Consider the following 144179-nt stretch of genomic DNA (forward strand, 5'->3'; position numbering starts at 1 on the left):
TTAGCTGATGTCATTATCCTAAGCAAACTTGTTCTCTCTATAAGAATTACTAACACGAGCATAACCAGCACAGACTTTGCTTCATTTATTTTTTAGGGTAGTCTAGATTTCATTTAAGTATTCTTCCGCCTCCATAATTATGATTCGATTCATCTTCAGTGATAGAAATGGTTGAATATGTTTGGTTTTCCAAGATATGTGTTAAAAGGCTTGTTGGACTTTCAAATCACTTTTGTTCTCTTTGAACATATCACAAAGCATTTCAGACACCAATTTAGGAGCGCTGTAGAGAGCATCACACAAGCTTTTGTAGTAAGAAGAGAGATTGTAAAATAGCAAGTACTCAAAACCTATTTAAATGTTAAAACTTTTAAGATATTTGTAGCTGTGAAACCTCTCGTAATCATTGCAATTTTATTTTTCTATATTCTTACTCTATATTAAAGCAAAAATAATATAGTTTTTTTAAAGGTAGTAGAAGGGTACACCTACATAGAGAGAAGAATTGAAAACAAACTTGAAAATCATTGTGAAATGTTAGGATATTGATGTAGGTAGATTTCTTATTTAGTTTTCATTTCCTTATCATTTCTTATTTCTTATTTATTTTAGATTTTTTTTTAAAGTTTCAATTAATCAAAAAGAAGAAGGTTCAATTTTATTACAAGGTGATTATTAAAAAAAATGAAAGATTTCACAAGATGTATGAATGAGTATGAAAACTAAAAAATCAAAGAGCCCTGGTAACTAAATTTAAAAAAATACAAAATACCAGCAAAGGATGAGACACAAACTAATTATTGTTAAATGACTTCAAGCTCTTAATAGTCTATCATTTTTTTCTAGAGAAATTCAAAATGATTTTCAAAAGATATGCCACCAACTAGAATTGTTAGCCTAGTAGTAGCTTCCACCCGATGGGGACAATTCAAAATATGTATTATTTGTGTTAATCTTTTTTGTTTTTGCAATGAGACGTCATAGACCAACATCAATACTTGCCTTCTCAAACTCTTCAACATCCCTCTTGTCACCTCCTATTGAATGACTAGAATTGTGGTGGTTTTATTCTTCATCGAGTCCCTATGCTACTCAATTATCTCCTATATTTTATTCATTAGCACTTCCTTTCCCTTCTTTAAATTTTTAACTTTTAAATCTATTTGTTTGTACATTTATTTTCAGTTAAATCCCAATGATAAGTGAATTTCTAATTGTTTGGATGATGATAATAACAGAAAACATACAATTAAAATTTAAAATATCTTCTAGTGGTAGCTTGTATATTTTCTAATGCGATTGAAATATTCTTACACAAGTCTTAGAAGCAATACATACATTAATCATTGTTCCAAAATAACTCACCTAATTAAAATTTAACCACACTTATGATTTGATAATTATTAACCTTTAACTTGTTATCATTTAAACATGTTTATCATTTAAATAAATAACCATAAAAAATCATGCATACACACATAACTCCATGGTTTTTGGTCTTGCAGAAACCCTTGGTTAGAGGAAAAAACTATGGCGGCGATGAGACCTACAACTCTTCAGTGCACTAGAAAAGTTATGTGTAGTTAAGAGCTACAATCGTCACCTTTCAAGTGACTCACCTTGTTAAAAGTGACTAATATATATTATTAGAGGTATCTAATAGTCCTATTAAAGACCACCAAGCTAAGGGATTGTATCCCTCCATTACAGTGTTCATCCTATTAAGGAATTTACAATCAAGTCTAGTTAAGACTTATATCATTCATGTTAAGAATTACCTTGTTAATGAATTTTACAAACACTTGTTAAAACTTGAGAACTCTAATTTAAAAAAAATTAGAATTAAATGCTAAGGTATGTCACAATGATGAACTTTGAAACTCTAATTAATAAAAAATACATCAGATAATTCTATGCCCTATCACATAGGGAGTAAAATGAAGCTTATGAAATACACGAGAGGAGAGAAGAACAAATTTGGTTAGGAAAAAAATGGGCCTATAAAGATAGAGGACTATGAAATAGACCATTTGTGATTGCACATCCAACTAACAAAATTATTCCTATTTTACCAATTTTGTCAATTGATCGGTTGGCTAGTTCACCTATTCACCTCCTCTCCTATTTATAGACAACCTCCAATTTATCGAGAGTAGGACCTTTATTTTATATCGATTAGTCTTCATTGTCTTGTGTATTGACAACACTTTAGTTCATCAATTGACTTCCCCTTTACATTTTTGACATGTTTGCTGATAATGCTAAGTTTGACCTATTTAGTTCCTTTCACCAATAAAATATCTCTATTTATTTGTTTTTTCTTCCTATTTTACTTATATTTATGGTTTCCCAATAGTGGAAACCATAACATCCAAAATCATCATCAATAGCCTTAATATGGTTTTCCAATCAACAAGCAGATCTATAAGTCCTATCCTTCATAATAATGGTTTATTCCCTAGACCATATCATATCCAAATGTTTTTTATCATATTATTTTTTCTATACTGGCACAAATACAAAAAATATAGAAAAACAAACAATTCTCACCGTTTTCATCTTCTAAATTATTGGATTCACATCAAAACAATAGAAAATAACAAATATAGGTAAATCATCACAGCAAATAAACTTCAATAGTGTGCATAGGTATTTTGGAAATGATTAAAAAAGATTTAAAAGAAAAGTAGTTAGAGTTTTCAATCAAGAGTTAAAACAGGTTGTTTTACAAGGGACAAGAAACCCCAAACAAAACCAAAAAATAAAGCCTACACCTAGAAACCAGAACATAAAACAAAAATTTAAAAAAATTGAGGAACATGACAACCCAAATCGTAGCTTAGACAAGTTCTAGAACCTTCTCTTTCACCTCCTCCTAAATTTCTTTGATTCTTCCTGCAACTCGATCTCATTCTTTTGAGGTGAAAGACTTTCCCTATGTATCTTATGTATACTAGCTCTCATAAATTTCCTAAGGCCAATACACTTCCCTCCTGAATCAAGCTCCTCAAGATCCAATACAGGCGTCAGACTTGCTTCCTAGTCTACACTCCTGATGAGTCTGTTCAGGTACCTTTGAAAAATAGCAAGGACACATTTAACCACATTGTCCATTTTATCAATTTCCCCCTTCAACTCCTCAACTGGATTATCATTGTTACTCTTAACCCCACCCTTCTCCTTTGATTCTCTTTCAGCCTCCCTATTTTGAATCTCTTCCACTTTAGCTTGTAATGATTTTTATTTAAGGTAGAGAATCTTAAAATAATTAAAAGAAAATTTTTTCCTAACTAAAGTGGTACATGGAAAGAATTTTTTTAGTTTGAATCACCCCAAATGACAGATCAACACCAACATCCCTAAGGTCCTCCTCCAAAATATCAACATTAACTTCATTTGGATCAAAAATTTTAAGCATATGAATGCATATTTCTTTATACTCCTTATCCTTAACCTCTTTCTCCTTTGTGCTCTCAACATAACTAGTACTCTTAACCATTTTATCAGCTAAAGTCTATGGAGAGATCAAAATATTGTGATCAAGGGATGCATCATAATCCACCAGTGTAAGGGTCTCCTTTTCATCTTCCTCAACATTTTCCTCCTAATTACTATGACTATCCTCTTCACTATTCACAATAGGTGTGGGTACTTCCTTGTACACAAAACATGTGGAATGAGGGGATGGAGAGATATTAGGTGGTCTTAAAAACCTTTCCACAAACCTATAAGACTATTCACTCTCCCCAACTTCCTCTATTTCCATACTCAACTTCCCCCGTTTACCCAAAATATATTTATGTTCCTCATATTGGCTCTCCCCTTTGGGCTCCATAGGAAGCACAGTATAATTCATTGGCCCCTTCTTCCTCTTAGTTGACTCAAGGGTGGAAGCATCAGGTTCTATAATAATCATTTTCCATTTTCCTTTGATGCTCTTTGAACCCCCATTTTGTTCCTTCTTCTCTAAAAAACTTGGTGAAATGTAGTCCAAAATATTCCTCTTGGTAATACAAACCAAATTCATATGCCCCTCATAAAGAATCATCTTATTGGGTTTCTCTTTGAAAGCTTTGATGCTTTGAGAAATAGAATAGAGGAGGTAGAAAGGATAAAAACTCTCTTTGTAAATTAAAGTCATTGAGTAAAATGAAATGATAAGTGTGGGATCTATCATAGCACTCATCTAGACTAATGTATTCCATAACTTCAGTCAGAACTTTTTTTCAAAGAAGTTTAATATAGAAGAGACCGAATACACCCTACCTTTCTAATCCTCAACCAATTTCCCATCCTCTTTTTTATGAAAATTGGTCATAGTTATTTAGACAAAATTTAAAGATTTCAATTGGGATTAATGCTACAATTTATATAATTAGTTATCCTTGTACAATACCAAACTCTTTCTAAAGTATATTCTAACCTACAGATAGAGCATATGCACCAAGATGGTGTGCAAAAAAGTGGACACCATGAAAAAAAGGTACACATAACATGATCGCGTTATGTGCACTTCCAATAAAATTTCAAAATGGGGCTTGGCTTGGTAATGAGCCAAGAAAAAAACATTAAAATTTTGAACTTTTACATAACATGATCACACTATTCTTAACAAAACACAATTAAATTTTTAAGAACTAGTAGCATTGCTTCTAGTTCTCCATAACCCCATCAGGTTATGAAGAACTAGAAGCAATAAGAGTGAGATATATAGAGATAGGGGGGGAAGATGCAAGGAAGGATTGAGAGATAAATGTGGAGAGAGAGAGAGAGAGAGAGAGAGAGAGAGAGAGAGAGAGAGAGAGAGAGAGAGAGATGGACATGAGGGGAATGATGGAGTTCATATTGCTCCATGGATAATTCTACAACACATGTCATTTATTTATCAAAATTTTTTTTTTTGACTACATGTGCACTAAAGACCTTCTATCACTGCTTGAGCTAGTAGTAGATGGTGAGTATTCATCATCATTATCTAATAAAGACTCACATGCATATCTTTCTTCTTTCCTTTTTTTCTTTCCCCTTTCTAGCTCTTCAAGTCATTATCTGTAACTTTTATCATGGGTCCAAGAAGCTCTTCCCACTCTTTTCCATTAACAAAGTGTTCTTTGTCTCTTAATCCTAAGTAATTGGTTAATAGTTTCATTCTTAATAGAATTCATAACCAGATTCTCCATAGCTAGTTTTCTTCTTGATCATTGCAATATTTTCTCCTCAACGAAATTTTTTGTAATAAGTTGATATATACTATCATAGTTTTATCTTTGCCAATCCTTTAGGCATATGATTAAGCTGTTAGATCCACAAAAGAGTTGAAATCTAGATCTGGAAGAGGAAAAGTTTTAGAACCCCAATTTTAAAACTTTATCACCTAGTAAATTTTCAAGTTTGAATGGCACCATTTGACAGTTTTCATTGAGAGTAAGAACTTTGGAAATAATAAGCATTTTAAGACAGGCATCCCCCATCATCATCATAAGATGAAGGCCTGAACTACTTTCTAGTTGTTATTTATCCTATGATTCTAAAGGGAAGAACATTCTTACTAGCAAATTTAGTTGCCAAGAACATTTTTTCCCTTTTGGTTGCATGGATAAGATTTTAGTTTCAAAATCCTCTTGATGTCTTTTTCCCAACATACACAGGAATGTACAACCATTGTATTGTGATCCATCTTATAATATTCAATTATTATTGTTAGAACTTTCATAAATATAAAGTTTTTATTGGCTTCACAAGCTATAGACTCCAACATACCATTAACAATTTGATACCTTCTATCTATCGATAATTTGAATGATGGATGGGAAAGATATCCAAGGATAATCATATACAAAAAAAATTTAAACAGGCCTTCTCCTATTGAAAGAATGTGCAAATAGTTGATAGGTTAAACATACACCTCTTTTTTCTATACTACTTGTGATTTTTTTGAGCTCCAAGAGTCTCATACATTAATAGGCTCTAATGATCCCTTAGATTTTTGAGACTGGAAAGACCTAGTTAAGATTCACCTTGGTTAAAATTAACACATGATATGCATGTGAGCCTAGATGTTAGATGATGATGATGAATACTTGCCAACTAATAGAAGGTCTTTAGTGTACTTGTACTTAGAAATAATATTTTAAGGGATCTTATAGGATCATAAGGGATCTTAAGGGGTCCTAATATCGCCTTCAACACACTATGACCTCTCATGACCCCTTTCAATGTTACATTAGGCCAAACCATTCTAATCTTTTTCTTCTTCTTGCCACTCTAAAGAATTTTGTGAATTAGGATTCACTGGTTGTATAGAAGCTTCATGAGAAATCCAAAAGAAATATTTATTACACAGAAACAATAGTATTTACCCCATACTAGATGCATTTCCATGCCTTCTAAATTTGATGGTGGTGACATATATTAAATGGCTCTAATGATTCCTTAGATTGTTGAGACTCGGAAGACCTAGTTAATATTCACCTTGGTTACACTTAACACATGAAATGCATGTGAGCCTATGTTAGATAATGATTATGATAAATAATTACCATCTACGAGTAGCTCAAGTAGTGATAGAAAGTCTTCACTACACATGTACTTAGAAATAAAATTTTAAGGGATCTTATGATGATTCCTGAGATTGTTAAGCTTGGGAAGACCTAGTTAACATTCACCTTGGTTTTACTTAACACATGATGTGCATGTGAGCCTATGTTAGATGATGATGATGAATACTCACCATCTACTAGTAGCTCAAGTAGTGATAGATACCGAATATTTGTGGTAATATATACAATGTGGATTCCAAGGATCCCCCAACTTTATAAAACAAGAAAGAAAACATCCCACCATAGAAGTACCATATAGACCTATCTAGTGATCATATTGTATTGAAAATGGCTCTTGATGTCACATGATGATGGTGATGATGATGATGATGGATACTCACTATCTCCTAGTAGCTCAAGTAGTGATAGAAGGTCTTTAGTGCACATGTACCCAAAAACAAAATTTAGAGATATCTTATGGGATCTTAAGGGGTCTTAATGTCTCTTTCGACACACTAGGACCCCTCATGACCCCTTTCGATACATTAGAGCCAACAAGTCTCTAGAAGAACTTATATTTTTCAATAGAGGAGATACAATCGTTGAATCTGTAATAATCTTAGATACCTCACCTCAATTGATGTCAGGTCAGTTTTGAAGCTTTCTCCCAACTAGACCTCCTTGTCCTTTTATATTACCTACATGAAAATAGAAATCTAAAGTTTAGTGATAAGCTCTAGAGATACCTTGAAAGACAAGGTGCATTGAAACACAACTTAACATGATCTTATAAAAATATATATAGGGGATGAAAAAAATTAAGTATTTGAGTTGTTAGAAACCATATCAAACCTTGCTTGATTCAAAAAAGTTATTTTTATTTTGACTTGAACCTTTGTCCATCTATACTAGTCTATTCTTGTTCTTGCTCTTACCACTTTGAAGAATTGTGTGTATTACGATTCAATGGTTGTATTAAATATTCATGAGAAATCCAAAAGAAATATTTATTTCTTAGAAATAATAGTATTTAACCCATACTACATATACCCTATTAACATGTAGAGTCATAACCACGTATGTAAACCCAAATACTTATACAAACATTTGTTATAATGAAAATAAGCTCATGTTTACAAGTGAAAAAATGATTACAACATATGAAATTAAGTGTAACACATTTGATAATGATGGTTACATTTTCCATGCCCTCTAAATTTTGTGGTGGTGGCATATTGATAGACTAGGAAGACCTAGTTAACATTCACCTTGGTTACACTTAACATATGATATGCATGTGAGCCTTTTTTAGATGATGATGATGATGAATAATCACCATATCCTACTAGATCAAGTAGTGACAGAAGATCTTCAATGCATGTGTACTTAGAAAAATTATGATGAAGATGGCACCTACAACTATTAGACTATCATGGAAAACTTGTGATGAAAATGGCACCTGCAACTACCAAACCATCATGAAAAACTTGTGATGAAGATGACATCTCCAACTACTGGACTATCATAGAAAACTTCTGATGAATATTATACCTCCAACTACTAGTATGTCATGGGAAAGTTGTGATGAAGATGACACCTACATTCATCAGAGCGCTTATCAACATGTTTCATTGTTTCAATATCTACACTAAATTGGCTATCAATGTCAAGCATCAATTTTTATTTTATCTATGCAAGAGCTCTAATAATTTGTCTATCCATTCAAGAGGAATATTGTTATAGGTTTCATTGTTTGTCATGATGATCCACCCTTGGCTTAATTTTAGACCGTTCTTCTTCCTATTCTTGACTTACACACAAAAACTCATGACTGAATTTTCCTACATGCTAAATATCAAAGAGAAAGTTTAGTAAAATGAATCAACGTACCTTGTATCCTTCAAAATAAGTCTTTGTCATTTATTTAGAAGATGATTTATCTTCTGGTTTAACAAGGAGAATCTCTCTCCTATATTATGACCTTACATTGTATTGTAGCATTGCAATTAGGTATTCCATGTAAGGGTCTCCATTTTGATTAACAACAAATTGAATGATTCCAAGACCCACAATTTGAGTTCTAGAACCTAAACTTTCCTTGATAGAATCGGCATTTGAATCTTTGTATAAAACCCATTGTGCAACATTCCTCCACCACATTCTTTCTTTGTATAAAACCTATTGTGCATCGTCCCTCCAATCATTTATTTGATGAAATTAATCCATTTTTAGGTAGTTGATTCATTAATTGGGCCTAATAAGGGCTATTAGGCCTTTGACCAATAAACTATACTTTTACATAGACATAACAAAATCACATTACATGTCTAGTATAACAGTTTAGTCATACAAAGAATAATGTGATCATATTTTGTTAACAAAAAAGAGCAATCATGTTTACGATTGGTAATAGGCCTGTTTAACTACCCAAAGGCTTGGGTTGAAGTTTTTCCTCTATTTTCTATTGGTTTAAACACTTTTTCAACTTCTAAGATTAATTCTAGTCTTTGACTTCATAAGGTTTACAAATAGTGAAGTAGGTATCTATAAAATTACCACCATAATCTCAAACATTTTCTTACCTTTCTTTGACATTATTTTTTGAAGCTTTGGACATGATTAGCATTGTGAAGTTGATTTCTCTACGTCAATGTCTTGACAATCCTCTCAGACATATGTCTACAATTATTTTAATAACTTTTGATCTACTTAACCAAATTGAAAATAAATTACATATTATTGTTATACACTTGATTCTATATAATTTTTAATAAAAAGTGTTGATTTTAGATTATTTGATGCAAGTTATGCCCAATGCATGGATATGTACTAGAATTTTAGGATGGAGTCACTTTAAAAAATCATAGAAAAAAATTAGTCATCTAAAAATTATGAACAAATACACAAATTCTAGATCTCACTCTTACCTATCATCGTACAAAAGGGTTTTTAAAATTCTAAATATAACTATGTGTTTTGTTGAGCTCATGAAAAGAACTATGTTATATATGTTTTTCAACAAAAAGAAGGAACAATTTTTCATGTAGGTGGGGTTTGACCCTCTTAATCTTATCCATTTTTAAAAATCTTAGTAGTTTAGTAACTAGATTCAAAGTACTACAATTTTTTCTTTTACACAGATTCTCATTTTGAGTGCATGACCCTCAAATGGGTCTTCCAAGATCAAATCTACTTGATTTCATAAAAAGGGTGTACACTCATACCCCTTCTTACACACCATCTTGGTGCACTTACCCAATAGAGGCATTCAAAGACAAGATAGAATTTGAGTTATTACTAGAGTTTTATTTTTCTTTAGTTCTTTTCATTGGTAGTTATCATTTTTTTTGAAATTGAGATTTTTTTTTAATGTCACAAAGGTGGCATATAGAATTAAATTTTGAATAGTAGAGGATGTAGCATTTCAAAGGTCTTATGAAAATATCTATATGGTTTGATTGATATTTTACAATTATAGGTAATAAGGTCTTGAATTTGTAGATATAGATGAGATGGCCATGCATAATCATAATTTTGAGGGATCAACAATGATAGATGGAACTATACTGATTGCAAAATGACTATACTGATGATTGGAGATTTTGAAGATAATTTTGATTTTCAATCAAAGGGAGATGATCATGCAACTTCAACTTTAACTAGAGACTTTTTTGTCTTACATTATCATTATTTTAGGAATTTTTATATCTAAGTAGTTTGTGATTCATGTAGCCATTAATCATGGATAGTAATGCAACGTTGCTGGGTATATTACATTAGTTCATTATTAATAAAATCTAGTTTTTTTGGTTAGAACTCAAGGCCTTGGAAAATAATGCATGTTATGCATGATAAGTTAATTTGAGAGTTTAGATTTTAGGAAGTCAAACTCTTATTTGTTTTGTAGTTAACCTTACAAGCTTTGAAGAGTATACGAATGTTGAACTCAAATTAGGAAAAATTTAATTTGTATAAATTTATGATTGAACCACTCCAATAACATGAATATTCTACTCCAAAATAGAGTTTTTTCTCTATTAAAAAATGGATTACTCTTTCTAGTTATTATTTTGTGTCACTTCTTTGAAAGTTATTTCCTGTGTACTAGCAATTTGATTCCTACGTACAATTAGTATGAGAGCTTCAAGACTGAAGATTCCAGCATGGTAAATAATTTTTCAATTCCCAAGTTTAATAGAGTTGGTTACCAATATTGGTCAATCAAGATGAAGACCATTTTGATTGGTAAAGACTTTTGAGAGATCGTTGAATCTAGGTATGTAGAGTCTGAGAATTGTGATTATATTACAAGAAATGAAAGAAGATTGAATAAGGAAGTTGAAAAGAAAAATGCAATGGCTCTTTTTCACATTCAGATGACTCTTGAGAAGATCTTGTTTCCTAGAATCATTGATGTAAAAACAACTAAGGAGGCCTAGAAGACTCTTAAATATTCTTACCATGACAATTATCAGATTAAGATTGTGAGGTTACAAACCCTAAAAAGAGGATATGAGAATTTGAAGATGAAGGAAACTAAGAATATGGGAGATTTTTGTGTAAGATTCAATGATGTGGTTCATAAAATGGACATTTTAGTTGAATCTATGAGCCAAGAGCATGTGATACAAAAGGTATTGAGATCTCTAACCCAAATATGGAAGAAAGTTAAGATTTGTCCACCTTGGTGTATGATTAGCTGGTTGGATCTCTCATATCACATGTGGATAGATTGAGGGATACCTCTACAAGCATTTTTGAGTAAAATTTTCCTTCCCAGTTGCAAATTTCAAAGAATTATGGTGCTAGCAGTAGTAATATCAACAATAGAGGCCAAGGAAGGGGTCAAAATCAAACTTATTCAAGAGGAAGAGGATGCGCTCAAGCAAGAAGAGGCAGATGAAGATTTGATAAAAGGAAAATTTAATGTTATCATTGCAATAGGTATGGATACTTTAAGAAAGAGTGTAGATAGAAATAAGGTAATAATAATGCCAATTATGCTCAACAAGATGAAGATCCTTCCTAAAATAATTTATTTTTGTGTTTTGGCAAAGCTAAAAATAATGTGAATGATGTTTGGTATTTGGATTATGGGTACTCTAAACATAGGTTTGGTAATAAAGAAATATTTTTAAAGCTTGATGATGGTTTCAGATCCAATATTACTCTTGGTGAAAACAATATAGTGGAGGTTACAGCCAAAAGTACCATGGATGTTCTAAAAAAAAGGTACAAAAAGTGTTCAAGATATCTATTATACTCCAAAATTGAAGCATAATTTATTAAGTGTTGGGAAGCTATGTGAGAAAAATTATAGAGTGGTATTTGAGAATATGAAATGCATTATATTATTGAGAATTAGAGAAATAAAGTGATTACAATTGTTCCTATGAAAAAAAATAAAATGTTTCTTTTGATGTTTGGTGAAAATGAAAATCATCTTATCAATATAGCTTATAAGGATAAAAAAAATTGTGGGGCCTCAAGTATGGCCATTTGAATTTCATTAGTTTGAAGCATCTAACATAAAATTCCTTAGTTATTAGGTTTCCTAAGGTTGAAGAGTATAAAAAGATTTTTGAAGGATGTGCAAAAGGAAAGCATGCAAGGGAATAATTTTCAAAGGGAAATGCATGGAGGGGCCATCACCCACTTCATCTTATTCATTTAGATATTTGTGATCTTATGCAAACACAAAGCTTGGATAAGTCATCATATTTCATTACTTTTAGTGATGATTACTCAAGAATGTATTGGGTATATTTTTTGAAGAATAAGGATGAATCCCTTAATACATTAAAGAGGTTTAAAACTCACATAGAGAATGAGAAATGAAATACAATGAGGTGTTTGAAAACAAATTTTGGAGAAGAGTATTGCTCAAGATATTTTTAGATTTTTTGTGAGATGAATGGGATCAAGAGACAACTCACAACAACCTACACATTTCAAAAAAACTGGAGTGGTTGAAAGGAAGTATTGTATCATGGTAGAAATGGAATGGATCTTATTACAAACTAAGGTTTGAACAATTCTTATTGGGTTGATGCAGTTGCCACAATAGTCTACATTCTCAACAGGACTCCTACAAGTGCCCTAGAAAAAATGCCTCCATATGAAGCATGGTATGAGAAAAGGCATAATGAAAATTATTTTAAAGTTTTTGTTTGTTTGGCTTATGTTCTTATGCCAATTAGAATAGACAAAAAATAGATGCTAAAAGTGAACCATGTATTTTTGTGGGTTATAATGAAGAGAGAAAAGCTTACAGATTGTACAATCCTATTCTAATAAGGATTTTGTTTCAAGGGATGTGATTTTTTATGAAGGGGAAGTTTATGGTCATCAAAAAGGTCATGTTGAAAAGCAAGAATCTATTTTGAATGATGATATTATTGACAATAATTATCATGAGCAGCAAGCTAATGATCTATTTCAAGATCTCCAAGTGCACCAACTAGCCCTTCATTAATACCAAGTTCAAGTTATACAAGAGAGGTAAGAAAATTAGGTGACATTTATAAGAGGTGACAATATCATGCATGTAAAAAAGATCAATAGGTGAGAATTAATTTTTCATTACTTGCTAAAGCTGATTTTGAAGCATCATGTTTTGAAGATGCGAGTACTAATAAGGTTTGGATGCAAGCAATGAATGAAGAGATAGATTTCATTCATAGGAATGAGACATGGGAGCTTGTAGATCTTCCACATGATAAGAAGAAGATTGGGAGTGTTGAAAGATACAAGGCAAGATTGGTTGCTAAAGGTTTCACTCAAAAGTATGACATTGATTATGAAGAAACTTTTGCACTAGTATATATTAAGACAAGATACTATTAGGATGCTAATCTCTCTCATAACTCAAAATAAATGGAGTATTCATCACATGGATCATGTGAAAAGTGCCTTCTCGAATGGGTACTTAGAAGATGAAGTATATGTGGGACAACCAAAAGGTTTTGAAGTTCAATGCAAATAAGATTATGTCTACAAGTTGAAGAAGGCTTTGTATGGCCTTAAAAAAACACCATGAGCATAGTAATCAAGGATTGATGGATATATTCAAAAAAATGGCTTCCAAAGAATTAAGAGTGAACCTACTCTTTATTAAAAACAAGAAGGTGATGATATTCTCATTGAAAGTTTATATGTTGATGATTTTTTATATATGGTTAGTTGTTCTAAGATGAAAGATGAATTCAAAGTTGCTATGATGAATGAATTTCAGATGAAATATTTAGGTCTCATGAAGTATTTTTTTGGCATGGAGGTTTATCAAGGTAAAGATGAAATTCTTATTTGTCAAATAAAGTATGCAAAGGATATGTTGAAGAAGTTTGATATGGGTGATTGTAAACCTCTTTCCACTCCAACTGCTCATTAAGTTATTTTGTGTACACATGATGATACTAAAATTATGACAAGACATCATATAGGAGTATTGTTGGGAGTTTGATGTTTCTAACCTACACAAGGCCTGATATTGCATATTCAATTTCATTGGTTTTAAGGTATATGACATATCCATCAGAGGATCCATACGAAGGTAGGCAAGAGAATTTTGAGTGATTCAAATTAGGGAGGTAGTTTGGATGACCATTTTTTTTTTGGAATAGTTTAGCTTGCATATTACTGTCCTAGGTCAAAACCACTTTGCAGAAATGTAAACATGAAACACAACAGAATCATTCACACATATGACACTAGGATTTTATGTGGAAACCCAATTTGGGAAAAACCACCAGTAACATGCTACTAGTTCTCACTCTTCTGAAGTGATACCCTATAAAAGGCCAACCCTATTAAAAGTTACAATACACACTGTTAAATGTGACTTGATTAAAGGATTTCAATCATCCTATTATGAGTGAGCCTTGTTAGAGGACTTTAGGGCATTCCATTAGAATGCCACCCAGTTAAAGGAATTACAAATGACTATAAGGTAAACCTTAATCCAAAGGATTTTACCTAAACTAATATAATTATTAGAGAGTAATAGTAAGGCTTGATCTAATAAAAAAATACAACTCACTTTCTAGTTTATAAATCTCTATTCAATCATCCATTATGCTTAACTTCATTCACTTAAGCTTTGATAGCTTGTTCACCCTTCAAGCATTCATCCTCTTAAGTCTTTCTACTTTGCATGCCAATTTGCAAACTCTTTCCTTTGGACACCATATGAAACAAAACCCTAGACTCCTTGTCTTTCTTGGGTTCTTGCATATGCCAATAGTTTCATCTTGCCTTACATTCCATTATAAAGAGAATTTAGATATTTTGATGCTCAACCACAATTGTCCATCCTAGGGTTAGGTAGGATTCATTGAATCTAACCATCTTTATGTTTTTAGCTTCCTCTAGAAGCTTCCTTCATAATCCTCCTTGGATTTGACTCACAGTAGTTTGTCTTGAATTATGTGCCACTATCTCATCAAGCTAATCTTCCACATGGTTCACATAATCTAAGAAATCAAACTTGTCAGCTCAGATTGATCAAATTCACAATCAAACTCATAATGTTGTCACTCAGCATTAACTAGCTTCTAATGCTTGACACATACTACGTTACTCAACATCCTCTATCAAATTATTCAACACAAAAAAAAAATTTTTGATGCCCGGTATCAACTAAACTTCACTCAGCAACCACTAAGTTTCACTCATCTTGGCACTATCTACAATTCACTCATCACACACTGAAAATTAACTTTACTTGGTTCCAACTAATTTTCTTCTTGGCTTAAACTAACATTGCTTGGCACCTACTGTGTAGTTTTTTGAGCTTATTAGACTCAACTCATTTCACTTTTTCTTCTGAACTTAATCAATGTATCCATCCTTTGTAACCTTAAGTAGATGATCAATCCACTATATTATCACTATCTCAATTGATCTTAATACTTCTTTTCCATACCATAACTCAATATTTCCTCTATGTGCTCTTGTTATCACATTTGATCAAATCCTTTTCATCAATACAAAAATGATAGTACTCAAATCAACTAAGCAATTGTCTCTCCAACTAGTAGCAGGTTTGACATTAGTGACAAAACAATGATTGAAACACATTCTCATGCTTGTATCAATCTTTGATCAACAATCTCCCTCTTTGGCATTGATGGAAAACCATTACCAATAGCACTACCAAAAAGAAAATTATAGTTCCTTGTATTGAATTCCCTCCCTCTTTGAACAACTTCAATCTTTTGTTCTCTTGCAGGGCTTCTCCCTCTCACTTTCTCTTGATTAGTCCCTCTATATGATATTCAGGTTAATCTATCTTTTTTTCTCTTTTTCTTCATCTCCCTTTGTTGGTAATACAAAATTATTGTTTCATTACCCTTTCTATTTTGGTAGTACTTCATTCTTACTTCATCTCCCTTTCTTTGTTGGTAGTACTTCATTCTCCCTCTTTGACAACAATGCCAAAGAATTGCTATCTCATGTATGTAGATATAGAATAATTTCAGGATCTTCCTTTGTCACCTTACTTGTGACTAATTATTTGTTTCAGCTCTTGATTACTTTAGGAAATTCCTAAAGTACATTCCACTGCATCAATCTGTATCATGTGTCTTCTATTGTATTTGATGCAGGGCACATCTCTGGTCTCTTTAGATAGCTTTGGATAGGGGTATCACCCCTAGTTTACCTCTTAGATACTCATGAGCATCCTTAGGTAAAAATTTTGTGAATATATCATCAATTTGTTCTTTTATATTCACATATTCCATCTTTACTTCTTTTCTTTGAATTAGCTCTCTCAAGTAATGATACTTAATAGCTATGTATTCTGTCTTTGTGTGCATCACAAGGTTCTTGGATATATATATTGTGCTCATGTTATCATAGTATAGTACAATACATTCTATGATTTCCTCCTCCATTCCTTTGAGTAGTTGTTTGATCCATGCAATAGTTCTACAATTTATTGTAGTGAAAACATACTTAGCTTCAGCAGTAGATTGAGATGTGCAATTTTCTTTCTTACTAGTCCAAGTAACTAGTCTCTTTCTTAAGAAAAATACTCCACCACTTGTGCTTTTTATGTCATCAATATTTCCATCCTAGTCAGCATCTATATAGGCTCTCAATTCAAATTTCTCAATTTTCTTGTAGTATAGACCAAAATCCTTTGTTCCTTTTAGATATCTCATTATTATTTTAACAACCATCAAATGATTCTCCTTAGGATTTGTAGAAAATCCTGCAACAATCCCAACAACCTATGCAATGTCAGGTTTGTTAAAACTACATATTAAAAATTTCCAATCATAGAACTATAAAAAATTTGGTTAATCTCAACCAAATCATCATTCTTGGATAGATTTTCCAATCAACATAGGTGTACTGACAAGCTTTGAATCTTCTAATCCAAAAAAATTCAATATTTGCTTCACATACTTAGATTGAGTAATGTAAATACCATTCTACATTTGATAAACTTGCAAGCCAAGAAAGAATTTAATTTCTCCAAACATTGACATTTCAAATTCTTGCTTCATTTGATTAGAAAATGCCTTGCAAAGTGCATTTTGTCCTCCAAATATGATATCATCAACAAAAAATTTAGCTAGTAAAATACCTTTATCACCTTCATTCTTCAAGTATAAATTATTGTTCTCATCAGTTCTCTCAAAACCAATTTTCACTAGATAAGTATGAAGTCTTTCATACCATGCTCTAAGTGCTTGCTTTAATCCATATAAAGCTTTGTGCAATCTACATACCATGATCTTGTTGTTAGCATCAACAAATCCTTCAGGTTGTTCAATATAGACTTCTTCCTCTAATATACCATTCATAAATGCAGACTTCACATCTATTTGGTAGACCTTGAAACCTTTGTATGTAGAATAAGCAAGCAAAGTTCATACACCCTCTAGTCTTGCAATAGGGGAAAATGTTTTTCCATAGTCTATCCCTTCTTCTTGAGAATAGCCTTTGCAAACTAGTCTTGCCTTGTTTCTTGTGACTTCACCATTTTCATCTAACTTATTTCTAAACACCCACTTGGTACCAATAAAATTTTTATTTTCTAGTCTAGGTACAAGTGATCAAGTTTTTTTCTTCTCTATTTTCTCAATCTCTTCTTCCATGGCTTTACTCTAGTCATCATTCTCTAGTGCATCCCCAACTCTCTTAGGTTCATGCATGCTCAGTAGACATGTATGATTTCTTAGCTTGTTTCTTCTCATTGGTCTAGCCTCTTTATCTCCAATAATCTGTGTAATAGGGTGATTGTTATGATCCTAGTGGGAAGCCTTCACTAACACCTCATGGTTTTAGTGTAATGGTTCATACCATGTGGTATCAGAGCCTCTAGCCTCCACTTAAGTTTCGATCTTTGAGCGAGTGGTAATGTCAGCATTGTAGTTTTTGTTGGAGCCTCATACGGCCAAAGGAGGGCCCACCATATGAGCACACATCCATCCCAAAGTTTGGACTGAAGAGCATGGTCGAATGTTATGATCCTAGTGGATGACCTTCACTAGCACCTTGGGGTTTTGGTGCAATGGTTTGTACCAGTGATGTCTTTTGACATATTTTGACAATCTTCATTCTGCTCTATTTTCCTCAATAGGTCTTTCAACTTCAGAATCACTGTGTGCTTCTCTATTAGGTAATTCAACATCCATTTCATGTGTATTGATCTCATTATCAGAATGTACCTCAGGTTTATTTTGCAACTCGACTCCTGATTGCAACTCGGTTCCCAAATGCAGCTCGACATCCACTGTCTATGACTCAAAAGACACTGAGAATTGTTGTTGTTGATTTGTAACTTGGTCCACAACAATGTCCTCAATCATGTCATCATAGAAGTATATAAAAGATTTGTAATCTTCAGATTCTTTTGTAGGTTCTCCTTCATGTACTTCTATGTATTCATCAAATTTCACATTTGTACTTTCCACAACTTTGTTAATGTTAGAATTTAAACACTTATAAGCTTTTCTCCTTGTGGAATAGCCTAGGAATATACCTTCTTCACTTTTAGCATCAAGTTTTCAATTCCTATTATCTTTAAGAATATAACATTTGGTTCCAAATACCTTAAAATATTTTACATTGGGTGAGTACCCATAACATAATTCAAAAGGTGTTGAATGAGTATATTTCTTGACTTGCACATCATTCAAGGTATAGATAGTTGTACTTATAGCCTCTCTCTAGTATTTTAAAGCAATGTTTGTCTCCATCATTAATGTTCTAGCACAATCCATCACGGATCTATTTCTCCTTTTAACAATTCTATTTTGTGGAAGGGTTCTTGGTGCAGAAGTCTATTTTTTCATTCATCTATCATTACAAAACTTCTCAAACTCATTTGATGTAAATTCTCCACCTCTATCAAATCTCAAACATTTCAAGTTTTTGTTATTTTTTTTTTCCCACTCTAGCTAAGTGCCACTTAAACATTTGAAATGCATTAGATTTGTGCTTCCAAAACATAATAGTCATCATCCTAGAATAGTCATCAAAAAATAGGATAATGTACTTGTCACCTTTATAACTTTACACATTGATTGTCCACATAAATCAGTATGAACTAACTCAAGTATACCGTTTGAAGTGTAAGTTTTACTCTTAAAACTTGACTTAGTCATCTTGCCTAACTAACATTGTTTATGTATAGCATTTTCAAGTTTCTTTAGTTTTGGCAAACCTCTTACTTTCTGCATCTTACTGATACTGACCAAATTATCAAAGTTAACATGACATAGTATTTTATGCCATAGCCATACATCATCAAACTATACCACTAGACAAGTAGTGTTATTCATATCAAGATAGAAAAGATTACCTCTAGGCTGATCACCATTTCCAATTAGTTCTCCATTGGCATTGGCTTTTCTATTTCCAAATTCAACCTTATAACCAATACTATTTAGTTGTGAAACACTCATAAAATTGTAATTCAATCCTTCCACATAATAAGAATGATCACAAATGGTCTTATCTATCACTTTGATTGATCCTCTTTCTTTGATAAGACATGGTGCATCATTCCCAAATCTAACATTATTTCCAATATAATGCACAAGGGAATTGAGCTTACTTTTTATCTCTAGACATGTGATTGGAACATCCATTTGTCACTCTTATTCACATAAGATATAAGTGTAGTTGTATAATCTTCATTAGATTAATCTTTTATTGCAACATAGACAACTTCATCCTCATGATCATTAGATTCTTCATTTGATTTTTCTTCATCAATGTAGCAGGACTTCTTTCCTTTGTCTTTATAATCTTTGTTTTTTCATCTCTTTTACTTTTGTACCTGTCTCCACCTTTTTTGTTCTTCCTCTCTAGACATATAGCAGCAATATGACCAACTTCACTATAATTAAAACATATAATGTGCATCTTACCTTTGTATTTCCCATTGCCTCTGTAAGATTTCCTAGCCAACAGTGCTTCAAGCTAATAAAGATCTTCCTCCTCTATATCACTATCACTAGAAACAAGTTTTACCTTTTTATTCTTCTTTACACCAGATTCTTTCAATGATACCTTAGCTTTAAAAGCTGATACAACATTCTCAGTTTTGAAATTACCAAAGTTAGAAAGTTCAAAAGTAGTAAGCCTACCTACCAGACCTTCAAGAGTTAGATTATTGCTAGGCACATATCTCATCTCTTGTATAGCAAAAACTCTAATAGCATAGATGGGTAGCAATATTCTCAATACTTTACTCAATATAGTACCATCATCAATAATACCAGTAGATCCTCTTATGACATTCACAGCTTATTTTATTCTAAAACAATATTGAGCAATATTCTCACCTTCCTCCATTCTTATATCATCAAACTTACCTCTAAGACTTTCAACTTTGGCTCTCAAAACATTTTTATCTCCTCCATAGATGGTGTTAAGAGCATCCCACATCTTCTTTGTAGAGTCACAACCTTTGATGTCATCATACTCTGAGTAATTTAGGGTAGAGTTACATGGAAGAATCCTAGATGAGATGTTACAACTTTCCTTCTTGAGCTTCTTCATTGTGTCCAACAACAATCTCCATGGAAGAATCAGTGCTCCACATTCAATTCCATTGCCTATCTAAAACATTAAATTTTGCATCTAAATATCTAAAATATTTTTAAAAATGTATACAAATTAAACAAGTGCCACATAGTGACATAGTACTTTAGTTATGTAGTTAAGTATAGTTCTTATTTTGTATATACATTTAATTATAATGTAATTATATTTAATTGTATGTAAGTAATTATAATGTAAGTATTTTATATATAATTTTTTCATTATTTTTATTTTTTGTAATTATATTGCTAAAAAGATTTTATTTTATAATAAAAAAAATATTTATGAGTTAATATTTGTAATGTAACAATTAGTAATTTCATATAATTATTTCTTCAATTATTTTTAAAATTAATTTATAACAATTAATTTTAAAAATATAACAAAATGAAAAAAAATGTTCATAATTATTTTATTAAAAATAATAACAATCATAATTTTATTTGATTATATGATGTTATTATTTAGAATGTGTAAAGTTATAGTGATTACAATAGTACTATGCTGACATTGGGTATGTGATTGCATATCTATAGATTAAAATATTTTAAAAATAGTAACAAAAAAAGAATTGGAAAAATTTTGTGTATCCCTTAAAAAGTGGTCTTATAAGGCATATTCATTTTAACCAAAAATACTTGGGATATATAAATTTTTTAAAATAGAAAAATAAAGAATTATAAATTTTAACTTTGGTAGAAGTATGTTTATATTGAGAAAACAAAAGATAAATCATTATGATTGGTGGAGATTAATTGATTAATAGTGAAAAGTCAATACAATAGTATTGCCTTAAAGGAAAGTACTAATAATATGTAAGGGGAGAGGGAGGGAGAGAGAGGAAAGATAAAGTGTGTGTGTGTGTGTGTGTGTGTGTGTGTGTGTGTGAGAGAGAGAGAGAGAGAGAGAGAGAGAGAGAGAGAGAGAGAGAGAGAGAGAGAGAGAGAGAGAGAGAGAGAGAGTAATACAAGAGTGAGGGGAGATAGGAGAGTAAAATGAGAGAGAGAAAGTGAAGAGAGAGGGAGCGAGGAGAGAGCTTGTGAGGGGAGAGAGAGGAGAGAGAAAGCTTGAGGAGAGAAGTGAAGAGAGGGGGAGAGAGAGAGAGAGAGAGAGAGAGAGAGAGAGAGAGAGAGAGAGAGAGAGAGAGAGAGAGAGAGAGAAGGTGATAGAAAGTGAAGAGAGAGTGAGGGGAGGGAGAGGGGAGAGAAAGTGAGGAGAGAGAATTATGAGGTGAGAGAGAGGGTGAGGGGAGGGAGAGGAGAGAGAAAGTAAGGAGAGAGAGAAGATAAAATGAGGAGAGAGAGTAATGAGAGAGAAACAGGAGAGAGAGAAGATAAAGTGAGGAGATCTAGAAAGAGTAGAGAGAGTGCTTAGTGGGAGAGAGAGAGAGAGTGTAGGGAGAGAGAAGAGAAATTAAGGAGTGAGGGTGAGGAAGGAGAAAGTGAGGAGAGAGTTAGGAGAGAGAAATCTTTTCTAGCTATGATTTTCAATATTGTCTAACTGAATTATTATGTGAAATTATCCACCTAGGGTTTTTTATTTTCTATCATTATATAACCATGACAAAAATATGTAAACATAAAAAACTAATTACTTGATATATTAAAAAGAAAAAATTTACTATAAACAACTAAACATTCATTAAAAATGAAAAAATATTCATTAAAAATGAAGAAATATTCATAAAACACACATAAAAAAGAATATGTACATACCTAGATGCTCCAATGAGGTTGAAAATAATGATGGGATGTTGATGCAAGCTGCAATTGTTAGTAGGTTTGCTCCATGTTCATGGCCCACAAAATCGTGTAGTGAAAATGATGGGTTCAAATGGAAATTTTTGGATTTTATATAAAATCTAGCCTCGGGGGCTTTACCTGAAGCCCCTCACGTTTCCCACCACCACAGGCTTTGTGAGAAGCACCCTTCACATGAGGATCCATGTGAAGGCCATAAGGTGCTTTGCGCGAAGCATTGGCTTCAAATGAAGCATCAAAATTTTGATTTTCCCACTTGTTGTCCAATTTGTTCATAATGAAAAGTGGGAACCATTATTATGGATTTATCCAGTTGTTTAGAAGTCAGTGTTGGAGTAGGTTTAAGAGTTAATTTTTTCTTTAAGAATTGAATGTAATAAAAATAATGGATGAAAATTATAAGAATTAAATGTAGTCCTTTTAGAGACTTGATGATCCATCTCTTTCTACTTTCCTCCCTCACCCAAGAAACACCATATTAACTACACCAATAGATTTCCTCATTCTAAAATATACAAAAATATACACAACATTATAGAACATAAAGTTCATCCATTCCCCTTGTACTATGTAAGAAAAAATTCCTTCAAGATCCCAACATCTTGTGTCAAAATCCACCAACCCACCCTTAGTGTTACAATGAGAGAACAACTCTCCTCTGAGCATCTCATCCAAGTGTGTCAATATCCCTCCTCTATTGTTGTGGATATAAACCATCCTTATTATACAAAATAATCTCATCCAATATTGATACATTTAGTGTATCTACAACAAATCTCATTCATCCTTACTCCTTGAATGTACATGGATAAAGAAAAATGCTTCTGATAAAATTAGTCGTACATCTACATAAGAAACTAAATTGTGATGAAAAATGCTCTCTTGTCTCCATTTCTTCCAATTTCCAATTTGATTTATTTTTAATCTTTAGTTGTGAGATGTCGATGTGAGTCTTTAAGGGGCCTAATATTCATGCTAGGTGTAAGATAGGTTGCTCCAAAAATATTTAAAAAATTGATACAAACATGATCATGATAAAATAGACAAGGCATTGGATTGAATCCAAAATGTAACTTTTCCCTTAAAAATGCTTATTTCCATTATTGTTTGTGTGCATATAATATACAAAGTTTCTCTCCAATATATACAATCAATTTTGGCACAATTTATAAATTATGTGATTGACTAAATCAAAGTAACATAACAACAAACATAATGCAAAATGAAATTATTAGATCTTATTTCTTTGATTGTTGAAGTTGATTTCAATATTGATATTAAGAGATATGAAGAAACATAAAGAGAAAGGTAAAATAAAATTATTTAAACCTCATGCTTTCATCATAGAGATTTGCAAGATACATTTACATATGATACATACTTTATTGTTATTATAGGAATCCACCCCAATTCACCATCCTTGACTCCAAAACTTGCATTAACAAGGAGGCTGCAAGATGATAGAAAAAAAAAAGGCAATTTTCAATAATAAAATTTATATTAAATTAAATATAATCATTTCAAAAAAAAATTGGCTTAGAAAATAATATTTGAGAAACATACATTCAACTAAAAATCACTAAATTGCTATTATGATTACAAGAAAAGATCTCGTTTAAAAAGTTGGGTAGAAAAATAATACTTGGGTTAATGAATCTCTCATGCATCATCTTCTCTTTCCATTTAATCTTAAAAAATGGTAGAAATTGTTTTTGTACATCGCATCTTTAATTTCTTTTCATTTGCTTTGGGGTAGGATGCCATCTTCCACCCACTTTCTAACTTGGGTTTCCATTATCACAGAATAGTTTGTGAAAAATAAAATCACAACCCTAAAATTTTACTCAGGACATGAAGGTTCCAAGTGATAGTTCTACTCAGCACCAATGGATTCTGAGAGATAGGAGTGGGTGCCAAGTTAGCTTAGCACAAGAGGAAGCCAAGTGAACTCGGCACAGTGGATGCTGAGTGAGCTTGGCAAACAGGGATGTCGAGTGAGCTTGGTAATAACTGCAGAGAGAACTCAGTGAAGGAAAACAAAAAAGACTTGGTAAAGATCAAACCAAGTGGGCTGTAAACTGAACTTACAACCTAGATTTTTCCACCATTAAAACTAGAGAGCCAAAGTATGAAGATTTCAACAAAGAACTTCTCAAATGCAAAACATGCAATAATGAATAAGAGAAGAACAACAAAGATATGTATGCCTACTTGCTTGCTTGCTATTCAAATATGATAAACTATTACAAAATCTAGGAGCATTCAGCTTCAACTAGAAAACCCTAAAATCTTCAAACTAGCAAAACCTAAAACTTTAACCTTTAAACTTACAGCTCTAATGGTTTCATACAACAATGCTTGGAGAAATCACTACTTCATTGGACAAATCCAAAAATAATGAACTTTTAGAATGACAAGAGGAAACACATGCAACTACAGACACGAGAACAAACTTCCATCTATCATCTGAACTCTGATGACTAGATCTGCTAATCGATTTCCTTCTTTGCTCTATATTCTTGTAATTCTTTGCTATCAAACTCTTCAACTCCTTCAACTGATCAAATGAGACTGATTCATTCCTTTTGTCTCTTGAAAAAAATATTTTCCCCCTCTTTTTCAAATTTGAAAAACTCACCTACCAAGCATTAATATTTCTGGTGCGATCAAGGTGGTAGGTGGGGTGTTTAGCTCTAGGGGAAAATGACTACCTTATAATGACCCCATCTTTTAGCCTTCATGTTCTCCAAAGGCTAAGTGGAGCATAAGAGGGAATTAAATTAATTTCTTATAAAATCATTAAATAAATTGAAAATTAAAAGGTGACTTTATATTTAATTAATTTAATTAATTATTGTATTACAAGGGAGAAACTTCTAGAGTGTGTATTAATTATTGAAAACCTCTAGTAATTTAATTTTCTAGAAGTACAATTAATTATTGTATTGCTAGGGAGGAGTTTCTAGAGAATGCATTAATTATTGAAAGGGGGAAGCCTCTAGTAAATGCAATTAATTAATGTTTTAGTTCCTTCTAGTAGGGTGAAGGAAAAGGATAAATAGGGGTGAGAGTCTCATCGTTTAGCATTGGATGATTGTGAGTTGCATTTGATAAGAGCTTGGATGTGTGAGTCACATATCTTTCTTGGTATTAGAGGACATTCATCCTCTCTTGTAACATTCTAGACATCATTCCCTTGGGGTTTGGCCATTTGGAATATGTTGCTATGTACTTGATTTTATCATTTGAGAACTAATAATATTTCAGCAGTGGTTCAATCTTCAATTTGTGTCTTTCTCATGTTATTTGGATTGAAATCTATGCAAAGACATTAGTTGGTTCAGTTATTGGGCATTTCTAGGGTGCCCATTACATACCTGCATTTAATATTTCAGCACTCCCCCTTTGTCCCGAGCCAAACCAAAAAAAAATAGAAAAAAAGGATCACTCCTAATCCAAATCAACTACACCAAGACTCCCTCTCAGGTGTAAAAAATCTCCAATGCCTAAAGGCTTAGTAAATATGTCTACTAGCTGCTGCTCAAACTTGCAAAATTTTATTTTGATATCTCCATTCTCCACCAACTCTTTGATGAAGTAATATCTGATCTCTATGTGCTTGCTTCTCCCATGGAAGACTAGATTCTTGGACAATGCAATTGAGGAGATGTTGTCACAATAAATTGTGGTTCTATCCTCTTGCCTTTCATTCAAATCTATCAAGATCCTTCTTAACCAAATTGCTTGACATGGTGCTACATTTGTTGTTATGTGTTTAGCCTCTGCTATAGATTGAGCAACAATAGGTTGCTTCTTGAATGCCCATGAAATTACACCTAATCCCATATGAAACATGTATCAAGAAGTTCTCTTCATATTATCTAAGCTTCCAGCCCAATCACTATCTGTGTAACCAAACAACTTGAAATCATTTACTATAGTATACAAAATCCCAAATCCCTTGGTACCATTCACATACCTTAGGATCCTCTTTCCTACTTACCAATGGGAATCCTTTGGTGTTTCCATAAATCTGGAAATCAAACTTACTACATGCATTATGTTTGGCCGAGTTGTAGTTAAATACATCAAACTTCCAACCATACTCTTGTATAGTGTTGTATTCACACTTTTTCTGCAATCTTCCTTGCTCAACTTTAGACCTACTATTATTGGTGTTGGGACTGCCTTACTATTCTTCATTTTGAATCTCTCCCAAATCTGCCTTGCATATTTTTCTTGAGAGATGAAGATGCCATTATGCATTTGTTTTACTTCTATGCCTAGAAAATACTTCAAGAGACCTAGGTCTATCATTTCAAATTCATTTTTCATGGCCTCTTTGAACTCGCCAATTAGGAAATTATCATTTCCAGTGAAGATTGAATCATCAACATACAAGAAAATAATCAACACATTTCCATTTTCTACCTTGATGTAAAGTGTGGGCTCACCATTGCTTTTTCTAAACTCATTGCTCATCAAATATGAGCTAATCCTATTGTACCATACCCATGGAGCTTTCTTGAGCCCATAAAGAGCTCTCTTCAATCTATACACTTTGTGTTCTTCACCTGGAACTTCATAACTAGGTGGCTGCTACACATAAACTTCTTCTTTCAATACATCATTTAGGAAGGCAAATTTCACATCAATTTGATATACCTTCCATTTGTGTTGGGCTGCAATTGCTATGATAGCATGCACAATTTCCATTCTGGAAACTGGGGCATATGTCTCATCATAATCTCTGCCATATTGCTGTTTGTACCCCTTGACTACTAAATGTGCCTTATGCCTATCTATTTTTCTTTCAACATTGCACTTGGGCTTGTAAACCCATTTCACTCTAATTACTTGTTTCTTGGGAGGAAAAGTAGTTAACTTTCATGTCTCATTTCTTTCAATAGCATCTATTTCCTCATCCATGGAATTATACCATTTCTCCTCATTCACAACTTCCTCAAAATAAATTAGATAACTACAAGAAAATAATGCAAATTTACACTCTCATCATAATCTTCTTCATACCTTTCTTCTCGGTATATCTCCCTTAGACTTTTAGTCTTTCTTGGCAATAGGGAGGCAAAAGTGAGATCCAAATCTTCAGTAGTGTTGCTACTGTTGTTTTCTATACTAGCTCGGAGCTATCTTGATGTGCTTGGAGTTGTATCTCGGCATGTTAAGGGTTGCTTGCCTTTTTTCCTTTGTCTGCAATCCATGTTTCTTGCTCCATGATCTTGTTGATCACCAATGTCATCTTCTTTCTCTTCAATAGTAGGCACTTTACTTGAAATGTTTAAGGATTCATCTATGAAGCCATCCCATGACCGATTTTCAAAAAACTCCACATCTCTTGAAATGATGATCTTCTTGTTAATTGGATCATACAATCTATAAGCCTTTGATTTTGAGCTATACTCTATGAAGATGAACTTCATACCTTTTTCATCTAGATTTTTCCTTTGTTCTTTAGGCACATGTGCATATGCTACACATCCGAACACTCTCAAGTGTTCAACTGTCCATCTATTCCTTGACTAAGCCTCAAGAGGTATCTTGTCATGAATTGACTTTATAGGACACCTATTGATCAAATATACTGTTTTTGTTACAACCTCTCCCTAATATTTAGTTGGGAGTTGTTTTTCTTTCATCATGCTTCTTGGTATTTCAACAATAGTCCTATTTTTCCTCTTAGCCACTCTATTTTGCTGTGAAGTATAACTAGTTGTTAGTTCTTTCTTGATGCCATTCTTCGTAGACAAATTTTCAAACATATTGGAGATATACTCCTGTCCTCTATCTGATCTAAGGACCTTAACATAGTGTCCACATTCTTTTTCAGCCAGGGCTTTAAATTCAACAAATTTGTCAAATGCTTCAGATTTATTCTTCTAAAAATACACCCATGTCCTATGACTGAAATCATCTTTTAATATCATAAAATAAGTACTCCCCCCAATAGAAGTAGTTTGCATAGGGCCTACCAAATTAGAATACACCAATTCTAATGGTGCTCTAGCCCTTCTAGAATTTCTAGAATTAAAGGGAAGCCTATGTTCCTTACCCAATATGCAAGCCTCACACTTTCCATATGAATCTATGATGCTTGGCAAACCATCTACCATTCTTTTCTTGGACAAAAAATTTCAACCAACAAAGCCAAGATGTGCATACTTGAGATGCCAAAGCTTGGAGGGGTTTTCAATCATGCTCCTAAGAGCTGATTGCTAATGTACTATTTTTCATGCATGCTTGGGAGGTGTAACACTGACTTGAGAAGAGAAACATGTCTCTATCCTCAGTGGGAACATCTAGTTCTTTGTCATTTGGACTGCTACAAGTAATCTATTACTCTCATCCTTCTCATGAATGACACTTGTCATTTTCCATCAGCACTTTGTATCCATTTTGAATGAGTTATCCAAAACTCATCAATTTGGGTTCCATACCGGGGGAAAAATAAACATTTTATATTTCCTTCTTCTCACCTTGCTTGGTGCGGACCATAATGGATCCTTTGCCCACTATGGGAATGGTTCAGTTATTTCCCATTTTAATTTCAGACTTAAAAGTCTTATCAATGAAAGAGAATAAACTTTCATTACAACTCATGTGTGATTGCTACAACCACTATCCAAGTATCATATCTCAGGGCTTCCTTCTTCACCAATGTTATACATGATGAAGGTTGTGGGATTGATTGCATTTTCCATGTTCACATCAGCCACATTAGCATTATGCTTTGACTGATCACCCTATTTCTTCCAACATTCACTTGCATAATGCCTATACTTATGATAGTAGTAGCATTCAACATTTCTCTTGTTGGAGTTGTAATTCTTTTTACCTCCTCTAGAGTTGTTTTGATAGGTGCTTTCTCCCTCTTGGTTGCTTGCTCATCTTGAGCTTTCTGTACCAACATTCCTTTGACCATTCCTTCCACAACATCTACTTCTTGAGCCTCTACCAAAGCCATTTCTTCCTGTCCCCCTATCTCTTGAATTCTCTTGAGCCTTGAAAGACTACTCATGGGAAGTAGTAGCTGACCTATTTATTCGGTGCTCATGGGTTTGAAGAGTTCCCATCAACTCATCCATGGTCAATGTGGTGAGGTCCTTTTCTTCCTCTATGGTCATGACAAGATTGTCATATCTATGAGATAAACTCCTCAATATCTTCTCTACTATTCTCTGATCATCATAGTCTTCTCCATTTGATTTAAGCTAGTTTAACAAAGTGGAGATTTGTGAGCTGAACTCTATAATAGATTCATTGTCCCTCATCTGAAGGTTCTCAAACTCTCTTTTGATCATCTATAGCTTCACTAATCTAACCTTATTAGTTCCCTTGAAGTTCATTTCAAGGATGTCCCATGCTTCCTTTGCATAATTTTCTACTATAATCTTGGGAAAAATTATCTCTGTCATTACTACCTCAATCAGAGTTAATGCCTTTACATTCTTTCTCCTTGACTCCTTCAGCCAAGTCTTTGATTATTGGTAAGGGTAGCATATTGAGTTGGGTATGTCACATCATTAAACCCATTAATCACAAACTCCCATAAGTCATTTGCAACCATTATGATTTTCATTTTCTTTGCCCATGTATCATAATTTTGTCCATTAAAGGATATTGGCTATTGTCATATCTTTCTTGCATCTCTTGCCATATCAAATATCCTAGAAAACAAATTCCCTAATTCACTATGGATGTGGGGCATCAGAGCTTTGATACCATGTGAAAAATAAAATCACAACCCTAAAATTTTATGCACTAATGGATTTAGAGTGATAGGAGTGGGTGCTAAGTTAGCTTGACATAAAAGAAAGCTAATTGAACTTGGCACAAGGAGGGTAACTCAGCATTGTGGATGCTGAGTGAGCTCGGCAACAAGGGATGTCGAGTGAGCTCGATAGCCACTAGAAAGTGGTGCTTGGTAGAAGAGGATGCCAAGTGAGCTCAGTAATAACTATTGAGAGAACTCATTGAAGGAAAATGAAAAAGACTTGGTAAAGACCAAACTGAGTGGGTTGTAAACTGAACTTACAACCTAAATTTTTTCACCATTAAAACCAAAGAACCAAATAATGAAGATTTTAACAAAGAACTTCTCAAAAAAAAAAAATGCAATAATGAATAAGAGAAGAACAATAAATATGTGTATGCCTGCTTCCTTGCATGCTATTCAAATGTGATAAACTATTACAAAATCTAGGATCATTCAACTTCAACTAGAAAACTTTAAAATCTTCAAACTAGTAAAACGTAAAACTTTAACCTTTAAACTTATAGCTCTAATGGCTGCATACAACAATGCCTGGAGCAATCACTACTTCACAGGACAAATCCAAACATAATGAACTTACAGAATGACAAGAGGTAACATGTGCAACTACAAACATGAGAACAAAATTCCTTCTATCTTCTAAACTCTAACGACTAGATCTATTGATTGATTTCCTTCTTTGCTCTATATTCTTGCACTTCTCTGCTCTGCAACTCTTCAACTCCTTCAACTAATCGAATGAGACTGATTCATTCCTTTTGTCTCTTGCCAAAAATATTTTCTCCTCCTTTTTAGATTTCAAAAAATCACCTACCAAGCATTAATATTTTTGACACGGCTGGGGTGGTAGGTGGGGTGTTTGGCTCCAAGGGCAAACAACTACCTACATTTAATATTTCAACATAGTTTTGGTTTCTAGGTTATATATATGCCTACATTATCTCATTACCATGATATGTCACCCCCTATCCTCTTCCAATCTTGGATGTAGATTCAGTTCAACTTCAAGTAAGAAATATATTTTAGTTTTCTTTCGCTATTTTGATGATTTCAGAAATAAATTTTATCTATTCTAAGTATGTTCCTCCATGTGGTTTCAGCCAATAAATCATTTAATGTCTTGAAGATTTCATCTAATATATTTATGTTAAATGGATTGGCATGTTCTAAAGGTGTTTAAAGTTATAAGGATGTAACTAGATAAGCATGGTCCTAAGGGTGTTTAAAGTTATAAGGATGTAAGTAGACTCTTAAGGTGATTATGTGTTCATGACATATATATGGTTAAGCTTTTTCTTTTTAACTAATCCTAGGTTTACAACCAGTTTTGGTTGAGCCTAATTAAAATCATGGTGAGTATATTAGTTACTCTGTTGTGTTTTCTAGAGACCCTTTAGTGTTGTTCTTAATGGTATGATGATATTGATCTCTTGTTTTAGAAGTAACTTTTTAAATTCGACAAATTCTGTTTTATTGATATTTCAATTAGAATTCTATTTTATCGATTATTCTTTTAGTTACTATGAATGTTTAGTTATTTTGGTAGTTGTATCATTTGTGTCTAAGAGCTTTCTTTTCAAGTCCTATTTTTGGGTTTTGTTGGTGGATTTTATTGAACTATAATGAATTGGGATCCTTTCCTACTTCATATAATGAAAACCATACACATTATTCTTCTTATTGATTTCAAGAGAAAGTGTGTGAACCTATGTTATATGTAGAAAACATTCCTTTTGAACCCAACACATGAGATATATTAAAGATTCAATCAATTCTAAGTAACTTTTTTTTTACTGTAATGTAACTATTTACTCTTACTCTTACTCTTTCGGTGTGAGGCTTAGCCTCCTGTTTTCATTGTAAATTTTTTTTGTGAAAACTCTATAATTAATATATATATAAAGTATGTTAATTGTCCTTTTAGAATGGAGAGATACTTGGAGGACTTGTGTTTTTTCATTGCATTGACTTGGTTTTGGGTGACAATCAACTGCAATATTGTGTGCTTAAGCGAGGAAAGAGATGCCCTTGTTGCTTTCAAGGATGAGTGATATCCTTCCTTTAGGTTTAGTTCACGGGATGGACCTAATTGTTGCGAGTGGCATGGCATTGAATGCAACAGAGAGATATTTTATGTCATCAAACTTCATCTTTCTCAATTTTCAGAAGACCACCATGAAGATTATTTACCGAATGACATACTTTCTCCAGCCCCTTCAAATTGAACTGTCTGGAGCATTTTGATTTAAGAGCCAACCACTTGAGTGGCCCTATTCCAGCAGGTGGATACACTTCTAGTTTGCATCATTTCTATTGTTCTTGAATATGTTCATCTTCATTAAACTATTATTTAATGTGTTTTCCTAGTCTTGGTCATTCAGATCATTTTGATCAACACTGAGTGAAGCACCTTGATCCCAGCTTCAATTACTTTGCAGGGACAAATTTGAAGCATATTTCCTCCCTTCATAGCTTGACTTACCTGAACTTGTCCTATGCTGGTGCTAATCTGGATGGCAATATTTAGTGGTGTCTGGGAAATCTTTCCCAACTACAAGTCATGGATCTTTTCAGTAGGAATTACGATGAGGGTGAGTTTTCCTATTCAAGTTATTATTGTGGACCTCTAGAGAGCCTTAGTTTGGATTGGATAGAGCATGTGCGGGGATTGAAGTATTTGTCACTTCAAGGGATCCAACTGAATATAATGGGGGAGCAATTGGAAGCTTCAATTTCTTGCCTCACAAATCTCCACCACCTCAACCTCAAAGATTGTGATCTATCTGGCCACATCCCCAATGCTCTACAAAACCTCACCTCCCTCTCCCATCTTCAACTCAATTGGAACCAGTTTACTAGTTCCAGGTTGCCCACATGGTTGGAAAATTTGATTGCTCTAGTTTCTATTTGGCTTGACCACTGTGACCTGGCAGGGCTATTCCCTCCAGGTCTTTCCTGCTTGCCTCATCTCAAAGACCTCATGTTGGCCAGCAAAAAAAAACTAGAAATATCAAGGACATATTGTTATGTCAGTTGTCTCCCCTGCTCACCATATTTTCTCTATCGCATTCCAATGTTATAGGAAGTTTGCCACCTTGCATTAGAAATCTTTCCGCCCTTCAATACCTTAGTATCGCTGACAACCCACTGAATGAACAAATTCAAGCTTCAATTGGTTTTCTTTCATCCTTGAACTATCTTAGGCTCTTGTATAACCAGTTGATCAGCAATGTGCCCTCTGAATTGGGTGGGATTTCCACTTTGAAAGTGCTCTTTCTAGACCACAATTAGCTTAACAACACCATTCCCAATTCTCTCGCACATCTTAGTCAACTTTCCAAACTAAATCTCGCTAGCAACCATTTAAAAGGCTACATTTCTCTTCACTTTTTTGAAAAGCCTACCAAGCTTGTTGAGCTTCGACTTTTCGACAATAGATTGACTATTCAGATTGAGCCCGATTGGATTACTATAATGCAGTTTGATGATTTGGGCTTGGGCTCTTGTAATATTGGGGGTCTCATTCCTGCATTCCTTTCAACACAATATAGATTGAGATTTTTGGATCTCTCCAACAATGGTCTTTTTGAAAATATTCCAACTTGGTTGGGTAGCATTTCAACTTTGACAAATCTTAACCTGGCCAACAATAACTTGCAAGGTGAACTCCCTTCCACCTTTGATATAAGTCACTATTTCAGATATATTTGGGTGACAATATGTTGACTAGTTCTCTTCCCATTCCCTCTGTGTGTGCATCAAATTTGGACACATTGGACCTGTCCCACAATAGATTCACTGGTTTTATTCCAGAGGAGATTGGATCACTTCTTCCTAGCATTCAGTTCCTATTATACTCTCAAAATGATTTAAGAGGTGATATTCCTACCTCCATTGATCTTTTGCAAATGCTACGAGATTTGGATCTATCAAGCAACAACTTTGAGGGTGAAATACCATCAAGCATCACCAACTACACAGCTTTCAAAAGACTAAATTTGGTAAACAATAAATTGAGTGGAGAGATTCCATCCAAGATTGGAAGCCTACGCCAACTCGAAAAGCTTCATCTCAGTGACAACATGCTCGAGGGAAACTTTCTGTCTGGTCTCCAAAACTGTTGGAAATTGCAAATTTTAGATGTGGCCAATAATTCCTTGTTTGGGAACATACCTCTTTGGTTAGGGCAGCTTCCTGAGTTGATGATACTCATTTTTAGATCCAACAGCTTCAAAGGGTGGGTACCACATGCATTGGGCAATCTTTCAAGTCTCCATGTCTTAGACATCTCCCACAATAATTTGACTAGTGCTATCCCACCAGAGCTGGTGAGATTTGAGGCCATTATTGCTGGACAACTAGGAGAATCAAATGTTCTAAATGGTCAGTCCATTTATGGCAAATCATTACTATTATAAGGAAGAGGTCAATGTGAGCAACAAGAGATTGAACCTCGCCTATGGGGATTTTTTTCTATTACTTATAACAGCCATAGATCTATCTTCAAATCAGCTCTCAGGTGAGATTCTATCAAAAATTGAAAACCTCAAGAATTTACATGTCCTGAATTTGTCAAGTAATAGTCTTACAGGAGAGATTCCTTTAAGCTTTCATTTGCAAGAGTAGTTCGAGTCATTGGATCTTTCAAATAATGAGTTACATGGAAGAAACCCAGGGGAGATAGTACAAATTTCATTTTTGAGTTTCTTCATTGTGTCCAACAATAATCTCTGTGGAAGAATCCCAATAGGGTGTCAATTCTCCACATTCAATTCAGCTCACTTTTCAGGGAATAGAGGTATGTGTGGGTTTTTGGTAGATAAGAGGTCATGTAGTTGCGAGTGTGAGAAATATATTAAAATTTAATTTAATACTCACAACCCTAAACCTAAAATTTTACTCAGCACTTAAAAAATTGCTTGGCACATGAAGGTGTCAAGTGCTAGTTATACTCGACACTTGAAGGTACCGAGTGATAGATTGCTTAGCACTTGATGGTGCTGAGTGGCAGGTTGCTCGGCACTTGATGGTGCCGAGTGATAGGCAAAAAGTGTCGAGTTAGCTTGACACTTAAATAAATAATACTTGGCAACAATGGATGTCGAGTAAGCTCAGCTCCAAAGGAAATGCTCAGCAACAATAGATGCCAAGTGAGCTCAACTCAAAATTGAGAAAGAGGATGCCGAGTGTTCTATTCAATTGAATAAATATAACTTAAAGAATATTTCAACGTGAATGATTTCACCATTAAAACCAAAGAGCCAAGCTTTAACCTTTCAACCAAGTTTCTCAAATACAATGAATAGAAGAGGAAGAACAATAGGTTCAAGTATGCCTTCTTGCTTTTCTATTCAACTAAGATTTAAACTATTACAAAATCTCGGAGCATTTGGCTTCAACTAGAAAACCCTAAAACAACCCTAAATTGGTAAAACTTCAAACTTCATTAAACTTTAAACCTGCAACTCTAATGGCTACATACAATGGTGCTTGGAGCAATCACTGCTTCAATAGGACAAATCCAAACAATAACTTACAGAGAGAATAGGGGAAACATGTGCAACTATAGGCACAAACTTCTTTTCTTCTTCCTTCTTTTGCTCTGCTCTCCTCTGTAACTTTTGATCTACTTGATTTGCTTGAACTCTACAAATGAATGAATAAACATTCCTTTTATCACATTCCATTTTCCCACTCTTTTCACAATTTGAAAAAACTTCACCTACCCGTATTAATTTTTCTATCCGTTCTAGACATCAAGGGGGTAGGTGAGCATTTAGCTCTAGGGGCAAATGTCAACACTACATTAAATATTCCAACACTTCCCCTTTGTCCCAAGCCAAACAAATAAGGATCATAGCTTATCCAAATCAACTACACCATGACACTCTCTTAGGTGCACAAAAGATCCAATGCCTAAAGGCTTAGTAAAGATGTCTGCTAGCTACTGCTTAGACTTGCAAAAGTCCATGTTGATATCCCCATTCTCCACCAACTCTCTGATGAAGTGATATCTGATCTCTATATGTTTGCTTCTCCCATGGAAGACTGGATTCTTGGACAATGCAATTGATGAGATGTTGTCACAATACATTGTGGTTCCATCCTCTTGCCTTTCATTCAAATCTGTCAAGATCCTCCTTAGCCAAATTGCTTGACATGCTATTGCATTTGCTGCAATGTATTTAGCCTCTACTGTAGATTGAGCAACAATAGATTGCTTCTTGGATGCCCATGAAATTGCACCCGATCCCATATGAAACATGTATTCGGAAGTGCTCTTCCTATTATCTAAACTTCCAACCCAATTACTATCTGTGTAACCAACCAACTTGAAATCAGCATTTGTAGTATACAAAATACCAAATCCCTTGGTACCTTTCACATACCTTAAGATCCTTTTTCCTGCTTTCCAATGGGAATCCTTTGGGGTTTCCATAAATCTGGAAATCAGACTTACTACATGCGTTAGGTCTGGCCGAGTTGTAGTCAAATACATTAGACTTCCAACCATCCTCTTGTATAATGTTGGATCCACTCTCTTGCTAGAGTCTTCCTTGCTCAACTTCAGACCTACTATTGTTTTTGTGGGGGCTGCCTTACTATTTTGCATTTTAAATCTCTCCAAGATCTACCTTGCATATTTTTCTTGAGAGATGAAGATGCCATCATACATTTATTTTACTTCTATGCCTAGAAAGTATTTCAAGAGACCTAGGTCTGTCATTTCAAATTCACTGTTCATGACCTCTTTAAACTCACCAATTAGAGCCTTCTCATTACCAGTAAAAATCAAGTCATCTACATACAAGAAAACAATCAATACATTACCATCTACTGCCTTGATGTAAAGAGTAGGCTCACCATTGCTTTTACTAAAGCCATTGCTCATCAAATATGAGTCAATCCTACTATACCATGCCCTTGGAGCTTTCCTAAGCCCATAAAGAGCTCTTTTCAATCTATATACTTTATTCTCTTCACCTACAATTTCATAACTAGGTGGCTGCTCCACATACATTTCTTCTTTCAATACACCATTTAGGAAGGTAGACTTCACATCCATTTGAAATACCTTCCACTTTTGCTGGGCTGCAATTGCTATGACAACATGCACGGTTTCCATTCTTGCAACAGGGGCATATGTCTCATCATAGTCTCTTCCATACTGTTGTTTGTAGCCCTTGACTACCAGCCTTGCCTTTAGCATTGTATTTGGTCTTGTAGACCCATTTCACTCCAATCACATGCTTCTTGGGAGGAAATTCACTTAGCTCCCATATCTCATTCCTTTCTATAGCATCTATTTCCTCATCCATGGCCTTACACCATTTCTTCTCATTAATAGCTTCTTCAAAATATATTGGATCACTATGAGAAAATAATGCAAAATTAACACTCTCATCATAATCTTCATACCTTTCATCTTGGTATATCTCCCTAAGACTCTTGCTCTTTCTTGGTAATAGGGAGGAGAGTGTAGGATCAAAATCTTCACTGTTGCTGCATTGTCAACTTGCTCGGTCTTCACTAATACTCGACACTGACACTTGGTCATGCCTAGAGGAGCTCGACAATGACTGAACCTTCTTTCCTTTTCTTCTATTTGCTCCTTCTTCTTGCTGTTCATCAGTTTCTTCTTAACTCATAATTGGCACTTTACTTGAAGTGCTTGGTGACTCATCAGTTGGACCATTCCAAGACTGATTTTAAAAAAATTCCACATCTCTTGAAAGAGTCATCTTGTTGTTCAATGGGTCATACAATCTATATGCCTTTGATTTTGAGTTGCACCCTTTGAAGATGCACTTCACACCTTTTTCATCCAATTTTTGCCTTTTATCTTTAGGCACATGTGCATATGCAACACACCCAAACACCCTTAGGTGTTCAACTATCCATCTTCCTCATGACCATGCTTCTATTGGAATTTTGTCACGAACTGCCTTTGTAGGACACCTATTAATTAGGTAAACTAATGTTGCTACAACCTCTCCCCAAAATTCAGTTGGGAGACCTTTCTCTTTCATCATGCTCCTTGCCATTTCAACAATGGTCCTATTCTTTCTTTCAGCCACTCCATTCTGCTGTGGTGTATAGCTGGCTGTAAGCTCTTTCTTTATGCCATATTTCCTGCAAAAATTTACAAAATAATTGGAGGTACACTACCCTCCTCTATTTGATCTAAGGACCTTGATACAGTGTCCACATTCTTTTTCAGCCCGGGCTTTAAATTCTAAAAATTTATCAAATGCTTTAGATTTATTCTTTACGAAATACACCCATGTCCTATGACTAAAATCATCAATGAATGTTATGAAATAAGTACTCCCCCCAATGAAAGTAACTTGCATAGGACTGACTAGGTTGGTATGCACTAACTCTAATGGATATCTAGCCCACCTAGAATTTCTAGAATTAAAGAGAACCCTATGTTGCTTACCAAAAATACAAGCTTCACACTTGTCACATGAATTTCCTATACATGGCAAACCTTCTACCATTCTTTTATTTGACAATAAATTTAAACTAACATAGCCAAGATGAACATACCTAAGATGCCACAACCATGAAGGGTCTTCAATCACACTACTTAGAGCTAATTGTGTGGGAGGTGCAACACCAACTTGAGATGAGAAACATGTCTCTATTTTCAAGGGAAACATTATGTTCTTTGTTATTTGAACTACTGCAAGTAAGTTCTTGCTCCCATCCTTTTCATGAATGACACACCTATCATATTCCATCAGGACTTTGTATCCATTTTGAATGAGCTGACCAATGCTCATCAAATTGTGCTTCATACCAGGGGCAAAATACACATTTTTTATTTCTTTCTTCTCACCTTTCTTGGTGTGGACCATAATAGATCCTTTGCCCACAACTGGTAGGGTTCCATTGTTACCCATCTTAATTTCTGATTTGAAACTCTTATCAATGAATGAAAAGAAAGTTTCATTGCCACTCATGTGGTTGCTACATCTACTGTCGAGGTACCAAACCTTAGGGATTCCTTCTACACCAACATTACACATGATGAAGGAAGTGGCATTATTTCCACTTCCCATGTTAACATTAGCCACATTTGCTTGTCCTAACTAATCACTTTGCTTCTTCCAGCATTCACTTGCATAATGCCCATATTTATGATAGTAGTAGCATTCTACATTACTCTTATTTGAGTTGTAGTTTTTCTTACCTCCTCTTGAAGTATTTTGTGAGCTACTTCCTCCATCCGCTCTTTCTAAGCTTTCTGCCGCAACATTTCTTTGTCCTCCATTTCCTCGGCCTCTACCTCTGGAGTTTCTGCTTGAGCCATTTCTTCCTCTCCCCCTTCCTCTTGGATTTTTCTGAGCTTTGAATGCTTGCTCTTGGGAAGATGAAGAAGTAGATTTGTTGATCCTATGCTCATGGGTTTGAACTGTACCCATCAACTCATCCATTGTCAAAACAATGAGATCTTTTGCCTCTTCTATGGTCATGACCAAATTGTCATATTTATGAGGTAAAATCCTCAATATCTTTTCCACTATCCTTTGCTTTTGATAGTCTTCTCCATTTGACTTCAATTGGTTAATCACATTGTAGGTCCTTGAACTGAAGTCTGCAACTGATTCATTTTCCTTCATCTGAAGGTTCTCAAACTCCCTCCTTATGTTATGTAGCTTTACTATATGAACTTTATCAGTCCCCTTGAAGTTTTTCTCAAGGATATCCCATGCTTCCTTTGCATAATTTGTTACTGCAATCTTTGGGAAAATTGTCTTTGTCATTGTTGCTTCAATAAGACTTAATGCCTTAGCATCCTTCCTCCTTAACTCTTTCAAATGAGTCTTCTATGCATTTGTGAGAGCAACATACTGAGTTGGGTTTGTCACATCATTGAACCCATTAACAACAAACTCCTACAAATCATTTGCAACCATAATGGTCTTCATCTTCTTTGCCCATGTATCATAATTTTGTCCATTAAAGGGTGATGGTTGCTGCCATATCTTTCTTGCATCTCCTGCCATGTCAAATATTCGAAGAAAAACAAATGCCCTAACTCACTTTGGATATGGGGCCTCAAAGCTCTGATACCATGTGATAAATATATTAAAATTTAGTTTAATACTCACAACCCTAAACTTAAAATTTTACTCGGCACTTAAAAAATTGCTTGGCACATGAAGGTGTCGAGTGCCAGTTTTACTCGGCACTTGAAGGTGTCGAGTGATAGATTGCTCGGCACTTGATGGTGTCGAGTGGTAGGTTGCTTGGCACTTGATGGTGCCGAGTGACAGGCAACAGGTACCGAGTTAGCTCGACACTCAAATAAATAATACTCGGCAACAATGGATGCCTAGTAAGCTTGGCTCCAAAGAAAATGCTTGGAAACAATAGATGCCGAGTGAGCTCAGCTCAAAATTGAGAAAGAGGATGCTGAGTGTTTTGTTCAACTGAATAGATATAACTTAAAGAATATTTCAACGTGAATGCTTTCACCATTAAAACTAGAGAGCCAAGCTTTAACCTTTCAACCAAGTTTCTCAAATACAATGAATAGAAGACGAAGAACAATTGATTCAAGTACGCCTGCTTGCTTTTCTATTCAACTAAGATTAAACTATTACAAAATTTGGGAGCATTCGGCTTCAACCAGAAAACCCTAAAATAACCCTAAATTGGTAAAACTTCAAACTTCAATAAACTTTAAACCTGCAACTCTAATGGTTGCATACAATGGTGCCTAGAGCAATCACTACTTCAACAGGACAAATCCAAACAACAACTTACAAAGAAAACAAGGGAAACACGTGCAACTATAGGCACAAACTTCTTTTCTTCTTCCTTCTTCTGCTCTGCTCTCCTCTGCAACTTCTAATCTGCTTGATCTACTTGAACTCTACAAATGAATAAATAAACATTCCTTTTGTCACATTCCATTTCCCCCCTCTTTTTAGAATTTGAAAAAACTTCACCTACTTGTATTAATTTTTCTGTCTGTTCAGGATGTCAAGGGGGTAGGTGAGCATTTGGCTCTAGGGGCAAATGTCAATGCTGCATTAAATATTCCAACAGCGAGCATGACTCATTTGTAGGTATGCCACTGGTTTCCCAAGAAGAAGATAAAAGAGGAAGAAGAATCCAATGGGAATGGTATGTAAGTTGGATGGCAAGTTTTGCTGCTAGATTCTGGGGAGTGTTTGGGGTCCTTTTTTTGAAAAAGAAATGGCAAATAATATACATTCGAGTGCTTGATGGATATGTTGCGGGTGTTGTAAATATATTGTTTATCAGGAAGTAATATAGAATATTTATAAGAGGTATTGGCTTCATATTGTCATGGCTAATATAGATAGATTGTTTCTAAGAAAACAACATCTAATACTGTAGTGTAAAGAGGCAACACCTCTTGTGTAGGTATGGATGTCATTAGGAAAAGTAAGCTTGGAACATTTAAGTTGATAATTTGAAAAATACTCGTATTTATTTTATGTTTGACAACGTGGTCCATGAGCTTTAATTAACAATTTTATAATAATTTAAAAAAATGATAATAATAATGTGAACTTATTTTTCTTGTCATTATTTGGCACTTGATTCAATTGTGAGTATTTGTATATAATTTTAATTTAATTCATTTAATTAGAGACTATATATAATATTATTAACATTTTAATTATATTATTTCAAAGGGGTGCAAATCGTTATGTTGTTAAATTTTATCATGTCAAAGTCATAAATGCTAACAAATTGATAAGTGGGAGATATTTTCCACAGCAAGTGTCCCTTCAAAGGTGCAAGTGCTAGTATATTTTTTGTTCACCATAGTTTGACAAAAGTATTTCTTTGGTATAAATTCTATAGTTTTTATGTCATGTATTCTTAAATGCAAAAAACATACATTTCTTCTTAATAATGGTGTAAGAATTATAGGTTCAAAATAATTAGGCTTCTCATCTCTGTATGTGACATAGTAATTGTGTGTGAATCATTTCAATAGTCAATCAGTGAGGCAATGCAAAAGTGATTTTAGAATTAAGCATGTGAGGCATTTCAAGTAGTTTTTTACTCAAAGGGGTTTCCTCTTAAAATATATCTCATGTAATTATTTCCATATGTTGATCTTGTGGCTATCTCTTTGATTTAATAGATATAATCAAATTTTATAGTTTAATGTACTTTAGAAAATAATAGGCTTGTACCTATACCATAATTCATAATGTGCTTTTGTACCTTTCTTTAGTTGAACTCGGTTAAGTGTATGAACTATTGTGCTGATTGCTTGTCTCTAGTATTTTGGTGCAACATTCTTCTCAATCATTCATGTTCTTGCATACTCTATGATGGATTTGTTTCTTCTTTCTAAACTATTACATTTTTCTCTAGTGTTCTAGGTGTAGATACATGTCTTTTGATTCCTCTTTCATTGCAAAACTCATTAAATTCATTTGAGATGAATTCACGTCCTCTATCTAATCTCAGGCATTTCAGATTCTTCCATGTTTCTTTCTTAACCCTATCCAAATACCATTTGAACTTTTGAAAAACATCAGACTTATCTTATAAAAACATTACATTCGTCATTCTAGAATAATCATCAACAAATATAATGAAGTATATGTCTCCACGTATCTTTCTATACCCATTGGTCCACAAAGATCTATATGAACTAGCTCCAAAACTTCCTCAGAATTGTAAGATTTACTTCTAAAACTTCTTTTACTCATCTTTCCAATTTGACACTGTTTGCACATGGTCATCTTAGGTTTTTTGTAGATAAGGTATGCCTCTTACTCTTTTGTTCTTACTTATGCTAACTAGGTTATCAAAATTAACATGAAACATCATTTTATGTCATAGCCAACTCTCCTCTATTTAAGCTAATAAACATATAGTTTCAATGAGATCTAGATAAAACAAGTTACCTTTTGTCTGATTGCTAGTCTCAACCTAGTTTCCTTTTCCATGCAATAATTTAGCTTTGTCATCCATTAATTCTACCTTGTATCCTATATTGTTTATTTGTGCTACATTGGGTAGATCATATCTTAATCCTTCAACCCTATAGGCATTTCCACATTTGATTCCTTTAGTTAATGCTATGATTCTTTTTTCTTTTACATAACATGGCTCATGTTTCCAAATCTAACACTTCCACCATCATAGTTTTCTAAATGATCAAACTTAGTTTCATCACTAGTCATGTAATGAGAATGACCACTATCTATGATCCATGTATCATTTTTGTTAACATGAGAGATAAGTGCCATCTTTTCATTTTCCTCATTATCAGTCACATCCTTAACAACAATGTAAACTACTTCTTCATTATCATCACTATCAGAATCCTTACAAATGTAACAAGATTTCTTTCCTTTGTCTATGTATTCCTTGTAGCTCTTGAAGTCTTTCTTGCCTTTGAACATGTTATTTCTTTTGTCATCATTGCCCTCTTTGTTTATGCATCTTGCGACAATATGACCAACCTCTTCACATGAGAAATAAATAATGGAATTTTGTCTCTAAATTCTCCATTCATCTAAATCATCTTCTTCTTCACTATCAACTTGTTTTCCTTTTGAGTTTCCTCCTTTTCTACCAAGGGTTAGTTTGGCTTTGAATGCATATTCAAGATTGCTAGAAGTGGGAGTATAATTATCAAAGTTATCCAACTCAAAAGTAGTTAATCTTTGCACAAGTGCATCCAAGGTTATTTTATTTTTAGGATTACAACTCATCTCTTGAATTGCTGAAAATCCAATTGTATAAATAGGAAGAAGAGTTCTTAGTACCTTGCTGACCATTGTCTCATCATTTAAATATCTCCTCCTGCAACTTTGATTACACTCACACTTTCTTTGATTCTTTACCTATATTGGACAATGTTCTCACCTTCTTTCATTTTCATTAGATCAAATTTGCCTCTTCAACTTTCTACCTTGGCTCTTTACATGTTTTTATCACCTCCATAAACTCTCTACAATTTTCCCATGTTTTAAATGTAGGACAATCTTTAACCTCGTCAAATTTAGAATAGTTGAGAGAAGAAGCTATATCAATCACCATTACATTGTAATCCTTTGCTTCTTTTGTCTACTCTATGGTCATAGGTTTGGGTGGTAGCACATATTTATTTACCAAGTAGAACAGACCAATATTACTAATGCTTGATAAGTGCAGCTTCATCACAATTCTTGCAATGCTGAAAAGTTTTCTCTATTAAGTTTGGGAATCTCCCTTCTGTATGATATCTCAATCTTTAGCTTAGGTCCTTGAAACCTTTCTTGCAAGTGCCAGATTCTCTAATACTAATTTTTGGAAATGGAGAGTGTAATTCTGAGAGGAGAATGGTGAATCAATTAAAACAAAATAATTTCCTATCCCTAGATGTCAATTTAAACTTTCCATTGATTATGCAATACTGTCCAACTTGGTTAATACTAGAATATTATTATCACTTGGTTAACAAAGTAATCTTATGATTATTAATTTGTTTTAGCCTTTAGTAACTTAGTTGCAAAAATATAAAGCATAAAGAAAATAATATGAACATGAATGACACCAAGATTTAACATGGAAACCTAATTTGGGAAAACCACCATGAAACTACTTACAATATTTTTTTCACTCTTCTAAAGTGAGTCCTGTTATGAGCCAACCCTGTTAAAGGTTACAAAACATACTATTAAGTATGACCTTGTTATTCTTATGATTATTAATTTTTTTTAGCCTTTAGTAACTTAGTTGCAAAAATATAAAGCATAAAGAAAATTATATGAACATGAATGACACTGAGATTTAACATGGAAACCTAATTTGGGAAAACCACCATGCAACTAGTTACAATATTTTTTTCACTCTTCTAAAGTGAGTCCTATTATGAGCCAACCCTGTTAAAGGTTACAAAACATACTATTAAGTATGACCTTGTTAGAAGGTTTAGAACACACTATTAAAAGTGGTCTGGTTAAAGGTCTTCAAACACTTCAATCTGAAATGTTACATTGTTAGAGGATTTATATTATGACTGTTAAGTCAACTATGTTAAAATATTTCTTTATTGGTACAATGGCTAGAAAGTAACATCAATTTGACCTGATTTATGAGGTAAGTATCTTTATAGATTCATACCTCTGTTATGGGTTGACTTTTGGATCCTTACTAGTCAGATGTTCTTTGTAGCTTATCTTCCTCACTTTCTTGCTCTACCTTTTCCTTCTCTCACATATCCATCTTAATCCATGTTCCACTTGTACCTTCTAGCCTCACAACTTGACCTTCCTTATATATCATAAGTTTTGTCAAGTCGGCTTGAATACCCTTTCAAATAATCAATAAGCATCTAAATATTTGTCCTCAATCAATTAATTATTAGACAATTGCATTCTCCTATCATTTAGTCTATACTGAGATTGAATGTTCGATTAATACTCTGAGTCCTTTGATGCTTGACTACTCGCTTAATCTAGCAAGTGAGATATTCTTCATTAACTAACTACTCTATTAATACTAAAAGTTCTTCTTTACCCAAATACTTGATCAATACTAAAATATGCATGGTTAATACTGCAAACTCTCCATTGCTTAGTTAATACTAACATTTGTATTTAACATCAACGACAACATACAATTGAAGAAGTATTTCCACCAATATGTGTGTGTGTGTACATGTATGTATGTATGTTTGTATGTATGTATGTATGTGTGTGTGTGTGTGTGTGTGTGTGTATGTATGTATATATGTGTGTGTGTTTGTGTGTGTGTATATATATATATATATCCACACACATATATATAAATACATATACATACATGCATGCATACATACTTATATATAGATATAGATATATACCTACATATCATAATTACTTGAATGCAAGAATATATGGGAAATGACATAATTATACTACGACATGAGATAAGCATATTTTGCTACCCTTGCTTTTATATCTTCTTGACTCAGACATGGTCTTTATTTAATTTCTTGATCAACCACATTGTGTTGCATCCACCACCTTATGACATTAAGCTATCATAATTTTTTGGATATTTCTTTTTGAATTTTCAAGCCTTGCAATGCTTATTGTCACCACAACCTTGGTATAATAGATCTATTTTGATCATGGCTCGGGGGCACAGATCTATTTTTCTCTCTGCACATTATTCGAGGCATTAAAGATTTTTATCAATACCACATAATCATGTTCCATGATCGAGCTCATACCAAAGGTATTAACCATTTCATAGTGAGTTTGTGATTGTTTAATTATAATGATGGATATACTTGGACAATTATACAATTTAAAAATAAATTTCATTATAATAAGTTATTTCCTCATTTGATTAGGATGTTATATAAGAAGAGACAAATATATGATGCAAAATATCTAGTCACATAGTTTTCTCCATCTCTTTTGTTTCTATACTAGTTGCCTTGTTGTTCTATGGTTGAGGATAGCTTTTCCCAAATCTATAATAGATTAGAGCCCTTCCCTACTTAAAATGATAAAAAATTATATTTCATCTACAATATATCACAATGATTAGTTCTCTTATGAAAAAATTGTTTGAAAGTATTATTGAAACAAAACAAACAAATGAACTATAGAAGAGAATGTAAGAACGTGAAAGGGAAAGTACTTTTAGATAGTGAAATTCAAAAATAGATTATCAAATTACTATGATAGATTTTTAAAATTTTGTAATGGAAAAAAGATATTATATTTTTATTAAATTTACTTGGAAAAATATTTTGGCATAGTTACCAAAAATAGGTCACCATGAAAAATGAAGCTTTTTGTATATTGAAGTAGTCAAGAGTCAATATCCATAGGCTTTACGAAAAGGATTCAGTAAAGAATGCTGAAGAAGGTCTTTAATAAAGAAAAAATTGAGGATCCAAAAATACATCATAAGAAAATTTGAACTAATTCTTTAATTTCCAATGATATTCTTATAGATAAAATAAGTACTTCTCATACTATAGTCATTGCAATGAGACATCTTCCAAGACATCTAACAAGTCTTGGAGATTAAGAAACTTAAAATGAGATAAATTGAATTATTGGGAAGTGGGATTAGGATTGTAAACAAAACATGTTTATGAGCTAATGAAAAATATGCTAAAATATATGTTCTAATGATTGTACCAATAAATAAATTATTTTTCTATAGATATAGGTTACAATCCTATGTAAGAAAAGATAATAGAGAGATTTGAATCTAGTTGTAAGAGTGGAATCTTTTATTGCTCAATTAGGGACTAACTTACATTGCTTCAATGTGAAATAAGAACATAGAAGAGGCCAAAAGAAGAATGTGAGGAAAGGGTTTGGCTCACAACTAAGGAAATGAAGTGTTAAAAGAATATTTTTATTGAAGGTAAAATTTGTAATGACATCTACATAATTGAGTTTCTTGTAAAATTTCTTCAAAGATAAGATGGCTGATAAAGAAAAAGGAGAGTTCAACATCAACTTACATAGCAAAGAAATATGGATAAAAGAAAAATTAATTTAAGATCTACCATCCCAAACTATCCTCAACTTAATAAGCATTTAGAATATTCTACTCTACTTTAATACAATAGGCTACATCTTGAATTATCCACTCCATGTAATTAAATTCTAATACTACTAGAAGATGGAGACGTCTATGTATCCATTAGAAACTTAAATCTTATTAAGGAGGAACTTAATTTTTTCCTTATCTCTCTTTGATAAGATTTATTTTTCTAATGGTTAAATAGACATTACCTAGAATGCCTAGAATATTTACTAATTATGATTGTGATATCATTGATGGAGAGCCAATCATTTTGATTCTAATATTGACTTCTATTTGTATTATATTATTCATTTTGGTTGTATTCTTCAAAATGTTGGTTATATAGTCTTATAATGTCAACTTGAGGCAATTGTTGACAATTATTTTTTGCATGGTAGAAAACATAAGGGAGAATTTTTTTAATATTTTATAGATACTTCTAGGGCCATTGGAAAATCATTCCCACCCTTGAGGTTTATATCTTTCTTTCTATTTCTATTGACGTAGGTATAAAAAATCTAGGGGTTTTTATGCTTTTGTCACTTCAAAAGGTTGACCTTGATAAGGAGAGTTCTCAACTTTTATGGTTCACTATATGTAAAGTTTGATAAAATAGTCAAGAGAAATTTGATAAAACTAAAGAACAAAAAATTAGACACAAACACAAGATTTATAATGTTCTACAAAAATGGAATAAACTTTCTCTTAAAAAAAAAGGAAAAATCTTTATTAATATCATACTAATTCACTATATATATCACATATGCATCCATTTATGCAAACATAGATGACTATCAAATGAAAAGGCAACAGAAGAGAAAAGCTCGTAAGATTATTCAACTTATAAAAATTTTCCACCTAATAGATTATAATATTACATTCTATCTCTAATTAGATAAATAAGATTAAACTATTAGTTATTTATTGACATCTAGATGGATAATTAGTAAGAGAAGAAAGTTTAACTAACCAAATCACCATAAAAAGCATACAAGTACATGTATACTTATCAACTTATAGAAATGCAACCGTATCTTCTTTTGTAGCATCCATAGTCATATGAGAGGCATTGCCTATTTACACTACAATATTATATATTATTTTCTTAGATGCAAGCTATTTCTGCTATATAGTAGCCATGACATATCCATGGCAGTATGCAGGTTACACTACTATTCATTAGTTTTGGAGGGACAACATATTAAAAAGACCTACTACATATCTATCTAGGATTCAAATGTTTATAATTTGCCATTTCTTTTTTAGAAAAAGAACTCCAAACACTCCCTAGAATCTAGCAGCAAAGCTTGCCATCCAACTTACATACCAATACCATGGGATCTCTTCTTCCTCTTCATCTTCTTCTTGGGAAACCAATGGCATACCTACAGATGAATTGTGGTCACAACTACATGACTTCTTGTCAACTGGAAACCCACGTAGACTGGGGTTCCCTAAAAAATAAGTGGAAATTAATGTGGAGAACTGACGTCCTGTTGGGATTCTTCCACAGAGATTATTGTTGGACACAATGAAGAAACTCAAAAAGGAAAGTTGTACCATCTCACTTGGGATTCTTCCATGCAACTCATTATTTGAAAGATCCAATGACTCCAACTACTCTAGCAAGCCAAAACTTTTAGGAATCTCTCCTATGAGACTATTACCTAGCAAATTCAAGACATGTAAATGCTTGAGGCTTTTGAGTTATGAAGGAATGTCACCTGAAAGCTGTGAGAAATTATAAATATTTCAATCACAAAAAACAACCCTAAAAATTTCTTGCACAACCCTAAAATTTCTCAGTAACAACTATTACCGAGTGATAGATTTTGCTTGGTAACCAAATAAAATAGGTTGTAGGAGAGTTTACCAAGTGATCTTGGTAAATGAAGGATAAACATCTCGGTAACCAAAGGATGTCGAGTGAGCTCAGTAGTGTGATTACTAAGTGAACTTGGTAACCACATGAAGGTGGAGCTCAGTAGAAGAAAGCACCGAGTGAGGTTGGTAGCCACTGCAGGGAGGAGCTCGGTAGAAGACATTACCAAGTGAGGTCAGTTTGAACTGTAGATGGCTTCTACCAAAGAAAATACTGAGTGCAGACTTATGACATGAATATTTTCACCATTAAAACCAAAGATCCAAAGCTTGAAATACTCAACAATAAACTTCACAAATGCAATGAACAAGAAGCAATAGAATCACATATGCCTGCTTACTTACTATTCAACTTAGATTCAAACTATTACAAAATTTGGGAGCATTCGGCTTCAACCAGAAAAAACCCTAAATTGGTAAAACTTGAACAAATTCAATACTTAGAAACTTTAAACTTGTAGCTCTAATGGCTACGTACAGTAATGCTTGGAGCAATCATTGCTTCAACAGGATGAATGAAACAATAAAGTATTCAACTTATAGAATTATCAGAGAAGAAACACGAGCAACTACAAGCACGAAATGAACTTACTTTGTCCCTACAACAAACTAGATCTGCTAATCACTTTCTCTGCTCTCTATAACTTTTGAGCTCTTCAACTTCTTCTCTCTCTCTCTCTCTCTGTCTCTACTAGTCGAATGGAATAGAACATTCCTTTTTTCTTCTACCAAAAATGTTTTCCCCCTCATTTGTGAATTCAAAAATTTTCACCTATCATGCAATAAATTCATTTGATCATTTTGCAAGCCATCAGGGAGGTAGGTGGGCATTTGGCTCCAGGGAGAAATGACCAAGCACAATTAATATTCCAACACTCCCCCTTTATCCCGAGCCAAACAAACAAGGATCACCACTAATCCAAATCAACTACACCAAGACACTCTCTTAGGTGTACAAAAGTCCCAATGCCTAATGGCTTGGTAAAAATGTCTGCTAGTTGTTGCTCAGACTTGCAATATTCAATTTTGATATGCCCATTCTCCACTAATTCTCTGATCAAGTGATATTTGATCTCTATATGCTTGCTTCTCCCATGGAAGACTAGATTCTTGGACAATGCAATAGATGAGATGTTGTCACAATAAATTGTGGTTCCAACCTCTTGCCTTTCATTCAAATCTGTCAAGATCCTCCTTAACCAAATAGCTTGACATGCTACTACATTTGCTGCTATGTATTTAGCCTCTCTTGTAAATTGAGCAACAATAGATTGCTTCTCGGATGCCCATGAAATTGCACCCAATCCCATATGAAAGATATATCTAGAGGTACTCTTCCTATCATCTATACTTCTAGCCCAATCACTATCCGTGTAACCAACCAGTTTGAATTCATTATTTGCAGTATACAAAATTCCAAATCCCTTGGTACCTTTCATATACCTTAGGATCCTCTTTCCTTCTTGCCAATAGGAATCCTTTGGTGTTTCTATAAATCTAGAAATCAAACTTACTGCATGCATTAGGTCTGGCCGAGTTGCAGTCAAATACATTAGACTTCCAGCCATACTCTTGTATAGTGTTGGATCCACTCTCTTGCTAGAGTCTTCCTTGCTCAACTTTAGACCTATTTTTGTTAGTGTGGGGGCTGCCTTACTGTTCTACATTTTAAATCTCTTGAAGATTTTCCTTGTATATTTTTCTTGAGAGATGAAGATTCCATCATGCATTTGTTTTACTTCTATGCCTAGAAACTACTTCAAGAGACCTAGGTCTGTCATCTCAAATTCACTTTTCATGACCTCTTTGAACTCACCAATTAGAGCCTTATCATTACTATTAAAAATGAAGTCATCTACGTACAAGAAAACAATCAATACATTACCATCTACTTCCTTGATGTAAAGAGTGGGCTCACCATTGCTTTTACTAAAGCCATTGCTCATCAAATATGAGTCAATCCTATTGTACCATGCCCATGGAGCTTGCTTGAGCCCATAAAGAGCTCTCTTCAATCTATATACTTTGTGTTCTTCACCTGCAACATCATAACTAGGTGGCTGCTTCACATATACTTCTTCCTGCAATACACCATTTAGGAAGGTGGATTTCACATCCATTTGGAATACCTTCCACTTGTGTTGAGCTATAATTGCTATGACATGCACGGTTTCCATTCTTGCAACAGGGGCATATGTCTTGTCATAATCTCTACCATACTGCTGTTTGTAGCCCTTGACTACTAGCCCTTTCTTATGCTTATCAATCTTTCCTTTAGCATTGCATTTGGTCTTATAGACCCATTTCACTCCAATCACTTGCTTCTTGGGAGGAAATTCAGTTAGCTCTCATGTCTCATTTCTTTCTATAGCATCTATCTCCTAATCCATGGCCTTACACCATTTCTTCTCCTTAATAGCTTCTTCAAAATAAATTGGATCACTATGAGAAAATAATGCAAAATTAACACTCTCATCATAATCTTCATACCTTTCATCTTGGTCTATCTCCCTAAGACTCTTGGTCTTTCTTGGTAACAGGGAAGAGAGTGTGGGATTAGAATCTTTGCTACTGCTACTTGGGACTAACACTCGATCATGCCTAGAGGAGCTTGATAATGACTGAGGCTGCTTGCCTTTTCTTCTATCTGGTCCTTCTTCTTACTGCTCATCAGCATCCTCTTCATTCGTAATTGGCACATTACTTGAAGTGCTCAGTGACTCATCAGTTTGACCATACCAAGACTGATTTTTATGAAATTCCACATCTCTTGAGAGAATCATCTTGTAGTTCAATGGATCATACAATCTGTATGCCTTAGATTTTGGGCTGTACCCTATGAAAGTATATTTCACACCTTTATCATCCAATTTCTGCCTTTGCTCTTTAGGCACATGTACATATGCTACACATCCAAACACCCTCAGGTGTTCAACTATCCATCTTCTTCATGACCATGCTTCCATTGGAATTCTATCATGGAATACCTTTTTAGGACACCTATTAATTAGGTAAATTTTTGTTGCCACAGCCTCTCCACAAAATTTAGTTGGGAGACCTTTCTCTTTCATCATGCTCCTTGCAATTTCAACAATGGTCTTGTTCTTTCCTTTAGCCACTCTATTCTGTTGTAGTGTATAGCTAGTTGTGAGCTCTTTCTTTATACCATGTTTCCTACAAAAATTTACAAAAGAATTAGAGGTATACTCCCCTCCTCTATCTGATCTTAGGACTTTGATATAGTGTCCACATTCTCTTTCAGCCTGGTCTTTAAATTCTAAAAATTTATCAAATACTTTAGATTTATTGTTTAAGAAATACACCCATGTCCTACGATTGAAATCATCTATAAAAGTCATGAAATAAGTGCTCCCCCCAATGTAAGTAACTTGCATAGAATCGATTAGGTTAGTATGCACTAACTCTAATGGATATCTAGCCCTCCTAGAATTTCCAGAATTAAAGGGAAGCCTATGTTGCTTAACCAAAATACAAGCCTCACACTTGTCACATGAATTTCCTATTCGTGGAAAACCTTCTACCATTCTTTTATTTGACAATAAATTTAAACAAACATAGCCAAGATGACCATACTTGAGGTGCCATAGTGGTGAGGGGTTTTCAATCACACTCCTTAGAGCTGATTGTCTGGGAGGTGTTGCACTAACTGGAGATGAGAAAAATGTCTCAATCCTCAAGGAAAACATTCTATTCTTGGTCATTTGAACTGCTGCAAGTAAATTCTTGCTCCCATCCTTTTCTTGAATGATACACCTGTCATTCTCCATCAGCACTTTGTATCCATTTTGAATGAGTCGACCAATGCTCATCAAATTTTGTTTCATACCAGGGAAAAAATACACATTTTGTATTTCCCTTTTCTCACCTTTCTTGGTGCGGACCATAATAGATCCTTTGCTCACAACTGGTAGGGTTCCATTGTTACCCATCTTAATTTCTAATTTGAAACTCTTGTCAATGAATGAAAACAAGGTTTTATTACCACTCATGTGGTTGCTACATCCACTGTCAAAGTACCAAACCTCAGGGCTTCCTTCTTCACCAACATTACACATGATGAAGGTAGTAGCATTGGGTCCACTTCCCATATTCACATCAGCCACATTTTCTTGTCCTGACTGATCATTCTGTTTCTTCCAGCATTCACTTGCATAATGCCCATATTTATGACAGTAGTAGCATTCTACATTATTCTTATTTGAGTTGTAGTTTTTCTTACCTCCTCTTGAAGTATTTTGTGAGCTACTTGCTCCATCTACTCTTCTTGAGCTTTCTGTTGCAGCATTTTTTTATCCTCCATTACCTCGGCCTCTACTTCTGGAGTTTTTGCCTAAGCTATTTCTTCCTCTCCCCCTTCCTCTTGGATTTGACTAAGCCTTAAATGCTTGTTCTTGGGTAGAAGAAGATGTGGATCTATTGATCCTATGATCATGGGTTTGAAGTGTACCCATTAACTCATCCATTGTCAAAATAGTGAGGTCTTTTGCCTCTTCTATGGTCATGACCAAATTGTCATATTTATGAGGTAAAATCCTTAATATCTTTTCCACTATCCTCTACTCTTGATAGTCTTCTCCATTTGACTTTAGTTGGTTAACCACATTGGAGGTCCTTGAACTAAAGTCTGTAACTGATTCACTTTCCTTCATTTGAAGGTTCTCAAACTCCCTCCTTATATTTTGCAGCTTTACTATACGCACTTTATCAGTCCCCTTGAAGTTTGTCTCAAGGATATCCCAAGCTTCCTTTGCATAATTTACTACTGCAATTTTGGGAAAAATAGTTTCTGTCATTGCTGCTTCAATCAAACTTAATGCCTTAGCATCCTTCCTCCTTGACTCTTTCAAATGAGTTTTTTGTGCATTTGTGAGGGTAGCATACTATGCTAGGTCTGTCACATCATTGAATCCATTAACTAAAAATTCCCACAAATCATTTGCTACCATAATGGTTTTCATTTTCTTTGCCCATGTATCATAATTTTGTCCATTAAATGATGGTGGCTGCTACCATATCTTTCCTGAATCTCTTGCCATGATAAATATCCCAAAATTTTTTTTCCCTAACTCACTATGGATGTGGGGCCTCAAAGCTCTAATACCATGTGAGAAATAATAAATATTTCAATCACAAAATATAACCCTACAAATTTCTTGCACAACCCTAAAATTGCTCGGCAACAACTATTACCGAGTGACAGATTTTTCTCGGTAACCAAAGAAAATAGGTGGCAGGAGAGTTTACTAAGTGAGCTCAATAAATGAAGGATAAACAACTCAGTAACCAAAGGATGCCAAGTGAGCTCGGTAGTGTGATTACCAAGTGAACTCGGTAACCACAGGAAGGTGGAGCTCAATAGAAGAAAGCATCGAGTGAGGTCGGTAGCCACTACAGGGAGGAGCTTGGTAGAAGACATTACTGAGCGAGGTCAGTTTGAACTGCAGATGACTTCTACCAAAGGCAATACCAAGTGCAAACTTATGACATGAATATTTTCACCATTAAAACTAGAGATCCAAAGCTTGAAATACTCAATGATAAACTTCACAAATGCAATGAACAAGAACAAATGGAATCATGTATGCCTTCTTGCTTACTATTCAACTTAGATTCAAACTATTACAAAATCTGGGAGCATTCGGATTCAACCAGAAAAAACCCTAAACTGGTAAAAGTTGAACAACTTCAATACTTAGAAACTTTATACTTGCAGCTCTAATGGCTGCATACAGTAATGCCTAGAGCAATCACTGCTTCAACAGGACGAATGAAACAATAAAACATTCAACTTACAGAATGATCAGAGAAGAAACACGTGTAACTACAAGCACGAAATGAACTTCCTCTATCCCTACAACAAACTGGATCTGCTAATCACTTTCTCTACTCTCTGCAACTTCTAAGCTCTTTAACTTCTTCTCTCTCTCTCTCTCTCTCTCTCTCTCTCTCTCTCTCTCTCTCTCTCTCTCTCTCTCTCTCTCTATCTCTACTGGTCGAATGGAATAGAACATTCCTTTTGTCTTCTACCAAAAATGCTTTCCCCCTCGTTTGTGAATTCAAAAAATTTCACCTACCATGCAATAAATTCATTTGATCATTCTGCAAGCCATCAGGGAGGTAGGTGGGCGTTTGGCTCCAGGGAGAAACAACCAACCATAATTAATATCCCAACAAAAGCTAGTCGAAGGAGAGATCAATGGCTATTATAAGTAATAGAACAGAATCAGCATAGGCGAGCTTCAATCTCTTGTTGCTCACATTGACCTCTTCCTTATAATAGTAGCAATGGCCATAAGTAGACTAACCATTTAAAACATTTGATTCTCCTAGTTGTCCAACAATAATGGCCTCAAATTTCCCTAGATTTGGTGGGATAGCGTCGGTCAAATTATTGTGGGAGTTGTCTAAAACATGGAGACTTGAAAGATTTCCCAATGCATGTGGTACCCACCCTTTGAAGTTATTGGATCTCAAAACAAGTATCATCAAGTTAGGAAGCTGCCCTAACCAAAGAGGTATGTTCCTAGAAAAGGAATTGTTGGCCACATCTAAAATCTGCAATTTCCAACAATTTTGGAGATCAGTTGGCAAGTTTCCCTTGAGCATGTTGTCACCGAGATGAATCTTTTTGAGTTGCCTTAGGCTTCCAATCTTGGATGGAATCTCTCCACTTAGTTTATTGTTTGCCAGATTTAATCTTTCCAAAGTTGAGTAGTTGGTGAGGCTTGATGGTATTTCACCCTCAAAGTTGTTGACTGATAAATCCAAATCTCTTAGCATTTGCAGGAGACCAATGGAGGTAGGAATATTGCCTCTTAAATCATTTTGAGAGTATAGCAAGAATTGAATGTGAGGAACAAGGGAACCAATCTCCACTGGGATAAAACTAGTGAATCTATTCTGGGAGAGGTCCAATATGTCCAAATGTGATAGACGCACAGAGGGAATGGGAAGAGTACCAGTCAACATATTATCACCCAAATATATCTGGTAATAGTAGCTTATATCAAAGGTGGAAGGGAGTTCACCTTGCAAGTTATTATGTGACAGTGATAGAACTGACAAAGTTGAAAGGTCACCAAACAAGGCTGGAATGTTTCCAAAAAGACTGTTGTTGGAGAGATCCAATGACCACAAGCTATATTGTGTTGAAAGAAAAGAAGGAATGAGACCCCCAATTCTTCAAACTGCATTGGAGGTATCCAATCAAGTTCAATATACATAGTCAATCTATTGTCAGAAAGTCAGAGCTCAACAAGCTTGGTAGCCTTTTCAAAGAAGTGAAGAGAAATGTAGCCTTCTAAATTATTGCTAGCGAGATTTAGTCTGGGAATTTGACTAAAATGTCCAAGAGAATTGGGAATGGTACCATTAAGTTGATTGTTGTCTAGATAGAGAACTTCCAAAGAGGAAATCCCACCCAACTCAAAAGGCACATTGCCGGTCAGCTGCTTACCAGAGAGCCTGAGATAATTCAAGGATGAAAGCAAACCAATTGCAGTTGGAATTTGTCCATTCAATGAGTTGCCTCCAAGATCAAGGTATTGAAGGGCAGACAAATTTGAAATGCCAGGTGGAAAAATTCTTGTAACATTGGATCGTGACAGAGTAAATTTGGTAAGCTAAGGCCACACTTCACATAACAATATTTGTCTTATGTCTCTAGTTATATTTTTGTTGCCGACCAACATGAGCTCTTTGAGATGAGGTAAATGAGAAAGGCTTGGTGGGAATGGCCCTTCTAGGTCACTATGGTCAAACTGAATGGAAACTAGAGCAGTCAAATTTCCCAACCATTTGGGAAACATGGAAGTAAAATGATTCTAGCCAAGTTGGAGATTGGAGAGGGAGGTGAGGTTTTGTAGAGCATTGGGGATATGGCCTGATAGACCACTATATTTGAGGTTGAGATGGCAGAGGTTGTGGAGCTGGGAAATTGGAGCTTCCAACTACCCTCCCGTCATATTCAACTGGACCCCTTGAAGTGAAAAATGCCTTAATCCCTACAAATTGTTTGTCTACTCCAAAGTGGAACTGTCCATAGGTCCACAATAGCAACCAGAGTAGTAATTCTTGGTCTCCATTAGATACCAGCAAGAAAGATCCATAACTTGTAGTTGGGAGAGATTTCCCATATGCCATTGAATACTATCGGCCAGAAGAGGACTAGAACAAGAAAAGTTGAGGTAAGACAAGCTATGAAGGGAGCAAATATGCTTCAAAATCTAGCCTTCAAAATAATTGAAGCTAAGATCGAGATGCTTCAGTCGGTGTAGACCAAAAAGCTCTAGATAACAATTGCATTGTTAATCAATACATCAAGAAACTCATAAGCTTAAGGAAAAAAGAGTACTAAAAATTAGAAGTGTCTACCTATTGGGGTAACACCACTCAAGTAATTGGCTCTCAAATCCAAATGCTCCATATCCTTTAGTTTGAATAGTGCTGGAGAAAGTATGCCATTTGTCAGATAATCTTCATAGTGCTCAGATGACTATTCAAAATAGTTGGAGAGATGTAGTTTGATGACATGGGTTGTCTCTCTACTTCATTCAATGCCATGCCACTCACAACAAGTAAGCCCATTCCATGAGCTAAACCTAGGTGAAGGATACAACTCATCCTTGAAAGCAACGAGGGCATCTCTTTCTTCTTTTAAGCACATAGCGTTGTAGTTGACCATCACCCAACACCATGTCAATGTAGAAAAAAAGCATAAGTACCACAAAAATCTTTCTATCATACAAATTTAATTGTTTCACCTATGACCACATGGATTATAATTGATGAAATGTCTAAACTATTCAACTAAATAGAAAATCCTAGTTTTTTTCAAAAATTTGATTGATTCACTACAACCACATGGATCTGCATACTCAGAATAGGTACAATTAAATCAATACAATGTGGGTAAAACATCTAAGTCACACCACTCATCATTTTGAGTCTTCACTCCAATCTACACACAATTTGTCGAGTGATGTGTAAAGATTTAAAGTAAGCCAACAATTCTCAAAGATTGCACAAGTGTAATATCTGAAGAGCCATCTCTTGTTTCTCATGGGACAACTTCAAACAAAACATTTGCAACAAACAACACAGATTTATTTACACTTTCAACTGAAATCAATAAGAATAATTGCTTATGTAGTATGGCCCAACCCATTAAAGTAGAATTGAAACCATCCAAAAAAAACCCAAAAAAAAGCTTGGAAAGCTAACCCTCAACCACAAATGGTTAGAGCAACTAAAACCACTAAATGGAAAAGGATGGTGAGTCAAAGAGTAAACTAACAAAGTTCCACTTAAAACTACAAAAACAACAACCATTATTGACAGACCACCGAAGATAGTACTGATAATTTTTGCAAGGTGTTGGAATATTTAATGCAGTAGTTGACATTTGTCCCTAGAGCCAAATGCTCACCTACCACCTAACGACCAACAGAACAGATAGAAAACATAAATACGATGGGTGAGATCTTTGGAATTAGAAATGAGAGGGGAAATGGAATGTGACAAAAGGGTATGTTTCTACATTCATTTTAATAATAAAAAAAGATAGATTATTTAGAGATTTAGTTCAGAAGAGCAGAGAAAAGAAAGAAAAAGAAAGTGGTCAGTAGATCCACTTGTTGCAAAGACAGAAGGAAGTATGTTTAGTATCTCCAGTTGCATGTGACTCCTCTGTTCATTTTGTGAGTTGGTTGTTTTGTTTTGTCCTGTTGAAGCAGTGATTGCTCCAGGCACCTTTGTATGCAGCCATTAGATCTGCAAGTTTAAAAGTTTATTGAAGTTTGAAGTATTATCAAATTAGGGTTATTTTAGGATTTTCTGATTGAAGCCGAATGCTCCTAGATTTTGTAATGGTTTAATCAAGTTGAATAGTAAAGCAAGCATGCATACTTGAATCCATTACTCTTCCCTTGAATGTTGCATTTGACAAGTTTGTTTTTTTTGAAGCTTAAAGTTTTGGTTCTCTAGTTTTAATGATGAAAGCATTCACGTTGAAATATTCTTTAAGTTATATTTATTTGGTTTGAAACAAAACACTCGACATCCTCTTTCTCAGTTGGAGCCAAGCTCACTCAACATCTATTATTTTCAAGCATTTACTTTGTGTGGCGAGCCAACTCAGCTTCTACTGCATTCCTCTTCAAGTGCCAAGTATCTTGTCACTCGCCACATGTTGCCTGTCACTCAACACCTTCAAGTGTTGAGCAAGTGCCGAGCAAAATTGGCACTCGACACCTTCATGTGCTGAGCAATTTTTAAGTGCCAAGCAAAGATTTTTAGGTTTAGGGTTGTGAGTATTGACTTTAACTTTCTATTTCTCACATGGTATTAGAGCTTTGAGGCCCCACATCCAAAGTGAGTTGGGGAAATTTTTTTTTTTCTTAGGATATTTGACATGGCAGGAGATGCAGGAAAGATATGGCAGTAGCCACTACCCTTCAATGGACAAAATTATGATACATGGGCAAAGAAAATGAAAACTATTATGGTTGCAAATGATTTGTGGGAGTTTATACTTAATGGATTCAATGATGTGACTGATCCAACTTAGTATGCTGCCCTTACAAATGCACAAAAGACTCATTTGAAAGAGTCAAGGAGGAAAGATGCAAATACATTAAGTCTTATTGAAGCAATGATGATAGAGATAGTATTCCCAAAGATTGCAGAAGCAAATTATGCAAAGGAAGCATGGGATATCATTGAGACAAACTTCAAGGGGACTAATAAAGTCTGTACTGTGAAGCTATAGAATATAAGGAGGGAGTTTGAGAACCTTCAGATGAAGGAAAATGAATTAGTTGCAGACTTCAGTTCAAGGACCTCCAATGTGGTTAATCAACTGAAATCAAATGGAGAAGACTATCAAGAGCAGAGGATAGTGAAAAATATATTGAGGAGTTTACCTCATAAATATGATAATTTGGTCATAACCATAGAAGAGGCAAATGACCTCACTATTTTGACAATGGATGAGTTGATGGGTACTCTTCAAACCCATGAGCATAGCATCAATAGATCTACATCTTTTACTTCCCAAGAGAAAGCATTCAAGGCTCAATCAAATCCAAGAGGAAGGGGGAGAGGAAGAAATGGCTCAAGAAGAAACTCTAGAGGTAGAGGCCGAGGTAATGGAGGACAAAGAAATGTTATAGCATAAAGGTCAGGAAGAGCACATGGAGCAAGTAGCTCACAAAATACCTCAAGAGGAGGTAAGAAAAACTACAACTAAAATAAGAGTAATGTAGGATGCTACTACTGTCATAAATATGGGCATTAGTCAGGACAAGAAAATGTGGCTGATGTGAATATGGGAAGTGGAAACAATGCCATTGCCTTCATCATGTGTAATGTTGGTGAAGAAGGAAGCCCTGAGATTTGGTACCTTGACAGTGGATGTAGCAACCACATGAGTGGTAATGAAACCTTGTTTTCATTCATTGATAAGAGTTTCAAATCTGAGATTAAAATGGGTAACAATGGAACCCTACCAGTTGTGGGAAAAGGATCTATTATTGTCCGCACCAAGAAAGGTGAGAAGAAGGAAATACAAAATGTGTATTTCACCACTGGTATAAAGAAAAATTTGATGAGCATTGATCAGCTCATTCAAAATGGATACAAAGTGCTGATGGAGAATGACACGTGTCATTCATGAAAAGGATTGGAGCAAGAGCTTACTTGCAGTAGTTCAAATGACAAAGAACTGAATGTTTCGTTTAAGGATAGAGACATGTTTCTCATCTCAAGTTGGTGCTGCACCTCCCACAAAATCAGCTCTAAAGAGTGTGATTAAAGACCCCTCATGGCTATGGCACCTTAGGTATGGTCATCTAGGCTATGCTAGTTTAAATTTTTTGTCAAATAAAAGAATGGTAGAAGGTTTGCCATGTATAGGAAATTCATGTGACAAGTGTGAGGCTTGTATTTTGGGTAAGCAACATAGGCTTTCTTTTAATTCTAGAAATTCTAGGAGGGCTAGATATCCATTAGAATTAGTGTATACTGACCTAGTCGGTCCTATGGAAGTTACTTCCATTGGGGGGAGTACTTATTTCATGACATTCATTGATGATTTCAGTTGTAGGACATGGGTGTATTTCTTAAAGAATAAATCTGAAGCATTTGATAAATTTGTAGAATTTAAGGCCCAGGCTGAAAGAGAATGTGGACACTATATCAAGCTCATAAGGTCAGATAGAGGAGGGGAGTATACCTCCAATTCTTTTGTAAACTTTTGCAGGAAACATGGCATAAAGAAAGAACTCACAACCAGCTATACACCACAGTAGAATGGAGTGGTTGAAAGAAAGAATAGGACCATTGTTGAAATGGAAATGAGCATGATGAAAGAGAAAGGTCTCCCAACTGAATTTTGGGGAAAGGTTGTGGCAATAGCAGTTTACTTAACTAGTAGGTGTCCTACAAAGGCAGTCCGTGATAAAATTTCAATGGAAGCATGGTCACGAGGAAGATGGATAGTTGAACACCTAAGGGTGCTTGGATGTGTTGCATATGCACATGTGCCTAAAAAGATAGGACATAAATTGGATGACAAAGGTGTGAAGTGCATCTTCACATGGTACAACTCAGAATCAAAGGCATATAGATTGTATGACCCATTAAACAACAAGATGAATCTTTCAAGAGATGTGGAATTTCTTGAAAATCAGTCTGGGTATGGTTCAATTGATGAGTCACCAAGCACTTCTAGTAAAATGCCAATTATGAGTGAAGAAGATGCTGATGAAAAGCAAGAAGATGGAGTAAGTAGAAGAAAAGGCGAGCAGATTCAGATATTTCCAAGCTCCTCTAGGCATGACCGAGTGTTAGTGTCGAGTACCAGTGAAGACCAAGCTAGTCAGCAATGTAGCAGCAATGAAGATTTTGATCCCACACTCTCCTCCCTATTACCAAAAAAGACTAAGAGTCTTAGGGAGTTATACCAAGATGAAAGGTATGAAGATTATGATGAGAGTGTTAATTTTGCATTATTTTCTCATAGTGATCCAATATATTTTGAAGAAGCTATTAAGGAGAAGAAATGGTGTAAGGCCATGGATGAAGGGATAGATGCTATAGAAAGGAATGGGACATGTAAGCTAATTGATTTGCCTGTCAAGAAGCAAGTGACTGGAGTGAAATGGGTCTATAAGACCAAATGCAATGCTGAAGGAAAAATTGATAGACATAAGGCAAGGCTGGTAGTCAAGGGCTACAAATAATAGTATGGCAGAGACTATGATGAGACATATGCCCCTGTTGCAAGAATGGAAACCATGCATGCTATCATAGCAATTGCAGCATAGCACAAATGAAAGGTATTTCAAATGGATGTGAAGTCTGCCTTCCTAAATGGTGTATTGAAAGAAGAAGTATATGTGGAGCAGCCACCTAGTTATGAAGTTTCAGGTGAAGAGAACAAAGTATATAGATTGAAGAGAGCTCTTTATGGGCTCAAGAAAGCGGGCATGGTACAGTAGGATTGACTCATATTTGATGAGCAATGGCTTTAGCAAAAGCAATGGTGAGCCCACTCTTTACATCAAGGCAGCAGATGGTAATGTATTGGTTGTTGTCTTGTATGTAGAGTACTTGATTTTTACTAGTAATGACAAGACTCTAATTGGTGAGTTCAAAGAGGTCATGAAAAATCAATTTAAGATGACAGACTCGGGTCTCTTGAAGTACTTTCTAGGCATAGAAGTACAAAAAATGCATGATGGCATCTTCATCTCTCAAGAAAAATATGCAGGGCAGATCTTGGAGAGATTTAAAATACAGAACAGTAAGGCAGACATAAAAACAATAGCAATAGGTCTGAAGTTGAGCAAGGAAGACTCTAGCAAGAGAGTGGATCCAACACTATACAAGAGTATGGTTGGAAGTCTAATGTATTTTACTGCAACTCGGCCAGACCTAATGCATGCAGTAAGTCTAATTTCTAGATTTATGGAAACACCAAAGGATTCCCATTAGCAAGCGGGAAAGAAGATCCTAAGGTATGTGAAAGGTACCAAGGGATTTGGGATTTTGTATACTGCAAATGATGATTTCAAGTTGGTTGGTTACACTGATAGTGATTGGGCTAGAAGTTTAGATGATAGGAAGAGCACTTTTGGATACATGTTTCATATCAGATCGGGTGCAATTTCATGGGCATCCAAGAAGCAACCTATTGTTGCTCAATCTACAGCAGAGGCTGAATATATAGCAGCAAATGCAGCAGCATGTCAAGCAATTTTGCTAAGGAGAATCTTGATAGATCTGAATGAAAGGCAAAAGGATGGAACCACAATTCATTGTGACAACATCTCATCAATTGCATTGTCCAAGAATCTAGTATTCCATGGGAGAAGCAAGCATATAGAGATTAGATATCACTTCATCAGAGAGTTGGTGGAAAATGGGGATATCAGAATAGAATTTTGTAAGTCTAAGCAGCAGCGAGAAGACATTTTTACCAAGCCATTAGACATAGTAAGTTGTGTACACCTAAGAGAGTGTCTTGGTGTAGTTGATGTGGATCAGTAGTGATGCTTGCTTGTTTGGCTCAGGACAAAGGGGGAGTGTTGGAATATTTAATGCAATAGTTGACTTTTGCCTCTAGAGCCAAATGCTCACTTACCACCTGACGACCAGCAGAATAGACAGAAAACATAAATATGTTGATTGAGATATTTTGAAATCAGAAATGAGAGGAAAAATGGAATGTGACAAAAGGGAATGTTTCTACATTCATTTTAATAAAAAAAAAAGATAGATTATTCAGAGATTTAGTTTAGCAGAGCAAAGAAAAGGAAGAAGAAGAAAGTGGTTAGCAAATCCACTTTTTGCAGAGACAGAAGGAAGTATGTTTAGTGTTTGTAGTTGCATGTGACTCCTCTATTTATTTTGTGAGTTGGTTGTTGTTTTGTTTTGTCCTATTGAAGCAATGATTTCTCCAGGCACCTTTGTATGCAACCATTAGAGCTATAAGTTTAAAATTTTATTGAAGTTTGAAGTATTATCAGTTTAGGGTTATTTTAGGGTTTTCTGGTTGAAGCCAAATGCTCCTAGATTTTGTAATGGTTTAATCAAGTTGAATAGTAAAGCAAGCAGGCATACTTCAATCCATTACTCTTCCCTTGAATGTTGCATTTGACAAGTTTATTTTCTTTGAAGCTTAAAGTTTTGGTTCTCTATTTTTAATGGTGAAAGCATTCATGCTGAAATACTCTTTAAGTTATATTTATTCAGTTTGAAACATAACACTCGGCATCCTCTTTCTGAGTTGGAGTCGAGCTCACTCGGCATCTATTGTTACTAAGCATTTACTTTGTGTGTCGAGCCAACTCAGCACCTACTGCATTCCTATTCGAGTGTTGAGCATTCTGTCACTTGACAGCTTCAAGTGCCGAGCAAGTGCTGAGAAAAACTGGCACTTGGCACCTTCATGTGCCGAGCAAAGATTTTTTGGTTTAGGGTTGTGAGTATTGACTTTAAATTTCTATTTCTCACACAAGGTAACTAAAATTCTTACCACGATTAGAATTATTCTTAACCAATATTGCTCTGTAAATCGAAAAAGAAAATTAACCATAAATTTCAAGCTCACACAATCACCTTAAACTCCAATTACGTACTTACAATTTATAAATCTAAAAAATGTTATTTTCTTTGAAAAGATCCATACTTATCTTTTCAAATATAACCATTTATTGTTCCGTTTAACATACTGAGATTATATGAAAGCTTTAAAAAAAAATGATGCACTAGCTGAAACCACATGTAGTAACATATTTAGAATAGATAAAATTAACTTAAAAATAAACTAAATAGCATAACAAAATTTATGATGAGGTATGGATATAACAGGAGCACATAAAATGCAACATAGAAAATTACACAAACATAATTTTTCATTACACTGATTTCCTCGTACATTCTTCTACCAATGGCTAGGCATTTATAGCTGAAGTAGACTTTTGGAGTCTTCAAAACAGCTACCTAGAGGAAGATGAAAATATCTAGGAGGAGTTGTAAAGAAATTTTAAGACTCTTCTAGACTTGGCATTAAATGCTCAACTACTAAACACTATGGACAAACATTATTCTAATAATTTATACATAACTTGCCTAAAGTTAACCTATTTTCCATCAAAGGTTTGAGTAGGAAGATGGTAATGAGATTATATGAATAGAAAACCAGGTTGGAAAGTAGGAGGAAGATGATTTCCTTACCCATAACAGACTAAAAGATGTTCAATGAGCAATGTCTATTGTTTTAAGACAAATGGAAAGGGCAAATGATCCAAGACAAAGTCATTATCTAAAGTATTGCGTAAGGTGGGTTCATAACCGTAACACCAAAGATGGAAAAAAATAATTCGTGGCCAAGTTTTCAAACTAAACCATTTTGAAATGATATAATAGTGGGTTTTAGTTGAATTTATTTTAAATTATTAAATTTAATATTTAATTGATAGTAATTATAAAATTGGAAAATATGTTCTAGTTTCTTATATTATCCTATAGCCTCTATGATATCAATGTCATATTCACTTTGATCTATATTTCATTTTTAAAAAAAATTTAATTTAACTAACACCGATTCAATGATTCTATTTTGTACTATAGTCTAGATATAGCTATGTTAATTTAGCTAATTATATAATCAATAAATTATGTCAAAACTTATTATGTCTTGGAGAAGTGTAAAACTATCATTTTACTTTTAATTTCTATAGTAATTATATCATAAGAATTAGTAATAAGTCAAATGTAATAGTCACAAAAATGTGTTCTGAAGATCATTCAAAGAGGTGGCTGGTAAGAAGTATTTCAAGCTATAATCTTCAAACATTAGCATTATTCATGATTTACATGAGCTTAAATTTATTTGATTGGAAAAAAATCTTTAATTCATATATGTATTGGAGTAATAACATATAAACAAGGTATTTTATGAGTGATTTAATCACCTTGTATAAGACGTACAATTTTGTTTGAGTGCAATACCTTGTTTGTTTTATTATGGATATGCATATATCAAATGATATTTCATTTTTTAAGCAACCCTAGGGAATCATATGAAATAAAACCAAATTGGAGATCAAAAGAAATGGTGAGAAGATAACATTTTACATACTAAGCTAGTTTCTCATTGAGGTCTAGGGCATTGCATGAGAATAACCTTTCTCGAAGGGAGATTAGGATTTTCTTTTCCATGTACATTTGATGTGTCTATAGTGATCGAGGTTACTTTGTATAGTAGACGAGAGACTATTTTCACAACATTGGAGGGGAGGATATTGGAATACCTTGAGAATGCTTTGAGGAGCTACACACTCTCATAGAAGAGTTATTCTTTCATCATAATGCTTAGGAGGTACTTTCACACACTTGAAGAGATGTGAGATTTTAAAGGAAATGTATTCTCTCATATTAAAAGGAGGATGGAGACACTTTATGTCTTCTCATGATGTGTAAAGTTTTATAAGTTTTACAATTAGGAGATTCATCAATAGAGTTAATCAATTATTTTTGAGCTAACAAGGAGAATATGTGAATATTGTTCATTAAGTATATTGAAGGGTTACATTTAGCTCTTAATATGTTCTAGGTCCTCTATTCCTATGAATTTATTAATAGAAAAATATTGGGTTATTACACTACTTAAACAAAATATATAGTTTATACTAATTAGTAGTCAAATAAAATAATTTTGTTTAATTTGAAAGTGGGTAGAAGGTTACAAGTTCCTTATATTATTTTTATTGCCTCTTTTGCCTCAATTTTTGGCAAGTCCTTCCTTGTATCACCTATTCAAATCTACTACATGTTGAACATTATGTTTTCATACTATAGTATTTTATTCTTCAAGATTATCAATATAATCATCATTAACATAATTCATTATACACACTTAGTAATTCTCATCACTTGCAACAATTCTAAGTGCCTAACTCTTCCTTGAAACAATGATGAATTAGTTCATAACATCTAGTCTATCATTTTTCCATTATCAGTTACTAAACTAATTATAGAACACTAACACTTATTTAATTTCAAATTCTTACTCAAACTTCACTATTTTAAGTGTAATAAAAACTATGTGACATTGACTATTTCAAATGCATAGGAGTAATTTATACTTATCAACTTACAAAAAATGCAAATGTATCTTCTTTTGTAGCATCCATAGTCATATGAGAGGCATTGCCTATTTACACTATAATGAACTGTATATTATTTTCTTAGATACAAGCTATTTATGCTATATAGTAGCCATGAAATATCCATGGTAGTATGTAGGTTACACTACTATTCATTACTTTCAGAGGGACGATATATTAAAAAGACCTACTACATATCTATCTAGGATTCGAATGTATAGAATTTGCCATTTCTTTTTCCAAAAAAAGAACTCCAAACACTCCCCATAATCCACCACCAAAGCTTGTCATCCAACTTACATATTAATACCATGGGATCTCTCCTTCCTCTTCATCTTCTTCTTGGGGGAATTGGTGGCATACTTGCAGATGAGTTATGGTCACAACTACATGACCTCTTGTCAACTGGAAACCCACACAAACCGAGGTTCCCTAAAAAGTAATTTGAATTGAATGTGGAGAATTGATGCCCTATTAGGATTCTTCCACAGAGATTATTGTTGGACACAATGAAGAAACTCAAAAATGAAAGTTGTACCATCTCACCTTGGATTCTTCCATGCAACTCATTATTTGAAAGATCCAATGACTCCAACTACTCCAGCAAGCCAAAACTTTTAGGAATCTCTGCTATAAGACTATTACCTGACAAATTCAGGACATGTAAATGCTTGAGGTTTCCAATTTTTGAAGGAATGTCACCTGAAAGATGATTGAAGGAGAGATCAATGGCTGTTATAAGCAATAGAATAGAATCACCATAGGTGAGGTTCAGTCTTTTGTTGCTCACATTGAGCTCTTCCTTATAATAGTAAGAATGACCATTAATCTTCTGACCATTCAATATATTTGATTCTCCTAATTGTCTAGCAATAATGGCAGTAAATCTGCCCAACTTTGGTGGGATAGCACTGGTCAAATTATTGTGGGAGATGTCTAAAACATGGAGACTTGAAAGATTGCTCAATGAATATGGTATCCATGCCTGGAAGTTGTTGGACCTCAAAATGATTATCATCAACTCAAGAAGATGTCCTAACCAAAGAGGTATGTTCCCAGACAATGAGTTATTGGCCATATCTAAAATTTGCAATTTCCAATAGTTTTGGAGATCAGATGGCAAGTTTCCCTTGAGCATGTTGTCACCGAGATGAAGCTTTTCTAGTTGTTGTAGGCTTCCTATCTTGGATGGAATCTCTCTAGTCAATTTATTGTTTGCTAGATTTAATTTTTTTGCCCTTAAAGTTGTTGTCTGATAGATCCAAATCCCTTATCATTTGCAAGAGACTAATGGAGGTAGGAATATCACCTCTTAAATAATTTTAAGGGCATAGCAAGAACTAAATGTGAGGAACAAGGGAACTGATCTTCATTGGGATAAAACTCTTGAATCCATTACGGGACAGATCCAAGGTGTCCAAATGCGATGCACACATAGAGGGAATGGGAAGAGAACTAGTCAACATATTATTGCCCAAATATATCTATGAATAGTAACTTATATCAAAGGTGGAAGGGAGTTTGCCTTGCAAGTTATTATGTGACAGGTATAGAACTGACAAAGTTAGAAGGTCCCCAAACCAAGCTGGAATATTTCCAAAAAAATTATTGTTGGAGAGATCCAAGAACCACAAGCTAAATTGTGTTGAGAGGAATGGAGGAATGACACCCCCAATATTACAAGAACCCAAACCCAATTCTTCAAATTGCATTGGAGGAACCCAATTGGGCCCAATATGAACATCCAATTTATTGTAGGAAAGTGAGAGCTCAACTAGCCTGGTAGCATTCTCAAAGAAGTGAAGAGAAATGTAACCTTCTAAATTGTTGTCATTGAGATTAATTCTAGAGATTCGACTAAGATGTCCAAGAGAATTGGGAATGGTGCCATTAAACTGATTGTTGTCTAGATAGAGAAATTCCAAAGAGGGAATCCCACCCAACTTAGAAGGCACATTTCCCGTCAGCTCGTTATCAGAGAGGTTGAAATAAACCAAGGCTGAAAGTAAACCAACTGAAGCTAAAATTTGTATATTCAATGATTGGCTCCAAGATCAAGGTATTGAAGGGCAGACAGATTCACAATGCAAGGTGGAAAAGTTCTAGTAACATTGGAATACGAATGTGTAAATTTGTCATAAAACCTCCAGTCAGATGGCATGCATGACGATAGGAACTCCCAATTCTCTGGCGAATACTACTCTTTTAATCATTTCTTCACATGTACCTGCAATCGCATTTAAGTAATGTCCCTTAATCTCACCCATCTCAGCCTGAGCTTTATAAATTATTTTTGCACAAAAACAGAAATGATCTCTCTAGTGCATAAATGGCTAGGAATTCACATTTTCATCATCCTTGGTAAAATCAAGTCCACCATGGAGACATTGATAAACTGCTCTACCATAATTCTTGGTAGACAGACCCAATTTTGGTTTGATAGTACATCCCAATAAAGGATGACCATATTTGTTTAATTTATCTCTTTCTACTTGAATACCATGTGGTGGGCCTTTAAAAGTTTTTGAATAAGCAAGAGGAATTCATAAATCTTTCATACATAGAGCCTGTAAAGCTTTGTATCCAAATACATTACCTACAATAGAAGTAAACAGGTTAGTCATAGAGCCTTCTTCAAAAAGGTCTAAAGGGTAAGCTACATAGGCAATAAATTGAGTTTCTTCTCCAGGAATGGGTTCAATATCATAGCATTGCCCCTTGTAGCGATTAAGAGGCCACAATTCACATGACAATATTTTTTTGATGAATAGTCTCTTCCTTATATTAAAAAAATATGATAAAGTTACATATTCACAAAAAAAGGGTCGGGAGATACAGGATCACCCCACAAGTTCATACGGCCACTACCCAGAAATTAGCTATTCATCAAAAAAATGTAGAAAACAATAGAAAATAATAAAAATTCTCAAGCTTCCAGCACAACACTAGCCGAGGAAGGAGGATCCTTATAATCAGAGCCCCACCTAAAAGTGCAGAGAGAAGATGGCTTAGGGAGAGCCCAACCATCATCCACAATAGAAGCATTATCTTTGTCTTTCTCTCCCTCAAGCTGGGAGGAGAAATGGCTAAATCTAGCTAGGGAAACACCCACTTGGCATCCAGGTGAGTAGAGGGCCAACTAGTAGCAGGAGCAGTAGGAGGAGCCATTGACGACCACCTCAAACTAGGCCTTTGAGGAGGCTAGGCCAAGCAATGTCGATCACTAGAACCTCTAGAAATGCGGTCCCAACCAAAAGCACCACCACTGAGAGAGCGGTGCTGTTGAGAGCGAGGCATGTGTGACTAGTGAGCAGAACTGCTATGTCCTCGATGATGACCACAAGGAGGGGTACGGTCATTAGAGGCCAAATCTAACGAAACATGAGCAACTGTATAGGGGGCATTACCCTAATGAGCCAAAAGCTCTTGTAGGTGTGCCACCTCCAAAGCCACTTTATCCATATGTAATTGAATTTGCAACATGACATTATTATAAATACATGCTTTAGAGTACACAGCCACATTAATGTCAAGTGTGTGATAAGCATAAATGACTACATTGTGATCTTTCCAAATGGTAAATAAGATCTCTAATCTAAAAGCATGCCATATCTAGGTGTATTTGGAGGGAATCAAGGTATTATCACCTAGAAGAACCATATGCCAAGAAAAAGGTTATCGGTAGAAGGGGTGAAAGAGATCATGGATCCATCACTAGTAACACTGAGCCAATCTATAGAACCAAAAAATGTGCAAAAAGGACTCTGGTTAGCCACAAAAAGGGCAATGGCAGTCAGGAACTCCCAGATGCTGCAGCTAGGAGCCCAAAGGCAAGCCCTAGAAAAGAATACACCAGGTGAAGTATGCAATTTTGGGTTTAGTAATGGTGTGCCATATAGTGGAGAACCTATGACCCCAAGTGCAATGTAAAGATTGCAAATGCCATTATTGGTTGAGAACATCAACCATGGGCAGGTGAGGAACTAGCCATCAGTAGCCTAGCCTAATTTTATATTTGGTTACCAGAGTGTCTAGATACCACTTCCAATATTCCACCAAGGGAAAGAAGACCAAATTCCCACTATGGGTAACAAATGTGAAGGCACCAGAGAAACTAGAAGATCAAAAGTCTACCAATCTGGAAAAGTGAGCCAGAATTGCACCTGCATGTCCTCCCATGACCACTAGCTCATAGTAACTCTGGATAAAAGATCTTTAGGGGTCGTTATGCCACTTTAAAAAAAATGCAGAGTACTAGCCCCATGCACGTTAGCCAAGGGAACACCTTGTATAGCAAATAAAGTTGATCACTAGAGATTATGTTGGTTCAAGAAAAGCCCATCTTTGAATCCATTGCCAACCCAAGGAAGCTAGAGCCTAACTACTTCCTAGGCTTTCCAAATACTCTTGGCAACAAAAGTACCCTAAATTTGAATAGGTTCAGTGGTAATCAGAAGGGTTTGAAACCTAATCCCCTTTCAGGCTGGTCAGTGAACCAAAAGACCTAAAGAAATAAAATGTCTTAACATGATCTTCTAGTCTTTATTATTAGAAATAGCTCAAATCACCCATTTGGCACATAAAGTAGTACCTTTCTTCTAGGTGGACAGGAAGCCAAGGCCACTAGACTCCTTGGGAAGACAGTGGAAATCCCAGGTAACTCTACAAAAGCCCTAGTGAGAAGCATTTGATGCCCAAAGGAAGTCACATAAAAAGAATTCAAGTTTGAGGTATGAGGCCTTTGATGGAGCCCAATAGGAAGAATAATAAACATGGGTGGCAGCTAGCACTTTGGAACAAATATGGAATTTCCTTGCAAGTGAGAGAGGTTTGGTGATCCAATACTCTAGCTTCTTCTCTATTCTAGCAAGAACTGTATTCTAGAGCTCAATAGCTAAGGCTTGGAATGTGAAGGGAATACCCAAAAAATGAAAAAAATTTCCATGTTGAACCTATTTCTATTGGTATTGCTCAACCAAGCAGGACAAGGAAGGTAAGACTGTCTGTAATAAAGCATTTTGTGCCACTAAATGGTAGACCTTGAAGCAAGATATAATGTGTCAAGACATTGCAAAGCGGAGGCAACATTCTCTTCATCCTCAATGAGAGTGAGGAAAGAGTCATGTAAAAAATGACCATTCACAAGATGGTCAGGGGAATCTGGAAGGGGAATACCTTGAACCCTTCTTTGGGACATGGCATTTGCAAGCAAATACCCAAAATCTTCTGCTGCCAAGACATATAAAGAGGGTGCCAATGAGAAGCCTTGGCGAATTGAATGATAAAACCCAAATGTTTGAGACTGACAATCATTACTGGAGATGCAAGAAGAGGCATCTCCAAAGAGCATTTGGACTGACTGCAAAAAGGTAAGGCCAAACCCAAGAACCTATAAAGCATGGCTAGGATGAAAAGCCACTCAATCCTGTCATAAGCTTTAGCAAAATCAGTTTTGAAAATGATGACCTATTGCTTGGAATGATGAGTGCATTCCATCCCTTCCTACACAACAATTATATTATCCAAGATATAACGAGATTTGATAAAACCCATTTGTTCAAGGTGAATGATCTGAGGAAGAAAATGATAGATTTTGAGCAAGAGAGCCTTGGCAATGATCTTGTAGGAAACATTCAATAATATGATGGGCCTCTAGTTGCAGATGTCTTCAGGGTTGCCCATCTTAGCTATGAATTTAATATTCTCTTTGTTAATAAGATTACCCAAAGAATGGGAATTGTATGCCTCGATGTAAACCTTATGTAGGTCTGGACCAATCTCATCCCAAAATGATTTGAAAAATTCATAAGGGAAGCCATCACAACCAAGGGCCTTATCATCTGCCATGGAGAAGACAACTTCCTTGAGGTCCTCCAGAGTGAGCTTCTGCTTACATAATGCATATTGTTCTGGAGTGAGTTTCTTAGGCATAATAACCAAACAAGCCTACACGGCTTGGTCCCTAGCCGTGAAGGGACCCTAGGCTATGAAAACATTTTCATAGTGGCAGACAAAGGCTTGAAGAATATCAAGAAGGTCATAGATAGTATGCTGACCCTCCCGAATGTACTAGATCCCCACCACAGAGTGGTATGCCCTCAATACATTAAAAAATCCCTTGGAAGATTAATCACCAACCTCCAGCTAGTGAAGGAAGGCTTTGAGTTGAGCTCCTCGTGTAGCATAATTGTTTGCAACTTGTTTCTGATGGCAAAGGTTGGCAAGCCGAACCTAAAACAAATTCATGGGAAGAGCTTCAATGGTTGTACAGAGATCTTTGATAGTGGCCTCATAGGATCTCTTGTGGTATGTAGCCAATTGCCTCCCATAAATGTGAAGAAACCTTGCAGTATGGGTGATGACATCATTCCACCACTAGATCCACCCAAAGGATTAGTAGGGCCTAGGTTCAAGGTTCCAAGTTTGTAAAATATGGGCTGTGGTGGGTGGATAGAAAAACACAGAAGTATTAAGGTAAAATTGAGTTTTACAATTATGAGGAGGGGAAGAATGCTAGGTAATAGAGAAGTGGATGGGAAAATGGTTTGAAAGTGTCACATCAGGGAGTGAAGTGATAGGTAGCAAACTCGTGTGAGAAAAAGAAAAAAATGACTAAGCAAAAATCATAGCATGGTCCAATCTTTTAAGGACCCTGTTAGATACTTCTCAAAAATTTGACCATGTGTATCAAACACCATCAGTTTGGTGGTGATGAACGTTGGCATAAAAAAGAGTCAACTTGTTTCACATGTAGAACTAGACTTCTTGCTCACCAGCTGACCATCGAAAAGGCTGAAGGCCTACTTTATCAACAACCAACTCAACCATATTAAAATCCTCACAGAATAACCAGTTGGTAGGTGGCAAAGAATCAACTTGCTACCTCCACAAGTGTGAGCACTCAATTGCATCATTAGAAGCATAGATATTGAAAATGCCAAAAGAATGATTTTGAAAAGACAAAAAAATCCAAACTACTCTCTGCATGGGGTCAGAACCATGAGAAATAACAAAAGGAGAAAGCCAAGGGGAGAGGAGAGTGACTACACCACCTTGACTAGCTTCATGTTGGGAAGAAAAACTAACACTATCTTGCAATATCACATGGCAAGCTAACATGACAATATTTGTCTTATGTCTCAAGTTATATTTTTTTTGCCGACCAACATGAGCTCTTTGAGACGAGGCAAATGGGAAAGACTTTGAGGGAATGGCCCTGCCATGTGGCAGTGGTCAAACTAAATGAAAACAAGAGCAGTCAAATTTCCTAACACTATTGGAAACATGGAAGTAAAGTTATTCCAACCGAGATGGAGATGTGAGAGGGAGGTGAGGTTTGTAGAGCACTAGGGACATGGCCTGATAGGCAGATTATGGAGCACAGAAAGTGGAGCTTCCAATTGCTCCCCTGTCATATGCAGCTTGACCTCTTGAAGTAAAAAATTCTTTAACCCTTGCACATTCTCTATTGGCTCCAAATTGGAACTATTCATAGTACCACAATATTAACTAGAATCGAAAACATGGTCCTTGAAGTAATACCTACTAGAAAGATCTATAGTTTCTAGTTAGGAATGATTTCCTAGATGCCATTGAATACTACCATCCAAACCATCACTAGCATAGGACAATTTGAATTAAGTCAAGTTGTGAAGGGAGGAAATATGCTTCAAAATTTGTCCTTCAAAATAATTGTCATTGAGATCAAGATGCCTAAGTCTGGGAAGTTCAAAGAGCTCTGAATGTTCAAGACATGCAAGACTAATTAAAACACATTGCATCACATTAAATGTAAGTTTGAAAATAAAATAAATATGGTTTTGAATCAACATGTAGGATCATTCTCTATGATTAAAGAAGCACTATAAAATAGATCATGAAGAAAAGTAAATAGTTGCAGGTCAAGCTAGGGTAAAAAGAGCAAAAACAATTGGGAAGAAGAAGATTAGGGTACATGCTAATCAAGGAGGGAGGAGAAGGGGAAAATAAAGAGGAAGGAAAATGGCTATGAGGAGAAAAAATTAAAATACCACAAAGTATAAAAAATAAGGACAGAAGAAAAATCATGAAAGTATCGATTTCTTAGCTTGATCTGTAATTAGTAATGTTCTTCTTGAACTTTTAAAACTGTGTTTCTCTATTCTTTATTTTGGAGATAGATAATAGAATGTGATTCAAAATATTGATTCGAAAATTAAAGCTTGATACAATTGAAATTGAACACATTAAAAATACACCAAATGCATTGTTGAAAACTAATATTGTTAAAAAAGTGATGCAAATGAGAAGTGTCTTTACCTACCAATACAAGACCACCTAAGAAATTTCTGCTTAGATCCAAATGCTCCATGTGCTTCAATTTGAATAGTGCTAGAGAAAGTATGCTAATTCTCTAATAATCTTCATAAGGATTTATTGAGAATTGAGAAAGATGAAGTAAGATGACATGGGATTTCTGTCTACTACATTCAACGCCACGCCACTCACAACAGTTAAGCCCATTCCATGAGCTAAATCTAACTGAAGGATACAACTCATCCTTGAAAGCAATGAGGGCATCTCTTTCCTTGCTTAAGCACACAAAATTGCAATTGACCATCACCCAACAACATATCAATGTAATTAAAAAGCATACGTATCTCTCCATCACATAAATTTGGATGTTTAACTTGTAACCCCACATGGATTGACATAATTAGAATTGATTAAATGTATAAGAAATTCAACTAAATAGAAAATCCTAGTTCTTTTAAAAGAATTAAATCATAATAGGTTTTAACTTATTCAAAAAAACAATTAGTAAGTGAAACAAAATAAACAAGAGCTGTAGGGCAGCATAGTTCCTACCACGTACAAGTAGGGTGGTTTTGGGCTAGAAGAAAAAAGTGTAGAACTTGATGAAACTACATAAAGCTTAAAGAAGAGTGGGCTAGAAAAATGCCTTTTATTGAAATCTATGACTTGCCAATTCCATCATGGACTATAAAGAATTACAATTGTGGCTTTTGATTTGATAAGCTCTCTCAAATATTGAAACATTTATTACAAAGAGAGATTGCTAGAGATGAACCATCAATGGAAAATAGATCAACTCGAGTGTCCATGTTTTATTATCTTAGGGGCACAATCTCTACCATTGAGAAAAGTGGAAGTGCCAAGTTTGCAAGTGTTGCAAAATAATTGAACCTTATTGCCTAAAATAAGTTTGTAAAGTTCCAAACATATTAGACCAGTGGCCATAGTTGTTGTTCTAGCTATAGTTATTGCAGGTATAATCCTGAATAAATTTTGTAGTGAGATTTATTATCCAATGTTGGACCCTATAAATTAGCTTTTGTAAGATTACTTAAACAACTTCTGCTTCCTATGGTCATGGCCATGGAAACTAGCCTCATTTCCAAGATGTAATGGATCAACAATTGGATATTATGGAGCTTAAACATTTTAGTCTTACGAGCTATGGTCTCTTAGCTGATTATTAGCAGTATCAGCTGTATATCTTTGGTCTTATTTTGTATCCTCATTGTATGCTATGGTGGTTGTCATCTTCATTTATTCTCCTAGAATACTGCAATTTTTTTAGACATTTCAAAACTACAAGCTCTACTAATATCTATAGTTTCTTATTGGCATGATGTAAAAACTCTTTATATTATTATCAATTTATATAGGCCTCATCGCCTTTTGCTAAAAAAAAAAAGATTACCTAAAAAACTAAAATATATCTACATTCTGAGATTACTTGTGAGAACAAAATCATATGTGAACTTCTATCAATATCCATGAAAGAGAAAATAAAATTGAGAAACATCTGTTTGAAATTACTAAATTTTGGGAAAAGTGCTTTCAGGTATTATGATCTAACAAATATAGTAGATCGAGATCATGAAATTAATGATAAAAAGAAGATGACTGTGCAATGGTTTCTTGTTTGTTAAAAATTGAAGTATTTCTATTTAATCAAGCCATTTCTTCTTTAAGAATATAAACTACAGGATAAACTAATTTCAGTTGAAGGAATCATGCACAAGCAATGTTTTCAAAACCATAAATTAACACTTTTTCAAATCTTTTAGATAAGGCAAATGAAAATTATAGATGCATTTAGTAATCGCTCTTTCCAATATATGTCTTTAGTATTTGAATATTTTTATTTCTTGAGGGTTCTGTTGAAGACCTACATTTGCCAAATTGGTAGCTTTTGTGAAAAATAAATCACACACTCCAAAAATTTTGCTCGGCACAAGAAAGTGTCAAGTGACAGTTTTCTTAGCATGCAAAGGATGCTAAGTGACAGGTAGTAGGTGTCGAGTGAACTTGACACATGAAGGAGGTGAGTAGTTTGGCATTAAGGGCAACTCGGCACAAGAGGTCATCGAGTGAGCTCGATCACCGAAGAGAAGGTGGAGTCCAACTTAGTGGTTGTTGAGTGAACTCAGTCAACAAGGATACTGAGTGGACTCTGTATGAATACAAAATAGAGAACTTAGTTAAAGAGTAAGCTGAGTGGGCTATTTAATAGACTTATAGTCTTGACATTTGGCCATTAAAACATAGAGGGGATAGCTTCAAAACTTGCAAGTATGAATATCTTAAATGCAAATCATATAATGTCGAATAGAAGGAAGACTGCAATGAGCCAAGTATGCCTACTTTCTTGCTTATTTTTTTATTCAACTAAGTTAAAAATATTATAAAATTTGGGAGCATTTAGTTTCAACTAGAAAACCATTAAAAAAACTTCAAACTGATAAAACTTTAAACTTCAAACTTACAACACTAATGGTTGCATACATCAATGCTTGGAGCAATCACTACTTCTCAAGACAAAATAATATGAACTTATAGAATAACAAAAGGATTCAACATGTGCTGAAACTTCCTTCTATCTTTTGAATTTTCTACAGTTTCTTCCTCTACTTTGATCTACTAATCTGCTTCTTTTTTTCTCTATGCTCTGTTCTACTTTCTTCTCTTTTCTGTAATTGGTTGAGTGAATCAAATTCATTCCTTTTGTCTTCTAGCAAAAAAATGTTTTCCCTCTCATTTTTTCAAATTCAAACTCACCTACCTACATTCAATATTTTTTATTGTTGTTACTACAAGTTATCAGGTTCGTAGGTGAGCATTTGGCTCAAGGGGTAACCACTCAAGCATGAGATATTTCAACACTCCCCCTTTGTCTTGAGTCAAGAAAAAAATAAGGATCACTCTTGATCCAAATCAATTACACCAAGACACTCTCTTAGGTGCACAAAAGTTTGAATGCCTAAAGACTTAGTAAATATGTCTGCTAACTGATGCTCAAACTTGCAAAATTCCATCTTGATATCCCCATTCTCCAACAACTCTCTGATCAAGTGATATCTAATCTCTATGGGCTTGCTTGTCCCATGGAAGACTAGATTCTTAGATAGTGCAATCAAGGATCGATGTTGTGACAAAAGATTATAGTTCCATCCTCTTGCCTTTCATTCAAATCTATCAAGATTCTCTTTAACCAAATAACTGGACATGCTATTGCATTTGGTACTATGTATTCAGCCTTTGCTATAGATTGAACAATAATAGGTTACTTCTTGGATGCCCAAGAAATTGTACCCGATCCCATATGGAACATGTATCTAGAAGTGCTCTTCCTATCATCTAAACTTCCATCCCAATCACAATCTGTGTAACCAACCAACTTTAAATCATTATCTATAGTATACAAAATCTCAAATCCATTGGTACCATTCACATAGCTTAGGATTCTCTTTCTCTCTTGCCAATGGGAATCCTTTGGTATTTCCATAAATCTGAAAATCAAACTTACTACAGGCATCATGTCTAGCCGAGTTGTAGTCAAATACATCAAACTTTCAATCACACCCTTGTATAATGTTGGATTCACACTTTTGCTGCAATCTTCCTTGCTCAACTTTAGACCTACTATTTTTGGTGTTGAGGCTTCTTTGTTGTTCTACATTTTGAATCTCTCCAAGATCTGCCTTGCATATTTTTCTTGAGAGATGAAGATGCCATCATGCATTTTTTTTACTTCTATGCCTAGAAAATACTTCAAGAGACCTAGGTCTATCATTTCAAAATCATTTTTTATGGCCTCTTTGAACTCACCAATTAGGAAATTATCATTTCCAATGAAGATTAAGTCATCTACATACAATAGAACAATCAACACTTTACTACTTGTTGCCTTGATGTAGAGAGTAGGCTCACCATTGCTTTTGCTAAAGCCATTACTCATCAAATATGAGTCAATCCTATTGTACCATGCCCTTGGAGCTTTCTTGAGCCCATAAAGAGCTCTTTTCAATTTGTACACTTTATGTTCTTCACCTACAACTTCATAACTAGGTGGTTGCTCCACATAAAACTCTTCTTTCAATACACCATTCAAGAAAGAAAACTTCACACCCACTTGATATACCTTCCACTTGTATTGGGCTCTAATTGCTATGATAGCATGCATAGTATCCATTTTTGCAATTGAGGCATATGTCTAATCATAATTGTTGTCATATTGCTACTTGTACCCCTTGAACACTAGTCGTGCCTTATGCCTATCTATTATTCCTTCAACATTGCACATGGTCTTGTAGACCAATTTCACTCCAATTACTTATTTCATGGGAGGCAATGTAGTTAATTCCTATGTCTCATTTCTTTCAATAGCATCTATTTCCTCATCCATGGCATTACACCATTTCTCTTCATTCATTGCTTCCTCAAAATATATTGGATCACTATGAGAAAATAATGTAAAATTTACACTCTCATCATAATCTTCCTCATACCTTTCTTCTTGGTATATCTCCCTTATATTTTTATCCTTCTTGGCAATAGGTAGGTGAGAGTGGGACCTAAATTCTCAGTATTTCTTTTGCTACTATTTTTCATACTAGCTTGGGGTTGTCTTGATGTGTTTGGAGCTATTGCTTGACATGTTAAGGTATGCTTGCCTTTTTTCCTTTGTCTGCAATACATATTTTCTACTCCATCATCTCGTTGATCACCAATGTCATCTTATTCCTCTTCAATAGTAGGCACTTTACTTAAAGTGCTTGAGGAATCATCTATCGAGCCATCCCATGAATGATTTTCAAGAAACTCCTTATCTCTTGAGATGATGATCTTCTTGTCAATTGGATCATATAGCCTATAAGCCTTTGATTCTAAGCTATAACCAGTGAATATACACTTCACACCTTTTTCATATAGTTTTTACCTTTTTTTCTTAGGCACATGTGCATATGCTATGTACATCCAAACACTCTCAAGTGTTTAGCTGTGCACCTATTCCTTGACCATGTCTCAAAAGGAATCTTGTCACGAACTAATTTTGTAGGACACTTGTTAATCAGATGTACTACTATTGCTACAAATTCTCTCTAATATTCATTTGGGAGTCCCTTTTCTTTCATCATGCTTCTTTTCATTTCAATGATGGTCCTATTCTTCCTCTCAGTCACTCCATTTTGTTGCAGAGTATAGTTGGTTGTAAGCTCTTTCTTGATGCCATTCTGCTTGCAAAAATTTAAAAATATATTGGAGGTATACACCCCTCCTCTATCTGATCTAAGGACCCTTACATAGTGTCCACATTATTTTTTAGTTAGGGCTCAAAATTTGAAACAAATTTATCAAATGCTTTATATTTGTTCTTCAACAAATACACCCATGTCCTATGACTGAAATCATCTATGAATGTCATAAAATAAGTACTCCCCCCAATAGAAGTAGTTTGTATAATCTCTACTAAATCAAAATGCACCAATTCTAATGGTTCTCTATCCTTTCTAGAATTTCCAAAATTAAAGGGAATCCTATGTTTCTTACCCAAAATGCAAGCCTCACACTTGTCATATGAATCAACTATGCTTGGAAAACCATCTACCATTCTTTTCTTGGACAATAAGTTTAAACTAGCAAATCCAAGATGTCCATACCTGAGATGCAAAAGCTTGGAGGGGTCTTCAATCACACTCCTAAGAGTCGATTGTTGATGTACTACTATACATACATGCTTGGGAGGTGCAACACCGACTTGAGAAGAGAAACATGTCTCTATCTTCAATGGGAACATCCAGTTTTTTGTCATTTGGACTACTGCAAGTAATCTATTATTCCCATCCTTCTCATGAATGACACACTTGTCATTTTCCATCAACACCTTGTAACCATTTTGAATATGTTGTACAACACTCATCAAGTTGTGCTTCATATCGGGGGGGAAATACATGTTCTATATCTCCTTCTTCTCACCTTGCTTGGTGTAGACCATGATAGATCCTTTTCTCACTATGAGAATAGTTCCATTATTTTCCATCCTAATTTCAAACTTAAAAGTCTTATCATTAAAAGAAAATAAACTTTCATTACTACTCATGTGGTTGCTACAACTTCTATCTAGGTACCATACCTTAGGGCTGCCTTCTTAACCAATGTTGCACATGATGAAGGCTGTGGGATTGTTTGTATTTCCCATGTTCACATCAATCACATTAGCATTCTACTTTCACTGCCCACCCTACTTCTTCCAACACTCACTTGCATAATGCCCATACTTATGACAATAGTAACATTCAACATTGCTCTTGTTGGAGTTGTAATTCTTCTTTCCACCTCTAGAATTTTTTTTCAGAGGTGCTTGCTCCTTCTTGGTTGTTAGCTCATCCTAAGATTTTTGCACTAGCATTCCTTTGACCATTTCTTCCACAACCTCTACTTTTTGAGCCTCTACCAGAGCCATTTCTTCCTCTCCCCTATTTCTTGAATTCTCTTGAGCCTTGAAAGGCTATTCTTGGGAAGTAGTTATTGATTAGTTAACCCAGTGCTCATGGGTTTGGAGAGTTCCCATCAACTCATCCATGGTCAATGTGGTGAGGTCATTTGAATATTCCTCTATGGTCATCACAAGATTGTCATATTTTTGAGGTAAAATCCTCAATATCTTTTCTACAATCCTCTGCTCTTCATAATCTTCTCCATTTGATTTGAGCTAGTTTATCAAAGTGGAGATTCATGAACTAAACTCTACAATAGGTTCATTGTCCCTCATTTGAAGGTTCTTAAACTCCTTTCTGATCATCTGTAGCTTCACTACTCTGATGTTATCAATCCCCTTGAAGTTCTTCTCAAGGATATCCCATGCTTCCTTTACATAATTTTCTATTTTAATCTTGAGAAAAACCGTCTCTATCATTTCCACCTCAATCAAACTTAATTCCTTTGCATCCTTTCTCCTTGACTCTTTCAACTGATTCTTTTGTGGGTTTGTGAGGGTAGTATACACTATTGGGACTATAACATCATTGAACCTAGTGATCACAAATTCCCACAAGTCATTAACTACTATTATGGTTTTCATCTTCTTTGCCCATGTATCATAATTTTGTCCCTTAAAGATGGTGGCTACTGCCATATCTTTCCTACATCTCCTCCATGTCAAATATCCTTGGAAAAAAAATGCTCTAACTCACTGTAGATGTGGGGCCTCAAAACTCTGATACCATGTGAAAAATAAATCACAGACTCTAAAAAAATTCTCAGCACAAGAAGGTATCGAGTGATAGTTTACTCGACACACAAAGGATGTTGAGTGATAGGTAGTAGGTGTCGAGTGAACTTGACGCATGAAGGAGCTGAGTAGTTTCGCACTAAGGGAAACTTGGCACAAGAGGGTTCCAGGTGAGCTCAATGACTGAAGAGAAGGTGGATTCCAGCTCAATGGTTGCCAACTAAACTTGGTCAACAAGGATACTGAGTGGACCCAGTATAAATACGAAATAGAGAACTTAGTTAAAGAGTAGGCTGAGTGAGCTATTTAACATACTTACTATTTGGACATTTTGGCCATTAAAACACAGAGGGGATAGCTTCAAAACTTGCAAGTATGAATATCTTAAATACAAATCATGTAATGTCAAATAGAAGGAAGACAACAATGAGCCAAGTATGCTTGCTTGCTTGCTTTATTTTCTATTCAACTAAGTTAAAACTGTTACAAAATCCAGGAGCATTAGACTTCAACCAAAAAACCCTATAAAAAACTTCAAACTAATAAAACTTTAAACTTCAAACTTACAACACTAATGGCTACATACAACAATGCTTGGAGCAATCATTGCTTCTCAGGAAAAAATAATATGAACTTACTGAATAATAAAAGGATTCAACATGTGCTGAAACTTCCTTCTATCTTCTGAACTTTCTGCAATTTTTTCCTATGCTCTGATCTATTGACCTACTTTTTTTCTACTCTATGATATGCTCTACTTTCTATAAAGATTTTGCTAATTCTTTGCTCTTTGGATCAAACTTTTAGTTCAGTTTTGAATGATTGAGAATGGTCTTCTAAATATTATGAATATTTATATTATTTGATGAAGTTATAACTTATCTTGAATGCAGATCCAATGCTCTTATTATCAATCTAAAAAATAGAATATCTCGAACTTAGTATTCACTAGAAGTAAGATGCTTATAGGAGTAGACTGCTATGTATTGAGTGTCCCGTAAACTTCATTTACAACTGAATATATGTCCTTTCTAGACGGTGTGTCCCTCAAGGGACATAACCCTTAACTTGACACTAATTATAAATTTCCCTAAGTTGGTGATTTAAGAGACTCAGATTAGTAATTAACTAAGTGTTAGTTTAGTTAACAACCAAACAAAGGCATCTCTTAGAAATTTCCAACACCTATAGGAGAAGCATGTTTATGTATTAAGTGCCAATCATTAGATATATTATCAATAAGAGAAGGTACAGTCTGTACTAACAGACCTGTAGGATTATCTTGGTTAGAATTTTAACACTCCCTCTTAATATGATAATCCTAAAGAGATATATTATATCTAGCAATCATCAATACATATGAGTAAGAAAGAATTAATACTCTATATTTGTCTATCTCTTATGTGGTATCATAGAACACATGATATAAAGTCATATTACTTAAACCTGTGATATGACAAATCATTACCACTAGTGATATTATACAAGATAAATCTAAAGAGTAATCTCTTCATTTATCCAAGTTATGATTTCATAGAAATTGATATTTCCATATCACAACATGATCCTGAATTTTAAGATCTACCAGAATACAGGATAAACCCAAAGAATACTAAAACTCTTCCTTTATTCAATTTGTGACCCATGAACATAGCAATGTCAACATCACAATATGATCTTGAACTCATCTAGATCTTATAGTAGATCTCTACTGTTTAGCACATTATCTAAGAGATCATCACCTCTTATAATGTTTTATATTAGTGTTTATTATTTTTAGAGATTGTCACCTCTTAAAATAATCAATACAAATGAACACAAATGGTGAAGCCCATAATATTCAATAGCCTAACAAAATAAAATAATTTTATTAATAATCAAGAGAGTACAAATTGATTACAACTCAACCATACCAAGTCTCCTCTTGAAATGTTTTATCTTCACTCTAAATAGAGGATTGGTGAGTATGTCTACTATTTGATCTCTAGTGCAAATGTATTCTAATTTTACAGAATTCCTGTCTACCATATCTCTTACATAATGGTAAATAATTTCAATATGCTTGGTCATGCCATGGAAAGTTGGATTCACTGAGAGCTTGATGGAACTCTGATTATCACAATTAATAATTGTAGGATTCATAGCTTGCCCAAATAATCCTACAAGTAACTTCCTCAACCAAACTACTTCACGAGAGGCCATTTCTGTTGCAATATATTTGGCTTCTATGGAGCTCTGAGCTACTAAAAACTTCTATTTGCATATCCATGATATCATAGCTGATCCTAAATTGAAACAACATCCTGAAGTGTGTATCCTATCTTTAACACTTCCACCCCAATCTAAATTGGTGAATCCATGCAAATCTAAAGAAACTTTCTCATATTTGAGTCCATAATTAAGAGTGCCTTGTAAGTATCTCATAATGTGTTTAACAACAACTAGGTGAATCTCCTTCGGTTCATACATAAACTGACTTAAGGCATTAACAACATAGCAAATATCAAGTCTTGTATTTACTAAATACATAAGGGACCCAATCATCTTTCTATAGAGAGTAGAATCTATGGAAGGTGATTCTGCAGCTGCTTCTTTAATTTTATGTAAATTAGTCTCCGTTGGAGAAGACATAGACTTGCAATTCCACATTCCAAATCTCTTCAAGATATTTGATGTGTACTTCCCTTAATTAAGTATGATACTTTCATAATTCTATCATACTTCTAATCCTAGGAAGTAATGAAGTAGCCCCAAGTCTTTCATCTCAAATTATCTAGTTAGATCTTTCTTGCATTGATGTATAAGATGATAATTGCCTATGATTAATAAATCATCAACATACAATATTAGAATTACCATATCATTTTTATCTCTTTTATAATATAAGTTTGGATTGGCTTCATTCTTGGAGAATCCTAAGCCGGTGAGATATTTATCAATCCTTTCATACCAGGCCTTGGGAGCTTGTTTAAGCCCATAGAGAGCTTTCTTGAGCCTGCAAATAAATGCATTAGGATCATGGGTTTCAAATCCTTCGGATTGCTCTGGATAGACTTCTTTTGAAATCTTTCCATTTAGGAATGTTGTTTTTACATTCATCTAATATACCTACCATTGCTTTGATGCAGCAATTGCTAAGACTACTCATACGAATGTATATCTAGCAACAGGAGCAAAGGTTTCTTCATAATCAATCCCTTCTTTCTGAGAAAATCCTCTGGCTACAAATATAGCTTTATATTTCTCAATGTTAGATTGTGGTGACTGATCAGGAAAGTATTGTACATACTTCAAAAATAGTGGTTTAATACTTGTATAAAAAGGGCTTAGGGTTGGGTATTTTTCATAATGTTGTGATACAAAATTGGTTCTTGCGGCGGTATTGAGTTGTAAGGGATTACAGATTGTAATCAGGTTGTAATCACTGGATTGTAATAAGATCAGACTTGCTATTTGGTGGACGTAACCTAGGGATTGGGTGAACCATGTTAAATCTTGGTGCCTTGTGTTCATTTCTGTGTGTTCTATTATTTTCTTTTATTGGTTATATTTGCATGTAGTTTTTATTTGTGTCCGTGGTTTATCGTAACAAGTGGTATCAGAGCAAGGTTGTCTTTCAGTTATCCTCTGCAGAAAGTCTCACAGTTAAGTGGGAGTCTCACAGTTGAGTGGGAGCGATGGCAGATGAGTGTAAGTTGAGGGTTGACAGGTTTAATGGGCAGAACTTCTAGCTATGGAAGATGCAAATGGAAGACTATTTATATCAGAAGGATTTATGGAAGCCGTTGGAAGGAAAAGCAAAGACGACAAAAGATTTGATGAAAACCCTAGCGACACTATATGAAAAGCCCTCCGCTTCAAATAAGGTATTTCTCATGAAGCATTTATTTAATATGAAAATGGCAGAAGGTGGATCTGTTGTAGATCATTTAAATGAGTTTAATACTATTACTAGTCAATTATCTTCTATGGGTATCAATTTTGATGAAGAAATTAGGGCTCTCTTGATTTTGTGTTCTTTTCCTGAAAGCTGGAATGGCTTGGTAATGGCGGTGAGTAATTCTATTCCTGGATCTAGTACCCTAAAATATGATGATGTGATTGGTGTTATTTTAAGTGAGGAAACTCGTAGAAAATCCTTAGGTGGATCTACATTAGGAAGTGCTTTAAATGCACAAAGCAGGGGCAGAACAACTGAAAGAGGAAGTAACTCTGGAAATCGTGGGAAATCAAGAGGAAAGTCAAAATGGAGGAGGTCTCAATCGACAAGACCAAATGATTGCTGGTACTGTGGGAAACCAGGGCACAAAAAGAAAGATTGCTGGAATCGAAAGAAAAATGAAGGAGATAAATCAGATGGAGACAAGGAGGCAAATGTGGTAAGTAACAAATCCGAAGAGGATGCTTTACTTCTATCTTTAGAGAGTGTTGATGATTCATGGGTTTTAGATTCTAGTGCTTCATTTCATGCTACACCACATAGAGGTTATTTCATTGATTATGTCCAAGGGGATTTTGGGCTTATTTATTTGGGGGATAATGAACCCTGTCAAATTGTTGGAAAGGGAAAATTTAAGATTAAGTTGCAGAATGGGAATCATTGGCTACTACATGACGTAAGACATGTTCCTAAACTAAGTAGAAATTTAATTTCAGCAGGGCAACTTGGTGATGAGGGTTGTGTAGTTACTTTTAATGATAAAAATTGGAAGGTTTCAAAAGATTCCCTTGTAGTAGCAAAAGGTGTGAAAGTAGGCACCTTATATCTTTGTACAGGTCATATTGTTCCTTCTACTTTGATTGTTTCAGAGAAAAATGAATATTCGGGAACAATTACTACAGTTGAGCAGGGAGAACAAATAGCTGCTGTAGATTCTGATACAACGATGTGGCACAATAGACTTGGGCACATGAGTGAGAAAGGTATGAAAGTACTTCATTCAAGGAAAGTTTTACCAGGTCTAAAATGTGTGAATATGGATTTTTGTGAAAGTTGTGTGTATGGAAAACAAAAGAGAGTGAGTTTTGTAAAGATAGGGAAGGAAAACAAAAAGGAGAAATTAGAGCTTGTGCATATAGATGTATGGGGACTAGCTCAAGTATCTACCCTTGGTGGCTCTCATTATTATGTTACATTTATTGATGACGCAACTAGAAAAGTATGGGTTTATTTCCTTAGACAAAAATCTGATGTATTTCAAACTTTTAAGAAATGGAAATGCTTCGTTGAAAATGAGACTAGTAAGAAATTAAAATGTCTCAAATTTGATAATGGTGGTGAGTATTGCAGTCATGAATTTGAAGATTATTGCTCCACTAATGGTATTCGTAGATAAAAAACTGTTCCAAGGACTCCATAGGAAAATGGAGTGGTTGAACGCATGAACAGGACTATAATGGAGCATGCAAGGAGCATGAGGTTGCATGCTGGATTGCCCTTACACATGTGGGTGGAGGCTATCAATACTATAGTATATTTGATTAATAGAGGTCCCTCTACTCCTTTAGGCTATGGTATTCTAGAGGAAGCATGGACTGGTAAGAAGGTGAGTTATTCTTTTCTCAAGACCTTCGGTTGTGAAGCTTTTGCTCATATAGACTCTAAAAATAAAACCAAGCTAGAAGCTAAATCAAAGAAATGTATCTTTGTTGGATATGGCATTAATGAATTTGGCTATAGGCTTTGGGATTTTGAAAATCTTAAAATTTTTAGAAGTCGGGATGTCATATTCAATGAGAAAGTGTTGTACAAAGATCTGTTGCAGCAACATGAGAAGAAAGAAGATGATTATGTAGTGCTGGATGATACTCCAAAAGCTGATGTTCCAGCCATTCCTCATGATGTGCAACAACTGCAACAACAAATACCACACACACCAGTGAATTTTAGATGGTCAACAAGGAAAATTAGACCTCCACAAAGGTTTTTGCCCTCTTTGTATTCTATTTTACTTACTGATGCTGGTGAACCTGAAAGTTATGATGAAGCTGTGCAGGTGGATACTAAGATTCAGTGGGAGTCTGCAATGAAAGATGAAATGGACTCTTTGCTAAAAAATAAGACATGGGATTTATGCAAGTTGCTTGCAGGTAAAAAGGCTTTACAAAATAAATGGGTTTACAGGTCGAAAGAAGAGGAAGGAGGTAAGAAAAGATTTAAGGCCAGGTTAGTTGTAAAAGGATTTGCATAGAAAAAGGGAATTGATTTTGATGAGATATTTTCTCCTATTGTTAAAATGACTTCTATTCGTATTGTTTTAAGTCTTGTGGCTACTGAAGATTTGCATTTAGAGCAGATGGATGTTAAAACAACCTTTCTTCATGGTGATTTGGATGAAAAAATATATATGGCTCAGCCATAGGGTTTTGAGGTCAAAGGTAAGGAGAACTTAGTGTGCAAATTGAAGAAAAGTTTATATGGCTTGAAGCAAGCACCTCGGCAATGGTATCTGAAATTTGACAGTTTTATGCATGAGCATGGATATAATAGGTGTCATTCAGATTACTGTATTTATTTTAAGAGGTTGGATGATGATAGCTACATTATTTTATGTTTATATGTTGATGATATGCTTGTAGCTGGGTCTAACATGGATCATATTAAGGGGCTGAAATGCCAATTAGCACATGCATTTGCTATGAAGGATTTGGGGGCAGCAAAACAAATCCTTGGTATGAAGATTTGCAGAGATAGGAAGAACAGAACATTGACGCTATCTCAAGCTGATTATGTTGAGAAGGTGTTGCAATGTTTCTCTATGGAGAATGCTAAAGCTGTCAGCACACCTTTACCTGGTCATTTGAAATTGACTAAGGAGATGTGTCCCAAGACACATGAAGAGGAGGATAAGATGTCAAAGGTACCCTATCCTTCAGCTGTAGGAAGTTTGATGTATGCTATGGTATGCACTAGGCCAGATATTGCACATGCAGTGGGAGTCGTTAGCAGGTATATGAGTCATCCAAGATTTGAGCATTGGAATGTTGTCAAGTGGATTCTCAGATATTTGAGAGGAACATCCAATAAGTGTTTACACTTTGGGGGCTCTACTACTGATTTATAGGGCTATGTTGACTCAGATTTGGCTGGGGATATTGATACTAGGCGGAGTACTACAGGTTATGTCTTTACTATTGGTGGGGCAGCCATGAGCTGGGTTTCTAGGTTACAGAAGATTAATGCTTTCTCCACTACAGAGGCAGAGTATGTTGCTACTACAGAGGCAGCCAAAGAGATGATATGGCTTCAATTATTCTTGGAAGAATTGGGACATCCTCAGAAGGATAATTATTTGCTCATAGATAGTCAGAGTGCCATTCATCTTGCTAAGAATTCAGCTCTGCATTCTAAGACCAAACACATATAGTTGCGGTACCATTTCATTCGGTCAGTTTTGGAGGATGGATAGTTAAAGCTGGAGAAGATACATACCAATGACAATCTAGTAGATATGTTGACAAAGGTTGTAACAAGGGAGAAGTTGAACTCCTCTTCAGCTTTGGTTGGTCTTTTAGACTGAACATGAATAAAAGAATAGTAGAGTCCAGGATGGTTTGATCCAGTGGGAGCCCCATGTGGTAGTGGTATTGCTACAGGACCAGTCTCCAAGTGGGAGATTGTTATTTAGTGTGGAGCCTGATCAGTCCCCAAGTGGGAGATTGTTAGATTGTGGTGACTGATCAGGAAAGTACTATACATATGGCCAACATGTTATAACCCTAAAGCAGTTTAATACTTGTATAAAAAGGGCTTAGGGTTGGGTATTTTTCATAATGTTGTGATACAAAATTTGTTCTTGCGGCGGTATTGAGCTGTAAGGGATTACGGATTGTAATCAAGTTGTAATCACTGGATTGTAATAAGATCGGACATGCTGTTTGGTGGATGTAGCCCAGGGATTGGGTGAACCAAGTTAAATCTTGTTGCCTTGTGTTCATTTCTGTGTGTTCTATTATTTTTTGTTATTGGTTATATTTGCATGTAGTTTTTATTTTTGTCCGTGGTTTATCCTAACACTCAATACTACTATCAGTAGCATGTTTTTTTTTAAATATCCACTTGGAAGAAACATCAAATTTTCCTTTAGATCTTGGAAAAATTTCCCACATATAATTTTTCATAATTGATTAATATTCTTTAGTCATAGCTTCCTTCCAGGTTGAATGTTTAATAGCATCAGAAGGATTGGTTGGCTCTATTTTGGATAAACCACTCATATTTTCTATATAATCAGAGAATCTTTTATGTCTTTTACTTTCTCTAACTATTCTTGAAGGTGCAGCAAAGTCTTGAGATGCGTCAAGTATTTTTAAGGCAAAAAGTGGTCTTTTCTTTGAATTTTCCTCAAGGTTCATATTGTGAATTTCATCTTTGATCTCTTCTATGTTCTCCCTCTAGGATCCAGATTCACTATTTCTTTCAAAATTCGATAAAGGAGTTGGTTCATCAGAACTTATGGCTCTTTTGAATGCAAGATCTTCCTCAAAGATTACATCTCTGCTAGAAGTTCAATAGTTTTATGTCCAGGTATGAAAATTCTATATGCTTTAGAAGTTTCACTATACCCTATAAAGATACCTTTCCTCCTAGAGGGTTCTAACTTGGTTCTCTTTTCTTTTGGAACATGAATATATACAGGACATCCAAAAGTTCTAAGATGACCTATATTGGGTTTTACTTTAGTAAATACTTCTTCAAGGGTTTTATTTTTAAGATAGGAGTGAGGGCTTCTATTTTGAAAATATACAAAAATACAAGAGGCTTCTACCCAAAGATAGTACTCTAGATTTTGGTCAAAAATAATAGCCCTAGCAACTTCTATAATTGTCCTATTCTTTCTTTTTACTACCCCATTTTGTTCTGGGTTATAAGGAACAATGCACTCCCTCTTGATCCTCGATTCTTTACAAAACCTTTTAAACAAGTCTGAGGTATATTTTCCTCTATTATTTGTTCTAAGGGTTTTAATTTTATATCTTAAATTTTTTTCTGTTAATATTTTGAATTCATTAAATCTTTGTAGGATTTCTTCTAATTCCTTGCATTTTAAGAAATAAATCCATGTTTTCCTAGAGAAGTCATCTATGAATAAGATATAATACCAGAATCCTCCAAGAGAAGGAACAAACATAGGTCCACATAAATCTAAATGAATTAATTCTAGTACATTATTTGTTCTCCTAGTACTATCATGAAAGGGAATTCTAGTGCTTTTAGCCAGAGCACACCCCTTGCAAATACTAGGGTGATCTTTATTTAATTTGGGTAATCTAGTAACCATTTTTTCCATAGTTAATAAAGTTTTAAAATTTAGATGCCCTAATCTTTTGTGCCATATTTCATTTGAATCTTCAGCTTTGTGAACTAGGGCTTGAATAGATTGACTAGATTCTATGTTCAATTTATACAAATATCCCTTTCTTTGACCAATTCACTTTGCTTTCTTGACGGAAGAGTTCTTAGTCCAAGTTAATACCTTTCCATCCATGAATGCAACATTGTGTCCATCATCTTCAAGTGCTATAATTGAGATTAGGTTTCTTTTAATCCCTGGTACATAGAGTACACCTTTAAGAAGAAGAGTATTTTCTAATTTTAGTTTCAAAGTACAATTTCCAATTCCTTCAACAAAGTGTGCAAAGTTATCATCAATGGTAACTTCACTGTTAACTTTCCTAAATAAAGAATCTAGAGTTTCTTTGTATCCCATTATATGTCTAGAAGATTCACCATCAATTACCCATGCTTTGTTTGAAATTTTATTTGATAGAGAGGAATACAAAACACAATTCTCAGGATCATAAGTATCTTCTTCTCTAATGACATTTGTAAAATTTGCCTATTGTTTGGAATTTTTAGGACAATTAGATCTATAGTGTCCAAATTTTTCACATCTGAAACACTTTATTTTAGATAGATCTTTCTTGGGCTTTCCATTCTTTTGATTTCACTTTTTCTTCTTGAAATGCTTCTTCTTTCCTTTATAGGAGTTTTCATTAAGAATGAGAAGCTCTTCATCTTCTACTTTTGGTTTCCCTCCTTTCTTTAGTTTTCTAGATTCCTCTTGAAGATAATCATTCTTGAGTCGGTTAAAGTATGGAAGCTGATCTCTGGCACTTATTTCTTGTGTAAATGTTTCACATGAATCTAGAAATCCATATATAGCTATAAGCATTAATTTTGTGTCATTAATGATGGTTCCTATGGTTGATAGTTCATCTCTAATGCTAGTAACTCTTAGGAAATAAGAGTTTATTGATTCTCCTTTCTTTATCTAAATGTGTTTTAGTTTCCTTTTTAATGCAAGAACCCTAGTTGCATTGTTTACTTCATATGCATTTTGTAATGCATTCATCATAGCAAAGGTAGTTTAATGTTTCGTAAGCATAGGTATGATATCATTTTTAACTCCATCCAACATGATTTGAATAGCTTTTATATTTCCATTGCTCTATATGGATTTGTCAGGTTCAATTGGGGGTTGTTTGGATGCTCCATCAATGAATTGTTTTACATTGTTCTCTTCAAGAATCATTAAGATTCTAAATTTATAGGCTTCAAAGTGTTCTTTCCCATCAAACCTATCTTTGAGTCTAATTTTATATGACATTGAAGATAGGAGAAGATTACTAAGTATATATAAAGTCTAATGACTAAAATTTGCAGAGCCCTAGGATAGATAACTTGGCTCTAATACCATGTAAAGATTCTGCTATTTCTTTGCTCTTTGGATTAGACTTTTAGTTCAGTTTTAAATGACTGAGAATGGTCTTCTAAATATTATGAATATTCATATTATTTAATGAAGTTATAACTTATCTTTAATGAAAATCCAATGCTCTTATTATCAATCTAAAAATTAGAATATCTCAGACTTAATATTCGTTGGAAGGGTAAGTGCACAAAGTTTTGGTGCCAAAAGGGGTGTATAAGTGGACACCTTTTTCCTGAAATCTGTAAATTTTGAACGTCAACAAGAATTTGAAGATAGTTACGCTCAAAATTTTCAGATATGACAAAAAAAAAAGTCGTAGTCCTTTGAATCTAGTTTCTAAACTACTAATTTTTTTTCAAAATGGTTTAGTTTTAGGTCCACAAAAAAGGGGGCCACAAAAAGTGGTACTATTTATTCCAAAAAAATATAGCACAGTACAAAGTGTGGCCCCCCTAAAATTTTAACTTTTTTTTTGAAATTTTTTAATCACTCTAGTCAAAAGTTACTTAACACTATGTATTTTATCCCAGATTTTTTGAGTAATTTTATAATGTCTATTTTTTTTTAATGAATTTTTTAACTAGACACATCCCAAAAACATGAAATATCTGTGTGCTCCCCCTAGAAATAATTGAAAACTAATCTAAAATCAAAACTTTTTTTTTTCAAAGTGTGTAGAATAGAGTCTAGTTTCTAAAAAACTAAGTTGTTACAAAATTCAATGAACGAACTAAAATCTATAGCCCAATTAGTACATGGTGGTTTTTGACAAAAAATGAACATACATTCAAAAGAAATTATAGATGAAAGGCTTGAAATAGTTCAAATTAAAAATTAATTATATGGTTAGATAGCTAACACAGAGACCTATAATGCTATGTAACCTGATCTTATCGATACCCAAGCACAAGAAATCTTGAAGGGGAGCACAAAAGAAAAAATAATCATTTTTTGTATGTTTGCTGGAAAACACTCCTTAGGCTTGTTCATCAAATCCAAACCTTTGGGTTGGATCTCCAAGGCAAAACCAAGCCTTAGGCTCGGGTTTGATTAAGGTTTAAATAGCATGTGTGCCTTATAGCACGTACGCACTATTTAAACCTCAGCTCTAAATAGCACATGCGCCCTATAGGGCGTACACACTATAGTGCGCACACACTATTAAGATGTAAGTTGCAAAAGAGAACTAGGTGGGGGGGGTATATTGGGAATGGCTATGTGTGTGCATGAAAGAGATAGAGAGAAAGTAGGGGATAGGAGAGGGGAGAGAGTACAAGATGAGAGAGAGAAAGTGAGAAAGAGTAGGGGTGGCAAAGAGAGTATAGGATGAGAGAGAGAGAGAGAGTAGGGGTGGCAAAGAGAGGAAGTGTGAGAGAGAGTACGGGTGGAAAATAGAGAGTGTGGGATGGGGGAAAGAGATTTAAAGTAGGGGAAAGAGAGTGCAGGTTGGGAGAGAGAGATTAAGAGTAGGGGATGGAGGAGAGAGAGAGTAGGTGATGGGAGACAGAGTGGGAGAGGAAGAACTTGAGAGAGGGGAGGATGGGAGTGCATGTGTGTGAAAGAGAGAGAGAGTATGGAATGGGAGAGGGGGAAGACAAAGTAGCTCAAGAGAGAGTAGGGGATGGAAGAGAGAGCAGGCAATGGGAGAGGGAGTGGGAGAGGGGGAGACAGGGGGAATAGAAATATGTGTGTGTGTGTGTGTGTGTGTGTGTGTGTGTGTTTGTGTGTGTGTGCGTGTGCGTGTGTGTGTGTGTGTGTGAGAGAGAGAGAGAGAGAGAGGAGAGTGTGAAAATTTAAGAGAGACTAGAGGGTAGCAGAGAGAGAGAGAGAGTGGAGAGGGAGAGAGTAAGAGTGAGATGGAGAGAGAAAGTAGGCAATGGGAGAGGGAGTAGGAGAGGGAGAGCAAGTGAGAGAAAAAGTAGGGGATGGAAGAGGAGAGAGGGGAGATGGGTGTGTGTGTGTCAAAGAGAGAGAGAGAGAGAGAGAGAGAGAGAGAGAGAGAGAGAGAGAGAGAGAGAGAGAGAGAGAGTCAAGAATGAGAGAGGGGAGAGAGAGATAGAGAGAGTAGGCAATGGTAGAGGGATGGAAGAGAGAGAGAGAGAGAGAGAGAGAGAGAGAGAGAGAGAGAGAGAGAGTAGGCGGTGGGAGAGGGAGCGGGAGGGTGAGAGAGGTGGAATGGAAGCATTTAAGAGAGATAGAGTAGGGGATGGGAGAGAGTAGGCAGTGGGACAAGGACTGCGAGAGAGAGAGAGGGGGGAATGGGAATGTGTATTTATTTATAAGAGAGATAGAGTAAAGGATGGGAGAGAGTGTGAGAGTTTGAGAGAAAGTAGTAGCGGATGGGAGAGAGAGTGAGAATAAGGGATGAGAGAGAGAGAGAGAGAGAGAGAGAGAGAGAGAGAGTAGAGAGGAAGAAAGAGAACTTGAGAGAGATAGACAGTAGGCAGTAGGAGAGGGAGTGGGAGAGGGAGAGGGAGAGGGAGAGAAATAGGGGGGATGGGAGTGTGTGTGACAGATGTAGAGAGTAGGGGATGGGAGAGAAGAAGAAGAGTGGGTGGATAAGAGTGTGTGTATCTATGAAAGTGAGAGAGTAGGGGATGGGAGAGAGTGTGAAAGTGTGAAAGTAGGGGGTGGCAGAGAGAGAGTATGATGATGGGGGAGAGAAAGTAGGAGATGGGAGAGGAAAAGAGAGAGGGGGGATGGGAGTGTGTGTGTAAGAGAGATAGAGCAGGGGATGGGAGAGAGTGTGAGAGTAGGGGGTGGATGAGAGAGAGAGTACGACGATGGGGGAGAGAAAGTAAGTGGTGGGAGAGGGAAAGAGAGAGGGGGTATGGGGGTGTATGTGTAAGAGAGATAGAGTAGGGGATGGGAGAGAGTGAGAGTGTGACAGAGTAGGGGATGGGAGAGGAGAGAGAGAGTAGGGGATGGGGGAGAGTGTGAGAGTGTGAGAGAGTAGGGGATGGGAGACGAGAGAGAGAGCAAGGGATGGGGGAGAGAAAGTAGGTGGTGGGAGAGAGAGTGGGAGAGGCAAAGAGAGCTTGTACAAGATGGGAGGATAGAGATTAGGGAGGATGGGGAGTGATGTGTTTTGAGAAAGTAGGGGGTTGCAAAGAGAGAGTATGATGACGGGGGAGAGAAAGTAGGCAGTGGGAGAGGAAAAGAGAGAGGGGGGATGGGAGTGTGTGTGTAAGAGAGACAGAGAAGGGGATGGGACAGAGTGTGAGAGTGTGAGAGTAGGGGGTGGCAGAGAGAGAGAGTACGAAGATGGGGGAGAGAAATTAGGCGATGGGAGAGGGAAAGAGAGAGGGGGGGATGGGGGTTGTATGTGTAAGAGAGATAGAGTAGGGGATGGGAGAGAGTGAGAGTGTGAGAGATTAGGGGATGGGAGAGAAGAGAGAGAGTAGGGGATGGGGGAGAGTGTGAGAGTGTGAGAGAGTAGGGGATGGGAGATGAGAGAGAGAGAGCAGGGGATGGGGGAGACAAAGTAGGCGATGGGAGAGAGAGTGAGAGAGGCAGAGAGAGCTTGTACAAGATGGGGGAGAGAGAGTAGAGAGGGAGAGAGAGAACTTGAAAGAGAGAGATAGTAGGTAGTAGTAGTGTGAGGGTGAGAGAGAGTAGGGGGTGGTAGAGAGAGAACGATGATGGGGGAGAGAAAGTAGGCAGCGGGAGAGGGAGAGAGAGGGGCAATGGGAATGTGTGTAAGAGAGAAAAAGTAGGGGATGGGAGAGAAGAGAGAGAGTAGGGGATGGGGGAGAGAAATTAGGTGGTAGAAGAAGGAGAGGGAGAGAGATAGGAGGGATAAGAGTGTGTGTGAGAGATCTAAAGAGTCGGGGATAGGAGAGGAGAGGGGGTGAGAGAGGTAGAGAGAGTAGGTGGTGGGAGAGAGAGGGTGAGAGAGAGTAAAGGGTGGGAGAGAGTAGGAAGAGAGAGAGGGAGGGTATGGGAGAGAGAGTAGGGAGGATGGGGAGTGATGTGTTTTGAGATAGTGCGTACGCACTATAGTGCATATGCGCTTTATAGTGCGTATGCGCTATAGTGCATACGCACTATCTCAAATCACCAAAAAATGGTCAAAAACCAACCTTGGGGCCCATTTCATCCATTTTTAACTTTTGGTCTGTTATGCTCTCTGTTATTCCAACAGAAAACACGGGTTTCAACATCTAGCAAACACTATTTCAACACTTTTGGAAGCTAGCAAACACCTAATTCAATCATTGGATACGTGATTTGAAGAATTTTTGAATATTCTTTTAATAGAAAAGGTTAGTGCAATCCATTTTAAATATTGTTTTTCGATATATAGATACAAATTTGATTATAATTTGATATGTTATGTAATATATAGTGAATTCATTAAAAATTGTATGTTTGAATGAAATGTTATTTCGAAATGGTTAGAAATTTGACAAGTCGTTTGATATATATTGTGTATTCATTCAAATAATTATAATTTTTATATGTAATTGAATAATTTGTAATTTACACATTTTAAGTAATTCGGATGTTTGAATAATTTTACATGTAGAAATCATCATCATGCCAAGGAAGAAACCAAAGATTCAAACAAATGCAGATAGGGAGAGAGATTTGACAATTAAAAGAGATAAAATGAAATTACTACGTGAACAAAGAAAATTGCAAAGCAATGATGAAGAATTAACTTTCGAAGAGGATCAAGAACCACTAGTACAAAGAAACAAGGAGGAATAATTAGAAAGACAAAGAGAACGAATGAGATTGTTACACTCAAGAAGACAATTGAATAGTGAAGCTACACCATCCTCCAATGTTGGAGTCATATCGTCCACTACACCATCTTCGAATGTTGGATTCATATCATCCACTACACCATCTTCCAATGTTGAAGTCATATCATCCTCTCATGTTGAAGAGACACTGATTTATAGATCCGACGATATACACACTCCATCATGTCATGTTGAAAGCACAACATCAACACATCAAGTATGTGATATTCCATCTTTTACATCTTATTGCCAAGGCACATCATCTTCAGTTCAAGGTACGCAATACACTCAACCTTATATTGATGTTCAAAATGTTGAGAGAATTGAAGAGATTAGAACACCTTCTAGAATTTGTTTTAGAAAACCAAAATATTTGATTGATATTGATACTAACATTTTGAAATCAGTGCTTGACAAGATTAGCAAGCATACTTGTCAAAGAAAAGTTAATCATATGTGGAGATTATTTTTTGAAGAATTAAATATTATAGGTCAATTCCAATTATTTGTTGAAATGATGAGGAATTTGAAATTTAGGCCTATCATGAATATTCTTGGGCTAAGAACGATGGATGATTCAAATGAAAGAAATATTGTAAAGAATCTAATGAGTGCTTATGACAAAGTGGGTTCTAAATCACACACCAAAGATAGTAATATCACAAGACGAGTACTCACATCGACAATAGTAAGTAGCCAAATGAAGAAAGCTTGACTCATGAGAAAAACAAGCAAAACATTAAAAATTGGTAGAGGTACCTTAAGGAGAGCCATGCTAAGGCGTGAGAGATTAGAAGATCCAACAAAAAATGAGTTATGGACATTTAGCGGTAGACTACCGTGAAAGGATAAAGAAATTAGTGAAGCCTTGAAATCATTGATCAAAGATTTTTGGAAAAATAACACACGTGTTTCTCCTAATCAAAGAGATGTTGTAAGAAGGAGGATTGGTAGCCGAAATCGCGAGCCACATGCGAAACATTTTTTGGACTCAACTTAGACACATTTTTTTGCAAAATTTATTGGTATGTATCCTCAAATTTGAATAAGTCAAAGATTTTTTGAGATGGGTAAACCTTTTTATGTGAAAATAAATCACACACGCACAACTTGTTGTTGTAGGATACATATTGAAGTTTCTAACCATTTTGATGTTTTTAGGCACATATGCGTAGTTTTGCATTCTCAGTTTGTTTTGCAGGATTGTGACATAAAAGAGCCACCAAGATCTTGAAGGGAATTCATATCCAACATTTTATGTGAAATAGGGGATGGCCAACAATTTTACAAGACATCATGCTTGGATGGTACGTGCTTATTTTGTGGTTCTTTGCAACTTTTATCAACTTGTCAACATATGGATAGTACACATGCAATTGGAAATGAAATAGTAGATTACAAAAAATTCAAGACAGTCACATATACTCTAAAATATGGGAAACATGGTAAAATATGTGATCTAGTTATTGAAAATATTCCAGTGTATGAGTTCATGAAGATTTTTCGTGAAAAGATTATGTACAAGTATGCAAGGCATACCCATAGAGCTCGATGGTTGGATTTGCAATTCAAGTTGTGCAAGGATACGTTTCCATTGGATACCATTGTTTCGGTTGTAGATTTTGCAGAGAATTACACACTACAACCAAAAAATGAGGTGCAAGCAAAGTATTATACATCTCAACAGGTTTTTATATTTGTTCACATAACATTCATGCATTCACCTACAAGTACAAAGGATGATAGGAAGATTTTGAGGGAGTACCATTTTTACATCAGCGATGATCGATCACATTCTATGGAGTTTGTACATGGTTTTTTTCAACTATTTTATGGAGATTTGGCTAACAACGGCATATCATATCGTCAATACATTATTTGGTCAGACAATTGTGCATCTCAATTCAAGAATGCACGAATGTTCTATTGGTTGAGCAGGATGCACAGGTTGTGTAGAATTCAATATATGTGGAATTTCACAGAGGTTGGTCATGGTAAGGGAGAGCACAATGGTGCAGGCACATGCATTAAAAGAGCCTTGGCTCGTGAAGAACTAAAGTACAAAGATGGAGCAATATTGATAGATGCAAAATCCATCGTCCAATGGTGTAATGCTACAATGGGTCCAGGTAAGGAAGGTGAGTCTATAGTTCATAGATTTTTTTGGTTGATAGATAATACTAACATTGCACCATATCAAGATTGTTGCACACTAACAGGATCTAGTGAGTTACACTCTTTTAGAAGCTCTGATGCAAGTTCATGGAGTATCCACACACAAAAAATGGCATGCTATTGTCCATCATGTGCAGAGGAAAATTGGGATGACTATGAGTCAACTGAATGGGTGGACAAATGGGATATACGAGTTTTGGACCCAATTGACACCTATCGTCCCCCACAAGCACTGGAAATGGTAGAGATGGATTCATCTATTGAATTTGACTGCTTGTCAGATTTAGTGCAACCTGGTAATATATATATATATACCTTTGTAATTTCAAAATGTAACTTTATAACTTTTACCCAAGTATTTTTTGAATTCATGACTACATTTTGTACATTTGTCACTGCAAGCCATGTTTTTGCTATTATTGCACCTGAAGACAATGAAGAAGGGACAGATTATTATTTGTGTCATTGTATTGAAGCCAAAAAAAAATTGGATCACTTGATTATAGATGGTGAAGGTTTAGAGTACCATGTCGGTGCGGTGGTTGTAACAGGCACATGGCTTAGATGATATCCTATGAAGAATCCTAACTTGTGGTTATTTGAGGATTGACAAACAGAGAGAAAGATTCTTCATTATTCAAACCTTGTTGTCACATCAAATGTCCACTTGATAAAATATGGTGGAAAACCACATAATAAGATTCTTTAGAAAGTTCGCGAGTCAGACCATGAGGCAATACTTGAGACATTAAAATGTTGAGCAGATCCAGTTGGCTCATTAGATTGAATTGGGAGAGAGAGAAAAAGTGATCAATTGGATCCAAATACAATGTTACAACCTCTTCCCCAAGACTATCACATGACTAAGGTGGACCGTATTGTTATGATGTGTAAGTGATGAGATTTAGTTTTGATTTGTTTAGAATATAGATACATTATTTGAATTTATATTAGATTCTTTAATAGGACCCATTTTTTTAATCTTATCTTAGATTTGTTACTGTGCTAATTCTTCATTTGTAGGTCACCAAAGAAGAGGGCTAATAAAGTTGATGCACAAGTGATAAAGGGTGAGATGCCAAAATCATCTGCGAAATGGTATTATCAATTCACATCCTCAATATTTATTAGTGTTCTTTGTTCAAGTACCATTGTATGATAATCATCTTATGCCTAGAATTGCAGAGGTTAAATTATGTCAATACTAAGGTTTGTAGCATCAATACTAAGGTTTTTAGCATCAATTGGTCACACTAAGTATAGTAGTTGTATCATGAATCCTTCTGAACCAATATGACTAAGATTCTTGGAAGAAGACTAAACCATATCATCTGTCTACTCCCTCTTTATATAAGAGTTTGTCAAACAATGAGAATGAAACATTGATTATTATTCCCCCCTCAATGTAAAATTCTCATTGATTACATTTTTTAAAGTTTTAAGTCACTATCAACCTCTATATCATTGTATTCTTCTTATCATCAAATTACACAACAATGAGAATATGAACGATGACTTCTTCACATGAACCTGACAATTATAAATGCTACACCTTAATAAATGTTTGTGCTTGGTCTTTACCATTCGAGCTTATAATACAATACATTGGCTTCATTTTTATTTGGAAGTATTTATTATGTTTGTTCCAAAAGTCATTCTTCATTTGCCAATATGAAAATGTGACTATCATGAAAGGCATAGTCTTATAATTTGTAATTTGTATAATGGTATAAAAGCTTGATTGTGGGTTTGAATCCATTAGCCCCATGACCCTCCTTCTCATGCATTTATTCTATTTATTCTTCTACCTCCTCCTTTTCTTGGCCATTTTGCAACACCATCTGGATGGAACTCTAGCCTTCCTCAAAACCATTATACATGACCTCTCCTTCTTCAAGATATTCTATTAAAAGTTCCTCAACCCTTGAACCTTTCAAAACCCCAATCTCAAGGGAAGGCTTCTAGACCAAAGGAACTAGTAGATCCAGTTCTTTAAGAGAAAGAGACAACAAATCCAATTTTCTAGTGACTAGATGGAAAATTGGGGAAATCATTTCAATTAGTTGTAAATCAAAAGGAATTATAAGTAAACTATATCAATATAATAAGTAACTTAGTAATTATATCAATATAATTTAATTACTAAGGAAATGAATTTATTACTCTAACATATAGTACATTATTTTGCAGACAAAGGTGTTGAATTTGATGCTTAACAGATTTACATACATGTGTAATAAATAATAAGTGTTGTAGCTTTGGGATCAACACTATAAAATGAAGGATGTCATACTACATTCATAGAGGTGCCAAAATATTTTATTTGATATGGAGACAAAAGAAAATGTGTATTCTTCATAACTGCATTTGAGTCTCATGTATTATCATTTTCAGCTATTGACATCAGAGATACCTTTACATCTTCATCATTGTATTGATCAACGAGTCCTTATTGCACTCACTAGTTCTAAGCCAATGACTAAGGTATGAAAGAGTTTACATTAAAATTTCATTAGTACTAAAATTCAATATAAAATTCATAGGCACAATCGAGTGGTAACTTTGATAGTTTTTGTAGGATCTTATTATTCCTGACCATCAGTGTATCCCTGAGGTGTATATACAAAGGAATTATCAGCTAGCTGTAAGAAAATATTAAGTTTTATGTGTAAATATATTTTATTTTTTTATATAAAATAGTTATTTATTCATATATAATTTTGATTGTACCATGTTGAATTACAGAAGATTCTAGACTAATGGACTAGTGAGCATGTTAGGAAGACCTCGTTATATACACTGGTCATCTCCCACTTGTTGGCAATTAAAGACAATTAGGGATTTATTTTGTTCCCCTAGTTGGAAAGAGTATATATCTAATGATGTACATTTTACACCTATATGGCATTATTGGGCATATGTTTTGTATATTTTTTTCTATGTATGTCATTTTTTACATATATTTCATGTATGACATTATTAGATATATGCTTATGATGTTTCAAATTATTGATAAATGAATTATATGATCTTGTTAGACCTTATGGAATCAACTTTGATTTTTTGTTATCACATTGGTTTGATGCTTGTATTCAATCAATCAACATATTTTCCTTTTAATTCTTCCACATTTGGCATATCCATCTAACAATGAACTTATGATACTCCCATCAAGAAGTGCATGATTGCATGGTTTTATGGTGGATGTCCCTCTCTTTTTTAAATTCCAATTTTATTCATCTACATGATTAAGGGAGATCAATTCCATTTCTTTCAATTGTATTTAAAGGTCATTAAAGTTTTTTCAAACAATGTGATTAAATAAATATTATTCAGCATTTACCTCTATCATCAAGGTTGATTCATTCCTCCTCTTATTTTACCAGATAATTTGGATGAATCACCCATGGCTCCTTACATTTCTTGAAGAAAATTTTCAAAGAATTTGCAACATGTCTTCTCTTCTTCCATATAGTTCATGTTCATTGAAGACATTTGGTCAAACAATATATATGCTTTGTATATTCTCACAACACCAATAGTCATGGTACAATGCTTACAAGATCCATAGTTGAAGAGAAGCTATATGAAGCTTCTAGAACCATGGACCTATACTTAATTTAGTATTATTGCATCCATGTTACTTATGAAAGTGGAAATTTCACATAGATAAGTAGGGAAAGAAAAATTGAAAGCCAAACTTAACATAGAAAAGTAAAGCAAGCCTCAACTATATTCTCATTAAACACTGTGAATTCAAATATCTTTGGCGGAGCATATCTCAGAGCTTGTGCAAGATATGGATGAGATTCTAGTTCCTACAGGACCGTGTTGTAGAGACCTACAATAAAATCTCTCACTTTTTGGAGATTGCATTCCATTTTCATTCTACAACGCCATCTCAGATGATGTTGAAACTTGCAGTGTTGGCCAGTACAAAGTTGCCAACTACCAAATCTCTCTCATCTTTCGTCGTGGGATCAAATTGTTTGCTCCATTAGCTCCGGGTGGCCGAGTAAACCCTATCCCCAACCTCATCTTGTCCCCTTCAATGCTCGAACATTCTCAGGCACGCTGAACCAAAATGTCCCTAAGGGTCACTAAATGCCATAGGGCTGCAATCTTTGACGGGGCATATCTCAGAGCTCGTGTGAGATATGGATGAGATTCCAGTTCCTACAAGACCGTGTTATAGAGACCTACAATAACCTCTCTTTATTTTTGGAGATTGCATTCCATTTTCATTCTACAATGCCATCTCGGGTGATGCTAAAACTTGCAGTGTTGGCCAGTACAAAGTTGCCAACTGCAAAATCTCTCTCATCTTTCATCATGGTATTAAACTGTCTACTTCATTAGCTCCGGGTGGCTGGGTAAACCCTATCCCCAACCTTGTCTTGTCCCCTTCAATGCTCGAACGTTCTCAAGCACGCTGAACCAAAATGTCCCTAAGGGTCACTAAATCCCACAGGGCTGCAATCTTTGACGGGGCATATCTCGGAGCTCGTGCAAGACATGGATGAGATTCCAATTCCTATAGGACCATGTTGTAGAGACCTACAATAATCTCTCTCACTTTTTGGATATCGCATTCCATTTTCATTCTACAATGCCATCTCGGGTGATGTTGAAACTTGCAGTGTTGGCCAATACAAACTTGCCAACTATCAAATCTCTCTCATCTTTCGTCATGGGATCAAACTGTCTACTCCATTAGCTCCAGGTGGCTAGGTAAACCCTATCCCCAACCTTGTCTTGTCACCTTCAGTGCTCAAACATTCTCAGGCACGCTGAACCGAAATGTCCCTAAGGGTCAGTAAATCCCACAGGGCTGCAATCTTTGAGGAGGCATATCTCGGAGCTCGTATGAGATATGGATGAGATTCTAGTTCCTACAGGACCGTGTTGCAGAGACCTACAATAACCTCTCTCACTTTTTGGAGATCGCATTCCATTTTCATTCTACAACGCCATCTCGGGTGATGTTGAAACTTGCAGTGTTGGCTAGTACAAAGTTGCCAACTGCCAAATCTCTCTCATCTTTTGTCGTGGGATCAAACTGTATGCTCTATTGCTCCAAGTGGTAGAGTAAATCCTATCCCCAACCTCTTCTTTTCCCCTTCAGTGCTCGAACATTCTCAGGCATGCAGAACTGGAATGTCCTTAAGGGTCACTAAATGCCACAGGGCTGCAATCTTTGATGAGGCATATCTCGAAGTTTGTGTGAGATATGGATGAGATTCCAGTTCCTACAGGACCGTGTTGCAAAGACCTACAATAACATCTCTCACTTTTTGGAGATCGCATTCCATTTTCATTCTACAATGCCATCTCGGGTGATGTTGAAACTTGCAGTGTTGGCCAGTAGAAAGTTGCCAACTGCCAAATCTCTCTCATCTTTCATCGTGGGATCAAACTGTCTGCTCCATTAGCCCTGGGTGGCCAGGTAAACCCTATCCCCAACCTCATCTTGTCCCCTTCAGTGCTTGAACATTATCAGGCACGCTCAACCAGAATGTCCCTAAGGGTCACTAAATGCCACAAGGCTGCAATCTTTGATGGGGCATAGCTTGGAGCTCGTGTGAGATATTGATGAGATTCCAGTTCCTACAGGACCGTGTTGCAGAGACCAAAGATCAGCCAAGGATAAGGATAGCATAGAAAGAAAATGATTATTTATCTGGTGGATATAAGTCTTTTATATAACAAACCATTTATATGCATAGTAAAAGAATTGAATATAGATTTGAGACATATTGATCACCTGGAGTCTGATCATCTTCACAAGTATGCAACTTTTGTTTCACTATTTCATGCAGGTTTATTGAACTTTCTTTATGAGGTCATTTATAGATGGGATGTTCAAAGCTTGAGTTCCTATGGGCTGTCAATACTTTGACTATACTTTAAGTCAACGATTATCAATATGGGAAAAAATGGAACTCATTGTATTTTGAAGTACTGAGAAGATGGCCTTGCCCTTCCCCAGGAGTTTCAGAAATGGGAGACATTAGGTAAGAGAGTGAAAATGTTACTATCGCTTCAATGCACATGACACAATTGGAAATGCAAATTTTGATGGTAATCATTTTGTGATAAGGGAGAGACTGGGGATGATCGTTGTTACTATCTCTTTAGTAGTGGATTTTTGTTTTCTCTTGAATTTGGCGGTGGGGGATCAATGGCAATTCTCCTTGGATATTCCTTCTTATGATGTTAGTGACAAGTGTTGCTCTTTGAAAACACTTGTAGAATCTTTTTTAAATTATTAGATAAAAACAAAGAATTGTAAGTATTAAACATGATTAGCCTTTAGTTCCTAGAAGATCTTTATTTCCCCATCAATGCATTTAGAAAGTTAAGTTTTAAGAAGATCATAAATAGAAAAAATCAGAGAAGCAATTTAAACATTTATATTGATTGGAAACATGTGATTCTTGAGTTTCCTCTACCTTTTAAAGAATGTTCCTTAGCTAGCATACCTAATTCCACATTCCATAAGAGTGTCATTGCGCTAAAGATTTAGGAAACCAACTGCTCTAAGATAAAGCTTCCCGGTCAATAATAATCTGGCCTATTGAGGTACATAATACTTCTCAATTAAACTTGTGTTAATTCAGTATTAATTTTGTAATTAACTACAATTTCAGTATCTATGTACAGGGGGTGACTAAGAAAACTATTTGAGATCCAATTTGAAAATATATTTGTAAGGATCTCGACCAAGGTTCACAACTTCGATGATTAATACATTCATTCAGGCTAGAACCTCACTACAAAAAAATAATATATAAAAAATATAGTGAATAACATCATGTCTAGACCCAAATCAACCAATGAAAGTCAAATCAGCATAATGTGGAACAACAATATATGCATTGAGTGGGTTGTCATAGAAAAGCTTCAGAATAAAATTCATGTCTAGAATTAAAAGACCTTAAAGAAAATTTATGCTTGTAACACAAATGGCCATTCAAAATTGAATATGATTACAAAATATGAAATAGCATTATGAGAACTTGTAATGCTCTTGTGAACATCATGTTAATTCTTGTAAGAATCCCTAAGATGCTTCTTATACTCAAAATTTTGTTGAAATTGAATTAATTTTTATCCTATCAGTTAATTGGCTTAGGGTGATATATGCTTCTTGGATGGAATAATGAGTTCGTGATTAACTCTGTATTAAGATTCATAGCATCTTCTAGTTATTTGCAAAGGAAATTTATAAATTAAGCTAATGTTATATGGTTTGCTTGAGAAAGATGTCTGTGTTCTTATTGATGGGTACTAATGACTGTCCACATTTAGTTCTTCAATATCCTATTTGACAAGCTTTCCATAGGCATTTCTTTGCCATACTAAGTATTTTTGAAAACATATTTGAGTAGAAGCACTATAGTAGATACTACATGATGTTTTAAAAAATCAAGTAATGGGTTAAAGACTATTATTTCCAAGGTATTATGTCATAGTATTTTAATTATAATGATCTTAGACTAATGATATTCTTGAAGGTAACTTTGACATGCAGCAAGAAAGACAACCTACAGCCAAGGCTATATTGTGCCTACAACCAAAGCCATAAATGCTCATAGCCAAAGCCACTAGTGCACATAGCCAAAGCCATGGATGCTTATAGCCAAAGTTAGAAGTGTTCGCAGCCAAAACCATGAGTACATGAAGTCGATGATCACAATTGTTTACAACTATTCACTAGAAACAACTTCTTTGCAATTTTTGAGAAATACTAATAAAGAAAAAAATAGCATCTACTAGTTGGTAGACATAATGGCAACTCTCTAGCAATTGAATTTAATTTCATACATGCACATATCTAATTTAATGTCATACACGAACATATCTAATTTAACATCATACATGAACAAACATATCATATATTAACCAATAATGTCATACATCAAATATAGAATGTCATATGTACATCAAATGTATGTCAAATATGTCTCTCTGATGCCTATATATATACATGGGGAAGGAAACAAGTCTCTCTCTCTCTCTCTCTCTCTCTCTCTCTCTCTCTCTCTCTATATATATATATATATATATATATATATATATATATCGAATATCTCAACTACATCTTTTCCTTCCCACAAGGGGAAGGAAACAAGTCTCTTGATGCCCTCTGCCATCATGTGGAGGGAGACAATGGAGATGATGGGGGCCTCCTAACATGCTCACTTGACCTCTTCTTGAGGCTCTTCTCAAAGTCCAACTGATACAAAGAAAGTAGATATGAATCAATATTTATTATATGTTGAAATCAAATATATGTACACACAAAATCAATTATTTTCTTACCGCCAACAAATAGTCACTCTGTAAGTCCACCTCAAATGCTCATGGATGATCAGGCGTGACAAGACCCTACAACAATTCAATAAATATAATCACTTATAAATAACATTAGAAATTTTGAGATTAACTATTATAATCAACAACTAAAACGAAGAAAATTCTTTCATACCTCCGTCAGTGGCTGTGAGCTAGCCACAGCTGCTGCCACTCCACCATCAACAGACTATCGCAGATGAGGAGGTGTGTCCGACATCATGAGCTGCATGTCATACAATAAACGTTATATGTAACATGAAACATGGAATAAATATAATCAAATGAATTAAATTAACATGAAACAACTGTACCTGTGTGAAGCTCGTATGATGTCTCTGCTCTATGTCTATGGTAAAGGTTGAGGGTCCTGTGGAGAACTAATGCACATGCATAATTTTTTTTGTCAATCCTTAATATGATTAAGTAATAAATATATGTATTAATTAAAATGATTAAATTGATACATACCTCAGGACTCGTTGAAGGGACAAAAAAAGGGCCTGGAGGATCGCTGCTAGGCCCAGCAACACTTTGACCCTAAATTTTGAACAATGTCAATAAATGCTAATTAATTAATCATTCACTATACATATGAAATGTGATCAAATTAGTAATTTACCTATGTGTCAATGCCAAATGTCTCGTTCAGGAACTCGACAAGCCCATCATCCGTAGCATCTCCGGCATGAGTGCCAAATGTGCATAGGGATCCACATGAAGTGCACATGTGACCTCGATGCATAGAAGGCTCCCCCTCAACTAATGGGCTCATGGAATGGATGAGGGTCTGCATCAAAGCATTAATGGTCCCTAGAGTGTTGGCCTCTACATGTTCCTTCACAACTGAAGGAATAATCACATGCTTGTGCTGTGGATGGACCACAGGTGCCCTAACTACATTAGGGTCACGACATGCTCCTAGCCTCTCAAATGATAACCCCCCACCTCTACCCTGGGAGCCTAACATATCGATCAAAATAATTGGGGATCTCCCCAAGGACAAACTCACAATATAATTTCTTCAAAAAATACATGGGGACCTCGTGATTGTTGCAAGGAGGGGCATCAAAAACTATCCACCATCTATCCCAAAAATTATTTCTAATAGCATCGTGTATACACCAATGGATGGGGAATCGTTTAGTACCCTCTCTAACAATATTTGGCTCACCAAGTTTTCTAAATAATGCACATATACTACCTTTTGATATTTCTGTTTTTTTAACATCTTCATATGACAATTTATTTGCATAAAATCTTTTTTGTTCATCCCTCTTAGCCCGCCAAATATCTAACTGACCACTAACTGAGGCTATTTGAGTGTTAATGGATTCGAGGGATGATTCCAATTGAGCCCTCATTGGATTGGTTTGTCTGGATTCTTTCAATTGAGCAATGAGTCTTTCTAATTCAGTTTTGCCTCTTTGTATTTCATTTCTTATATTTTCTTGTGTGCCTGGTAGAGGTCTTGCAATTGGTTCAGGTTGTGGAATTTGTTGTTCTTCTTGAGGAGCGTTTTGATTTTGAGGTTCTTGAGGGTTTTTTGGATTTTTTGGTTGATTATGGATATTTCCTGATAAAAAATCAATTGAAATCCAACTAAATAAACAAATCTAAATGAAATTTGTAAAAACCCTACAAAAGAATATCAAAAACCAATAAAACAATATGGAAAACATATTAAACAATGAAAAGTTAAGTTTATATCACTTACCTCGTCATCGTCGGTGTGCTCGTTGTCTTGGATTTCGTCAGTGAGGAGGCATTTTGGCAAATGGTGGTGAATTTTTGCTATCAAACTCGTGTACGCGCTGTTGGAGAGCCAAAAAGAAAAATGAAAATGATGGGCCGTGGGTCTGCAACCCATCATATGACTTTTTGGATATCAGAATAGTGTGTACGCACTATTGAAAATTAGAAAAAAAAAAACCCTTGTCATCTTTTTGGCACCACAACTTGGTGCATATGCTCGGAAGTAAGATTCTTATAGGATCATACTATTGTGTATTGTGTGTCCCATAAACTATATTTACAACCGAATATATATCCTTTCTAGAGGGTATGTCCCTTAAGGGACATAACCCTTAACTTGGCACTAATTATAAATTTCCCTAAGTCGGCGATTTAAGAGACTCAGATTAGTAATTAACTAACAAGTGTTAGTTTAGTTAACAACCAAACAAAGGCATCTCTTAGAAATCACTAGCACCTATAGGAGAAGCATGTATATGTATTAAGTGCTAATCATTAGATATATTATCAATAAGAGAAGGTACGATCTGTACTAGCAAACCTGTAGGATTAGCTTGGTTAGAATTTTAACACTCTCTTCTGTTTTCTTCAACTGGTCCAATGAATTAGATTCATTCCTTTTGTCTTCTAGCAAGAAAAATGTTTTCCCTCTCATTTTTTCAAATTCAAACTCACCTACCTACATTCAATATTTCTGACTATTGTTACTATAGGCCATTAGAGTGTAGGTGGGCATTTGGCTCAAGGGGCAACTTCTCATGCATAAGATATTTCAACAGCTTTTTCTATAGTCACAACAGCTTTTCTATCTCTCCAAGAACAGGGGCTAGAAACTATTTTTTGACAAATTTTGCAAGTTGTGTGAGATGATTTCGGCTAGGGTTCCCCATGGGAAATCTATCGACTAATTACTTAAATTTTTGGACATTTTTTTATTTGTGATAGAAATTGAGAATAAAATAAAAAATAATAATCATAATTTTGACAAAGATCTTTTGTACTTTGGGATTTTTATTTTTCATAAATTGTTTGGGCATGATTTCATTATATTTGTTATACTAATTACCAGACTTATAATAATTTTTTCTTGTAAATAAGCTTCAATCTAAGTCTTTCTTATACATCAAAATCATATTCAACACTCAAAACTCAAAAATAAAAATATATAATATTAAGTATGTTTTTTATCATAATCTTTTAATAATTCTAAGCACGCACAATATTCAAACACATTGAAATATAGGAAATGACTCTAAAAAGGAAACTATATTTCATCACTGAACGAAACTTTATCTTCAATTATTAACATAATATCACACAAATTTCACATATGTTTCTTTCATGTAAAGATACTTCAACATACCTTTCAATGAATAAGAGTTGACATTTCTATTAAAACTTTCACATATAGTTTCTAGATTTTGTCTAGGGTGTTTTTTAGGGGTGAATATTCATAATTTAGCAAATTTAGGGATTTCTTAGTGTTGATTTTGGTGATTTTTGAGCCAATACATGGTGGCCCAATTGGCTAACTTTACCAGGAATAGCAAGTCATTACTCCTTTCAATCACCTAGCATGGATTCACATTTGACTTCTTTGGTAGCATTATTCATCTTTCATGCAACTAACCTAGTTATTCTAACCAACACCATATTCACCATCCCTCAATCCATTAGATTTGCATGTTTATGGGTAATTCGCCCAATGTATTTAATTTTATTTCCTTTCAGTTGGCCCATTTTGGAAATAATTTACTATTTTGCATTGGATTTGTCGACACATTTCACCTACTTGAATTCATAATCAAGTGATATAAATTCCATTCCATCTCATTTTTTTTTTCCATTTCATCTCATTTTTTTCTATCCCTAATTAGGGATTGACATCTTAATATAAACTTCCAGATTTGGATAGACTACATAAGAGATCATGGGGAGGGATCCTTTATAAAAGCTATTGCAATATCTTCACTATGAACACTAAGTGCAAATTTGTTCTACTTTTTGCTGTTGAAAAATTATAAATTTCATGATTTAGGCAGTGTCTCTAAATTCTTGGTTGTTTTAATCACACTTAATTTTAGAACCACAAAATTAATATTTAATTTTGAAAAAGAACTATTATTTGTTAATGTATATTTTTTATGTATAATTCATCCACAAAGTTAATATTTTACTAGAAAATATTGTTTACTCACCAATGCATATGTTTTTTTAGTTTTAAAAATAACGTAATTCATCCAATTTTTTCACATTGTTCGGAGGACCATGAATGATTCGCCAATGGAAATTATTATGTTTTCTTTATAAATTTATTTATTTTTATCAAAAAAACTAATTATTTTGTTAGATGTTTTATACCTTTTGCCAAAGTCAAAACATTTATCTTATTAGAAACAATGTTATTAATAGAAAAAACAATTAAGAAGAAATTGTAGAACAAAAATACATGCATGCTTGAATGTACCCACCTCTTCTTAACTCTCATATTTTCTCAGACCATATAGTATGCATAGAATTTGTGAGCAGGATAACTATTCATCATTTTTAAGAAAAGAAGGCCAATAATATTTACAGAAACATTCCTCTCAAGCAAGTCACAGGTACTAAAAACAATCTATGATATCTGCAACCCTATAGCCATGAGAATGATAAAATGCCAACTACTGAAGAAAACAATCTAATATTTATTAGAGTGGAAAAACATTTTCTTTTCAGTGCACATTTTAGAAACTATGTCTACATGTAGGACTTAATACATTTTTAACCCAACTAACAACTGTCCTTATACAGGAGTTTTACAGATATATAGGATCACATAATCATCCACGATTTCAAATGAAACTGTGACCTTTAAAATTTGATTCAGCTCTGATGAAACATGTCATCCACAATAGGCTACATTGGGAATGCAAGAATGTCTTGGTTTAAAATGAAAAGATCAATTCTTCAAGAGTCTGTTTGGTGAGCGGAATAAGGATACGTATTCTGGAATACGTATTTCAAAAAAATTGAATTCCTTGTTTGGATGCACCAAAACAAAATTAGAATACAAAGTAAAATAGGAATATGTATTCCAATTTTGGCCCAAAAATGGGGTTTTGCAATTCCACCCAAATAGGTGTTATTGGAATACGTATTCCTATTCCATTTTTTTAAATTTTAGAAAACATAAATTTTTGGGTTCGCGAATTCCCATCAAATATTGGTTGAACCAAACGAAGAACAGGAATATGTTCTATTCCAAAATACGTATTCCTATTTTGCTCACCAAACGAACCCAAAGTCTTTGACTCATATGAAATGAGTGTATTTTCTGTAAAGCACATAAGCTATGGGGAAATGTCACAATAGTTCTGCAAGTACTTCAAATCCCGTGTCTTCTAAAATGAAAACAGTGACCTTCTGGCGCACTCCCTCTATATCTACGCCTTCTCTTGTATAGGAATTCACAAACCGCCAATTTAACTAATTAAAATTTCCCAGTGTTCATATTTTACAACCAACCGTATCTCTTTCGCAAACAATGAAGAAAAATCTAACATGAAGAAAAGAAACAATTTTTATTGGTTCAAGATTAGGAAAAGTTTAATCAGTATTTAACATTTAGCCTTGGCAATAGTTAAATATAACTTGCCTGTAGTTGAGCCAAATTTCCACCTAGCTTTTGAAAAATTCAAATATGAATTCTAAGATAGTAATTGCCAACATAATTTGACTGATAATTAATTTATTATAACACTCTTCAATATTTATAATTAAACAATTCTCAAAGGTATCGCAAACAACTTAGAGAAGATTTGGAACAAATCAACAATATCATAGAATCGATATATGTGCGAAATATCAAGCCTCATATCATTCGTCTTTTTCAGTCTCCACTCAAATCCAGATTTCCCTCTACTAGATGAGTAATTATAAATAAATTTGCAGTACATCTAAACCATTTATAAATCATTGCTATGAAGTCTCCATTTGAAATATATATATATATATAATTATAATTATAATTATTATGTCAAGAGGCATATACAATGGGAGAAATAATTCCCAGCATAAAGAATATTCCAAGGAATAATCTGTGTAAGGAAAAAAGATTTGGTGAGAGTTACAAACGAAATAATAGCTGGCCGAAATAATAGGAAGCCAAATGGAGGCCGAAATAATAGGTCGAAATAATAGGCTCGAAATAATAGGGCCTGAAAAAGTAGGACCCGAAAAAATAGGGCCCAAAAAAATAGGGGCGAAATAATTTCAATATGATTTTTTTTTTGTTAAATATAATTTTGCATGCACATTCATACTTTTTTTTGTATGGAGTGGGGGAATTTGAAACAAATTCGTGGAATGTGAAGAGATGTCTATTGGGGGATATGAGGAGCCTCTCAGAAGTTATAAAACCAAGGCTCATCATTTTATTTTCATTTTATGTTTTTGCAGGAAGGAAGAAGTGGACGTTATTGGAGGATTAGATTGAAGTTTTTGAATAGGAGCAGATTGAGGTTTTGGAGTAACATTTTTGCAAGTTAGATTTTTATTTTTTATTTACATTTTCATTTAGATTTAGATGTAGATGTAAATTGAAATTCAAAATTAGTTATAATATTCTACTTTGATTTAGAGTTCAATTTTAATTAATTTCATTTAGATTTAGAATTCTGTTCATAACTATTTAGGCTTGCATTTAATAGTTTAGTCTTGCATGTTTGATTTAGATTTAGATTTGTATTCAAAATCTATTTGATTTATATAGTTTATATTACTTTTCATTTACATATTTTAAAAGTGCATGTTTCAAATTACTTTTATATTTGCATGTTTCATATTAGTTTTAGATTTTCATATTTCAAAATAGTTATGGTTTGCATGTTTTAGATTTGAATGTTTCACAATAGTTTTACATTTGCATGTTTCTAAGTATTTATATTTTCATGTTTCAAAGCATAACTTTATCATTAATCTGGATGAGAATGCCACCATATCAATACAATTTATAGTTTATTAAAGTTAATGATTTATTTAAATTAGATAAATCATATATTTAATATATATTTTAACATTATTGAATTATAAAATAAAATAAAATATTCAAAATAATAGCTAGCCAAAATAATATTTAAGCCAAATGGATGCCAAAATAATAGAACCTGAAAAAATAAGGCCAAAAAAATAAAACACAAGAAAATAGGGCTAAAATAACTTAATTAAAATTTTTAATATAAAACATTTTCTTTTTGTTAAATATATTTTTGCATGCACATTCATGCTTATTTTTTGTGAGGAATGGGGGAATTTGAAACAAATTCATGGAATGTCAAAAGACATCTATTGGGGGATATGAGGGTTCTCTCATAAATTATAAAACAAATGCTCCTCATTTCATCTTCATTTTGTGTTTTTGCAGGGAGGAAGAGATGGAGATTATTGGAGCAATTAGAGTTTTTTAACAGGAGTAGATTAAAATTTCATATAGTTTAGCCTTGTATGTTTGATTTAGATTTAGGATTCAAAAACTTTTTGATTTAGATATTTGATAATACATTTCTTTTTTAGATTTTTAATGTGCATGTTTCAATTTAGTTTTACATTTGCATGTCTTACATTAGTTTTAGATTTGCATATTTCAAAATACTTTTGGTTTCCACGTTTAGATTTGTATGTTTCATAATAGTTTTATGTTTGCATGTTTCAAAATATTTATATTTTTAATGTTTCATAATTAAATTTAATCATTGATGCGGACAAGAAGGTCACCTTATCAATAAAACTTGTATTTTATTAAAGTTAGTGATTAATTTAAAATAAATGAATCATATATTTAGTTTATATTGTCATTATTTAATTAGATTATATATGTGGCTACTAAATATAATAATTGAGAAAGAAAATCATAAGTCTAAATAGATTCCTTAATGATAGCGAGATTTATTGATTACAATTCTTAATCATTGCAATAAAAATTGCATTAGCATTATTAAAAATTCAACAATATATAATGTTCTCACATCATCATGAAGAAATAATTTTCATAAAATTGACTCTTATATTTTCTTTCACACTTTTAACATCATCTAAATTGTTGTGTGGGACTTATAACTTCCCTTTCATGAATTAATTTTTCCACTATTTGAGTCATTTGTATAACATATATCCCAAATTTGACCATAGTTGTACTCCAAATACTCCAACACTACACCTAAATCTCATACTTCCCTTAACCCTATCCCTTATTTTAGCGTAACATTTAACCACTGATTAACCCTAACAATAACACTAAGTGTCATATAAATGAAATTGTAAACCTTGGATCCTAACTATAACTCTTACTCTATATATGGTTGTACTAATCATTTAGTAAATTATATACCTTAGCCTAACCCTATATGTATAAGTATCTAGAAATAAATTTTTTTATATAAGTGATACTATGTATATGCACACACACACACACACACACACACACACACACACACACACACACACAAAGAGAGAGAGAGAGAGAGAGAGAGAGAGAGAGAGAGAGAGAGAGCATATATGTAGACAAGAAGGAGCTCATATTATGTTTCTTATAGAGGCATGCTTTATGTAGAGAGAGAGAAAAAGAGATTATGAGGTGTATCTAGAGAGTAGGCACAAAGAGAGTTAGCGTTAGGGTTAGGTTTAAAATTAGAGTTAGAGTTGGGATTAGGGTTAGGGTTAGAATTAGGGTTAGAAATATAGTTAGGATTAGAGATAGAGTTAGGGTTAGGGTAAGGGTAAGAATTAGGGCGAGGGTTAGAATTAGGGTGACAAATATAGTTAGGGTTAGAATAAGAGTTAGGGTTAGGGTTAGAGATAGAGTTAGAATTAGAGTTAGAATAAGGGTTGGAGTTAGGGTTAGAGTTAGAGTTAGGGTTATATTTAGGGTTAGAATTAAGGTTAGGATTAGAATTAGTGTTAGAGTTAGGGTTATGGTTAGTGTTAGGGTTATAGTTAGGGTTAGAGCTAGAATTGGGGTTAGGGTTAGAATTAGGGTTAGAGTTAAGGTTATATAGGTTCAGGTTAAGATTAGGGGTAGAATTAGAGTTATAATTAGAGTTAGAGTTAGAATTAGGGTTAGGGTTAGAATTAGGGTTACAAATAGAATTAGGGTTACAGATTGAGTTAGAGCTAGAGTTAAGGTAAGGGTAATAATTAGGGTTAGGGCTAGAATTAGGGTTACAAATAAAGTTAGGGTTAGGGTTAGGGTTAGATTTAGAGGTAGGATTTGAGCTAGATTTAGAGATAGAATTAGAATTAGAACAAGAGTTGGAGTTAGAGGTAGGGTTAGAATTAGGGCTAGGATTATGGTTAGCATAAGGGTTATGGTTAGAGTTAGGTTTAGCATTAGGGTTAGGGTTATAATTAGTGTAAGTTTTAGTGTTAGTGTTAGGGTTATAATTGGAACTAGAATTGAGGCTAGGGTTAGGGTTAGGGTTAGGGTTAGAATTAGAGTTAGAGTTAGGGATCAAGTTAGAGTTAAAGTTGGCGATAGAGTTGGGATTGGGGTTAGGGTTAGAGTTAGGGATCATCATGTAGAAATAATTTTCATCAAATTGACTCTTATATTCTTTCACACTTTTAACATCATCTCAATTGTTGTGTTGGGACTTATAACTTCCCTTTCATGAATTAATTTTTCCACTATTTGAGTCATCTGTATAACATATATCCCAAATTTGACCATAGTTGTACTCCAAATACTCCAACACTACACCTAAATCTCATACTTCCCTTAACCCTGTCCCTTATTTTAGTGTAACATTTAACCACTTATTAACCCTAACCATAACACTAAGTGTCATATAAATGAAATTGTAAACCTTGGATCCTAACTATAACTCTTACTCTATATATGATTGTACTAATCATTTAGTAAATTATATACCTTAGCCTAACCCTATATGTACAACTATCTAGAAATAATATTTCTTTTTATAAGTGATAATATGTATATACACACACCCAAAGAGAGAGAGAGAGAGAGAGAGAGAGAGAGAGAGAGAGAGAGAGAGAGAGAGAGAGAGAGAGAGAGAGAGCATATATGTAGACAAGAAGGAGCTCATATTATGTTTCTTATAGAGGCATGTTTTATGTAGAGAGAGAGAGAGAGAGAGAGAGAGAGAGAGAGAGAGAGAGAGAGAGAGAGAGAGAGAGAGAGAGAGAGAGAAGAGATTATGAGGTGTATCTAGAGAGTAGGCACAAAGAGAGTTAGGGTTAGGGTTCGGTTTAAAATTAGAGTTAGAGTTGGGATTAGGGTTAGGGTTAGAATTAGGGTTAGAAATATAGTTAGGATTAGAGATAGAGTTAGGGTTAGGGTAAGGGTAAGAATTAGGGTGAGGATTAGAATTAGGGTTACAAATATAGTTAGGGTTAGTGTTAGGGTTAGAATAAGAGTTAGGATTAGGGTTAGAGATAGAGTTAGAATTAGAGTTAGAATAAGGGTTGGAGTTAGAGTTAGAGTTAGAGTTAGAGTTAGGGTTATATTTAGGGTTAGAATTAAGGTTAGGATTAGAATTAGTGTTAGAGTTAGGGTTATAGTTAGTGTTAGGGTTATGGTTAGGGTTAGTATTAGGGTTAGGGTTAGGGTTAGTGTTAGGGTTATGGTTAGGATTAGCATTAGGGTTAGGGTTACAATTAGAGTAAGAGTTAAAATTAGAGGTATTGTTAGTGTTAGTGTTAGTGTTAGTATAAGAGTTAGAGTTAGAATTAGAGTTAGAGTTAGGGTTCAAGTTAGAGTTAGAGTTAAAGTTAGAGATCAAATTGTGATCAGGGTGAGATTAGGGTTAGGGTTAAAGTTACCTTATTAGATTTAGGCTTAGTGTAAGAGTTAGGGCTAGGATTACGATTAGAATTAGGGTTAGTGTTAGAGTTAGGGCTAGGATTAGGATTAGAATTAGGGTTAGTGTTAGAGTTAGAGTTATATATAGTGTTGGGGTTAGGATTAGGGGTAGGTTTATAGTCAAAGTTAGGGTGAGGGTTAATATTGGGGTTAGGGTTACAAAAAGAGTCAAAGTTAGAGTTAGGGTTAGAATTAGGGGTAGGGTTAGAATCAGGGATAAAGTTAGAGTTGGAGTTAGGGTTAGAGTTAGAGTTAGAGTTAGATTTAGGGTAAGAATTAGGGTTAGGATTAGAATTAACATTAGAGTTAGAGCTAGGGTTAGAATTAGGGTTAGGGTAAGAATTAGAGTTAGAGTTATAGTTAGGAACAAAGTTATAGTTAGGGTTAGAATTAGGTTAGGATTAGAGCAAGAATTGGGGTTAGGGTTAGAATTAGGGTTAGGGTTAGAATTAGGGTTAGAGATAGGGTTATATAGGTTTGGGTTAAGATTAGGGGTAGAATTAGAGTTACAATTACAGTTAGAGTTAGAATTAGGGTTACAAATATAATTAGGGTTATAGATTGAGTTAGAGCTAGAGTTAGGGTAAGGGTAATAATTAGGGTTAGGGCTAGAATTAGGGTTACAAATAAAGTTAGGGTTAGGTTTGGGGTTAGATTTAAAGGTAGGATTTGGGCTAGATTTAGAGATAGAATTAGAATTAGAACAAGAGTTGGAGTTAGAGGTAGGGTTAGAATTAGGGCTAGGATTATGGTTAGCATAAGGGTTATGGTTAGAGTTAGGGTTAGCATTAGGGTTAGGGTTATGATTAGTGTTAGTGTTAGTGTTAGTGTTAGTGTTAGGGTTATAATTTGGGCTAGAATTGAGGCTAGGGTTAGGGTTAGGGTTAGGGTTAGAATTAGAGTTAGAGTTAGGGATCAAGTTAGAGTTAAAGTTGGAGATAGAGTTGGGGTTAGGGTTAGATTTAGGGTTAGGGCTGGAGTTAGAGTTAGATTTAGGGTTAGATTTAGGTTTAGAGTTAGAGTTAGGGTTAGAATTAGGATTGGGTTTACGATTAGAATTTGTTAGGAACCTGTGTGTTCCTTCTGTTTATTAGAGTAGTGTTGTTGGACGCATATGCTTTGTAAGTCGTCCCGTGAGTATATTTTATTATCCCACATGCATAGGTAGTATTACTTTTCTAGATCGTACCCAGTATATAAGAATAGGTTGAGGCCCTTGATGGGCACGGACGAATTTATTGTATTGAGCTTGCTCAAAGGAGGTTACCCCCTCGAAGTGGCCTGCGATCAGTAGATTCATTCTGAGTTCTGCTATCACTTTGTATTCTGTTATTTCGAGCATTCTCACGATATTGCTATAAGGAGGTTCTTCACATCTGGTATCAGAGCACTCTCTTGGGCTCGATGGGTGGAAATCAAATTTTTTTTTTCTGTCGTGGCCTTCAGGTTCCTCTCACTTCTAATATCTCTTGTTATTGCAATAACTCTTTTCAGTTGTTCTGTCTATGAGTGAATTTTTCTAAGTCGACTGTTCAAAAAAAAAAAAAAAAAAAAAGAAAAAAAGAGTAAAAATTTTTCTGTTTTTTAGTCGTAGCTTCCTTGTTTGCTTTCTGTTTCTGCTCATACTTCCGCAGACCGTCTGCAATATCATTTCGCATACTTCCTTCCTTGGCGACCCAACCCCAAATTTTACATATCAAAGCCCTAAATCCCTCATTTATCTAATTTTAGGGTTTGCCCTATCTTTTTCACCTCTCATCCAATCGCCACCAAACTGAGCCACAAGATTCAATTCCTCATTTTGCTCCCTTATCCCTCTTGGACTGTTCGCCTCATTTCGCCTCCCTACCCTTGAAACCCTCATTTTTCTTTTTCCCTTGTCCCCAGATAGTCTCCCACCACCCGTCGAACACCCATTTCCTATATGAGTTTTACCCAAATCCAAGTTTGCCGTAACTAAAAAAGTTTTTGTTTCTCATCTTCTAAAAAAAAAAAAAAAACCTTGTTTTATGGTTGTTACGCGTACAGGAGCAAAAATCATGGAAGAGGAAATTGCATCCCTCAAAACCAAACTTCAAGATCTGGATGACAAAATTTTGGGTCTTAACTTTCAGCAGTCAGCCCTGAGCCGAAACCATTCAGGAGATACTGGGTCCTCTTCTGGCAATTTCCGTGGACCAAAGCTTGATTTTCCACGCTTCGATGGTTCTGATCCGACTGGATGGATCTATAGGGCAGAGCAGTATTTCAGCTTGCATAATACTTTGGATAACCACAAAGTCCCCCTTGCATCTTTTCATTTGGAACATGAAGCTCTTCAATGGTTCCGTTGGTACATCAAGGCTAATGTAGACCCAACGTGGAGAGAATTGTGCACCCTCATTTTGGAGCGCTTTGGCCCTAGTTCCTTTGATGATTTCATAGGAGCACTCACTAAACTGCGTCAAACAGGCACTGTAAGAGAATACCAGACAGAGTTTGAAAAATTAGCTAATCACACAGAGGGCTTGTCTGATGAATTCTTCCGTAGTTGTTTTGTCAGTGGTCTGAAGGATGCACTTCGCTCAGAAGTCAAAATGTTTCGCCCTACTACAATGATGGAAGCCCTTGGGTTGGCTAAGTTAGCGGAAGACAAGATTAGTGCTCTACAACGCTCCAGATCTAATTTTGTTCCATTCAGAAATACAGGTTCTCACAACCCTCCAGTCATACCAGCTCCCAGAACTACTCCGATCAAGCACTTGTCTGAAACAGAGATGCGAGTCAGGCGAGACAAAGGGCTTTGTTATAATTGTGATGAGAAATGGTCTCGGGGCCATAGATGTGTTCAGCAAAAGCTCTATCTCTTAGATGTGGATTCTCCACCGGAACTGGAAGAATATGTAGATGCTCAGGAAACAGTGGATGCTGAGGTTGAGCCTCACCAGCCTGAACCTCCTTCACCAGAAGCTCCACCAGAGATATCTGTCCATGCTTTGGCAGGAGTCACTACTCCACAAACCATGCGGGTCCAGGGTTTCTTCAAGAAGATCCCTCTTACTATACTCATTGATTCTGGTAGCACTCATAACTTCATTGATCCACGAATAGCCAAACAGGCTGATTGCTTTATCCATCCCTGCTCTAGCTTTGAAGTCATGATTGCCAATGGGGGCACTTTACCTTGTAAAGGGAAATGTCGCAATGTGCGTCTCTCTATTGGAGATTATAACATGCGCTCTGACATGTTTGCCTTACCCTTAGGTGGCTGTGATGTGGTTTTGGGTGCCCAATGGTTACGCACTCTTGGCCCCATTCTCTGGGATTTTGCTAAACTTTGGATGCAGTTTTCAGCCGAGGGGCACCAACACACTTTGAAAGGCTTACAACCAGGGTCTCTCAGCATCATCAGTTCACACCGTATGGAAAAACTTCTTAAGAAGAATTCACATGGTGTCATCGCTCAGCTCCATTCCATTCAGATGCAGCCATCCGCAGTCTCTAGCACTCCTGCCGATCTCCAACACATTTTGGACAAGTATTCTGGTATATTTGCTGAACCTGTGGGATTACCTCCTTCTCGTCCAGAGGACCACCGTATTCAGCTCCTTCCTGGCAGTGTTCCGCCCAACATCAGGCCCTACCGCTACCCATTTCATCAGAAGACCGAAATCGAGATACTTGTCCGTGACTTACTGAAGCAAGGTATTATTCGCCCTAGTACTAGTTCCTTTTCTTCTCCAGTTCTGCTTGTTCGCAAAAAAGATGGGTCATGGCGACTCTGCATTGATTTCCGAGCACTTAATCATCTCACTATAAAGGACAAGTTTCCCATTCCAGTTGTTGATGAACTTCTTGATGAACTTCATGGGGCTCATTTTTTCTCCAAGTTAGATCTTCGTTCTGGGTATCATCAAATTCGGGTTAATGAGGAGGATATACCTAAAACTGCCTTCCGCACACATGATGGTCACTATGAATTTTTAGTCATGCCCTTTGGCCTCACGAATGCTCCTTCAACATTTCAGGCAGTGATGAATAACATATTTCGACCATACCTCCGGAAATTCATTCTGGTCTTCTTTGATGATATCCTCATATATAGCAAAACTTGGGCTGAGCATCTCCATCATCTGGAGCTTGTCTTGCAACTTCTCTCTGATCATCAACTCTGTGCAAAACTATCTAAATGTGTGTTTGGCCAGGAGGAAGTGGAGTATCTCGGGCATATTGTTGCACACCATGGAGTGCGGGTGGATCCTACAAAAATAGATGCCATGAAAACTTGGCCGCATCCTAAAACTCTCAAGAGCCTTCGGGGTTTTTTGGGGTTGACTGGCTACTACCGCAAGTTTGTCAAAGATTACGGGAAAATTGCAGCACCATTGACAGCTCTGTTAAAAAAGGATGCCTTCTCCTGGACCCCTGCTGCTGAGACTACATTTGAACAACTGAAACAGGCTATGTGCAGTACACCTGTTCTCGCGATGCCAGATTTTTCCAAACCCTTCACTATTGAGAGTGATGCTTGCGGCAATGGATTGGGTGCTGTTCTCCTGCAAGATGACCATCCTATTGCGTTCACTAGCAAAGCCCTCTCTGGTAAGAATCTAGCCCTCTCTACTTATGAAAAAGAAATGATGGCTATTTTGCATGTTGTACAGAAGTGGCGGCTATACCTCTTAGGGAGTCATTTTTGCATCAGAACCGATCACCAAAGTCTGAAATACTTCCTGGAACAACGGGTATCCTCTCCTACACAACAGAATTGGGTCAGCAAACTCATGGGGTATGATTATGAGATCACCTACAAGAAGGGTAAGGAGAATATTGTGGCAGATGCTCTTTCTCGCACATTTGATAATCAAGCTTCCCTTTCCGCTATTTCTATGCCCATTCCCAATTGGTTAGCGTCTGTTCAGCAGGGCTATGACAGTGACTCTTCTTTATCTCAAATCATTCACCAGCTAGCCAATAATCCTTCTGCTATACCACATTACTCTTGGGATGGTGCTTCTCTTCGATACAAGGGTCGGCTAGTGCTTCCTCAGAACCCAGCTCTACATCAGGCTATTTTTTATGAACTCCATGCTTCTCCTTCAGCAGGGCACTCAGGCTTCCTCAAAACTTATGAGCGAGCAAGGAGAAACTTCTTTTGGAAAGGGATGAAACAGACGATTCAACAGATGGTGGCTGAATGTGATACTTGCCAACGCCACAAGGGTGAAACGACCCTCCTTCCTGGCTTGCTCGAACCATTGCCCATCCCTACACGGATTTGGACTGATATTTCTATGGATTTCATTGAAGGGCTTCCTAAATCCGGTGGCAAGACAGTGATCTTGGTTGTGGTTGATCGTCTCTCGAAATATAGTCATTTTTGTGCCCTCAGCCACCCCTATACTGCCTCCTCTGTTGCACAAATCTTCATGGACCAGATATTTCGTCTTCATGGACTCCCTTCTTCCATTGTCTCTGATCGTGATGCAACTTTTACCAGTCATTTTTGGACTGAACTGTTTCAGAAAACTGGCACCAAACTGAAGATGAGTTCGGGCTATCACCCACAAACTGATGGTCAAACTGAAATTGTCAATAAATGCTTGGAAACTTATCTTCGTTGCTTCACTTCCGAACAGCAACATCAGTGGGCCAAGTGGCTCCCTTTAGCTGAATGGTGGTACAATACCTCTTACCACACTGCCTCTAAAATGACTCCATATGAAGCAGTCTATGGTCAGGCACCTCCAGTGCTCCTTCCCTACACTCCCAACAGCTCACCAGTCCAGGCAGTTGACATAGTTCTCCGCAACAGGGATCAGATTCTTCGTACCTTACAAGATAATCTTCACATGGCCCGTAATTGGATGAAACAGCAAACAGATCAACACCGTTCTGAGCGCTCATTTCAAGTTGGGGATATGGTTTTTCTTCGTCTACAGCCATACAAACAATCCTCCCTAAAGCTGAAAGGGCGTCATAAGCTGGCCCCAAAATTTTATGGGCCTTATAAGGTTCTGCAGAAGATTGGTTCAGTTGCTTATAAACTGGAACTTCCTCTTTCTTCCCGCATTCATCCAGTCTTTCATGTTTCTTGTCTAAAGAAAGTTCTGGGTACCACTGTCAGAGCACAAACTACTCTCCCTGAAATGGATACGGAAGGATCCATTATCCTGGAGCCGGTGGCAATCATTGACCAGCGCACTCGCCAGCTTCGCTCTCGCTCCATCTCTGAGGTCTTGATTCAGTGGCATGGCATGCAACCAGAGGATGCTACCTGGGAACCCCTTCTTCAGATTCAACAACAATTTCCACACCTTAAGCTTTGAGGACAAAGCTTTTTTCTAAGGGAGAGGGGATGTTAGGAACCTGTGTGTTCCTTCTGTTTATTAGAGTAGTGTTGTTGGACGCATATGCTTTGTAAGTCGTCCTGTGAGTATATTTTATTATCCCACATGCATAGGTAGTATTACTTTTCTAGATCGTACCCAGTATATAAGAATAGGTTGAGGCCCTTGATGGGCACGGACGAATTTATTGTATTGAGCTTGCTCAAAGGAGGTTACCCCCTCGAAGTGGCCTGCGATCAGTAGATTCATTCTGAGTTTTGCTATCACTTTGTATTCTGTTATTTTGAGCATTCTCACGATATTGCTATAAGGAGGTTCTTCACAGAATTAGGGTTAGGATTAGAGTTAGAGTTACATATAGTGTTAAGGTTAGTATTAGCATTATATATAGTGTTAGGATTAGGATTATGAGTATGTTTAGGGTTAGAGTTAGTGTTAGAGTTAGGGTTAGTGTTAGGGTTACAATTAGAGTTAGAGTTATAATTATAGTGAGGGTTAGAGTTAGAGTTAGAGTTAGGGTTAGAATTAGGGGTAGGGGTAGGGTTAGGGTTAGAGATAGAGTTGGAGTTAGAGTTAGGGTTAGAGTTAGAATATGGGTTTAAATTAGGGTTAGATTTAGAGTTAGAAGTAGAGTTAGGATTAGAGTTAGAGTTAGAGTTAGGGTTAGGGTTAAACTTAGATATATATACTTACATATACTTATATATACTCTTTTATATATATATATATATAATATTAAAATTATTATCATATCTTCCATATCTGCGGCGACTGCTACTAGCTTTTATATATATATATATATATATATATATATATATATATATATATATATATATATATATATATATATATATATAATGCCGAGAGTCATCCTTCTCGAGGCACTTATTTTAATTCAAATCGTATCCTACACAAAAAAATCATTACGATTTAAATTAAAATAGGTGCCTCGAGAAGAATGACTCTCGGCATTTTATATATATATAAGTATATATAAGCTAGTTATAATTATAATTATAGTTTAACCAACAATGCCGTAGAATCAATAAATTTCAAAAACATCTAGAGACATATATCACTCGTCTCCATGAAATCGCTATGCAGTTCTGCACAAGATTTTCCTCTAAGAGAGAACGCTCACAAGGTCCTGATCGGTAGAACAACTATAAAATATTTACAATTGTATTGGTGTCGTCAAAACAAGTCACAAAATTTAAAAGCATTATGGAAAGCCAAACATGTTTAGCATCCATGTCACTTTGAAGAAGATCGACATTGTTGTAAATTGTAGAAGCTTCAACAATTCTGAATTCTCTACATGGCTTCATCTGAATCAATCTCCGTTAAAGATAACACAAGTATAATGCTCGAACCAAAGATTTGCAACATATAACATTGGTTTACACACTTATGATAAACCAAAAACAGGTCTTGAGAAGAAAACTCTGAACGACATATAATACAACTACTAAAATAACTTAACGGTCAAAGAATAGTAACTATAAGGCTGAGGTAACAGAATTCTAATTGATACAGCAATATTTAATAGAAATCCTTGAATACAAAAAGCTACCACTAAAACAATAGATCAATATCATCAGACCACTAAGAACAGCACTAAAGAGTAACTAAAAAACTCAACGCAGTAACTAAAATACTCGCCATGATCTGAAGTAGGCTCAACCAAAATTACTTGTAAACCCAGGAATAGTTAAAAAAGAAAAAGGTCAACCATATGTGTCTTGCACAGTACATAATCAACTAATTAAGACTCCAGTTACATCCCTGGATCCATGCTTATCTCTCTAAATAAAACAATTTATTGTTCCAATTAACATCTCAGAATAGATGAAACCTTCGAAAGCTTAAACGATTCGCAGGCTGAAACCTCAAGCATTAACAGGCTCAAATAGATAAAACTTATTTCAGAAATCAACAAATTGCGAAAGAATACAAAAATATATAACTTGCTACCTGAAGATGAAATGAATCTGCATCCAAGTTTTGAGGAGGATACGAAACCCGGGCTGGAAAATGAGTGGACGATGGCTTTCTACCCAAAGCATCTGACAACAAATTAATGATGTGATGGGTGTGGACAATGTCTACTGTTTGTGAAAAAGTAGACGATGCAAGAGAGCGACATTAACCCAAGTATTGCAAAAGGTGGGTTCAAGATCATAAGGAAAAGATTGGATTTTACACAAAGCATATGACAAGTTGTTAATGATGTGATGTGCAGGACAATGTCTTCAGTTTGAGAAGACTAAATGAAAAGAGCACATGATGCAAGAGACTGTCATTAACCCAAGTATTGCAAAAGGTGAGTTCAAGACCATAAGGAAAAGATAAGATTTTATCCAAAGCACATGACAACAAATTAACAATGTGATGTGCATGACAATGTCTATCATTTGTGAAGACTAAATGGAAAGAGTAGATAATGCAAAAGAGTGTCATTAATAATGATGTGATGTGTGCTGACAATGTCTACTGTTTGTGAAGACTAAATGAAAAGAGCACATGATGTAAGAGAGTGTCATTAACTCAAGTATTGCAAAAGGTGGGTTCAAGACCATTACGGAAAGATGGGATTTTACCCAACGCATAGGACAACAAATTAATGATGTGATGTGTGTGGACAATGTCTACAGTTTGTGAAGACTAAATGGAAAGAGTAGATGATGCAAGAGAGTCATTAACCCAAGTATTGCAAAAGGTGGGTTCAAGACCATAAAGGAAAGATATGATTTTATTTTTCTGCCCATTGTTTGAAACAGATCCTTTTCTTGTTAATCATAATAATGATTTAGTTTAATTTTTAGTTGAATGTATCTTTTCTCAAGTATTATTTTCGGTCCCAATTTATTTTTAAAAAATGATTATATTTAATTTTTTTAAATCAATTTTGCTATTTCAAATTGTCTTCTATTTTTTAATCATCCTTAGCATCCTTGTCAATTCAAGATCTAGATTCAAGGATAGAGAATTGGGGTGAATCTTTTTAATGATAAAATATGTATCATATGTAAATGTGTCTTTTAAATCTTTGTGATCTAAATCACATTTTTAAGAAAGCGTGAGGCTTAAATATTTTTATTTTACTTTTTTTCATTATGCAATATCAATATTGAAATAATTTCAACAATAAAAGGCATAAAATCCAATGATTCCATTTTGCATTGTGTGTTATGTAACTTTAATTTAGTCAACCACATAATTTAGAAACTATGCCAAAATTGATTGTATATATTGGAGAAGTGCAAAACTACCTTATATTTTAAATTTTTTTGAAGGAATTCTATCATAAGACTTAGTGTGAAATTGAATCTTACATATTATCCATTAGTCACAAAAATTTATTAATGATATAATTCAACTAGGTCACTATTGTGATTGGTGAAGCAAGTATTTAGAGTTGTATTGTTCAAACATTTTTATTTTTTATTTTTTTAAATGAATCAAATTTTATATGGTTTGAGAGGGAAACTTCTTATATTATATGTATAAGAGTAGTAAGGCATTTTAAGATTAGTGATAGCAAAGATAAGTGTAAATTCATAGAAGACTTAGTTTCATAAATCTCAAGGTTGGTGATGGTATCCTTGTACAATTTATCTAAGTGATCAATTTTAACTTGAAACACATCAAGTCTATCAGATAAGTTGTCCTCAAGTTCTTTAACCCTTAATAAAATTGTTTCTCTTTCCATGTTCCTTTCCTGCCCTTTCTCGGTATAGCCTCTATCATCTTGATTCTACTCCTTGGCCTCAATGGGATCATTTTGACTTTTAGTAACCCCTCCTAGGTCGAACTCAAATAATACCCTCTTGTTCAACCATATCCACATCTTCATCCCCCTATTGTATCTAACATCCTCTTCTTCAATATAGTCCACATCCTCTATGTCCTCATTTTCCTTTTCATCCTCAGCTTTAGTCCCTACCTCAAGGAATTTGAATTCCTCCATTCCAATAGGAATGTCCTTCTTCTCATACTTCTATTGTTTTTTTTCTTTTTTCTTTCAAATTCTTTCTAATCTCCTTTCAATAGAGGTAGCCTCTTATTGACCTGTTTCCCAATAGTATTCCTATCTTTTATTCTTTGTCTTTTATGTCGACATCAATGATGTCATTATTAGTCTTTCTCTTTTTAGGGGTGGGGCCTTGGCTACTTTGGGGATAATTCTTCCTTTTAGAAAGGGTTTCAAGCAACAAGGCTTCTTGTAGGGATTTTTTAGGGCCACTATCAGACATAGGTGATTTATTAGTGGTCATTTTCTTGGCTTGAGGGTTAGAGATAACTTTGGTAGGGAGCATAACAAGTGTAGGATTTGATTTATCAATTTTTCTAGATGAGTTAGTCATAGCCAACTCTTTCCCATGGGTCAAGCTCTTGCAAAAAGTTGGGTGATGGTAAAACAAATGGTGGTATAAACCAAAGATTAACCCTTGATGAAGAGGAAGGTTGTCACCATTATCAATGCTTCCTTTTAAGGAAGAAACCATAAAGAACAAGACATTGATTTTTTCCCCATGACACAGGAAATTCAATAGGGGAAAGTGGTAGGCATGGTAGGGGTTAAATCTCCCTTCACAACTAAAATATTTCATAACCCAAAGGCATATAATAGGAAAAGGAAGAGGAAGAGAAAGTTTGGCATACCATTTTTAGCATTCACCAAATCTAACTTATTGTTGTCTTTAAAGAACTTTTTCTTTTGATTACTCTACTTTCCGTTGCTTTTTCTTTCCACTCGGTGACCTTCACACTTCAATCCAATAGCCTCTAGAATAAGCTCTAGTATAACCATAAACTCAATGCTGCCAATAGCCACAATACCTTTATACAATGAGTTAAAAAACTAAGAAGAGAGTTCTATGTTGAACCCCTCATAGCTTCAATGCAACTAGCTAGCTCTACGTCTTGAAAATACTTCCAAATTTCTTAATTTTGTTTCAATTCCCTATTGTCTTTTGGCTCAACTTTCTTAAGTAGCCCTGCCATGATTTTCATTAAACCAACTCCCAAAGAACTTCTTGAATAGCCTCATTATCTTCTTTAAAGGCAATGATATGAGAATCCTCACACATTTGCACCTTCTTCATAGCTAAATTCCTTTTTCTAAGAGTAGAGAACTACTAAACTTTGATAATGGTGTTAGTTTTTGGGATTGTTAGCCTTAATAAATCATGGTTGTAATAATTCCTTGATAAAGCCTTTCTTAGTAAGTGGAATTTCTTATATTTGTCAAATCCTATGTGATCAACACTTAGTTTTTTAGCACATTTGGCTATTGATGAAGAATTGGAAAGTTTGCTCAATTCTTTGTACTTTAACTATGTTATTCATAATAATGTTATTCTCTAAAGTACCCATCTTTTAAGCCTCTCAATGGAGTTCTTAGCCTTTCATTCTTTGAAGGCTAAGTGGAAAAATAAGGTGAAATAATTAAATTAATTTCTTATAAAGTCATTAAATAATTTAAAAATTAAAAGGTGACTTTATATTTAACTAATTTAATTAAAAAGTGATTAAAATAAATATTAAATCATAAGTCACTAAAATAATATTATATTATATGGAAAAGGAAATCTTCTAGAAGCACAACTAATTATTGTTGGAAAGGAGGAAGCTTCCAAAAAAGTGCAATAAAATAATATTTTATGTTCTTCTAGAAGTGGTGAATGAATAGAATAAATAGAGGAGAGAGCCTCATTGTAGGGCATTCAGATTTGATATTGACATTTGCTTGTGCACTTGTGGAGCAAAGGGTTTTTGTAGGACATTTTAGTCATTGAGAATGATAATTCTCTTTGATTGGCAACTATGAGGCTGCGAAACTATAAGCTGATATTGTTGCCTTTTTTGGAGGTGATATTTTAGTCATCTTATTGAAGCTTATTGAGTTTTTTGCAACAATTCATGAAGAAGATATACTTCAGATTTAAGGGCCATTAGATGCCCTCATTTTATCTGCACTTTGGAAGGAGTTAAGTAGCTAATTCAAAGGGATATTAGAAATTTTATCCCATCTGCTACAGTGCCATTGCTATAGGAATCGTGAACAATATCATCACTACAGGAATCATGAATAGTATTATCGTTACAAAGATCGTCAATAGTATTGCTACAATGCTGTGAACAATACCACTACAGTGCATGATAGACTCTGATCAGTTTTAAAGCTACGTACCAGTCTCAGGTTCCCTTCATTTTATCTTCATGTTTATGCATTATCTAAAAATAAAACTACATGGTTATGTATCGAAAGTCTAGTTAGATTGTTGAAGGCATTGTAACCTAATTTTATATCAAAAATTTTATATCAGCAAAATATCAATTTTGAAGTTTGAAATATAATGTTAGCTTGCATGCCAACTGTTTGACATTATGTCATTTGGTTGTAAGCATTAATTTGCATTGAATAGATGTCATATATTGCATTAAGAAAAAAAGAAAAAAAGAGTTGCATTTCATGTTAGGTGTAGACTAAGTGGAAGAGAAGTCATTTTTCAGTCATCCTATGATATTAGACATCATCTTTCTTATTCTAAAAACAAACTGAAAATAAAATCAGTCATATATCCCTCTACTGTACAAGTGTTTGATCAAATTTCTAAAAGCAAATTTAGCAAGTTTTAAATCAGATTTGGACAAGGATATTACAATGGTATCAAAGCTTTCATCCTGCCATCCTGTGATCAGTCAAACAATAGATGAACGAGAGAGAAATCAGATGTTATAATAGGGAACAATGGAGAAAACAATATCATAATCCTCGGGTTGAAGGGGATACATTCTTAGAAGCATTAAGAGAAAGAGATACTAACAAAATAGTTCAAAATGTGGAAGAAAAAAATAGGGATGCAAGAACTAAAAGGAAATTTGATACCATGCTTGATATGATGTCATGCTTATTAGCAAAAATGGATCAACAAGCTACTCAAAATCAAAACACAACTGAACATAGTGGAGTTAATGAGGAAAGGTCTATACATCATGCTGAAGATACTAGAGGATAAGCCCCTAGGCCTCTTTTTCTCACCTTTACACCAAGAGAAGAACAACCACATGTTGCTCCATCTATTTCTCTTAGAGACAAAGCTAGATAGGCCTACTTGAAGTATACCACTCTCCCTCCTGATATGAGAGAAATATGGACATTTGATCAATTCATGAATCAAAGAAATAGGAGAGGAGGAAGGACTGATCACTATGCTCCAGGAAATGACTATCAACAAACACTTGGTAATATTTCCATGCCTTACTGTGATGGAAGTAATAAATGCACAGCTAGATCTTGGGTTCAAAAGCTTGATAATTATCTTTCTTTGAGACCAATTCTTGAAGAGGATGCTATAAGATTTTCCACACTACATCTTGAAGGAGTTGCTCATGAGTGGTGGTATCATGGGTTAGTCACTCTTGGACACAACCTTATCACTAAATATGAGGAGTTTACCAACAAACTGATTAAAAGCTTTGATGTCAAAGATCCTAAGGTGAGTTTTCATGAATTGGCACAACTAAAACAACATGGTTCCCTTGATGCTTATGTGAATGACTTCCAATAGTTATCAGTCATAGTTCCTAACATCAATGAAAGAAAATTGGTGGTCTTATTCATGGAAGGATTGATGGAGCCATTGAAGGGTTGGTTGAAATCTTACATTCATCCCTCATTATAGGAAGCAATGAAGAAGGAACAAAGCATGGAGTTCACTACCCTTACCAACAAGTTTACATCAAAGGGAACATTTTCCAATCATGACAACGAAAAGTTTCCTAAGAAGGAGGAAAAAGCTAAAGGGAAGTCTAATTTTCCATTTAACTATGAGACTCTTAATGATTTAAGGAAGATGAAACTATACTTCTATTGTAAGGGACCATACGATATTAACCATGACTACCCTATGAAACCTAAGGGGAAGTCAAATTGTGCAATGTGGGCACTAGGTGAAGATTTTGATTCAAAGCAACAATCTAAAATTAATTATTTAGAATTAGAAAAATCAGAACATGATGAAGAATTAGAGGAAGAAGTGAAGCTTAAAGAGGGTCGTCTCACAAGTATTCAGCGAAAAGGGTCTTTTAGGATGCGAGGGGTTCTTGCTAGTCAAAAGATTATTACCCTTATTGATATAGGTGTGACACACAATTTCATAGATACTAGGCTTATTGAGAGGCATGGTATACACACTGAGGAATTTGAGGGAATTCAAGTTAAGGTTTCTGATGGTTACACTCTTAGGTGTGACAAGATGATTTCAAATTTGGACATGGTCACATGACATAGGAATATTAACCCTCAACCTTCATGAGATGGAAATGAGATTTGAGGTGGATAGAAAAACTCATGTGTTGAAAGCACTCAGAGACACCAATTACAAGACTATTTCTTTTAGGAAAATAGAATGTCTCTTGCATCATGACATGGTTGAGTGGGCAATAGGTTGTGTTTTGAAGCCAACACAGGAAGAGTAGCAAAAACCTATTTATCCTCTTGATATACAAGAGTTGAGTATCAAGCATGATAAGGTCTTTAGCAAGATTCCATTTGGTAGACCTCTAGATAGAGGGATAGAGCACATCATCAAATTGGAGGAGGGTTCTAAGCTTGTGATAGTCACTCCCTACAGGCACCCTAAGCGGCTCAAAGATGAGATAGAAAAAACTATCAAGGAGTTGCTAGCTATGGGGCATATTGGACCAAGTAAGTCACCTTTTGCTTCATTAGTGGTATTGGTTAAAAAGAAGGATGGTACTCTAAGGATGTGTATTGATTATAGAATGCTTAACAAGAGAACAATCAAGAACAAATATCCCATTCCAAGGATTGATGAGTTGATTGATGAATTGCATGGTGCCAAGTACTTCTCCAAAATTGATCTAAGTTTGGGTTACCACCAAATTTGTGTGAGAGAAAAAGATATTGAGAAGATAGCTTTTCGTTACCACTATGGACATTTTGAGTTTGTGGTTATGTTGTTTGAGCTAACCAATGAGCCTACTATATTCCAATCTACTATGAATAGGGTATTTCATTCATAGTTGAGGCAATTTGTGTTAGTCTTCTTTGATGATATCTTGGTTTATGGTAAGACATGGGAAGAGCATCTTGCAGTTCTTGACATAGTTTTGGGTATTCTTCATAATGAATCTCTATATGCCAAGGAATCTAAATGTGACTTGGGCATGATAGAATTATTATATTTGGGTCACATTATTAATGCAGAAGGAGTTTAGATGGATCCAGATAAGGTCAAGGCAATTTTTGAGTGGCCTACTTTGACGAATCTAACACATCTTAAAGGATTTTTGGGCTTATGTGGATTCTATTGTAGATTTGTCAATGGGTATTCTTTCCATGCAGCACCACTTACATATTTGACCAAGAAAGGGGTTTTTGTTTAGACTTGTGAGGCATAGGAATGCTTTGAGATATCCAAACTACTTATGACTACTTTGCCAGTGCTTGCATTGCCTTATTTCACTAAACCCTTTGATTTGTAGTGTGATGCTTCAGGTGAGGGGATTCGAGCTGTCCTTATGGAAGACAAACTTCCAATTGCATATGAGAGTAGGAAGCTGAGAGGTCCTGAAAGGAGCTATAGTATTTATGAAAAGGAAATATTGGCTATTATGCATGCATTGGCCAAGTTTAGACAATACTTAGTGGGCAATAAGTTTGTTGTAAAAATAGACCATAATAGCTTGAGACATTTCCTTGGGTAGTGAGATCTTAATGATTGTCAATAGAAGTGGGTAAGCAAGTTGCAATCTTATGACTTTGACATTTCTTTTGTCAAAGGTTCATAGAATATAGTCATTGATGCCTTGTCTCACTGACCACATTTGAGCTCTATGGCTAAGGTTTTAGAAGATTGGAGTCATTTGATTGTGGAAAAATATGCTAAGGATTCTTTGACTTCAAGTATTATTGATGGGTAACTGCAGGATGATAGGTACACGTTGGTGAATGATCTTATCATTTACAAGGAGAGGATCTTCTTGACTCCAAGATCAGAAGTAAAGAACATAGTATTGAGGTCCTTTCATGTGATTCACCATTAGTAGGCCATCCTAGATATTTCAAAACCTATTGACAGGTTTAGGAGAGGTTCACTTGGAAGGGACTAAAATCTAATGTTCTACGATATGTTAGGGAGTGTGTTGTTTGTCAGTAGAAAAAATAGGACCATACATATCCTACTAGTTTATTACAACCACTTCCAATTCTAGACAGGAAGTGGGAATGTATATCCATGGACTTCATCATAGGGTTGCCAAAAGTGCAAGGTAAGGATTGTGTATATGTGGTGGTTGATCGCTTGATCAAGTTTGCACATTTCTTTCCAGTCACTATTTCATATTCAACCACATAGGTTGCCGGACTATTTTTTCATGAGGTATTTAGATTACATGGATTACCATGAAACATTGTTAGTGACTAAGACAATTGATTTATGAGCAATTTATAGCAAGAGCTTTTTAGATTGTGTGGGACCGAGCTTTCTCTAAGTACTAGTTACCACCCTTAGACAGATGGATAGATGAAGATAGTCAACAAATGGGTGGAAGGGTGCCTCAAAAATTATATTTCTAGGCATCAAAAAGGGTGGGCTAATTGGATATACCTTTATGAGTACTACTACAATATCACTTACCATCTTTCTATTCAGATGACACCATTCATGGCCTTGTATGGTTATGAGGCTCCTACCTTTCTTGATTTGTTAATGAGTGATAGTAGAGTGCCTAGTGCTTGAGACATGTTACAGGAAAATCAGGACATCATGAGGGCTCTTCATGAAAACATCCGGAAGGCACAAAACTAGAAAAAATAGTATGCAGATCAGAAGAGAGTGGAATGCTCTTTTGAGGTTGGCAACATGGTGTATTTGATGTTATAGCCCTACGGATAGTCCACTCTCAAGAAGAGTGGCACAAAGAAGCTCAAGTTGTGAGATATGGACCCTTCTGGCTCATTAGGCATGTGGGTGAGGTGGCTTATGAGCTAGAGTTGCTGACAGATAACAAAGTGCACAATATTTTCCATGTATCACACCTCAAGAAGGCATTGGGACATCATGTGGTTCCTTCTACAATTCTACCACCCTTAGATGATGAGGGTAAGTTGATTTTGATACTAGAGGCTATATTAGATTTTAGAGAGAAGTAGTTGAGAAGCCATGTCATTATAGAATATTTGATTAAATGGAAGGACCTACCTATTGAGGATGCTACATGGGAGATGAAGAGATTCTACAACATCCAAAGTTGAGATTGCTTGAGGACAAGCGATTTCCAGAGGGGTGGACTGTAATGTTTGCATCTTTTTAGCCTCTCAATGGAGTTCTTAGCCTTTCATTCTTTGAAGGCTAAGTGGAGAAATAAGGTGAAATAATTAGATTAATTTCTTATAAATCCATTAAATAATTTTAAAATCAAAAGATGACTTTATATTTAATTAATTTAATTAAAAAGTGATTAAAATAAATATTAAATAATAAATCACTAGAATAATATTATATTATATGGAAAAAGGAATCTTCTAGAAGCACAACTAATTATTGTTGCAAAGGAGGAAGCTTCTAGAAAAGTGCAATAAAATAATATTTTATGTTCTTCTAGAAGTGGTGAAGCAATAGAATAAATAGAGGAGAGAGCCTCATTGTAGGGCATTCAGATTTGATATTGACATTTGCTTGTGCACTTGTGGAGCCAAGCATTTCTGTAGGATATTTTAGTCATTGAGAATGATAATTCTCTTTGATTGGAAACTTTGAGGCTGTAAAACTATTAACTGATATTGTTGCATTTGCTAGAGTTTATATTTCAGTCATCTCATTGAAGCTTATTGAGTTTTTTTAAGCAATTCATGAAGAAGATATACTTCATATTTAAGGGTCATTAGATGCCCTCATTTGATCTGCACTCTGGAAGGAGTTAAGTAGCTAATTTAGAGGCATATTAGCAAGTTTATTCCCATCTACTGTAGTGCCATCACTATAGGAATCATGAATAGAGTCATCGCTACAAGAATTTTGAATAGTGTTATCACTACAGTGGTCATGAATAGTATTGCTACAATGCTATAGTTCATGAAAGATTTTGATCAGTTTTAAAGTTGCCTGCCAATCTTAGGTTCCCTTCATTTTATCTTCATGTTTATGCATTATTTGAAAATATAACTACACATGTGGTTTCATATGGACAGTCTAGTTAGATTGTTGAAGGCATTGTAACTTGATTTTATATCAAAAAAATATCAATTTTGAAGTTTGAAATATAATGTTAGTTTGTATGCCAACTATTTGACATAATGTCACTTGGTTGTAAGTTTTAATTTTCATTGAATAGATGTCATATATTGCATCAAGAAAAGAGAGAGAGAGAGAGAGAGAGAGAGAGAGAGAGAGAGAGAGAGAGAGAGAGAGAGAGAGTTGCATTTCATGTTAGGTGTAGACTAAGCATAAGAGAAGTCATTTTTCAATCATCCTATGATATTAGAAGCATCTTTCTTATTCTAAAAAAAAACTAAAAATAAAATCAGTCGCATATCCCTCTGCTATACAAGTGTTTGAAAAAAATTCTAAAATAAAATTTAGCAAGTTTCAATCAAATTTGGGCAAGGATATTACATATTCATGGAAGCCATGGATTTGCATGATGAATCTTACTAAAAGGCTTCAATATATAAGACTCTAAAATTTTACTTTAATTATAAATCAACTTTATAAACTATTATCCCTTATTTATAAAACGAAAAAAAAAAAAATTAAATTAATTTTTTTAAAAAGGTAGTGGATTTGAAAAATTCATAATAAAGTTGAAAATTGTTAAGGAAACTTTAAAATTTGCATATAGCTAAATTTCTTAATTTAGCTATCATTATTTTATTACTCATCATTCTAAAAATTTAAATAAATATCTATTTCATTATTACTTTAAATTTTATTATGTTTCTTTAAGTCTCAATTTTTCAAGCACATGATGTGTCAAGTTAGTCATAAAGGAAAAGAAAACAAATAGAAAAAGATTCAAAAATGAGAATTTTTTTATAAAATGGAGACTTTTAGGAATTAAATAGCCAAAAAACTTAAAAATAACAATCCAGCAAATGGCGAGCCAACACCTAACTTTTCTTAAGAGGCTTGAGGCTCTTAATAACTTTTTTGAAGGACACACCACTGACAAAATTTGATGATCTAGCAATAACTTCCACCTAATGGAGAAATTTGGAAATATGTACCCTTTGCGTGAATTTTTTATGCTCTTGTTGTGGGAGGCTATAGACCAAGATTATTTCTATCCTTCTCAATATCTTCTGCTTTCTTCTTTTTTTCGAAATAATTTAATCCAATTGGTGCTCTCACAAAGGTTGTTACACGAGAGATGTTTGAGTTTTGTCAAGATTCTCTCGATATTTGTAGCATGTGATAGCAAGGTTTGAAGTAGGATAATCACTTGTTATAATAACACCTTGGTTTTCAAATAAGAGATTGTTGGGGGTGTGAAGCACAATAGTCATTCTTGTCTTCCCTCTAATTGTTATTGTCTATTCAACTTCACTTGGATATTCAAGAGTCATTTTGGAAATATTTTTATATATGATCTTTGTACCATGTAAAACATTTTCTATTTCTATAATTAATAAATAATTCCCATTTTCAATGTGGAAATAAGAAAAGTTTTCTAAATCATGATAGATTTTATATTCTTTGTGTTTTGTATCTGTTGTTCATATTTTCTTTTTCACTTCTTTGAATTTAGACTTTCTTTGTAAAAGAATAAGATCTTGATGGTATCACTACATATGATCCATCTCCAATGCTATAAGTATTCACATCTTTTTAAAGTTTAAATGATTGCTATAGATGAAATAATATTTTTCATGATTTTTATAATATTTTAAATACAATAATTTGTCACCTTTTATATTGATAATAAGCTTATGAAGAGACATGTCCCTTTAAAGGACATGTCTATTCATTTATTATATAATTAATATAATAACACACACAGAGAGACATAACCTTATATATAATAAATATATTATATCTCATATATAATTATTCATAGGTTTATCCAACTAAAGCTGTAAAACATTAACACTCCCTCTTAACTAGGAAGTATAAACATATGATAAATATTATAACATTGGTAATATTAGGAAATCACATCAATGAAATCTTTGATCAAATGACTTTCATTACATAATTTCATGTAGGTATTGACCTATCAGAATATCAACACATGATATTTGCCAAATACTCTTTTGAGAAAATTATATTAGGTAACATGAGTATTGGCCTATGAGAACATCGATCAAATGATATTCACCAAGTACTCTAAGTAATGGCCTATCAGAACATCAACTAAATGATATTCACCAAGTACTCAATGTGATAATGGCCTATCAAAATATCAAGGAAAGATATTCATGAAATGCCTAACATATGTCTATACAAACAACTCATAGATAGTCAATTTAATGACAGCTAACACTTAGTTGCTAATTTACAAGATAAAGCCTTACATGATATATTTCAAAATTTACTCAAAATCTATATCATGATATAAATTACTGTAAGGTCCTCACGTTCCAATAACTTCTACAAGTACAAGTGATAATCATTTGAAAGTTTCCACTCCCTCATGATGTACATAGGAGGGTTCACGTACACATGAAGTCACTACAAATACTATCATGTGGTGTTGTCATGACATCCACCATGAAACACATAAGAGAATAAGATTTTCACCACAAACATGTCTTTTGTAGACAAGATTTTATTATAAGGGATTATACTTGGAACTCTTTCACAAAGAAACACTAACCTTTTTACCTTATTGTAAATGTTACCACTAAAGTTTAAAAACTACTTTGATATCAATAATTTTGACTTCTTAGAACAAGGTTGTCTCTGATGAAGTGTTGAAGTCCCTCTAAATCTAATATCATCATTTTGATCTTCTAGCAACAAGTCGTGTCATGCTTGCCTAGTTTAATATTTATCCTTATAGCATAAGATCTTTCAACCTACAAACATGAAACTTTATCCCATGAATCATAGTCCTTTACGTACTGTAGTTTCTAATCACTAGATTATCCATCTCGACATGGTCTACTCCCTCTTAATCAATATGACCAAGACTCTCAAAATTTGACTAAAACATATCCTCTATCTTCTCCTCTCTTTTCCCATGGTTTCTTTTAATGAAATGTTAGGCTCCCTCTTGATATAGTAGGATACTCATTATCGCAATCATAAGAAATATTTGATTCAAGAGATTCACTTTAGCTAATATAAACATCAAACAACTAATGAATCCTACACAATATTTAAGTCTTGGAAAATGTTTAATAGCATACCCAATGTACCAGTCTTCTTTTTTGACAAAAAAATCCCTTGTACTATCATTTCATCAATTATTGTTCACCTATCATTGTACTGACTTCTTCTTTCTTTACTTCTCAAAATGCACATTTCATATTTTATTTATCAAATACCCATAAATATTTGAATGGGATTTATTTTAACCATCGTTAAATAAAGTGATATTTAATCATAAGTTGTACTACTATGTCCACATGTACAACAGACAACTAGTTTAGTTGACAGAACATGATTGGTCCACATTTTTTTGATATCGAATGTCAAGGAAAGGACTTCATTCATTTATTATGTGATCTTGTATTATTTATGTATCGATCATCCAAGTAAGAAGCAATGATCCCATGTGAACTTTCTTTCCCATAGCCAACCTAAGTGTAAAATTTTAGCTTACCTAGAAAATAATCTAGCTAGAATGCTAGAACAAAATATGCAATTGTAGAAAAAAAATTTAGAATATAAGATGAAAAATAGAAGTTCTCATTAATTACAATGAAATAATTACAATAATTATAGGCTTCCTCAAAGAAAAAAGCAAAGGAAAAATAAGAATAAAACTTAAAAAATTAGAAGTGTTCCTTAGTTAGCTTACACACTAAGAAAAGAAGATTTATCCATAAAGCATGGATAAAAAACAAAAACCATGCTAAGTTTTATTTTCAAAGGAAGGATTTTGTTGCATACTATTTTTGTCCTTTGATTTGCATAGACTTGAATCGTTTCTCTTATTAATTTTCTTCCCTATGAATTTGTATCTTCACACGCAACTATTTTGAACCACCACTAGTTGAAACAAGATCTATTTCAAATTGGCCAATTTAAATTAGGTTGAATAATTCCAAATCGATAGTTTATCATATGAGGCCAAGAAAGTGTGTAAGAATTTGGCTAAGGGAAAAATTCACCCAGGAACTAAGAACTCAAACACAAGCACAATTGTAGACCAAAAAATGGATATGATCTATTAATCAGAGTATATCCTAATACATTGCTCTATTCAGTATATGGTGTACAAACACACTAGGAGTGCATGTATATAAAGGCCTCTCAGGAAGCACCTAGAATGTCTCTAGAAAGAACCAAGATATAATAAACATCATGAAAACTAAGCACATGCCTTATCCATCATTCTAGATGAGTGGATAACATTGAGAAGGTTTTAGACACCATGTGTTTAATTAGTGTGCTAACTCCTATGTTGTAGACACCATGTGCATAAAAGAGGAGCGAACTCCTCTGTTGTCAACATGACAACTCACAAGAGTGCCCATAGTCCTAGGTGACTAATAAATAAATAATAAAAATATGCATTAACCTAAGTAAAGTTAAGTAAGTGTAAATAGTAAATACTTATTTACACCAACAAAGTGTATAGTGGATTTACAGAAGAACAACGATCAAGTAGGATTACGTGAGATCAGCCCCATCTATAGTAGGGTATACTTTAAGGAACCACCTTGTTAGGAAAGGTATAAAACCTTGGAAAAAGGTGTAAAACACCTAACAAAATAATAAATTTTTCTGACAAATAATATAAATTTACAAAGAAAAAATTATAATCTCCATTGGTGAATCATTCATAGTCCCTTGAACAATGTGAAAAATCTAGATGAATTGTGTTATTTTTAAAACCATAAAAATATATGCAGTGGCAAATAAAAATTATTTTTTGGTAAAATATTAATTTTGTGGATGAATTATTTCATTTTACTAGACACAAAATATATACATTAACAAATAATAGTTTTTTTTTCAAAATTAAACATTAATTTTGTGGCTCTAAAATTAAGTGTGATTAAAACAACCAAGAATTTAGAGACTACCTAAATCATGAAATTTAGAATTTTTCAACAACTAAAAGTAGAACAAATTTGCACTTACTATTGGTAGCAAGGATATTGCAATAGCTTTTATAAAGGATCCCTCCCTGTGATCTCTTATGCAGTGTGCCCAAAATCTAGAAGTTTATATTAAGATGCCAATTAGTAATCAAGGATAGAAAAAAAATGAGATGAAATGGAATTTATATCACTTGATTCAAAATTCCAGTAGGCAAAATGTGTTGATGAATCTAATGTAAAATGGAAAATTATTGCCAAAATAGTCCAACTGGAGGGAAATAAAATTAAATACATTGGGTGAATTACTCATACACATGCAAATCTAATGGATTGAGGGATGGAAAATATAGCATCAATTAGAATAACTAGGTTGGTTGCATGAAAGGAAATTAATGCTACCAAAGAAGTCAGATGTAAATCCATGCTAGGTGATTGAAAGGAGTAATGACCCGCTAACCCTGATAAAGTTAGGCGATTGGGCCACCATGTATTGGGTCCAAAATTGCCAAAATCAACATTAAGAAATCCCAAAATTTGCTAAATTATGAATATTCACCACCAAAAAATGCCTTGGTTTATAGGTAATCATTGCAAGCTACATCAATAATATTACATGGAGATTCTCAGTATAGACCATGGGTGTTTATAGTCTGTAGAATCCATTAGTTATCGTGTTTTTTGTCCTTCTTTGATTCCCTACTTGTGTGAT

At 34.9% G+C, this 144179-nt stretch overlaps 2 long non-coding RNA genes and 3 pseudogenes across 2 annotated transcripts; 1 reads left to right on the forward strand and 4 right to left on the reverse strand.

Annotated features, from left to right (window-relative positions):
• Window positions 1–32080: 32080 nt before the first annotated feature.
• Window positions 32081–41445, forward strand: LOC149541514 (receptor-like protein EIX1; annotated as a pseudogene).
• Window positions 41446–48869: 7424 nt separating this feature from the next.
• On the reverse strand, window positions 48870–58335 carry LOC149541515 (uncharacterized; annotated as a pseudogene).
• A 9591-nt stretch (window positions 58336–67926) lies between these two features.
• LOC149541516 (uncharacterized) lies at window positions 67927–76412 on the reverse strand (annotated as a pseudogene).
• A 32658-nt stretch (window positions 76413–109070) lies between these two features.
• Window positions 109071–109510, reverse strand: LOC149541517 (uncharacterized). The gene is made up of 3 exons (XR_016355137.1): window positions 109418–109510; window positions 109252–109317; window positions 109071–109165 (listed from the first exon to the last, which is right to left on the reverse strand). It is a non-coding gene; the product is annotated as an uncharacterized LOC149541517 (long non-coding RNA).
• A 93-nt stretch (window positions 109511–109603) lies between these two features.
• Window positions 109604–128239, reverse strand: LOC149541518 (uncharacterized). The gene is made up of 3 exons (XR_016355138.1): window positions 128200–128239; window positions 109753–109821; window positions 109604–109661 (listed from the first exon to the last, which is right to left on the reverse strand). It is a non-coding gene; the product is annotated as an uncharacterized LOC149541518 (long non-coding RNA).
• Between the last annotated feature and the right edge of the window lie 15940 nt (window positions 128240–144179).

The sequence above is a fragment of the Cupressus sempervirens genome, chromosome 8, assembly GCF_028749045.1.
Source record: "Cupressus sempervirens isolate cs-2001-9-10 chromosome 8, ASM2874904v1, whole genome shotgun sequence".
Classification (NCBI taxonomy): domain Eukaryota; kingdom Viridiplantae; phylum Streptophyta; class Pinopsida; order Cupressales; family Cupressaceae; genus Cupressus; species Cupressus sempervirens.